This window comes from Nicotiana tomentosiformis, chromosome 1 (genome assembly GCF_000390325.3).
Source record: "Nicotiana tomentosiformis chromosome 1, ASM39032v3, whole genome shotgun sequence".
Taxonomy (NCBI): domain Eukaryota; kingdom Viridiplantae; phylum Streptophyta; class Magnoliopsida; order Solanales; family Solanaceae; genus Nicotiana; species Nicotiana tomentosiformis.
The window spans coordinates 48288670-48414920 of NC_090812.1; the positions used below are offsets into that span (position 1 = coordinate 48288670).

The 126251-nt window shown below is 37.2% G+C and overlaps 11 protein-coding genes across 17 annotated transcripts; 5 read left to right on the plus strand and 6 right to left on the minus strand.

Annotated features, from left to right (window-relative positions):
• Nucleotides 1-24141: 24141 nt before the first annotated feature.
• LOC104110042 (heavy metal-associated isoprenylated plant protein 39-like) lies at nucleotides 24142-26708 on the minus strand. Its single transcript, XM_009619459.4, has 3 exons — nucleotides 26309-26708; nucleotides 25854-25929; nucleotides 24142-24902 (listed from the first exon to the last, which is right to left on the minus strand). Exons 1-3 carry the CDS (start codon nucleotides 26312-26314, stop codon nucleotides 24367-24369), a joined length of 618 nt encoding a protein of 205 aa, XP_009617754.1. The 5' UTR covers nucleotides 26315-26708; the 3' UTR covers nucleotides 24142-24366.
• A 19837-nt stretch (nucleotides 26709-46545) lies between these two features.
• Nucleotides 46546-52511, plus strand: LOC104110043 (C-terminal binding protein AN). Its single transcript, XM_009619460.4, has 7 exons — nucleotides 46546-47303; nucleotides 47556-47724; nucleotides 47824-47954; nucleotides 49883-50665; nucleotides 51047-51094; nucleotides 51789-51902; nucleotides 52193-52511. Exons 1-7 carry the CDS (start codon nucleotides 46728-46730, stop codon nucleotides 52262-52264), a joined length of 1893 nt encoding a protein of 630 aa, XP_009617755.1. The 5' UTR covers nucleotides 46546-46727; the 3' UTR covers nucleotides 52265-52511.
• Nucleotides 52512-53489: 978 nt separating this feature from the next.
• LOC104110044 (protein REVEILLE 3) lies at nucleotides 53490-62467 on the plus strand. The gene is made up of 8 exons (XM_009619461.4): nucleotides 53490-53848; nucleotides 54965-55022; nucleotides 56106-56229; nucleotides 56321-56485; nucleotides 56571-56696; nucleotides 59701-59810; nucleotides 60986-61045; nucleotides 61714-62467. The coding sequence occupies exons 1-8, from the start codon at nucleotides 53595-53597 to the stop codon at nucleotides 61810-61812; spliced, it is 996 nt and encodes a 331-aa protein (XP_009617756.3). The 5' UTR covers nucleotides 53490-53594; the 3' UTR covers nucleotides 61813-62467.
• Nucleotides 62468-63181: 714 nt separating this feature from the next.
• LOC104110045 (agamous-like MADS-box protein AGL61) lies at nucleotides 63182-64440 on the minus strand. Of its 2 annotated transcripts, none has more exons than XM_009619463.4 (2): nucleotides 64150-64440; nucleotides 63182-63923 (listed from the first exon to the last, which is right to left on the minus strand). In XM_009619463.4, exon 2 carries the CDS (start codon nucleotides 63885-63887, stop codon nucleotides 63408-63410), a length of 480 nt encoding a protein of 159 aa, XP_009617758.1. In that variant the 5' UTR covers nucleotides 63888-63923; nucleotides 64150-64440; the 3' UTR covers nucleotides 63182-63407. The 2 variants fall into 2 exon arrangements, with proteins under 2 accessions (XP_009617758.1, XP_009617757.1); XM_009619462.4 differs by having other exon boundaries at nucleotides 64231-64437.
• A 2149-nt stretch (nucleotides 64441-66589) lies between these two features.
• LOC138896815 (protein REVEILLE 6-like) lies at nucleotides 66590-73172 on the plus strand. Its single transcript, XM_070182157.1, has 6 exons — nucleotides 66590-67175; nucleotides 67267-67431; nucleotides 67517-67642; nucleotides 70647-70756; nucleotides 71935-71994; nucleotides 72663-73172. Exons 1-6 carry the CDS (start codon nucleotides 67019-67021, stop codon nucleotides 72759-72761), a joined length of 717 nt encoding a protein of 238 aa, XP_070038258.1. The 5' UTR covers nucleotides 66590-67018; the 3' UTR covers nucleotides 72762-73172.
• A 958-nt stretch (nucleotides 73173-74130) lies between these two features.
• Nucleotides 74131-75390, minus strand: LOC138896817 (agamous-like MADS-box protein AGL61). 2 transcript variants are annotated; one of them, XM_070182161.1, is made up of 2 exons: nucleotides 75099-75390; nucleotides 74131-74872 (listed from the first exon to the last, which is right to left on the minus strand). In XM_070182161.1, the coding sequence occupies exon 2, from the start codon at nucleotides 74834-74836 to the stop codon at nucleotides 74357-74359; it is 480 nt and encodes a 159-aa protein (XP_070038262.1). In that variant the 5' UTR covers nucleotides 74837-74872; nucleotides 75099-75390; the 3' UTR covers nucleotides 74131-74356. The 2 variants fall into 2 exon arrangements, with proteins under 2 accessions (XP_070038262.1, XP_070038261.1); XM_070182160.1 differs by having other exon boundaries at nucleotides 75180-75387.
• A 799-nt stretch (nucleotides 75391-76189) lies between these two features.
• Nucleotides 76190-84975, minus strand: LOC104115488 (uncharacterized). Of its 4 annotated transcripts, none has more exons than XM_070182148.1 (10): nucleotides 84149-84975; nucleotides 83916-84014; nucleotides 83553-83764; nucleotides 81569-81762; nucleotides 81317-81422; nucleotides 80890-81209; nucleotides 79659-80054; nucleotides 79062-79143; nucleotides 77438-78955; nucleotides 76190-76597 (listed from the first exon to the last, which is right to left on the minus strand). In XM_070182148.1, exons 1-10 carry the CDS (start codon nucleotides 84211-84213, stop codon nucleotides 76449-76451), a joined length of 3141 nt encoding a protein of 1046 aa, XP_070038249.1. In that variant the 5' UTR covers nucleotides 84214-84975; the 3' UTR covers nucleotides 76190-76448. The 4 variants fall into 4 exon arrangements, with proteins under 4 accessions (XP_070038249.1, XP_070038244.1, XP_070038239.1 ...); XM_070182143.1 differs by having other exon boundaries at nucleotides 81569-81768; XM_070182138.1 differs by having other exon boundaries at nucleotides 81569-81780.
• A 1868-nt stretch (nucleotides 84976-86843) lies between these two features.
• On the plus strand, nucleotides 86844-92593 carry LOC104115477 (sphingoid long-chain bases kinase 2, mitochondrial). 2 transcript variants are annotated; one of them, XM_009626122.4, is made up of 12 exons: nucleotides 86844-87236; nucleotides 87416-87492; nucleotides 88406-88459; nucleotides 88536-88595; nucleotides 89185-89262; nucleotides 89416-89462; nucleotides 89556-89596; nucleotides 89777-89861; nucleotides 90471-90585; nucleotides 90744-90866; nucleotides 90972-91072; nucleotides 92217-92593. In XM_009626122.4, the coding sequence occupies exons 1-12, from the start codon at nucleotides 87068-87070 to the stop codon at nucleotides 92344-92346; spliced, it is 1080 nt and encodes a 359-aa protein (XP_009624417.1). In that variant the 5' UTR covers nucleotides 86844-87067; the 3' UTR covers nucleotides 92347-92593. The 2 variants fall into 2 exon arrangements, with proteins under 2 accessions (XP_009624417.1, XP_009624425.1); XM_009626130.4 differs by having other exon boundaries at nucleotides 86941-87236; nucleotides 90972-90997.
• Nucleotides 92594-93554: 961 nt separating this feature from the next.
• Nucleotides 93555-96015, plus strand: LOC104115462 (uncharacterized). The gene is made up of 4 exons (XM_009626107.4): nucleotides 93555-93991; nucleotides 94937-95091; nucleotides 95170-95236; nucleotides 95349-96015. Exons 1-4 carry the CDS (start codon nucleotides 93613-93615, stop codon nucleotides 95492-95494), a joined length of 747 nt encoding a protein of 248 aa, XP_009624402.1. The 5' UTR covers nucleotides 93555-93612; the 3' UTR covers nucleotides 95495-96015.
• A 124-nt stretch (nucleotides 96016-96139) lies between these two features.
• On the minus strand, nucleotides 96140-99755 carry LOC104115469 (uncharacterized). Its single transcript, XM_009626113.4, has 3 exons — nucleotides 98630-99755; nucleotides 96584-97120; nucleotides 96140-96483 (listed from the first exon to the last, which is right to left on the minus strand). The coding sequence occupies exons 1-3, from the start codon at nucleotides 99485-99487 to the stop codon at nucleotides 96388-96390; spliced, it is 1491 nt and encodes a 496-aa protein (XP_009624408.1). The 5' UTR covers nucleotides 99488-99755; the 3' UTR covers nucleotides 96140-96387.
• Nucleotides 99756-114242: 14487 nt separating this feature from the next.
• On the minus strand, nucleotides 114243-114770 carry LOC138906423 (uncharacterized). Its single transcript, XM_070195141.1, has one exon. The coding sequence runs from the start codon at nucleotides 114768-114770 to the stop codon at nucleotides 114243-114245; it is 528 nt and encodes a 175-aa protein (XP_070051242.1).
• Nucleotides 114771-126251: the final 11481 nt, after the last annotated feature.

The window sequence follows — 126251 nt, forward strand, 5'->3', positions numbered from 1 at the left end:
TGAAATCCAGAGCAAGACTCGCTCTCCAACCATGAATGCCACATCGCGAACCTTCCGGTCTGCATAACTCTTCTGTCTGGACTAGGCTGTGCGAAGTCTATCCTGAATCACCTTCACTTTTTCTAAAGCATCCTGAACCAAGTCCGTACCCAATAATCTGGCCTCACCGGCTTCGAACCAACCCACTGGGGAACGACACTGCCTACCGTACAGAGTCTCATACGGTGCCATCTGAATGCTGGAGTGATAACTGTTATTGTAAGCAAACTCCGCAAGTGGCAAGAACTGGTCCCAAGCACCCCCAAAATCTATCACACACGCACGGAGCATATCATCTAATATCTGAATAGTGTGCTCGGACTGCCCGTCCGTTTGAGGATGAAATGTTGTGCTCAACTCAACCCTAGAACCCAACTCATGCTATACAGCTCTCCAGAACCGTGATGTAAACTGCGTACCCCGGTCAGAGATAATAGATACCGGTATGCCATGAAGCCTTACGATCTCACAGATGTAGATTCGAGCTAGCTGCTCGGAAGAATAGGTAGTCATCACAGGAATGAAATGAGCCGACTTGGTCAACCTATCCACAATCACCCAAACTGCATCAAACTTCTGCTGAGTCCGTGGGAGACCAACAACGAACTCCATAGTGATCCGCTCTCATTTTCACTCCGGAATCTCTATCTTCTGAAGCAACCCACCCGGTCGTTGATGCTCATACTTCACCTGCTGGCAATTTAGACATCTAGCCACATATTCTACTATGTCTTTTTTCATCCACCTCCACCAATAATGTTGCCTCAGGTCCTGATACATCTTCACTGCACCCGGATGAATGGAGTACCACGAGCTGTGAGTCTCCTGAAGAATCAACTCACACAAACCATCTATATTAGGAACACATAGCCTGCCCTACATCATCAATGCACCATCATCTCCAATAGTGACCTCCTTAGCATCACCGTGCTAGACCGTGTCCTTAAGGACAAGCAAATGGGGGTCATCATACTGACGCTCCCTGATACGATCATAAAGAGAAGACCGAGAGACCACATAAGCCAATACTCGACTCGGCTCAGAAATATCCAATCTCACAAACTGGTTGGCTAAGGCCTGAACATCCAACGCCAATGGCCTCTCAGATGCTGGTAGATATGCTAAATTCCCCAAACTCTCTGCCCGGTGACTCAAAGCATCGGCCACCACATTGGCCTTCCCAGGGTGGTACAAAATAGTGATATCATAATAATTAAGCAGCTCCAACCACCTCCGTTGACGTAAGTTAAGATCTTTCTACTTAAACAGATGTTGTAAACTCCGATGATCGGTGTAAATCTCATAAGGAACACCGTACAAATAATGTCGCCATATCTTCAAGGCATGAACAATAGCTGCTAACTCAAGGTTGTGGACAGGATAGTTCTTTTCGTGCACCTTCAGCTGTCTGGACGCATAGGCAATCACCCTACCGTCCCGCATCAACACCGCACCGAGACCAATCCACGATACATCACAATATACAGTATAAGACCCCGAACCTGTAGGTAATACCAATACTGGGGCTGTAGTCAAAGCTGTCTTAAGCTTCAGAAAGCTCTCCTCACATTCCTCTGTCCACCTGAATGGATCACCCTATTAGGTCAGCCTGGTCATAGGTGCTGTAATAGATGAGAATCCCTCTATAAAGCGTCAGTAATACCCCGCCAAACCAAGAAAACTTCGGATCTCTGTAGCTGAGGACGGCCTGGGCCAACTCTGTACTACTTCAATCTTCTTCGGATCTACCTTGATCCTATTACAAGACACTATGTGGCCCAAGAATGCCACTGAATCAAGCCAAAATTCACACTTAGAAAATTTTGCATACAACATCTTCTCACTCAAAGTCTGAAGCACGGTCCTCAGGTGTTGCTCATGATCTTCCTGAGACCGGGAATATAGCAGGATGTCATCAATAAATACAATGACGAAGGAATCAAAATATGGTCAGAACACACTGTGCATCAAATGCATAAAGGCTGCTGGGGCATTGGTCAGCCCAAATGACATGACGAGAAACTCATAGTGACCATATCTGGTCCTAAAAGCAGTCTTCGGGATATCCGGCTCCCGAATCTTTAACTGATGATAACCTGAACGTAAGTCAATCTTGGAAAACACTCTGGTACCCTGTAACTGATCAAATAAGTCATCAATACGAGGCAATGGGTACCTAATCTTCACTGTGACTTTGTTCAACTGGCGGTAATCAATACACATCCGCATAGAGCCATCCTTCTTCTTCACAAATAAGACAGGGGCACCCCAAGGTGATACACTGAGCCGAATGAAGCCTTTATCAAGCAATTCTTGTAAATGTTCGTTCAACTCCTTCAATTCAGGAGGAGCCATATGATATGGAGAAATAGAGATGGGTTGAGTGCCCGGCAACAAATCAATGCCAAAATCAATATCTCTGTCGGGCGGTATGCCCGGACGATCAGCTGGAAACACATCTCGAAAGTCCCTCACTACTGGAACTGACTCAACTGTAAGGGCATCAATACTGACATCTCTCACATAAGCTAGATACGCGTCACACCCCTTCTCAACCATTTGTTGAGCTTTAAGAAAAGAAATAACTCTGTTGGGAGTATACTCTAAGGTACCTCTCCACTCTAATCGCGGTAAACCTGACATAGCAAGCGTCACAGTTTTAGTGTGACAATCAAGAATAGCATAATGGGGTAACAACCAGTCCATGCCCAAAATAATATCAAAGTCCACCATGCTGAGCAATAATAAATCGGCTCTGGTCTCAAAACCACTAAGAGCAATCAAACACGACCGATACACGCGGTCCACAATAAGAGAATCTCTCGCAAGAGTAGATACATAAATAGGGGAACTCAAAGAATCCCGAGATACACCCAAATACGGGGCAAAATAAGAGGACACATAAGAATATGTAGAGCCTGGGTCAAATAATACCGACGCATCTCTATGACAGACTGGAACAATACCTGTAATGACAGAATCAGAAGCAACTACCTCTGTACGAGCAGGAAGTGCATAATATCTAGCCTGGCCTCCCCCTCTAGGGCTACCTTTACCTCCCCGGCCTCCACCTCGAGCTGGTTGAGCAGGTGGGGTAGCAGCTAGTGCTGTAATCATAGCCTGATGACCCGGTGGAGCAACGTTGTGGCTGAAAAGTCTGTGGAGGTTCACCCCTCCTAATCCTGGGGAAATCCCTCACCATGTGGCGAGTGTCGCCACACTCAAAACAAGCTCTGGGAGGGCGTTGCTGCTGTGACTGGCTCAAGCCAAGTCTGCTGGATTGGCCACTAGGAACACCCCGTGCAGGAGGCACACTAGATACTGGCGGTGCATAATAAGGCTCCTGGGGTCTAGAAGGAGCTGGAACACCGCTGGAGGCTGGAAGAGATGAATGAACGGGGTAGCTCACAAAACCCCTACCATGGCGAGCTATTAGGGAACGAGCTCCCGAATAATAACCAGCCTTTCGAGACCTCTTGGCCTCCCTCTCCTCTCTATCCCGGGCAAACATGCCCTCGAATCTCCTGGAAATACCCACAACCTGCTGATAAGAAATATTCATCTCCAATTCCCTGGCCATACTACTCCGGATGCTGGGATGGAGACCCTCAATAAATCGTCAAATCCTCTCTCAAACTGTGGCAACTAAGGCCGGTGCATGTCGGGTGCATACTCTGACACAGTCATAGCACCCTGGCGCATCTGCTCAAACTCCACGCGCCATGAGTCCTTGAGGCTCTGAGGGACATACTCTCTCAAAAACATGTCCGAGAACTGAGTCCATGTAAGCGAAGCTGCCTCAGCCGGACTACTCAACTCATAAGCATGCCACTATTGATAGGCTGCTACTCTAAGCTGGAATGTGGTAAAAGATACCCCGCTCATCTCCGCTATGCCCATAGTACGGAGAATATGATGACACTCCTCCAGAAAACCCTGAGCATCATCTGTAGCCAATCCGCTGAAAGTAGGTGGGTGGTACTTCTTATACCTCTCAAGTCTGAGCTGCTCCGCCTCAGAAGCTGCTGCCCTAACCTCGGGCTGAGCTGGAGCTATCGGCTGCATTGGTACAATCTCTGGAACTTGGTCGACCTGAACCCGCTGCTCTGGAGTACCGGCAATGGGAGTCTGTGCTCCTCCCCCGGCCTGAGATGTGGCAGGAGCAAGTGGAATCAATCCAGCCTGAGCTAAGGTGTTGAACATGCTCAGAAACTGAGCTAGAGTCTCCTAGAGGGCTGGTGCAGCAACAGGTATCTCAGGTGTCTGCCCTCCATCTTGAGCTACTGAGGGCACCTCTGTAGCAGCTCGTGCGGGTGCTCTGGCTGCACCACATGGACGTCCTCGGCCTCTACCCCGACCCCGACCCCGACCTCTCACGGCTCTAGCAGGGGGCGCGGGTGCCTGTTCATCGAATCTGTTTGTACGTGTCCTCACAATCTGTGAGAGAATAGAATACAGAAATTTAGAATCTCTGAAGTCAACAATTTTCGTACGACAAGGAATCAAAGTAGTAAAATTTTCTTAACAATTCCATAGCATCCCGAAGATAAGTACAGACGTCTCCATACCGATCCGCGAGACTCTAATAAACTGGCTTGTGAGTCACGACACCTACGAACCTAGAGCTCTGATACCAACTTGTCACAATCCAATTTTCCCTCCGTGTGACGTCGTGACGGCACCTAGTCTCTACAACTAGGTAAGCCTAACATTTTGCGAAAATATGAAATAAAAATATAAATTTAACCAACTATTCAAAAATACACAACAAATCCCAAAACCCGGAATATCGTGAATTACAAACTACAGAAGGAAAGATCTAGTGTCTCTATACATCAGAGTCTAACAAGAAAAAATACATAAGATAATGGACATGGGAAAGAGTAGATGGGACTCCGAGGTCTGGGGACATGGCAGATCTACCTTGAAGTCTCCAAAACTGTCCCGGCTCACTGATAGTACGGCTGATAAGGTGCACCTGGATCTGCACACGAAAAATATGTGTAGAGAGTAGCATGAGTACACCACAATCGGTACCCAGTAAGTGCCAAACCTAACCTCGGTCGAGTAGTGACGAGGTCAGGTCAAGGACCTACTGGCAAATATGTACTAAAATAATATAGAGTGTAATACCGCAATAAAATAAAGGCTGAAAATTTAACAACAATAAAATCATAGAAGGTAACAGCTTAGTACACAGAAACATAACATGGGATCTCCCGAGATACCGTCTCATAGTCCCAAACATAAATGTGCAGGGGGATCTCCCAGAATACCGTTCCGTAGTCCCAAAATAAATGTGTAGGGGGATCTCCCGGAATACCATTCTGTAGTCCCAAAATAAATGTGCAGGGGGATCTCCCGGAATACCGTTCTGTACACACACACGAACATATACTATAACAAGCTATATATATAGTTAAAGTATTACAATAAAAAGTGTGTGTGTGTGTGTGTGTATAGAGGTATAGCCGTATATATATAAGAACACGAAGCGCTAGGACCACGGGGTCGGGTTCTTTTAGGGGATAGACTTGTGAAGATCCTAATTAGTATATATAATTTATCATCAAATATATCTATTTGTAAATTTATTCATCGACTTATAACTTACTTAGATGCATCGATGAATATTAAAAACAAAACATTTGACCTATATCGACTAATAGCAAAAACAAAATGTCTCGACCTATATCGATTAATCTATGTCATGCATTATTAGTGATGAATGAATGAAAAATAGAAAAATTAATATTAAACATCTTTGACAAATATATACATACATACATACATACATACATATATATATAAATAATTAATACTAAACATCTTTGACATATATATATATATATATATATGGATCACAAATTAAATAAACGAAAGAAGTTATTAGTATTAAGTAAACGAGTTAAATTAATAGGTCAAACATGGTCAAACCTTAACAAGCTATATATATACACACTAACATATACTATAACAAGCTATATATATAGTTAAAGTATTACAGTGAAGTGTGTTTGTGTGTGTGTATGTATATATATATATATATAGGTATAGCCGTATATATATAAGAACGCGAAGCGCTAGGACCACAGGGTCGGGTTCTTTTAGGGATAGACTTGGGAAGATACTTTTTATCATCAAATATATCTATTTGTAAATTGATTCATCGACTTATAACTTACTTAGATGTATCGATGAATATTAATCGATGATTCATCAAAACGTCTCGACCTATATATCGATTAATCTATGTCATGTATTATTAGTGATGAACGAATGAAAAAAGAAGTTATTAGCATCAATTACAATATAGTGTATGTGTGTGTGAGAGAGAAATTACTCACATACTTAATTATAACATAGAAAATTTACTTAGATAGATGCTATTATAATTTATTAAAAGTAAATAGTTAATTTAATTTTTTATAAAGATTATGCTTATAGTTTATAATTATTGTATAGTTAAATAAAATAAATGCTTATAGTTTATAATATTTTTTTTATAGTTTATAATATTTTAAGAAAAAAAACACAAAAAAAAGAATTTAATTTATTTTAAAAAAAAACAACCAAAGTTGGTCGATTTTTGGTCAAACGGTCAACACTTAATGTACCGACCAAAATTACAGACCAACTTTGGTCGGTAATTGTGATGACCCAAAATGTCATCTTTAAATTTAATAATTAATTTTGTATTCTAAGACCTTGAAAAGTACTATTTATTATTCCTCGACTTGTGTGCGCAGTCCGTAAAATTTTTCGGAGAGTTTTCAGGTGAAAAATGAATTAAAATGTGAATTAGAGCTTTAAAACTCAACTGAGTTGACTTTGGTCAACATTTTGAGTAAACGGACTCGGATCAGTGTTTTGATAGTTTTGGTAGGTCCGTATCGTGATTTGGGACTTAGGCGTATGCCCGAAATCAAATTCCGAGGTCCCTAGCCCGAGATATGGAATTTTGATAAAAAATTAAAAGTTTAAGTTCAAATAGTGATCGGATGTCAAATTATGTGCAAACGACCCCGGAATAGAATTTTGATGATTCCAATAGCTCCGTATGGTGATTTTGGACTTAGGAGCATGATCGGAATTTTATTTGGAAGTCCGTAGTGGAATTAGGCTTGAAATGCCAAAAGTTGAATTTTTGGGAAGTTTGACCGGGGGGTTGACTTTTTGATATCGAGGTCGGAATCCGATTCTGGAAATTAGAATAGGTCTGTTATGTCATTTATGACTTGTGTGCAAAATTTTAAGTCATTCCGAATTGATTTGATGTGTTTCGGCACAAGATATAGAATTTGAAAGTTCAAAGTTCATAGATTTTGATTTGAGGTGCGATTCATCGTTTTGATGTTGTTTGATGTGGTTTGAAGCCTCGACTAAGTTCGTATTGTATTTTGGGACATGTTGGTATAATTGGTTAAGGTCCCGAGGGTCTCGGGTGGATTTTGGAAGGTAAACGGAATGGATTTCGGACAAAGAAGGCTGCTGGAAAGTTCTGTTGCAGAAATTTCGCCAGAAATTTCTGGTGCGTGGAGCCAAATTTGGAAGCTTATATCGCACAATCTATAAGGAATCAGAAAGTTTTAAAAACATAAAAGATGTAGTCCTTTGATTCTAGTTTCCATAAAGTTAAACCATTCATCATTTGGACATTTTTACAGAAGGTTATGATGGATTGAATGAAGGCTGGTAGAGCAGTTTTGCCAGAAATTTCGCCAGAAATTTCTGATGTGTGGAGCCAACTTTGTAAGCTTATATCTCGAAATTCATAAGGAATCGGAATATTTTTAAAACATGAAAGTTGTAGTTGTTTGATTCTAGTTTTCAGAAAGTTACACCATTTATCATTTGGACATTTGTACATAAAGTTATGATTGATTGAAGGAAGGCTAGTAGAGCAGTTTCTGATGGACTTTTAGTGACGAAAAATGGACTTTTAGTGACGGAAAATGGACTTTTAGTGACGGATTGACAGAAACTTAAGGACCAAAAATGGTCATTTCATTCATTTAGTTTTGGATTTTTGGAGCACGGTTCTTGAGCGATTTTTGGGCGATTTTCACGGGAAAACATTGGGGTAAGTGTTCCTTATCCTATATTGATTATATTTTCATGATTCCATACTCGTTTACATCATGAATCCGTGAATTTATGGAAGAAAAATCAAGATTTTTGCAAAATCTTCCAAAAACGAAAATTTAAGATTTGGAGGTCGAGTTGTTATCGGAATTTGGTAAAATTAATATGGGTGGACTCGTAATTGAATAGGTTGTCGGATTTTGTAAGGTTTGCCGGATTCCGAGATGTGGGCCCCACGTGCAAATTTTGAGCTAATTTCGGATTTTATTAAAAATATAATATTTTCTTATTAAATCTATTACTATATTTTTTGTTGACTGTATCGAATTAATTATGACTAGATACGAGTCGATCGGAGTCGGAAAATCGAGGAAAAAGCATAATACTTGGTTAAATTGGAGCAAGTCGATGTAAGTGACTTGTCTAACCTTGTGTGGGGAAAATTTCCCCTAGAACTGATATTAATGTAATTATTGGAATGTGTTGAAAGTCGTGTGCACGAGGTGACGAGTGTGTATACGGGCTAAATTATGAAAGATTATATTTTTAAATTGTGTAGATCACTGTTGCGCATTTATTAAATTATTTTATCTTGCCATATTCTTCATCATTGATCTGAGATATATAGTTCAAATTTGTTTGATCTTTTCTTACTAATTATTTTACCTGTTTAGTTGAAACTTGGTTTCTTTTATTCTGTGCATTATTTGAAGGTTGATTTTTTTAAAATTAAATATTATTAATATGAAGTATTTGACATTTTTAAACTTGATATTGAAGCAACGTATTAAAATTTTTGAAATATTATTTTCCTAAATTATTTATTCCTGAATATTTTTATACTCATTGTGATGGAGCCGTGAGCTCTTTATTGTGGAAGAATATTATTGTTGAATTATTAAGACATGAGCCATGAACTCTTTATTGTGAAAAAATATTATTGTTGAATTATTTTGACATAAGCCGTGAGCTCTTTATTGTGAAAAAATATTGTTGTTGAATTATTTTGGCAAGTTAAATTATTTGAGTACCTGAGGTGCAAATTGTAATATATTGTGATATTGATACGCATGTGGTGGTATAAGGTCACGGTGTTGAAACGCATGCGGTGAGATAAGGGTGGCTTGATACGCGTGACTAGTAGGGGGAACTACTAGAAGTCATGCGGTGTGATAAGGATGGCTAAAACGCGGGATGCTATTTCGGGAGTGCCCTTGTTGATATTGATTTATGGCCGCAGTTGCCTTTGATTATTGTGTGATTTTCTTAAAGTTGATAAGAATTCTATTTTGTTTCCACGAGGTATTTATTTGCCATTATTTGATGTAATTAAATGTGACATACTACTTGATTCATTTTCATTGTCATTTTATCTTATAATATTGTTTAAATATTTTACCATGCCATTTTTCCAGTAGGGCCTAACCTGACCTCGTCACTACTCTACCGAGGTTAGGCTTGGCACTTATTGGGTACCGCTGTGGTGTACTCATATTACGCTTCTGCACATCTTTTTGTGCAGATCCAGGTACATTTTATCAGACCACGCATCAGTAAACTAGCTGTACGAGGAGACTTCGAGGTATATCTGCCAACGCCCGCAGACTCCGGAGTCCCCTTCTATTCTTGTTATGTTGCTTTCTTATTTTCTTTAGACTCTGTTATATAGAGACATCGAGGATAAATTCTTAGAAGCTTGTGACTTATTTCTACTGGGTTTTGGGAGTTGAAATTATTTGAATTGTAGTTTAATTATTTTAGATATTTATTATTATTCCACATTGATAGGCTTACCTAGTCTTAGAGACTAGGTGCCATCACGACATCTTACGGAGGGAATTTGGGGTCGTGACAAGTAATTCTGAAATCAGAATTGAAAAACGGGGGAACCCCCATTTCTCTCTTATCTTCCCCCTCCTTCTCTATTTCCCTTACTCAATACCTTCCCTTCTCCTTCTCTATTTCCCTCACATAAATCCCATTCCCCACCCCGCGTCACCACCGCCCAGCCCCCACCGTCGCCGTCGCCGTCGCCGTCGCCGCTGCCACTGCCGCCCCTCTCCTTCTCCATCTCCTAAAAATTCTAGGTTTGAATTACAACCCATTTATTTATTATTTCTAGGTTTTGTTAATTAGTTATGAATTAGTTTCAATTGATTAGTGTTTCAATTATTTGAACAGTGCATTTTATTGAGGATTAGGGTTTAGGTCTTGTTTTAATTAGTTTTATTAACTAATTAGTCTTGTTAATTAGTCAATTAGTTATGAATTAGTTTTAATTGATGAGTGTTTCAATTTTGAGTTTGTATTGTCTTGAATAGTTTAGTTAGAATTGAATTATTAACTTTGTATTGTCTTGAATAGTTTAGTTAGAATCTAGGGTTTACGATTTGTTCTTGTGAATCGAACTTTTAGGGTATGGGTTGAATTTCTTTAGTTTAGTTAGTTTATGTTTAAACTCGTAGGATATGAATTGAAATTTTAGTTTTTAGGATTTGTTCTTGTGAATTGAACTTTTAGGATATGAATTGAACTTTTAAGATATGAATTGGACCTTTTGGATATGAATTGAACTTTTAGGATATAAATTAGTGTAATTAGAAAAAAATAATTATCTTGAATTAACTAAAAAAGATATAATTAATTTATAATTGTAGAATAAATTAATTTGTTCTTGTGAATCGAACATTTAGGGTATGGGTTGAATTTCTTTAGTTTAGTTAGTTTATGTTTAAACTCGTAGGATATGAATTGAAATTTTAGTTTTTAGGATTTGTTCTTGTGAATTGAACTTTTAGGATATGAATTGAACTTTTAAGATATGAATTGGACCTTTTGGATATGAATTGAACTTTTAGGATATAAATTGGTGTAATTAGGAAAAAATAATTATCTTGAATTAACTAAAAAAGATATAATTAATTTATAATTGTAGAATAAATTAATTTGTTCTTGTGAATCGAACTTTTAGGGTATGGGTTGAATTTCTTTAGTTTAGTTAGTTTATGTTTAAACTCGTAGGATATGAATTGAAATTTTAGTTTTTAGGATTTGTTCTTATGAATTGAACATTTAGGATATAAATTGAACTTTTAGGATATGAATTGGACCTTTTGGATATGAATTAAATTTTTAGGATATAAATTGGTGTAATTAGGAAAAAATAATTATCTTGAATTAACTAAAAAATATAATTAATTTATAATTGTAGAATAAATTAATTTGTTCTTGTGAATCGAACTTTTAGGGTATGGGTTGAATTTCTTTAGTTTAGTTAGTTTATGTTTAAACTCATAGGATATGAATTGAAATTTTAGTTTTTAGGATTTGTTCTTGTGAATTGAACTTTTAGGATATGAATTGAACTTTTAAGATATGAATTGGACCTTTTGGATATGAATTGAACTTTTAGGATATAAATTAGTATAATTAGGAAAAAATAATTATCTTGAATTAACTAAAAAAGATATAATTAATTTATAATTATAGAATAAATTAATTTATTCTTGTTTTATTTGTATAGATGGAACATCGTACTTGGATGTACAATAGGAATTATCCTAATCGGCGGGGATTGCGGGAGGATTTTGTAGAAGGGGTTGATGACTTTATTAGACATGCAATGTCACTTCCACCATACCAAAGTGAAGGAGTAATTAGGTGCTCTTGTGTCAGGTGCGATTGTATGAAGTTTAAAAAACCGAAGGAAGTTAAGCTTCATCTTTATAGGAAGGGGTTTGTAGAGAATTACTTTATGTGGACTAATCATGGAGAGATCGATGGTATCCGTGGGATATTTCATAACATGGTTGTTGGTGAAAGTAGTAGGTCGGTAGAGAATACAATTCTTGATTCTAGAATTCAGGATATGGTTGCGGATGCTTTTGGGATGCACTTTGGGGGTGAGCCCAATGAAAATGTTGAACAAACTCCTAATGATGACGCAAAACGTTTTTATGAATAGTTAGAGTAAGCTAGTCGTCCACTACGTGAAGGAAGTCTGCACTCTGAGCTGTCTGTTGCAGTTAGATTACTAAGTATCAAATCTGATTGGAATATTTCTCAAGCAGCCATGGACTCTTTCATTGACCTAATGAGTGAACTAGTTGACCCTAATATCAACTTACCTGGTGATTTCTATAAGGCAAAGAGATTGGTTTCTAAGTTAGGACTTTCGTCAATGAGAATTGATTGTTGTGAAGATGGTTGCATGTTATATTATAAAGATGATGCAACTTTAAACAGTTGTAAATTTTGCGAAAAGCCTCGTTTCAAGAGGCTTTCCAGCGGGAATATGGTCGTTGTCAAGGCGATGCATTGTTTACCTCTTATACCTAGGTTAAAGAGGTTATATGCTTCGATGAGTCCTGCTCCTCATATGAGATGGCACTTTGAAAATAGAAGACCACCTGGTGTTATGTGCCATCCTTCAGATGGAGAAGCTTGGAAGCACTTTGATAGGACATATCCAGATTTTGCTAGTGAACCAAGGAACATTTGGTTAGGTCTGTGTGCGGATGGCTTCACGCCTTTTTCTATATCTGCGACACCATATTCATGTTGGCCTGTCTTTCTTACACCTTATAATCTATCACCTGAGTTGTGTATGACTAGTCCATATATATTCTTAAATTGTATTATCCCCGGTCCCCATAATCCGAAAAGTTTGATTGATGTATATTTGCAACCTTTGATTGATGAGCAAAAACAATTGTGGTATGATGGTGTTGAAACATATGACATATCAACCAAGCAGAATTTCAATTTGCGTGCTAATTTAATGTGAACTATTAACGATTTTCCTGCGTATGGAATGTTGTCTGGGTGGATGACTGCTGGGAAGCTAGCTTGTCCTTACTATATGGAAAATAGTAAAGCGTTCACTTTGAAACATGGCCGAAAGCAATCATGGTTTGATTGTTACCGTCAATTCTTGCCTGATGATCATGAGTTTAGAAGGATGAAAAATGCATTCAAAAAGAATAAAGTGGAATATGATTCTCCACCTCCGATACTTTCAGGTGAGGAACTTTGGGAGAGGGTCCAGAATTTCAGTAAAGCTACTGAGGCTCCACCTTATAGATTCCCCGGATATGGTGTTAATCATAACTGGACGAAACAGAGTATATTTTGGGAGTTGCCTTATTGGAAGGATAATCTTCTCCGACACAACCTTGATGTCATGCATATTGAGAAGAATTATTTTGACAATTTGTTCAACACAGTGATGGATGTTAAAGGTAAGACAAAATATAACCCGAAGGCTAGAATGGACTTACAAGAATATTGCAGGCGGCCTGAATTATACTTGCAGACAGCAAACAATGGTAAGGTGTTCAAGCCCAAAGCAAGTTACACATTCACTTTGGAGGAAAGATGACAAATTTGTGATTGGGTTACGAAATTGAAGATACCTGAGGGTTATGCGTCGAATCTTGGAAAAAAAGTAGATATTGAGGTAGGGAAGTTGAGCCATTTGAAAAGTCATGACTGTCATGTTTTCATGGAGACCTTAGTGCCTATTGCATTTTGTGGTTTGCCTGAAAGAATCTGGAAACCCATCACAGAGATTAGTTTATTTTTCAAAGACTTGTGTTCTACCACATTAAGGGAAGAAAACCTACTTCTGATGGATCAGAACATTCGTGTAATTTCTAGAAAGATGGAAAAAATATTCCCATGTGGTTTCTTTGATGTGATGGAACACCTTCCAATACACCTTGTACACGAGGTACGACTTGGAGGGCCTGTTCAATGCATGTGGATGTATCCCTTTGAGAGGTAATATTATAAGTTTGATATAATATTCTATTTTATTTGAATGTTCTTGGCTAACATGACATTATGTAGGACAGTTGGCAAATGCAAACAATTTATTAAGCAGAGGAATAGGATTGAAGGATGTATATGCGAAGCCTATCTTGCAAAGGAAACTGCACATTTTTGTTCTTATTATTTTGAGAGTAGCATACCATGTTCTAGGAATAGGCCCAATAGGCACACGGTCGAATGTGTGAATGATCCATTATATCCACCAATGTCCATATTCAATCAACCAGGCCGATGTTCTAAGGATGTTAGAAAGAGAAGTTTGAGTGATATGGTGTACAAGTCAGCTACACTTCATGTGTTGCTAAATTGTCCCGAAGTTGTACCATTTCTCAAGTAAGTATTGATTTATTAGTTATCAAAATGTAAAATTTACTGTGACTACATATTGATGTAACTACTAAAAATATTTGATGTGTCACAATCACTTCGTGGGTCAATTTGGCCATGATGTTGTATATACGAGATTTGATACGTGGTTCAAACAGTTTGTAAGTGTGTGTGTGTGTGTGTGTGTGTGTGTGTGTGTGTGTGTGTGTGTGTATACACACACACATAGTGAATGTATAAAAATTGATTCATAAGTTGTGCTAACTTATGAATTTTTTAACACTATGTAGGTAAATAATCCAAATAATGGTGTAAATCAATTTTTGAAAGATATATCTTGGGGACCTGGGCTTCATGTCACAATAATATCTAAGTACGTAGTGAATGGTTATAAGTTTCATACAGAGGATTGCTCTAAAAATAAAAATAGCAATAACAGTGGGGTGTGGGTTCAAGATGGTGATGGCAACCAAGTTGAAGATATTAATTATTATGGTGTGGTCAAAGAAATATTACAACTAGAATATACATGTTGGCTATATAAGAAATTGATACTCTTTAGATGCAAGTGGTTTGACCCAAATCCAACAAGAGGTACAAGAGTACACAGCCAATACAACATAATTGAGGTTAATCATACGAGGGAGTATGATCGCTATGATCCTTTCATAATTGCACATAACGTTAGGCAAGTGTATTATGCTCCTTATCCATTGCGGCGGAATAAGTCCGATTGGTGAGTTGTAATAAAAACTAAGCATGTAGGTAGGGTGGAAGTCGAGAATGTGTTAGATGTTGCATATCAAAATGATATCTCCAATGTTCACCAAATAGTGGACGATCGGTTAGAAAATGATTTGGAACATCCTGAACGCATATTGGAAGAAGTTGATATAAATGAAATAACAATTATAGAAAATGAGGACGAAGAATCAACTGATGAAGCTCAAACAAGTGAGGACGAAGAATTCTTGGACGAGGAACAATACGTCGATGAGAATTAAAAAGTTGGTTTTTTAAAGTACTCTCGTTTTATAGCTAGTTTCTTATATGTTTCAATCTAAATGTGTATTATATTATGCAGATGGCAGGCAAGGGTCAAGGTAACAATGACCCTACTAGTTCTCGGGGTCGAGAAAAGGGTAGGAAGGGAAAGAGGAGGGTAAAAAATAATAGTCCCTCTTGTCCACCCTTTTCAGAGATGCCTATATATTATCCTCCACCACACGGCTATACTGAGCTGCCACAGCATCACAAGCCGTACACCTTCATTCAGACACCAAGTCTTCCATCACAGGGCCATAGGACTATACGTCCGACATACAGTCCAGCTGCCTCACAGCCATCTGCATCGTAGCCATCTACATCACATCCACATGGATCATATCCCTACATATCACAGCCACATGGATCGCATCCATCCATGTCACAGCCACTCGGGTCACAGCCACTCGGGTCATAGCCATCAGTATCACATCCACTTGGGTCGCATCCAGCTATGTCGCTGTCATAGGGATCGCAACCATCTTCATCATTGACTCCATCTATTGCAGGCCTTCGCCTGCGAGGCAGTAGCTCTGACCCGCCTACACCATCTTCACATGCCTCTGATACACATGCTTCGGATGGTGATGACAAGGTAGTGCATTATGATCGATATGGCAGGATCATCATTGTCCCTGAGGGTGATGGGTAAGTGTTATTCATTATTTTTGCGTCAATTGATTTGTAACATTTTTACTAAGATATTAATGTTTTTTAATTGTTAAATTGCAGGTTCAGGCCGGGTAATAAGACTACGAAGATAATCACCAATGCCATCAGAAAGTTTTATGATGGCCCTTATGCGACTTGGACTGATTGCCCATTCTCGCTGAAGGAGCAAATTTTCGATCAATTTAAGGAATAAATATTCTTTTAAATAGTTAAATAATTTATATTTATGATGTTTCCATCTAATATTTAACTTTTGAAATACATAGTAAGTGTGTATGAGAAGACCGCTATAGCGCGAAAGTGGCTGTAAATTTTCATCATAAAGCTCGCAAGAGATTGACGGATGCTTTCTCGGATGCTAGAAAGAAGAACAAGAGGCTTGGTTGGTAACTTGAGAATTTGTGGAATGATTTGCAAAGGCAGTGGCTTACCGCGGAGTTCTTAGAGAGGAGCAAAAAAAGGAAAGAAAGCTCGCGCATCTGAGAAGGGACGCTCCTTGCACACTGGAGGTGCGATCAGCCTAGGGACAATAAAAAGAAGATTGGTACGTAATTGCTTAAATTATTTTATTTTTCTAAGTATATCTAATCTATTTATTAACTAAATTAATTTGTTTGCAGGAAATAATAGTCCCTCTTGTCCACCCTTTTCAGAGATGCCTATGTATTATCCTCCACCATACGGCTATACTGAGCTGCCACAGCATCACGAGCCGTACACCTTTATTCAGACACCAGGTCTTCCATCACAGGGCCATAGGACTATACGTCCGACATACAGTCCAGCTGCCTCACAGCCATCTGTATCGTAGTCATCTACATCACATCCACATGGATCACATCTCTACATATCACAGCCACATGGATCGCATCCATCCATGTCACAGCCACTCGGGTCACAGCCACTCGGGTCATAGCCATCAGTATCACATCTACTTGGGTCGCATCCAGCTATGTCGCAGTCACAGGGATCGCAACCATCTTTATCATCGACTCCATCTTTTGCAGGCCTTCGCCTGCGAGGCAGTAGCTCTGACCCGTCGACACTGTCTTCACATGCCTCTGATACACATGCTTCGGATAGTGATGACAAGGTAGTACATTATGATCGATATGGCATGATCATCATTGTCCCTGAGGGTGATGGGTAAGTGTTATTCATTATTTTTGCGTCTATTGATTTGTAACATTTTTACTAAGATATTAATATTTTTTTATTGTTAAATTGCAGGTTCAGGCCAAGTAATAAGACTACGAAGATAATCACCAATGCCATCAGAAAGTTTTATGATGGCCCTTATGCGACTTAGACTGATTGCCCATTCTCGCTGAAGGAGCAAATTTTCAATCAATTTAAGGTATAAATGTTCTTTTAAACAGTTAAATAATTTATATTTATGATGTTTCCATCTAATATTTAACTTTTTAAATACATAGTAAGTGTGTATGGGAAGACCGCTATAGCGCGAAAGTGGCTGCAAATTTTTATCATAAAGCTCGCAAGAGATTGGCGGATGCTTTCTCGGATGCTAGAAAGAAGAACAAGAGGCTTGGTTGGTTACTTGAGAATTTGTGAAATGATTTGCAAAGGCAATGGCTTACCGCAGATTTCTTAGAGAGGAGCAAAAAAGGAAAAAAAGCTCGCGCATCCGAGAAGGGAGGCTCCTTGCACACTGGAGGTGCGATCAGCCTAGGGACAATAAAAAGAAGATTGGTACGTAATTGCTTAAATTATTTTATTTTTCTAAGTATATCTATTCTGTTTATTAACTAAATTAATTTATTTGCAGGAAAAGAAGTATGGGCGTCCAATGAGTCATGATGAGCTATTCAAGGAGACGCTTATTATGAAGAAGAAGAAAGAGGGGGATCAAGATAGGTGGGTCGAGGATCGGGCCTCGACTGCATATGTAAGCTATCAATTTTCTTTAAGTATTATAATTTACTTTTATAAAAAATTTGAAATACTGATTTAATTTAAAATAACTTAGGGTCGCTACCAAACTAACGTGGAGGAATTCATCCGTAGTCATCCAGCTAGTGAATCGGGTGAGCCAACCTAACCTTCGGACGAGGATGTTGAAAGAATATGGTTGGAGTCTGTTGGCGGTCCAAAATGGGGAAGGTATACGGGCTTCCTACTAAAAACTTCCATCGCTATAAGTGTGGAATGCGAGGAATAGGGACTTCCTCGCAAGGCGAGCAACTTAATAGGGAGAGCCTCCCCGCTATGCGGGAGACAGTGACAAAGCTCACATCCGAGCTAGAAGTGGCCAAGGAAAGAGAAAGGCTTAGAGATACTCAATTCCTTGGCATGCAAACTCAGATCAGAACTCTCCTATCTAGTGGAGCTTTTCCGTTGCTCCGATCTCGTGAGTCATCTCCAGAGGGTCGACCTCCACGTGATCGTTCCTCCCGTCCTGCTCGTGATCGTTCCTCCCGTCCTCCCCGTGATCGTTCTTCCCATCCTCCACAAGACTGTTCTCTATACCGTCTTGTAAATGAAAGTTCATCAGACGGTGATGATGATGTTGTAGAAAATACCCCTTGACTTTTATATACTTTGAACTAGACAAATAGAACCAGTTTTGAACTAGTTGTAATTAGTTTTAACTTGGTTTTGGATTTTTATGTTCAATTGAACTTTAATTTATTAGTTTTAAAGTATTTATTAAATGTTTTGGTTGTTGTTGTGTTGTTGTTATGTTGTTGTTGTTATTGTTATGTTGTTGTTGTTGTGTTATTGTTGTTGTTATTAGGTGTATTGGTATGCTGGCAGGTGGTGTAGCTGCCAAAACATGCATTTTATGCCAAAATTAAACCTAGAAAAACCGACCATAGTTGGTCGATTTTTAATTAAAAAAACTTATTCCAAAATACCGACCAAAGTTGGTCGGTTAATGAACATTGAATTCCGAGAATTCAACATTACCGACCAATAAAATAAAGACGCGCATGCATTATATATGTGACAAATAGAGTTTCCTAACAATATCTTTCTCGCAAGATTACGAAATTTTCTTTTCGTGTCAATGTCGTAAATTCCTCATCTTAATCTAAAAGAGTCAAGACCTTTCTTTCGGGTAATGGAGTTAGTAGTCATGGAAGATCGAGTTTAAATATTTGAGTGAATCATGATATTGACTGCACATTGTAATTACACTCTATCATGTCTTGTGGTCCGTTAATATCCCTATCGTTATTTTTATTGTTAAAGTCTCACATTGATTTAACGGCAGAATCTTTGGCCCAACTTTAAATGTGTTAGCAGGTTTTATTGGGCCACGTGGCTGACCCACCTAGCTCAGCTGAACCGCCCCATTTATCTTATAAGAAAATGGGGTTTTGCATGGTCCAGATGGAAGGATGCTCTCTAGCAAGCTGAGAAGAGTTTTCTTCATGTATCCATAATTCATTATATTTCTATACAGGGCGGAACTAATTTTTATTTTATACATATATTAGGCGTTCTTTCGCGTGTTTATCTGTTTTATTTTTTGAATATTTTTAGTAAAACTCCTGCTTCCGTCACTGCCTCTATATAAAACTGCTTTTTGGGGATCTTGGTTCTTGAATTGGTATGCAAGATGAGTACACGGACACAAGGATTGAGAATAAGTTGGATTTATGGATCAATCACTAATCAAAGAGCGATGTTTGATGAGTCTATCGGTCTGTTCTTAATAAGGGTAACTCAGTACGGTAAGTTTCTTTGAAAGAGTGACGACTTTCTGTCTTACCATTTTGCTTTGGTGCTTAAATAGTGATATCAACAATATAATGTTAATCTGGTGCATATTCATTAGGGAAGCCGTTAATATTGTTAAAACTTAAAAGAGTTGTATCACTTATCATATCAGCAGAGTGGAGACCTAATTTTATGTGTTTGTTTGGTTTGAACCTGTTACTACTTAATAAGATAAATTTTAAACTTTTAAAATTAAGTCATGTAGCAGTGATGATGCAACTACCCTTCTTGTCACATCAATTGTGTAATGTAGAAAATTATTTATTCATTAAACATGAGGAATAATATTAACTTAATAACTGTCAAGTTTTTAGGTTTGCATATCCATCAAGTGACTCATTAAGCTGCCATTCCATGTCATGAAGAGCCCCTTTTTCTCCTCTTGTTATGACGTTTTGGTTAGACACTATATTTGTTTTTTTTGTTTTTTGTTTTTGTAATCAGTAATAATTTTTTAAAAGTGCATAATCTTTAAAGAGAGATAAATCTTCAAAATGGTGCGTAATTCAACGACAAAGTTATCGAACATATACTGTCAAGTTTCATAAACAAATTAAAGATGAAGGTTTCAAATGGGAAGATTTTAAAAGCATTCACTATAACTATAACGAATATATGTTCTTAATTGAGACTAATTATTAGACGTAAAAATTACTAAATTACGAGAAAAATGTATAATTCTAAAACTTTCTACAATATGAAATATAAGAAAAGGGTTGGAATTAATAACATAGGGTTCAAAATCATATAAGCTAATTAATTCTCAATTGGTGCATTGATTTCGCTTTTAATTCTTTCAGTTTCTACTGTAAATATTTTGTTCCCCTTAAAAAATGTAAGGAAATGTTTCTTTTAGTATATATGTAGGACTCTAGCAAAGGTTGTGATTCAAAAAATTTCTTTCATTCCCTTATTTAAGATTTTTTTTTTATATTTTCAAAAGACAAAAACTAGCTTGATAATCGATAAGTTTAACTAATATCAATTCCACAAAAGAGTGAAAATCATGACGCTAGATTGTCTTGATTATTGACAAAAAAGAAAGGAAAAACATGATGCAAGAGTTGTGGATGATGCACAGCTGTTTTCTTTAATAAAAATACAAAAACTTTTGAGGTGTTAGTTGAGTCCCTTCCGAATACAATGCATCGACATAGGACAACATAGTACGTAATCTTTTAGAATACTATTTATTTCGTCATTTATCCAAAGAAAAGAAAGATGGCCTGTTTATTGCGGTGTCATAGACTCATAGTGGAATAGACATCCACGTAATTTAGAATTTAGAGTTAGTATTTTCATAATGAATGTAATCTTTTCATTGTACATATTTGGAATTTTTACTTTGGTATATGCATATATATTCAAGCCGAAAATAATGAGCTCAAACAAATCTAAAAAAACTAGTCCTAGGTCCACCTCTGATTATAAAAGAAGAAAAGGTATAATTGAGTGTGTGTATATATAGAGAGAGAGTGGTAGTCTGATGCCAACACGTACTTAGCTTAGCGTCCCAAATTCATGTGGCAATTTAGCAATCGAACTATATATCTCTTTGGAGTATTTTGATGAATTGGCTAAGTTGGCAATGACCTGACAAAATTGCTTTTTTTAATCAAAGGAAATAACAAGAACAAAAGAAAGAAGCATGTCCATGTACCTTTGCAGATGGACCAGCCTAGATAGGCAAGTGAAATTGAGATATGCCACAAATTCACTTCATATGTAATTTGATTGGAGAATCCACAATATAAAGAAGCTAAGGATTGCATATTTTTTCCCTAAAGTTTGAAAATCATATGTGCAACTTAGCAAAATTTCAAATAATTGTATTTCGAATTTATTATTTGGTCCGACCAATTTATTCCTTTGCATGTTGCCGTACCACTGCTTCTGCCTTTAACAACATTGATTCACTTCAAAGGTTTTGTTTATTTTTCCTTCTTTTATGCATTTGCTAAAAGCTTCTGTTTTCATTTGGGTGGTCGAAAAACAAAATCCTCTTTATTATGTAAATGTATTATTGTAGGAATCGAGAATTCATGTTAAGATAATTGAGTTTGAGTATAGTAAATGTTAGTATATAAATTTTCTATTTATCTTTAAGTATCTCTCTATATCCAAAATTGTGTATAATGTAACTGCAGCTATTTCACATGATTTTTTCAGAAAAATAAAACAAATCTTACACACTCTTGTAGTCCATTAAACATGCTATTATATGACCCTTTCACAGGAGTACAATAAAAAATTGCACATGAGATCTTTATAAAATTAATTCTTTATATTTAAATTGTAAGTGGGCATAGTAGATTATTTTATATGTACGCGTACCCGAGTCCGTATAACATATATAGATATCCACTCGTTTTTTCCGAGGAAATAAATCGTCTGCACGGTGTATTATTTGATACCATAGGCCATATGCATACGACGTGCTATACAAGGATAGATCATATGTGATATTAGAAATTTCGTAGTCTTTACATCCTTCAATAATCAAAACAAACACATTTCTCTGAGTCCCATTTGGCTTTGTCCAGAAATGCCGCCCAAAACATTCTGCTGACACACAATTACAGCAATCATTGATCATTCTAACACATGGGCAGCCAGAGCAAAGAATTAAAGACTAGAATGACTATTAGTACGTACTTTTGTGCTCGCAATATAGTTTACTTTAATATCTTATTTATTCCCATAATTTTGTGGATATACTATAGAAGTAAAAGTAAGGGTGTTCAAGTAGATTGAGGTGTCGACTTGATTAATTCTAATTCACGCTTAATAGGACTAACAAAGGATAAAGGGTTTCTTATTAAGAGGTTTGAATTCTGAGTATATAGGATCTCAATAGTTTCAACCAATTGTCAGCATGTTGACTATTGTTCAGTTATCTCAAAGAATTTCAATAAATTCGAAACTTCCAACACCCAGGACTACAAAATGAGGCGAAATAAATAAATAGATAAATAAATAGCTATACAAGTGAAAGAATCAATTATTAAAAGCTTAGAAAAGTTAAAAAGCCGATCAATGCATTTACGTGACCACTTCAAAAGATAAAAAAGTAAGTAGTACAAACATTGTACAAGACTGACTTTAACAAAGTAGAGTAAATTGTATAATGGTTAGCGTATCATAATATCATATCCTTTAATTTATTTTATTAAATGTTAGTTATTTTTTGAAAAATGTGAAGAGTATCTTCACGCAACAATAATTAATTCAATGTGACCAGCTTTTGCAAAAAGGCTTTGCGGATAAGATCAGACTCAGAGAAATAGTCTACTTCAAGGCTGCAGGGAGGACTACGCTCTGCAGTGGGCATCACTACTTATCATGTCAAGACGTTATTCCGGTTTGTTTTTGAATGTGATCAAAAAGATTCGACAAAAATCGGGTATACATTCGGAGAGAAGGATTAGTTCGTGTCTGGTTTAATGGCATAGTGCGATAAGTAAAATAGTAAATCATACATCCAGGTAGCGATCTTGTTGCACCATATACTTCAGCTAGGGAAATCCATAATCTGCACCTAAAAAAGAAAGATTTTTAGAAAATAGTGTTTGCGGCTAGGATTAAATTAGGATGTGGAACACTAAAAGTGTCAAGTTACAATGTTACATCACACAAACAATCAGTAATCCTTCTCGCATTTTCGTCTCAATGGCTAACTCTTTGTTCTAAAGTCATATCCTAATGGTGGGGGACCTGCTTAAAGTAAGATTGGAAAATCCAGAATAATGAAAAGTAAGTATACACTTTGAATCTGGAACTCTATTTATTTATGGTTCAAACTTTTAGATGGCTAATTTAGTACTCCACTTTCATAGAAGCCTGCGGTCAAAGATTTTTCTATAGTTCACAGTCTTCAACAAAATTAAATTACACTATAAAAGTTTGGTACTATTTCATCTTAAACAAAACTGCTAATAAGAAAAAAGAGAATCCCCATCATTGACTAATTGACAAAAGTATGGCACAAAGTACACCATAATGAAGTATATTCTTTTTGTAAATCACATGTTTGTAGAATAAAAATCTAAGAAAACAAATCAATGGCTTAGTTTTCATGTGGAATGAACTATGAAGCATGGTTAGCACCAATTTTTGTTTCTCTGAAAAAAGTGAAGAAATGCCAGAGCATGCTCCTTTGAAATTTGGCTCACCATCTTGTACTTTAACAATAATATTAAGTAGGAACATGGGATAAGGGAGATGGAAAATAACATGCATATATAAAGCAAATAGCCAGCAAATTATTCAACCTTTTAGCTACTTCCCTACCCCAAAGTATAAGATCTTTGTACTAATCTATTAGTTTCCTAGTTAGTCCAAGAACATAGGGAACACAATGAGCACATGAGATCAAGCTGAATTTCTCTGTAAGAATAAGCAAAAAGGGGTAGCAAAACTCTTATTCAATTCTCTATACACAATTCTTGAACCTGAAAAGACAAATATGGCATCATTGTGTATTCACAATAGATTTCCTCTTTTCTCAGAATATTAGTCTCGGTTTCATGCTAATAGAATAACCCAAGACCAACTAAAAACAAGAAGAACGGCGAGCTATGTGTATATATATAATATATGATTCCATTCTCTGTAACCAATTTAACAGATAACACATGCATTAGGATTCTCTTCCATGCTGTGGTGAACCTGGTAATATGTTTGCGCGGGAGGAGGATAATATGGCCTGTAGGGCATGGCCTGCATATGAGGAGGAGGATAATATGGTCGATAAGGCGGTACCATTCCAACCACAGCTGGATGATATTGTTGTTGTGGGAATGGAATTGGCATTGGCATTGGCTGTGGTTGTGCTTCTGCCTTCTTCTCTTCTTCCTTTTTGGGCTCGTCTTTCTTATTTTCGTCCTTCTTACCTTCTTCTTCCTTTTTAGGCTCCTCTTTCTTTCCTTCCTCCGTTGGAGCGCCTTCTTTCTTGCCCTCGCCCTCCTTCTTAGCCTCTTCTTTCTTCCCTTCTTCTTTCTTTGGTTCCTCTTTCTTCTCTGGCTCTTTTGCTGGTCCTACTGAGATTATGTGTGCTGGCCAAAACTTCCTCAATTTGCTTACTACACTCACTGGATCAACTGTCCCAATAATGGTTAATTTCTTACCTTTCATATCTATTGAGATCTCATCAATTCCTGCAATATCTCATCATAACATCCACTGGTTAATTTCATTTTGCAGTTTTTACATGTCACACAAAATAGCTCAATCAAACTCCACTGCCCTTCACTAAGGTGCAGTTTGAAAAAGAGAAAAGAAGGGCTTTAGGGACTTTTAACTAATTGAATTTTGTCTATATTGAAAACAAACTTTTGTAACAATTTTGTCACCAGATTTCAACTGTTATTGCACAACCATCATTTTTTCTTCATGTTTTGGTTACTTCTATAGCAAATTATTTTCTCCAAAGAGCATTAGGCCATTATACCAAATTAAAAATTGACTACTACTGAAAACAGTGCAGCAATGAAGTTGATAGAACAACTAAAGGCAAAATCTCTTAGGACGATATTAGGTAATGCTTTCGTAATCATCACTAAACTACATATATTTCTTTCTCTTTTTAAGTCCCATCACTGAAATCAACAATGTGGGCACTAGAATCCCAACCTACAATAAGCACTCGTTCATCACATATTCCCAAAGAAAGAAAATGGAGGCTGAAATGGAAAACAGCTTACAAACATGGTGGACCCACTTGACGTGGCGCCGCATCAGAATCGTCCTATTAAAAAATTGACTTCTCTTTTATTTATTTTATAACTTTTTCAAATTAGTAGAAAGTAGAATCCATTGTGAATGGCCTAGTACCTAATCCAAGTTGCAGAAACTAGCATGTTCAATATTGGATCCTCCTAATTCTTCAATAGTGAGACACCACCAACTCAAATGGTTTCCAAAAACTAAATTCTTTCCTTATTGCTAAAGACACACATGCTTTGATGCTCGTATCAAAAGCATTACTTGGAGTCGTTCAACTTGGTCTATTATGCATATACATATTGGTGAAAATTGGAAGATCAATAGTTTTTCTACTCCATTTATTGGTGAAAAATGTAAAAAATTTACTCCTAATATATCAATACCTGGAAGAGCAGAGACCGTCTTCAAGGCCTTGCGTTTGTCTCTGACATCGTGCACCTCCAAATTCAAGATAAATTTCTGCATAAAAAAATAAAAATAAAAAATAAAATCTTTGCAAAATAAAAGGTGAAAAACAGAACCAACAACCATAGAATAAGGGGGGAAAGAGGGAAGCAAAACTGAGAAATTATGGATCCAAGTAAAGATTAGCAGTGTTAGACTCAACAAAACAGAGTAAACAAATCACTACACAAAAGGATCCACCACCGACAAAAATTAATGAAGAAAAAGAATATTCAGGAATCAAGGAAAACTAAAAACTCCAACATCCAAAAGCAAGTATAGCATTTTTTTGTGAAATATTCCAAAAGTGGAATAGCAAAAAGGCAAAGTCTTGAGAAAAAGAAAGAAGAGAATCAAAAGGGGAATAAATAAAGAAATAAATGATCAAAGATACCTTCATCTTGCAGGCAGGATCAGAACTCAAATCGGAAGAAAAAACTCTAGAGATAGAAGGATAGAAATGGTGAAAGAGTAGTGCTTAGAAAGAGACAGAAACTGAGTATATGCTATAGCTCAAAAGAAATGGTGAGAGAGGATTTGACGGTAGAAACAAACCCATAAAAAGGAAAAGATTTCCGAATCAGAACAAAAAATGCAGAATAAGAGAGAGAAAGTAAAAGGGAGTTATGGGCAATGGTGGTATTATATTTGGAGCTACAGAGAGTAAAAAGAAAAGGTGATACTATAACAGTAGCATAAATTTGTTAAATTTATTCTGAAATGTTTGGATCCAAGTGGACTCTCTGCATGCTTGCTGATATTGCCTCGTGCCTCTTGGCTATGCAATTAGGTTCAGCAGTTCAATTAGAGTACTTAGTATTTTAAGATCCATCGTTTTTCGGTTTTTGGTACAACCAAAATTTGATTTTTAAATATTTGTTAAAGAATATCAAAACATCAATTTCGATGTTTGGTTAATGAGTCAAAATAAATGTTAACTTTGTCAAAAAATTGATAATAATGTTGAGAAATGAAATAATGTTTTGGTATTTTTGAGTATTAAAACTGATTATAAAGTCTAAGTGGTAAAACCGTAAAAGTATATTCATGAAGTAGTTATTATACAAATAGATATTGAAATAGTATTACTTATATGATCGTGATGTTTGCTTGAAGTTAATATTTGTTCCATAATCCAAATATGCATTTTCCCCAGGTAGAATGTGTACCAAAGTCAAAACATCTATGTTAAATTAGATTTTGGTATTAAACATTCTTAGTTTATTTTAGCTAAAATTACATATGGTAAAAAAACTGCATAAAGATACTATGGGTTTGAACTTAAAGGATTAATTTGTTTATTAGCTAAAAATATATACATTGAATAAAACTGCATCAAAGATAATGCGCCAAATATTTTGACGGTTAAAACATATTTAAATATTTTTTTAAAAATCCAAGCAAAAGTAAATTAAATATTTTTTTAAGCTATAACGATATTATTATTTTTTGTGGTCTATTATAGCAGTCTTATTTGAGTGGTCTCTAGATCAAAGTCCAAAACACAACCTCATATCAAAAACAACAGTTTTTTTTTTTTTTTTGAAGTTGTAGCTGCAACAAAGATAATGTTAGTAAAAAAGAACGTCACTGCACCACCAACTGTTGTTGTCGTTCACCCTCTTCGTGTTCACTTGCATACATTTGCATTTCTCTAGCCGAATGCTATCTGATCTTATTCATATATTACCTTTTATTATTTACAAAAAAAATAGGAGCGAATTTACCTTAAGCCAAACGATATCACGCTGCAACGCTTCGTGGGAAAATTTCATTAAATACACATATAAATAATATGCAAAAAAAATACAAATTTCTCTATAAATAATATAGAATGACATTGCTCGGTAAATCTAGATTGCTTAGTCCACTTGGTAAGGCGCTGCATTTCTTGAATTTGCATCAGGGTTCGAGCCCAAACTAACATTTTTTTGTTCTTTTAAGTTTTAGAGTCTCTTGGTATCTTTAAAAATGATTGATATGATCCAAAATATTTATTTTTAATGCAATGTTTTTTAAAATTTATATATTTAATTTTTAAATGTGACACCTCTGATAAAAAGCCTGCATACGCCACCGTTTGCACCAAGGTTTGGGGTTGCTTAAAAAAGAAAAAAAAAAAGAAAAATAAGTTGGCTTTAGATTTGTTTTGAGTTGGTGAGGTGGTCTCACATCCCATGGCTAGTAGATCGAAAATTTGTGTTACGTAGAGAGTAAGCGAAAAATACATAATTCACCCTGATACTAATCTAATTTTGCTGTATCCATTGACAGTGTCATCTGCTATATGGTTAATTTTTTAAATCAGTTGGAAGTGGCGGAACCACATTGAACCAAGGGATATTACACTATATTGAATCAACCGACACCCCTTCGCCGGAAAATTATACTATATTATTCGATAATTTTTTTTATTTTATATTTATTTACTATACGTTGATTCTCTTTGACTTTTCGATATATCTAATTATTTATATTTTGACATCCCTTGATGAAAATTCTGACTCCGCCACTGTCGGTTGGGAGGGGAAAAAATATGTCAAGGGAAAAATGCAGTGGTTTCCAACAATATTAATCCAAGATAAGGTGGTATGCAATAACTACGGCTGTAAAAATAAAGAGACAAAGGGGATCGATCTTTCTCATCCTTAGCTGCTAAATTCCTACTTGTCATTCTGGTCATAAAAGACAAGCGCCTGAACTATAAAGTCTTAACCACAGCTCTTAAGTTGAATTGGAAGAAGAAGGAAAAAAAAGTAAATAAAAGTTGAATTGTATTTGACATGAATATTAGCATTAACAACAAGTTAAAAATTTGTGAATTAAAAAGTTATTTCACTTGAAAACTTCTGAAAAAGTTTTTTAATATTCTATCACTATTTCATAAATTGAAGTTTAGTAGGGAATTTACCACCTGGTATTCAATTTGATCTCGGACCCGTACAAGTACACCTAACGTTCATGTCTTAAATTTGCGACTATTTAGCGAAGCATTTTCCCAAATACAAAATTCCGAACCAGAAAAATGACAAACATTTGTTTATTTTAAACTATATGGTATAAATAAAACTTGAATCGGTATAAGCAAAGTGTACTCTGCTTACACCATCCAATTAAAGAATAGAATTTCAGCCTCACCAATGTTACTCCTTCCTTCACTTTACTGTTTTCACTTTTCAACATTTTTTCCGATAAAATTAAAAACATTGAGCATGATATTAAAAAAACAGCTGAATAACCAATGAGGAGTGATAAATATGATAAAAACCAATCCCATCTGTCATATCTTTCATTCACATAAGATTTTCATGTTCATATATGATTAGAGTTTTGAAGTTAGGGTTTTATTTCCTTATAGGACTTGGGACAGAACCTATAACCGGCCTATATATTCATATATGGGGGCACATATGCTCTACTTGCTATTAGCTTTAAAGTTGAATTGTATGGTAGGAAATGGATGTTGGTCCATGTGTCATGAGAATAAAGAATCAACATCACTTGGTTAATATTACAATCTCCTAATTAATGATGTATTATTCCATCTCACCGATTTACCTGTCACCTCTTTTTATACATCTCCAAATTTTTGCATTACTTTTTATATAATATTTATTTCATTTCGTAAACATTATGCAGTTACTCTTTGAAAAGTCAGAAAATTTTGTTATTACGACTTTTTCCAAATATTAAATTTTTTTATCCAAAATAACTAATATAACCTTTTTTTAATGTATGTTTTAATATGAATTTTTTTATTTAAAATTTTTTAAGAAAATTGATCTCCTGATTACAAGAAAATTAAATGTTTATTATCTCCTCTTTGAATTCTGCAATTCTTAATTTTTCAGTCTGGAGTCAGTTTATTTTATATAACTTTCACGTCGAGAATTTAAATTCATTTAACTATTTAAAATTTAAACTTTTGATGACATTTTGTTTTATAAAACTAACAATTTAAAAAATAATTTAATATATTATTATCGTAAATATTGATTAATAAGTTGAATTAATGTTTAAAATCTGTATCCGGTCAAAAAGATGGAAAAAGGAATACATGCAAACTACTAGCCTGTTTGGCCAAGCTTCTCAAGAGGCCAAAATTATTATTATTATTTTTTCTCAAAAGCACTTTTTTTTCCTAACTTGAGGTTTTTGGGGGAAAAAATTATTTTTGGTAAGAAGCAAAAACAGTTTCTGAGAAGCAAAAATAAGTAGTTTCTTCCCAAAAACAGAAGCAGAAGCAGTGTTGACTTTTTTTATTACCAAAAATACCCTTAACAAAATATAGTATATACCAAAATAATTGTTAAACCTAATACTTAGGATATTAGTGTATAAATATCTTTTATTATTTTTAGGATAGCTTTCTAATATATAGTGACTTTAGGGGTGAATGCTTTTATATTTGTTGAATGATTTTTAATATATTTAACTTATATTAAACGAATTAAGTATTTTTAAATTTTATTTTCATATTTTACTTAAATAAAATAAAAAGATTTAATTATTGCTTATAATAACAAATTTTTAAGATTATTTATTTACTTATAATATTAACTATTAAGCAAATCTATTCATGTCCTTATTCGTAATTTGATACTTAAAAGCACTTTCTGAAAAATTTGGCCAAACATAAATTATTGTTCAAAGGTGTTTTTCAGAGTGATTAGTCAAACACAAACTGCTTCTCTGCAAAATTACTTTTTTCAAAAGTATTTCTTAAAATAATTTGATTTCTCTAGCTTCGCCAAACAGGTTATACGATCTAATGACCTTGAATTGCCAATGTTAGGACTTTTGTCTATTATGTTGAATGAGAGAAGCAAACAAATCCAATATGTCTTCTCCTTGCTGTTTTTGGAATGTTTCCCTTTTCCTTCAATGGGTTTTCTTCCTTTACACCAGCCATTTATTTCTTTTCATTATTTCTGCTTTCTTACTTTGAGTGATGGAGATTAGAAATTTGTGGTTGCCATAAAAGTACAACTACTAAAGCACGACTTAAAAGAAACTCTTGTTGGTATATATAATAGAAGTAGTATTATTTTGGAACCATGATCCCTAATTGTGTTTGCTTTACACTTGTGTGATCAAATTGGGATGCATGGAGTATTATTTGGGCTTTTAACAAATTTGGCCAGTTGGCTGAAAATAATTGCAACTCCTAGTCTAATACATAAAATATATATACATATTTTGTATATATATATATAAAAAATATACATTTACCAACTATTATTTTGGAGGGCGGGTATACAATATATATTTGCCATATTATTTAGCAATTCAATTTCATATGTGCTTTCTGATTCAAAATGACTATTTTCTAGAGACTTTTTCATATATATATATATACGAGATTTTAAACTTATTTATCGGTTTCTCTAAGTTTTCCTATTTACAGAACGTAACTAAAGTTTTTTACAAAATATATAAAAATCTAATCAAAATATACAACTTATCAATAGCTTAAATAAATTTTTTGTACATATTTCAATCAAAAACTACAATTTGTATACAATCATGTTAGTTGTATATATTCTGTATGCTATTTCTACACCCGACATACAAAATATATACAATTTGTTTATATCTTCTTATTCGAGTTTCAATATGAAATTTCAACCAAAACTACCTTGAATCTTCGCCAAATTCTCTCAAAATTGTGATATAAACTCCAAATGATATTCCCAATCATTTGTGATAACACCTAATCCAAACAAGTAACAATTTCACAAAATTCGATTTTCAAATTCAACGTGTCTAAGCGTTTTAATAGTTGTCAATAAGTTTAAGCTCATGTATACATGATTTAATTCGATTTAAAGTTAATTATACCATCAATTAGTTTCAGTTTAGTTCCAAGCGCTACTCTTGTAGACACATAAAAAAAAGCTTTTGATAACCCATTTTGGTGCTTCACGTACGCATTCTATGGCTTTGAACCAGTTGAATAATTTTTCTTCACCATTCTTCAAAGCTCTGAGCATGTTCATCTGCAAAAGCCGAATCGAAGAGGAACTGAGAGAAAAATATCTATTTGGCAAACATCACAAGCAGATACATGGTCTATCACTATCTGTTTCATACCAGACCAATAGAACAATTGCGAAAGCCTTTTGAGAGTGACAAGTTGGCCTCAATGCCCTCTAATTGGTGAGTCATGAAAGGTTGCCAATAGTTGTTGCATGAGTGAACCATGATCCCCTATGTAAATTTTGCCCTTATTTCTCAAAACTCCAGCTATGTAATGATATATATGAGGCCCTTGAGTAGTCATTGTTCCCTTAGGGATTAAGGCAGTTGCATGTGTATCCCCTTCATAGCTATTACTGTCTTCTTGCATCCAAGTAGGAATTGTTACACTAATGGCCATGAACTCAGCTACATTAGGCAAGGTTTCACCTTCTTGACCTTCAAACTGCCTTGAGAGTGCATCAGCAACTCTGTTCTCTGCCTCTTTTTTATACTGAACTTCATAATCAAGCCTCTATGGTGTAGTTAACCCCTTATGTTGAATGGCAGTGGTTACTCTTTGTTCTAAAAGGAATTTGAGGTGTGATGATCAGTTCTTACTATAAAATATTTATAATACAAGTAGTGCCTCAATTTCTCTACTGCATTTAAAAGAGCCATGTATTCTTTCTCATAAATAGATATCCCTCTGTGTCTAGGAGCAAGTACCTTACTCGGGTAAGTAATGGGTTTCTCTTTCTGTAAAACACAATGCCTATGCCATTATTGCTAGCATCAGTCTCAACTATAAAATTTTGAGAATAATCAGGTAAAGCCAAGACTAGTGTGTTAGTCATGGCTTGTTTCAGAGCTTCAAAGGCAGTTGTAGCTTCCTCATTCCACCTGAAGGCTTCCTTCTAAAGTAAATCAGTCAATGGTTTAGCAATGACTACATAATTGAGCACATATTTTCTGTAATAGCCTGTTAACCTCAAAAATCCTCTCAACCCTCTCAGGTAGTAGGGGTAGGCCAGTCTAACATAGTTTTGACCTTCTCAGGATCAGTAGAAACTACCTCATTTGAAGTCACATGCCCCAAGTATTCCATCTTTGATTGCCCAAAGGAACACTTAGACTTATTTGCATACAAGGTCTGAGCTCTCAGGATTTGGAGCAGTGTTTCTAAATATGTTAGGTGTTCAGGTCGGTATTTACTATATATGAGGATGTCATCAAATAATACCAACACAAATTTTCTGAGTATAGGCTGAAAAACTTTGTTCATCAGTGCTTGAAATGTAGCTTGAGCATTGGTTAGCCCAAATGACATAACCTTGAATTCATAATATTCTAAGTGAGTTCTAAATGCAGTTTTGTAAATGTATTCACTCCTCATCCTAATTTGGTGGTAACCAGTCCTTAGGTAAATTTTAGAGAAAATTACTTACCCATACAACTCATCTAGCAAGTCATCAATTATTGGAATTGGGTACTTATCTTTGATGGTTATCTCATTAAGCCCTTTGTAATCCATACAAAATCTCCAAGTCACATCTTTCTTCTTTACTAGTAAAGCTGGTGAAGAAAAATGTGACTGACTATCTCTAATGATCCCATTAAGCATCATTTCCCTCACTTGTTTCTCTAGCTCTTATTTTTTTTTAAAATTATACCAGTAGGGCCTCAAGCCGACAGGTGCAGATCCTGGCTTGAGTGGAATTCTATGATCTATGGCCCTAGTAGGAGGTAGGGATTTAGGCTCAGCAAAAACATCTTGATAGGTGATCAACACCGACTCAATTGAGGAATCAATAGACTCTTCCTCTTTTGTTGTTGCTGCTCATACCAAGAACAAGTGTGCCATGAGAGTTTGCCCTTTATTTATCAATTTTTCCATAGTACTTCCACTAGTTAATCCTTATTGCCCTTGCTGGTTGATGCCTTGTAACATCACCTTATTGATTTTTTTTCCCAATGGTAGAACATTTCTTTTCATGATCAAACTTAGTTTGATTGAACTTCTTCATCCAATCATTGGCAAGGACTATGTCACAACCTCCTAACTATAATATCCTCAAGTTTTCTTCAAAGAATTTTCCACCCAGCTTCCAACTAAACTTAGGACAAACAAAGTTGGTATACATATAATTACCATCAACCACTATTACTCTTAGTGTATTAGCAAACACTGGTGTGTAGCCAGTCTCCTTGACAATAATCTCGTTAATGAAGCTATGTGTACTCCCCGAATCCACCAATATAGTTAGCTCATTTTTTTAACCACTCCTCTCACTAGTATAGTATTGACTCCCATATTAGTACTAGACAAAGCATTAAAGCAAACAGCCTCCAGTATTTCCGGCCTTATGTCTAGTTCAATCTTTACCTCACGTAGTGGTTCTTCCTGTATAGTAGTCACTCCATCCACTTCTCCAGTCAAGAATTGCAGTTGTTTGAATTGACACCTGTGACCAGGACCAAACTTTTCCCCACATCTGAAGCATAGTTAATTGGCCATTCTATACTCACACACCTCTGGAATCAGTCTTAAGGGACTATGTTTGGATAAAGCAGTGATCTTGCCCAAGTCACACCTCAAACTGGGGTTGTGAAGCGGTCGATTGCAATAATAATACCTAACTAGGAGTCGGGATCGAATCCACATGGAGCGTAGATGGGATTAGTGGTATGTAATTGGTCTAAGCACGTAAATTGTCTAAGTTGCACTTCCACAAACTTTGTTTTGATTTTACTTCTAAAATTATACTAAGGATTGCAATTGAAAAATATGAACTAGAGAAGAATGTTTTTGTTGTTGTTTTTCAAATATGTAAACGATCTAGGGCTGTGACTTCCACCTACGTGTTTGCCTAATGGGTTATGCGCTTTAGAGTGAGTTTTGTTGGTCGGGGTGTATTATAGCAATCAACACTCAAATACCCACTCAATACCTATCGGTAAGAGAGTGGTTTTGCCTTATTTGGCTTTCTCAAGTCCAAATGGGTATTGAACTAAAAGTTGACAAATTGCTCAAGTCGGGTTTTAATATCTCTAGGTTCAACCCTTTAATTTGGACTATCAATCTCTTGATTTCATCCCAAACTCTTATTAGCCAAGTTTTTCTAGACTAAGTCTTTCTTTCTCATGTAGAGACTAAGTCAAATATGCTTGAATTAATGTTTGCAAACATTAATTCTACAATTATAGCAAGAACGAGGCTAAATAATACACACCCAACCATAAACAAGCCCTAAATCAAACACCCATTAGGTTCCCACACTAGGGTTGGGTCACAACCCCAACTAGAAATTTAGCTACTCATAGTGGGTAATGAAGAAAATAAAGAAGAAAAGATGATAAAACTCATATTGAATGATTAATACATGAAAATCCAATGTAAAATCAACAATATAAGCTAAATTTTCCTAAAAGAGTAAAGAAAAATGGCTATAGACTTTCTGGTATTCAAAAATTAACCTAATTTATACACAACTAAAATTTTCGGACAAAATTGCCCTTTCGGAGGTTCTGCGGCCGCACAATTCTATATGCGATCCGCACTTTGCTTCAGCTCTTGACAGGAGTTGGATCTACGGCTGCACAGTTCTGCACTGTAGCCGCGCCTCTTGAGTTATGCGGACCACAGAATTCTGGGTGCGGCCGCACATTGCTGAGTGACCCACACTAGGGTTGGGTCACTCAGCAATTCTTGCTGGGCTTGGAGTTGGAACTCTCTGAACCATGACTTCTGCGGCCGCACAATTATTGTGCGGTCCGCACCTTATATTGCAGCTTTGTTAATTCTTCTTCATGTTCTGCGGCTGCACACAGAATTCTGCGGTCCGCACTTTAGCTTTTTGTGCTTGATTTTTATCCTTGTTCAAAAGCACTCCTCTTGAATTTGATTTCATCGTAATGACTCATTTTCCAATACTCCTGCAATTAAGCATATATCATCAGTTTTCAGGAATACCTTTAAATATTTTTGAACTAAAACAAAAGTCAAAAGGTATAAATAAGTAGTCCAAATCTCCACTTATCAACTCCCCCAAACTTAAGCTTTTGCTTGTCCTCAAGCAAATAAGGTAATCCCCAACTCCACAAGAAAAGATCTATTCCAGCTAATCTAAGGTGAAGCAAACACACATCAATAGTGACCAACAATTACCCATAACACTTGTGAATTATCAACAAGGCAATGATTTGAAGTTTTAAGCACTAATAGTTCTAATGTGCCACTTGAGCATCAAGAGTTGACTTACTCATCAGGGAAGTTCGCTCTTTCATGTAGGTCACCGTGGATCCCAAACTCTTCCTCCTTTACTCTTCTTTAGCTTATCTCACTTAAGAATGAAGCACTCAATTCAAGGATTTGTGAAAAGTTAGCTCATCTCTCTCAAAATAATGTCACTAGTACGGCTCTAAGTACCATATGCTTGCCCCTCATGTAAATCACCACTAATGTAACCTCACTCGGTTTGAAATCACGTAGGGCTTTTTCGGGATGTAATGAAGGCTTTTGGACTAAGGTAGGAAATGTTAGAGTAGAACGGGTGCATCTTTCCTTAAGCACTCTATTTTCTCTTTTTGGCTCATGCTTTGCCGACTCTTTGAGTCATTTTCTTTTTCCTTAGGGAAACTAGAGAGACTTGACATCACTCTTTTTTAGTCATGATATTCATTTTTTCCTTCTTTATTTCCTCCATGCTTTGCACTTTTGCTTTTCTTTAAATCCTTTCAACTCTTCAACTTATTCACCTTCTTTTTGCATATTTCTTTCTTTTTCTTTGCCTTTCCTTTTCTTCATTTCTTTTCTCTTTTGCTACCTTGATAGCACTTTCAAATTTCTCGTCTCTCCCCCAAACTTATGTTTTAGCCAATTGTTTCTCAATAGTGTTAAGGAAAGCTCTGGTGCCAAGAGAGGATCACTACAAAATGGGTAAAGGCTTGTAACATGGTTATCAAATAAGAAAGGTTTTAGGCTCAAAAGGGTTGACTAGGGATAACAACATTGGTGGGTCATGGAAAATTTCAAAACAAGTCAAGGAGAGTCTACAATCACTTCTCAAGCCAAGCATAACTTAAAATTTCGCCTAGAAATACATTCGGGGCAAGTTCTAAACCATTCACACGGGTACTTGGACTTGCAACAAAACATATCACCTCTCACACAGCTGGATTGTTCTAGAGGATAGAGTCGAGGGCCCACAACAACTATATTCGAGATTGAAAATCACTAATGGTTCAACTAAACCACTCGATGATTGCTTAAGTCAACACAAGAGTCAAAAGGTCACTAACTGACAACCACCGATATGTTGGCCGACATGATGGCACCCACATTAATTGGGTACCCGGCCATGATAAACGCAACTAAGACTGCCCGGGGGATTAGAAGATTGTTCTCATTTTGACTCGGATATATGCGGTTGCACATAAATGTTTGACACTCGTTTGCCTCAAAGTTGAGGGTGGCCCTCTGAATGGGCATCCCTGCTGTGATCCATGATGGTGGTGGTCTTGGAGCTGCCAAGATCTCTGCTAACCAAGGGCGAGCCGCATCACCCATTGCAAATTTTCCAAGTATTGAACCGGCTCTACCTCCTCGAACCCCAAATAAGTGTTCAGGGTATTCTGATCAAATCGGACCTTCAGGTTCCTCACCTTGGTCACCTTAGTCCCCTTTTTTATGTGTGCCGCATTGGCATAAAACTCCCGGACTAAATGCTCCTTGGCATCCATCACACTCTGAGTGAACCATGTCCACCATTTTCTCTCCCTAAATTGCTTAGCCACATTCGGATTGAATCTATCCAAATCCTTCAACAGGAACTGACGCTCAAGTGTGAATGATCTCTGGAGCCACCACTCTCGGAACCTGGTAAAGGCTGTCAGGCTCACAAATCTATCTTCCCAGGTCTCCTTCTTTTTCGACCTCTCTATGCCAATAACTCTAGTATTACACTCTCGACCGTCATCTGGAATATCATCGTGATCTTCAACTGTGACTGGTGCGGCGGGGGTGTGAGTATAAGAGGGTTCTGAGCCCTGGCTGCCATCTTCCGAACTCTCAGAAGAGCTTGCTGAGGTAGAAGGCTCATTGCGGAGCTGGTATCTCCCAGGGAATTGTTGTGGCTGAAATTGGGCCTCCGATTGTGCCTCCACCGAGTGGCCCTCAGAAGCTTCCCTATACGGGATATAAGAACTTGATTTAGAGGGCTCTGTGGCCCTACCTCTCCTTGTGGTTGGCTTCTTTGCTATCCCTTTTTAGACTGAGAGTGGTTGGGTACCCCTACCTCGGCCTCGGGAGGGTTCACCCCTCTCTTTGGAAGTATCACCACGTCCTCTTAATCTAATCATTTTCTATAATACATAGCAGCATGAGTCAGTTAAAGTTCAAACACAAACTATAAAACAGTTGCAGACAAAATAGTGAGCAAGAGGGGGAAGTGCGGTCCGCATAATTCTGAGGGCGGCTGCAGAATGGCTTGTGCGGACCCCATAATTTTGGAAGCGTGGCCGCACAATTGAAGTGCAGTCCGCACAATTCTGAGTGCAGCAGCATAATTCAAGGCCCAGAAATACCAGTTCTCTGAAGTTTTGATCTGCGGCCGCATACATTTTTCTGCAGCCGCAGTTTAGTTTCTGCGGACCGCACAATCAATGCACAGACTTTGCCCTCGCCTAAGGATCTGCGAACCGCACAATTTCTTGTGCGACCGCACAATTCAAAATTAGATGGCACTGAACTTAGTTTTTTTTCAATTTTTGCACAATTTAGACATGGTATTGGAAAATTAAACATGATGCACAGTTTACCCATCCCCCAATTAACAAGTATGAAGTTATCCACACTATTTTAAGCACACATGATGATTAATTTTGACATTTAGGACTAAAAATAACTAAACTAATGAAGAACAAAAATTAAGAAATTTGAAAGAATCTAAACATAAATTGAACATACCAGTAATGAATGATGCAAGGAAGAATCTAGGGTGATGAAGTGAATGCGAGATGATTGAATCAATTTGAGTGCACTGTGCTTGCTTTGTTGTCAACTAGTCAGAGTGTGTAAAGTTTTGAACAGTGGTAGAGGGTCACTATTTATAGTTGGTCGATTTTAGGGCAAGGATTAGCAGTTGAGTGTGGCCGCACAATTTTGTGTGTGGTCCGCACTCTATACCTGTCACTTGCTTCCCTCTTTGTCGATCTGCGGTCCGCACAATTCTGAGTATGGCCGCAGATTTTTGTGCGGACCGCATAATTCCTTGTGCGGCCACACTTTGGCCATTTCTCTGACATGCAAACTTCACAGAGTTTGCAATTTCTGATCTCCAATTGTGCGGCTGCACAAAGAAATGTGCGGCCGTAGAATCATTTTTTCTGTGGCCTTCAAAATTGTGCGGTCCGCACAATAAACGTGTGGTCCGCATATTTTTTTCACACTTAGCCATTTTTACTGAGCACAGTTCCTGCAAAGCACACTCATTCCTGCAACACACTTCAAAACCAGTTAGCACAAAATAAGACCTATCTAAAAAAGAAGAAAAATAAAAATAAAAAGAAACATGGGTTGCCTCCCAAGAAGCACCTGATTTAACGTCGCGGCACGACGCAGATTACCATCAATCACTTAAAATGAATCAATGCCACGATGTGGCCATCATCAACCTTTCCCAAATAATGTTTCACCCGGTGACCATTGACTCTAAACACTTCATCATTTTTATTCTTCAAGTCTAATGCACCAAAGGGTATTACACTCACAACCTCAAACGGGCCACTCCATTTAAACTTTAACTTTCCCGGAAACATCCGTAACCGAGAATTGAACAATAACACAAGATCACCTTCTTTGAACTCCTTGTTCTGAATGTACTTGTCATGGAGGTACTTTATCTTCTCCTTGTATAAGGAAGAACTTGCATATGCATGGTACCGGAATTCATCAAGCTCATTCAATTGTTCCACCCTTAAGTTGACGGCGACATCCCACTCAAGATTTAACTTATTCAATGCCCACATAGCCTTGTGCTCAAGTTCCACCGGAAGGTGACAAGCTTTCCCAAATACCAACCGGTATGGAGACATCTCCATCGGTGTTTTGTAAGCTGTCCTATAGGCCCATAGAGCATCATCAAGTTTCTTTGACCAATCCGTCCGGTTGGCATTCACTGTCTTTGACAAAATACTCTTGATATCCCCGTTGGAGAATTCCACTTGTCCGCTTGCTTGAGGGTGATAGGGGGTCGTGACTTTGTGAGTGACACCATATTTAGTGAGTAAGGTATAAAAAGCTTTATTGCAAAAGTGCGATTCCCCATAACTTATAATGGCCCTTGGAGTACCAAATCTTGTAAAGATGTTCTTTTTCAAAAATGCCACCACATTTCGAGCTTCGTTGTTGGGTAGAGCAACGACCTCAACCCACTTTGACACATAGTCCACAGCTACCAAAATGTAGGTGTTCCCACAAGAGCTTACGAACGGTCCCATAAAATCAATGCCCCACACATAAAAAATGTCAACTTCCAAGATGGTGGTGAGGGGCATCTCATTTTTCTTTGAAATCCCACCGGCCCCTTGACATTCATCACAAAGCTTGACTAGATCATTTGCATCCTTGTAGAGAATAGGCCAATAGAATCCACAACTCAACACTTGGCCGTCGTTCTTGCTCCCCCATGGTGACCGTCGTAGGGTAAAGAATGACAAGCCCCAAGAATTTTAACTTGTTCCTCCTCCGGCATACATCTTCTAATCATGCCATCGGTACAAATCCGGAAGAGGCACGGTTCATCCCAATAATAGTCTAGGCAATCCCGTTTGAGCTTCTTCCTTTGGTTTGAAGAAAACTCATCCGTTACAATACCACTCACAAGATAATTTGATAAATCAGCGAACCATGACATCTCGGTCATTGAAATGGCTAGAAGTTGCTCGTCAGGGAAGGAGTCATTGATTTCAAGGCCGTCATGTGGCCTCCCCTCCTCTTCCAAGAGAGACAAATGGTCCGCCACTTGGTTTTCACTGCCTTTGCGGTCTTGGATATCTAGATCGAACTCTTACAATAAAAGCACCCATCTCACTAACCGAGCCTTTGAATCTTTCTTGCTCATAAGGTACCGAAGTGCTGCATGATCCGTGTGGACAATCACTTTTGTACCCATCAAGTACGAGCGGAACTTCTCCATAGCAAAAACAATAGCAATGAGCCCTTTTTCGGTCACAATGTAATTGACTTGGGCATCATTCATGGTCTTACTAGCATAGTAGATCGGATGGAAGATTTTGTTGATATGTTGCCCCAAAACTGCTCTGACCGCCACATCACTTGCATAACACATGAGCTCAAAAGGCAAGTTCCAATCCGGTGCGGTGATAATAGAAGTAGTTATCAATTTGGACTTGAGCAATTCAAATACCTTCATGCAATCCTCGTTGAAATGGATTTTGGCATCTTTCTCCAATAGCTTACACAAAGGGTTCACCACTTTGAAAAAATCCTTGATGAAACGGCGGTAGAACCCCGCATGACCCAAGAAACTCCTCACTCCCTTCACGGATGTTGGGGTGAAAGTTTAGAAATCACCTCTATTTTGGCCTTCTCGACCTCAATACCATTCTTTGAAATTTTGTAGCCAAGGACAATGCCTTCCTCGACCATGAAGTGATATTTCTCCCAATTAAGTACCAAGTTCGTCTCTTCACATCTTCACAAGACCTTATCCAAATCTTTCAAGCAATCATCAAAAGAATTCCCGACCACTGAAAAGTCATCCATGAAGACCTCAAGAAAATCCTCCACCATGTCCGTGCCGATAGCCATCATACACCGTTGAAAAGTTGCATGTGCATTGCATAAACCAAATGGCATCCACGAGAATGCGAAAGTATCATATGGACATGTGAAAGTAGTCTTCTATTGATCCTCCGGAGCAATAAAAATTTGAATGTAGCCGGAATACCCATCAAGGAAACAATAGAAAGCACGACCGGCCAACCTATTAAGCATTTGATCAAGGAAGGGAAGTGGGAAATGATCCTTCCTTGTGACTTTGTTGATCTTGCGATAGTCCATACACACTCTCCACCCGATCAACGTTCTTGTAGGAATCAACTTGTTCTTGTCATTGGTGACCACCATCATGCCCCCTTTCTTTGGGACACATTGCACAAGAGAGGTCCACGAACTATCGGAAATGGGGTAAACAACCTCGGCATCCAACCACTTTATAATCTCCTTTTTAACCACCTCTTGCATTGCTTCATTTAGTCTTCTTTGATGTTCAACGGAAGGTTTGGCATCCTTCTCCAAAATAATCTTATGCATGCAAAAGGTGGGGCTTATACCCCAAATATCCGCCAATGTCCATCCAATAGCTTTCTTACTCTTTTATAGCACCGCCAATGTAGAGTCTACCTGCACGTTAGTCAAACAAGAGGAAAGAATAACCGGTAAAGTAGAACAAGGGCCAAGGAATTCATACCTGAGATGTGGAGGCAATGGCTTTAACTCCAAAGTGGAAGTCTCCAACCGAGGAGCTAAAAACGGATTTAGCTATATATTAGGTTTTGTGTGTGACTTGTCTTCTTTTCCTTCCGTGTTACTAATCTTTTTGTGAAACAATTATAGGTGCAACAATGGCTCTCAACAATAATGATCCACTCGGAAACATGCCATTGGGGGATGACGTGGAGGATGACCAAGTTGAAGAGGTTCCTCTTGAACCTCAAGCAAATAGACAAGGTTGCCTGCCTCAAGACAACGTTCCCGTTCCCCCCCACCTCCATTAAGAGCGGCTCCACACCGGGTGTTGCCAAATGAGAGTTGTTGCCAAAAATTGATCTCGCCCAAGTCACACCTCAAATTGGGGTTGTGAAGCGGTCGATTACAATAATAATACCCAACTAGGAGTTGAGATCGAATCCACAGGGAGCGTAGATGGGATTAGTGGTATGTATTTGGTCTAAGCACGTGAATTGTCTAAGTTGCACTTCCACAAACTTTGTTTTGATTTTACTTCTAAAATTATACTAAAGATTGCAATTGAAAAATATGAACTAGAGAAGAATGTTTTTCTTGTTGTTTTTCAAATATGTAAAAGGTCTAGGGCTGTGACTTTCACCTAGGTGTTTGCCTAATAGGTTGTGGGCTTTAGAGCGAGTTTCGTTGGTCGGGGTATATTATAGAAATCAACACTCAAATACCCACTCAATACCTCTCGGTAAGAGAGTGGTTTTGCCCAATTTAGCTTTCTCAAGTTCAAATGGGTATTGAACTAAACAGTTGACAAATTGCTCAAGTCGGGTTTTACTATCTCTAGGATCAACCCTTTAATTGAGACTATCAATATCTTGATTTCATCCCAAACTCTTGTTAGCCAAATTTTCCTAGACTAAGTCTTTCTTTCTCAAGCAGAGACCAAGTCAAATAGGCTTGAACAAATATTTGAAACCATTAATTCTATAATTATAGCAAGAACTAGGCTAAATAATACACACCCAATCATAAACAAGCCCTAAATCAAACACCCATTAGGTTCCCACACTAGGGTTGAGTCACAACCCTAGCTAGAAATTTAGCTACTCATAGTGGGTAATGAAGAAAATAAAGAAGAAAATATGATAAAACTTATACTGAATGATTAATAAATGAAAATCCAATGTAAAATCAACAATATAAACTAAAGTTGCCTAAAAGAGTAAAGAAAAACGGCTACAGACTTTCTCGTATTCAAAACTTATCCTAATTTCGTCAAAAAAGTCTATTTATACACAGCTGAAATTTTCAAACAAAACTTCCCTTTCGGAGGTTCTGCGGCCGTACAATTTTGTGTGCGGTCCGCAGTTTGCTTCAGCTCTTGACATGAGTTGGATCTACGGCCGCATAATTCTGTACTGCGATCGCGTCTTTTAAGTTCTGCGGACTGTACAATTATGGGTGCGGCCGCACAATTATAGTGCGGTCCGGAGTTCTTGCTGGGCTTGGAGTTGGAACTCTTTGAACCATGACTTCTGCGGCCGCACAATTATTGTGCGGTCCGCACCTTACATTGCAGCTCTGTTAATTCTTCTTCATGTTCTGCGGCCGCACACAGAATTCTGCGGTCGCACTTTAACTTTTTGTGCTTGATTTTAGTCCTTGTTCAAAAGCACTCCTCTTGAGTTTGATTTCATCGTAATGACTCATTTTTCAATACTCCTGCAAGTAATCATATTTCATCAGTTTTCAGGAATACTTTTAAATATTTTTGAACTAAAATAAAAGTCAAAAGGAGCAAATAAGTAGTCAAAATCCTCACTTATCAAGTAGCTGCAGTTGGCCTTTGCACCACTACTAGAACCGAAGCCTTAGCAGCAGTGGTCACCCTTGCTACTAGCTGGTTCTTCTTTAAGGCAGATTCAATTGCCTTCTCCTGCATTCTTGACAGCTCAAAGTTTTAGGTTTAAACAGCTTCACTGAATATTTGATTTCATCTTTCAAGCCCCCTACAAAACTAGAAAGAAAATATGCCTCATTTAGTGCATGGTTCCTACTACCATCTGAGCCTTAAGGTCATCAAACTTAACTACATAATCTTCGACGCTGCTTGTTTGTTGCAGTCGGTTAAATTCCTCCACTACATCTTCCATTAACATTTCCCCAAACCTATTGCATACCTCTTCATTTGAGCTCTTCCCAGGTAATCACTCCTCTGCTTAGTATTAGAGAATTGTACCATAACTCAGCATTGCCATTCATATATAAAGTAGCCCCTTCTACTTTAAGATCCTCAACTACCTTATATAAATTGAAGAATCTATCATTTTTTCTAATCCATACCTTAGTGTTAGTACCATCGAAACTTGTTAATTCCCATTTTGGATTAGGAACATGTCCTTGTTGTGGCCTAACTGCTCTATCTTCAGCAGGTAATGGTAGTAATCCAATTTCAACTCCGGGAATTTGCTCGGGTGGCCTACGATCCATGTTATTCAATCTCTCTAATAACTATTCTAAGGTACCTCGAATACCAGCTTGTTGCCCATCCTTCAGCTTAGCCAACATCTCGTTATGGATTGGTGGGTTAATTTCTCATCCATCACTTTTATGCGAGTTCCTTCAACCATTAATACCTCTATTTTGGTGTGAAATCGACAAGGCTCTGATACCAATTGTCAAGATCTGAGCTCAATTCAAGCTCAAATCCATAATTACAGCTAATTAAGACAACACGTAATTTTTGGGATAATTTTCGATTTTATTGACTGAATGAAAATATTACAAACTAAAATGAGAAAATGAAATAAGAAGCAACAGTTAAATGATAATCGCCATTGTTGACACCTCGATTCTGCAAACAGAAGAGAAGAAATAGATTTAGATGAGAGAAGAACTTGGATTGGAGGGAGAAGAATTAGATGAGAGAGGAGAAATCTAATACCACAAGTTCGCTGGATTCTCTCTATGTGTGCGTGTGTGTGTGTGTGTCGTTATTTGATACTGCTGAAGATAATTTGGGCCGTTGATCTACACTGGCTAATCTAATCTCGACCCTTCAACTTTTTCGTGTTTTGCCACGAGGCCCTTCCGCCTTTTTATAATTTAACTCTGCCAAAATCTAAACGAACGACTCCCAAAGACCATGACAAAACGCTAGCTTAATTACTTTGGAATGAAGTAATGTATCTTTTTTAGAAACAAATATCTACTCCTACTCGATTAAATTACTTATATCAAGTCAAACTCCTCAATATGCTCAACTTTTAAAGTTTTTAAAGGAATTTTAGGTATATATAGAAGTAGCATTAGTACCGAGTACTTCAAGTGAGTCTACAAAAAGTTGCAAGAATTTGAATTTGTGATAAATAAAATGGATGCATATCTAGAACTATTTACACATTTTATATTTGTACCAATGAACAAAAACTTCTCTCCGCACCTCCATCTAGTAACCAATTTTTTTTCGTCATCAAAGAGTAATTAATTATTTATTGCATTTATTACTTAGTAAATAAATATATGGGTTTTTGTAAAGAGTAATTAGCTTCCATCACAAACTATTGGAAATTTTGAATTTACAATAGGAATAACTAAAATTAAGGATTTGTAAACTATTTTCTATTAAGATACATTTGAAAAAATTAAAAAATATAACAATAGCATATCCAATATATTCCAACATGGTAGAAAATAGAAAATACTTTTTAAAAGCTATTGTACTAAATCTCATGGTGAGATGCATAAAAAATAAATTAGGAGTGAAACAACTTGTGAACTTGAAATGAACATAGGCATTGATGACAGAATTAAAACGATAGAACTTGCAATTAACACTCATAATTATAGACGAAGAGCAGATTTTTACTTTTAAAAAAACAATATGTAAACACAACAACAAAAAAAAATAATATTCAGAACACATTTTGTTTATCAGATAAAATTTTCCATTTTTTAAAACCGTTTCCAAAAATCTGTACAAACGGCAATATTTTCAAATTTCAACTAAACAAAAAAAGAGAAAGGAAACAAATGAAAAACAAAAAGGATATCCAAAATAAAATCCAGGCAATGATTCCATCACGTTGCCCAAGTATACTCCTGCAGATAAGGGACTTGATTGGGAAATAAGGTAATTAATAAAGGCCTTTTTGAAATAAAAGAGAAAGTCACGGGGCCAGTGTGACACAAAAAAAGTGACAGAGAAGACTAGGGTCTCTCACAACTCTTTAGGCAAAAACTGACACCTCATTGCTTTCTAAATTCGCCGGAGAAAAAGACGGAAATGTTCACCGCCGTTCTCCGGCGTTCCTAATAGTTTCCGACAACAACGTCATCATCCAGATCTCCTCTCATCCGGACAGCAACAATGGCGCACCACAACAAAACGACGTCGTCGTCGGTTACTCAACAAGTTCCTCTAGTCATTACTCTCAATTGCATCGAAGACACAGCGTTAGAACAAGAATGCCTCTCCGGCATCGCAGTCATCGAGCACGTGCCTCTCAGCCGCTTAGCGGAAGCGCGGATCGAGTCAGCTACAGCCGTACTTCTTCACTCACTCGCGTTCCTCCCACGCGCGGCGCAACGTCGGCTCCGTTCGTGGCAGCTCATTCTCTGCCTCGGATCCTCCGACCGAGCCGTCGATTCCGCGTTGGCTTCCGACCTCGGACTCTCTCGACTTGTTCATGTCGACGTTAGCCGCGCTGAAGAGGTGGCGGATACTGTTATGGCGCTTATCCTCGGTTTGCTCCGCCGTACTCATCTCCTCTCTCGCCACACCTTATCGGCTTCCGGCTGGCTTGGCTCCGTTCAGCCGCTGTGTCGTGGAATGCGCCGGTGTCGTGGCCTTGTACTGGGAATTATTGGTAGATCTGCTTCGGCAAGGTCTTTGGCTACTCGGAGTTTAGCATTCAACATGAGCGTGCTCTATTTTGATGTCGAGGTAGCGAAATTGAGAGTATTTCCGTTAAAATTCCAACTTTACTGGCTAAATTTTCGTAGCTTAAGTGAAATATAATTAATTAATCAACATGATCCTGCTCTATTTTGATGAGGTAGGAAAGTTGATTGATTTCGGTTTAATTGAGTAGATTTTTCATGGCTTATCACAGTAGTGTGAAGGATTGTTGAGATAAGTATTAGTGTTTAATATCTATGCATGCTAACAAAGGTTTCATTTCTTAAATGATTACAGGGAAATGGAAAAGTGAGCAGACACTCCATTAGATTTCCATCTGCTGCCAGGAGAATGGATACCCTTCATGACTTACTTGCTGCAAGCGACCTTATATCGTTACACTGTGCTCTAACAAATGAAACAGTTCAAATTATCAATGCAGATTGCTTGCAGCATTTAAAGCCTGGTAATTTTTGCTCTGGATATGTATCTGAAGTAGTTCCCTGTTGCCCCAATCACCCATTTCCACTATCCATGGGGATGACTTGTTGAGCATTTCATGCAGGGGCATTTCTTGTTAATACCGGTAGCAGCCAACTGTTAGATGATTGTGCTGTCAAACAACTTCTAATTGAGGGAGGCCTTGCCGGCTGTGCTTTGGATGGTGCTGAAGGGCCACAATGGATGGAAGCATGGGTATGATGAATAGTCTTAGGGTATGATTGAATGATAGGATTATATTTGGATAAGCAGTTTTTTATTTGTTGAATTTCTCTCATGTGCTTGCTAGTAAATGATGGTGGGACTGAGTTTTCCATCTTTGGAGTTTGAACGATGCTGTTTCGTCAAAATGTCGTTTCTTTTGTGCAAGAAAGAGTGAGAGGCCAGGTAATAATTGGTGTTGTTGTGAGATTCATACACCTATAGGAATGGGTACTCATTTAGGAAATTATGAAGAAGGTGGGTAATTGCTTCACCGTGAAATCTTGCTTGTTTGATAGATATTGCTCTGCAATTGTGAGAGTGAAATTGGGTTGCATATATAAAATGAATTAATTTTGAAGCACCGAGGATGGGTTCTAATCTAAGTGTTATAGCCATAAGTCCAATAAATTTAATTAATTTTGAAGCACCGAGGATGAGTTCTAATGTAAGTGTTATAGCCCTAAGTCCAATACTCCAATGCTTGCTAGTGAATAGTTATTCTCATTCGTAGCTAGTAGACCGGACACCACCTAGTGTATATACAATGAGGCAACCAGAACATGTCTGGTGTGGTCTAGCAGTCATCCTTACCTTGTCAAGGAAGTTGCCTTCCAGAACACTTGTTTTGGTGAGAGATTAATGGTGAGGCCTGAGGGGAAGGGATTCTGGACGCTTTTGAGTTGGTTAGTTGTTCTGAAGTTTCCCTCAACTCCTTTCTCTTGTTATGCTCCATATGTTGGAGTTGGGTGAGAGAGCTGACATTTCATCTTCTCTTCAGGATGACAAGGTTATGACCCAAGTCAGCAACCTGAATGTTGTTGCCTTTTATCTTCTTTTCTTCTTTTGTTATTTCTTTTTCCTTGTAATATTTTCTATTATTGCATTTGAAAGGCCTTTAAAGTAGTTAGGGTTGGGCCTTACTTGTGACTTTTTGGCAGTGTTCTACTTTCTAGAGATATACTTGTTTAAGAGTAAATAGCTTTTTGACTATTATTCACTATCAAATTTGGGGGTCCTTCCTAAACATTGATTTTGATAATTCACTAGACTCTTGTGAAAATCTATTTTATTTTCTATAACGTTTTGCCTTTTACTAATTTAAGCTACTAGAAGAAAGGGGAACGAAAAACTCTGGAAAATTCATGATTGTAATATGTGTAAGCTACCTAACATTTGATAGAGCTACGTTGATAGTATTAGATCTTTTCCCAAGTATTACTAGCCAAAAGTAGCTTCTTCAAAATTTAGAATTTTCACGTTATATTTACTATATGGTATTAAGTGAAGTTGTTTGTAAGAAGCTTTATCGACTATGTGACACCAGGGGCGGATTTAGGGGGACGGAAGGGGGTTCGCCCGAACCCCCTTCGCCGAAAAATTACACTGTATATATAAGGAAAAATCTGTTTTTTACCTCTATATATTAAGTTTTGAACCCCCTTGACACAGCCCAACAGTGTAGCTTAGTGGTCAAGGGGGTTCAAAATCTTTGAAAGGTCATAGGTTCAATTCCCACTAGCTACGATATTTTTTTTTCTTGAACCCCCTTCATGGAGATCCTGCCTCCGCCACTGTGTGACGCTATGAGCTCATTTAACTAAGACTTTGTAGTTTTCTGATATTTGTGTGTACCTGGTTTGGCGTCTGTGGAGCTCTTGGTAGATTTACTTTGTTGAATTCAAGTTTTGGTTACCCTTGGACTTCAAGAAGTGTTCAGTCCTTTTTTCTTTTTTCACCACTTTGTTTTCAGTAGAGGCAGGATTGATGATTATTAGCAGGAGATTTAAAATGTTGGTGGTATCTATTTGTCACATTGGATTCTTGGATTTATATTAATTTGATATCAGGAATATGCGATGTGAAATTTAGTCTTTATTAGATTTTTTTAATTGACGGAAGTCGATGTATCTTTGGATTAGGTAAGGGAGATGCCCAATGTTCTGATACTGCCACGCAGCGCAGATTATAGTGAAGAAGTGTGGATGGAAATAAGGGAGAAAGCTATTTCTATGCTGCAATCATTCTTCTTGGATGGTGTTGCTCCAAAGGATTCTGTATCTGACGATGAAGAAGAAAGCGAGATAGGGTATGAAAACGAACGACACCAAATACAAGATGTTGAAAGCACGTTGCAGGTTTCTGTTAGTCATCAACCCATTGAAGATGTTGCAGAGAACTCTCAGAAAAGATTAGTGAATGACTCGAGGGAATCACCTAGTCAGCTTCAAGGCTCCATAGTATCTCAAAATAGTTCTGGTAGATCTGAAGTAAAGCGAAGCCGATCAGGTAAAAAGGCTAAAAAGCGGCATGGGCGCCATAAATCACAGCACAAAGTAGATGATTCTTTGGCATTTGAAAAGGAGAGTACGTCACACCATGAAGATGGTGCTACGATGAGCGGAACAGATCAAGGTGTGAGTTCCAGTTCACGATTTGCTTCTCCAGAAGATTTAAGAGGTAGGAAGATTGAATCAATACAGGATTCATCAGGGGTGCAGCTCCCGAAAAAAGGCATGGATCTCAGCAGAAAATCTGCGGAACTGCTGAAGGATGGTTATATTATAGCTTTACATGCAAGACATCACCCTGCTTTGCATGTCTCCAGACAAAGAGTTAAAGGGGGTGGTTGGTTCCTCGACACAATGTCAGATGTTACAAAAAGAGACCCAGCAGCACAGTTCCTTGTGGTTTTTAGAAGCAAGGTATGCTGATAAGAAATGTGGTTTTCCATTTACGGCAGCGCTGCCCTCTACTTTCAGATAGTGCCAAACTATCTGCATAGTGCTTTGGGTGCCATTTGGACGACTTCTGGAAAATGTTTTGAAAAAAAAAAAGATATTATGTTTGGATGGTTATAGTTTATTTCTTTAAATGTGAGTGTTCGTGAGTAGAAGAACTTTTCTTTGACAGCACCATTAAGCCATTTTTACCGAAAAAACAATAGTTAAAAGCAAAACTATTTGCAGAAACTTCTTGAAAAAATTTAAACACGTTTTGTTGGAAAGATTTTGTGCGAGATTTCAAAAATATTTCCTTAAATGAATGCCTTGCAAACACATTTAATAACTGAGGCTCTATTTCAGGATACAATTGGGTTGAGATCATTTACTGCTGGTGGGAAGTTATTACAGGTATGTTTATCACTGTACTTGTCATAAAACATCCTTGAGCTATGCTACCTCTGGGTGCAGTATTTTGGGTTTCTATTGTGCTTAACCATTAAGAAACTGCAAAAGCTTATAACGTTAAGTTGTTGCTCTTGCTTCTACACATGCTAGAAACTGGAAGTTTGAGATCATTTACGTGTTATTTCACTTGGATAAATAATTGAGTATAAAAGTGTGGATGAGTAATTCTTTTTCTTAATGATCTGTGTCCGGGCCAAGTGTGGATTAGTAATTGTTATATTTATTTCATCAAAATAATTCCTATTTTTATATGTAGAAATGTGTTTTTTTACCCCTCACCGCAAAGATGCCGTAGCTTTCAAAGTGCTCTTGTTCTATGTCCTTAATTTTGGTAGTATGTTGAATACTTTCTCCATGTTGAAGTTAGATCAATAGTTGGGTATGATAGAATCATAGAAATTCATTTCCTATGGCAAGTTGCCAACACTTGCGGCTAAGAATTTATTCTTTCCAAAAGTTGTGGGAAGTTTTATGCTGGAAAAGTTCTAAATTTGTCAATGTTAGAGGTCGACGTATTCAGGTATTCAATTGGAATTAGATGCACATTTGTTGCTCCGTTCTTTTGTGGATTACCACCTTGCTTGATTTTATTGTATCACATAAAAGCTGTGGTGTCACCCTGACCCTGATATTGCAGATAAATAGGAGGATGGAATTTGTATTTGCGAGTCACAGTTTTGATGTTTGGGAAAGCTGGACATTTGAAGGTACTATGGAAGAATGTCGACTAGTGAACTGTAGGAATCCTCTGGTAAGTTCTTGTTCTGCTTCAGACATTCAGAACTAGGTTCCTGCCCCATCATATGGTAGTCACATATTGTAACTATTTTGGTAATAACAATGTCCCAGAACATCGCTTTTTCATTTTTCTAAAACTCTCTCCAAAACATCTCTACCTGACCCCTTTCCTTTTTGAACTCCGGTTCTAATCAAGTGAAATACTACTTCTGTTGTAAGAATCAGTTATTTAATAAGGCTTATTCTCTATCGTCCACTATAGAAATACCTATATTTTGATGTTGTCATCGCTGCAACCTGCAGGCCGTTTTGGATGTACGCGTTGAAGTACTAGCAGCGGTTGGAGAAGATGGTATCACTAGATGGCTTGACTAGGCAGTGTCTTTGAGCCGTTGCGCATGATTTTTAAAATATGCTATGCTGATATTTTTGGAATATTTACCACAAGTAGTTTTGTAAGGCATTGAGTCAAGAGTTGAAGCAAGAGTTGTATGTTTTTAATGTAGCTTTCATTATTGCCTCCTATCAGGGATCTTTTCCCCCCCCATGAAAATGGCTGATTTATCTTGTTTTTTGTTTAGACTGTTGCGTTCTAATGAAATTTGCATGCTTTGTGAGTAAAGAGTGATGAATATAGTGATACTTTATAACTGCTTATTTAAAATCTTGAATCCCTTTAGCACCAAAAGCTTTGACCAAAGGTCAATGAAACGGAATGAATACTATGTGAGACTAAGGTTTACGTCCTAGCATAAGCAAAAACATATTGCTAGGTGATTTCTTTTCATCTCCTTAAACCTTAAGGAGCAGAGTTATCAGAAGTTGTACTGTTGCGTCCAGGTCCGCCCAGACATTTTGAATCCGCTTTTATCTGACAACATCTACACATATTAGATGGTTTGTTTTTGACAGTGAAACGGGGGATGCTAGAAAATTCAGCAAAGATGTTTTCCGATGGGTTCGTTCTAAATTATCCTTGTTTTGCCTCCTAATAGGGTGGCAATCCTATCCTAAACCAGGTGGAACTTTAACTGATCCAAAAACGTGGAGACAATATACACGTGAGTTCTTAATATAGTATGGGATTGGACACTTGAGCGCCCAACTTTTCTAAACTGATTACCAGAAACAGCAATAGCTGTACTGTTTATAAGCTGAAGTCCTGAGGAGCCAATGGGCGGGGAAAAAGAAAAAGTAAAACAATGGCGTCTTCTTAGAGTTAACAAAAGATGAATTAGCAAACTCTAGGTCTCAGTTCTTGATTTTTTGAAATAAAAAGTATTTAAGATTAAAATAATTCCTTTATTATTATGTTCAACCCAAATTCGGATTGATATGGTTTACTATTTGAATAATAGATGATTAAATCGAGGGAAAAAAAGAAACTGCGTAGTAAATGAAAGTTGGAAAATGAAATCTTTTTAAATTTTAACGGCCTAGGACAATTCTAGAACCTGCCATTTGTCAAGAGATGCGAAACCCATCTCCACCTTCCAGTTTACTACACGTGAACGTCCTCGATCACAAATTTCCCTCCATTACAATAATGTCGGTTACGTCATTTCTTTATCAGACACTCCATATATAAATGACCTTTCTCTCTCATGTTTCTATTTCACGACCAGAAATAAATCAGAAACACACACAAACCTCTAAAGTTGCTGTAGCGTTTCAGAAATTTTGGTTGATAGAGCTACATACACATATGGTGTCTGTATATCCAACACCACCAGCGGGTCAAGATTTCTACTACATGGGGGATCCGATGAAAATGGGTCTTCCGGGTTTGCATTCGATACAATCTGGTTCTAATGGAGCGAGTAGTCATGGGAATTCGAATTCGGGTTTGGTGGTACCCGATGACCATAACAAGAAGACCCGAAAGCCCTATACAATTACCAAGTCTAGAGAGAGCTGGACTGAGCAGGAACATGACAAGTTTCTTGAAGCTCTTCAGCTGTGAGTCTCTCTCTCTCTCTCTCTCTCTCTCTCTCTCTCTTTTGCTAGCAATACTTGTTTGTGTTTGCTGATGTTTCTTCCTTATCGGTTTGTTTTGCGTGTGTGTGTTTAAATATTACTTGATGTTCTTGGGAAAGTTGAGCAGGAATGAGGTAAAAATGGAAGCTTTGCACTTTTTGGGTTATACTATGTTGATGAAATGCGTAATTATTATAACATTGGTTCTAGTGGTGTAGTTTCTTTTTTGTCTTTTCAAATGGAGAAAATGAGTTTCTTCAAAGAGAAGTAAAATTAATAGAATGGAGACAGGCAGGTGAGTTAAATTAGAGCAGAACAATGGAACCGCAGTTGCATATCACGTATGGATGACTTAGGACTCCTAACATTTGCAAATGGAATTAAGTGACCTATTAAAAATTAGGTAGTCTTAATGATATACCAGATGGGCGCCATCTCCTGACCAGCTTCAGTGGATGGAAAGTGGGAATCAGGAAGAAGAACTCATTATCCCATTTTGAATATAGCTCACTGTCCCCAATTGTCATTGACGGTACATGCTTATTATAATGAAAGCTAGATACCAGAGGTAAGGAGCAATATTGCAACTATGATGGTCATAAATTTAGAATTAGGGGGATACGACTCTAACATATGCAACATCATAAATCCAAAGTCTGTCTTGGTGGCACTGATTTTAAGTAGGCTGTCAAAGCTACCTACTATTAAAAAGCAAAAAAATTAGTCTACTGTGGATAGGAACGATCTATTGGTCAAGCTTTAACGGAGGGAGAAGTGGGAGCCGAGAAGAAAAGCTCATCATTCCATATGTGATGTTATGCACTTACTAAAACCAAACCTTAATGTCATATTGTCATAAGCAAGAAGTCTTTCAAGTGATTATTCTGTCGTAGATTATATTAAAATTTGCAGATCTTCCTGTGCTAGGATATGTTTTAACACTCACAACCTCTAGTTGAACAAGATTAATGAGAAAACAAGGCTGGGATAGTTTTCAAGGTCTAGCTTAGGATCATAGGGTAGTTTCTATTCTGAAATCTCAATTTAAGAGTTGCAGTGAATGCATATCCTAATAGTTTGTGCCTATTGTTCTGTCAGCTTCGATCGTGATTGGAAAAAGATTGAAGCATTTGTTGGGTCGAAGACTGTTATCCAGGTAATTTGTTAAGCAGATGGTTTTTATTTGTTTATTTATTCTTTGTTTTTGTGGATTGAAAGAATATCTGACATCTGATGTTTCTGTAGAGAAGAAAGAACCGTATCTAATTATCTGGCTAAAATTTACCTTCAGATTGAGAGAATATTTTGATTCCTAAGAGAAGTTAGATCCTAGTTGTGCAATTTTTGCTTTTCTAAAATCGTAAAAAGGCCAAAAATGCCCCTAATGTATTGAAAATGCCTCAAAAATACCCTCCATTAACCTTTTGGGCTACAAATGCCCCTAATGTTTTCTTTGGGCTCAAACTTACCCCTATCTTCCTGCTGCCATTTGGTGGACAGGTGGTTAGAAAGGAACTTTAGAATTTTTAAGGCAAAAAGGAAAATGTACTTAGCCTTAAACATCGGTCTATTATTCTTCTATCCTTTTGGTGCAACCAGGCTTTTGTAAATGATGTAAATTTTCTGTTAGACATGCTTTGCACTACTTTTAGACTTCTATTGCACTTCCTTAGTGCTTTTTGTTTATCAATAATATCTTACCTTTATCAAAAGAGAAAGTTATTGCGAACATGCAATAACTTTCTTATATATATATATAAGAAAGTAATTGTTCGATAAAAGATATTCTCAATATTGTTATTTCTTTCTTGCCCATCTGCATTTCACATGATACTTGTGTTCGAGTCCGTTCTAGTTAAGAGAATCATCGGAGTCTTTGTTCCTTATTTTTTGTTTATCTTATGCTGGCCCAGGGCAATCTGCTTAAACAGTGTGCTTAGTTAAAAGCTTGCCATTACAATAACTTCTCACACGTTTACAAGAGCCCTTAATAGTATACACATCATTGTAGTTGATGAGGAGCAATCTTCACATAGTTTCCCGAATGTGTTGTCTTTTAGCTAGAGTCTACAAGAATTATTGGAAGAGAAACAGCTGTTGTATGTCAGGACAAGCTAGCATCGGCTTAATGTCTGGGGGCAAACATTGTGCCAGTTGCTTCACATATTTGGGCACACTTCACGAAATATGCTTTACATTTTGATATATGTCAATATATGCTAAAAAGCAAGCTATGCAGATCCGTAGCCATGCACAGAAATACTTTCTGAAGGTCCAGAAGAGTGGGACAAGTGAACATGTACCTCCCCCACGCCCAAAGAGAAAAGCAGCTCATCCTTATCCACAAAAAGCTCCAAAAAAGGGTAGGGACAATATCCGTCATCTGTTTTGTTTGTTACAAGATACTGGGCTGAAACTAATTTTTGCTTGCATTGTTGTATCGGCCTGCAACAGTTGTGTCCCAAGTTGGCAGCATCCAATTTCAACCTCCAGGAGCTTTGCCTGAACCAGGATTTGGTATCGGGCCTGATTCTCTAGCAGTGCCTGGAAATACAATTAATTTCTCTCCCTGGACTTACGACAATGTGCCTGCTATCAGCACAACACACATGAGAAAAGGTATTTGACTGCTGATTAAGGAGATCTATGTAATTTGAACAGACTTGTTCAAGAAAAACTACAGGTTGAATTTTGTTATTCTCAGATGACGCACAATTATCCAGTGGAGGAGTCGTGCAAAATTGCAGCAGCAGCAGTAACGAGAGCATGCCTAGGATTTGTACGACTAAAGAGAGCAATGCCCAAAAGGAGAGCAAGAAGCAAATGAAAGGTGTGTATTCTCTTTGGGTTAAAAGGTGTAATTTTATGAAAGATTCCCCATTCTCAGGATGTGCCGGTGATCTGGCCCAGTGTAAGCTGATGAATTATTCATTTTAAAATAACGTACTACTTAGGTCAGATCTTTTTCCATCATGCTTTTGGTTATAATAATTGGAACAAGTTTCATATATCTCTAAGGAACATGCATAGGCTTGTTAAAGAAAGTGTCAGTTCATGTTAGCGCCCACTAACCCGATGTGATACACTCATAAGAACTGTATGATATACCAAAAGCAATCTCTTCTGCCCTGTTGGGCTTGATAATGACTTCCCCCCCTCTAACCTAAGTAGTATGCGACAGTTAGACCTAAACTGAGTGTTAACCATTGGTGGGCTTTGGATGGATTGTGGAATGCTTGTAGAAATTTCGCAGTCGAAGTAGTTGTCTTTTGGAGTTTGATGCGTGTTTCAGTCATTATTTAGAGCTATATACTGGTGGAAAAAGACTTATCTTTGGGTGGAAGTCAGGCGCTGCATTGGAGAAAAAAACTGTTATTTGGGAAACAGTACAACAACAACAACAAATCCAGTATAATCGCACAAGTGTGGTTTGGGGAGGGTAGTGTGTACGGAGACCTTACCCCTACTTTGTGAAGGTAGAGAGGTTATTCCGAGAGAACCTCGACTCAAAAATAGCATAGTAACAATATAAATGAAAAGAAATACATCAATGGAGAAGCCATATAAAAAAGAAGCAGTCACAATAACATGATAATAAGACAACCAAACCAAAAAGACAACCGGTAGTAATAGAGATCTACGTATAAGAATCTACGAGAGTAATGATGATACTAAAGGTATGAAAAGAGAATTTGCTTAATGTCCTGCTAACCTTCTACACTAATTTTCAACCTCCACACCCTCCTATCAAGGGCGTCCTCGGTAAGCTGCAGATGTGCCATGTCCTGTCTAATCACCTCTCCCCAGTACTTCTTTGGCTTGCCTCTACCTCTCATTAGGCCCCCCATGGACAACCTCTCACACCTCCTCACCGGGGCATCTGGGCACATCCTCTTCGCGTGTCCGAACCATCTCAGCCTCGCTTTCCGCATCTTGTCCAATACGGAGGCCACTCCCACTTTTTCCCAAATATTTTCATTCCTAATCTTATCTCTTCTAGTATGCCCACACATCCATCTCAGCATCCTCATCTTCGCTACTTTCAACTTCTGGACATGGAGGGAACTGAAAATGCAACCTGAAATAATGAGTTAAACAAAAAATAATACTCCAATTTGTGATACCATTGGAACGTTAGTGCAGTCAGTAGTTATTGAAGCAAATATACTGTGTTGGAAATGTCACACGGGGATTGATTATTGTATTCTAAATGTCTCTTAGAAGTTGTCCAAAGATTGATCCTTGAATGTCAAACACAGTCGGCTATTCTCCACACATCCATCTCAGCATCCTCATCTTCGCTACTTTCAACTTCTGGACATGGAGGGAACTGAAAATGCAACCTGAAATAATGAGTTAAACAAAAAATAATACTCCAATTTGTGATAACATTGGAACGTTAGTGCAGTCAGTAGTTATTGAAGCAAATATGCTGTGTTGGAAATGTCACACGAGGATTGATTATTGTATTCTAAATGTCGCTTAGAAGTTGTCCAAAGATTGATCCTTGAATGTCAAACACACAGTCGACTATTCTGCTTGACAAATGCAATTGACAAAAAAAAGATACCAAGACAAGCAAGCTGATGATTTGCTGTTTGTACCAAAAAATTCAAGATATCATCAGTGTGTAAGCTATGCGTTTTGTCATCTGTTAAGCACAGATATTGATCTCCATTTTTTCTGTATTAGCTTCTATATGGGGTCTGTTTCATTATATGCAGTACCAGAGGTATCATAATCATGGTATCTTAATATCTTTCTAGTTCCTTTTCTTTTCTTTCCCTACTCTTTCAAATGCAAGATACCAGCTTTTCATAGTTAACAGAGAGACAAAGGTGACTTCTATATGGAGTCTGTTTAATTATATGCTGTATTAAAGGTATCATAATTGTGCTATCTTTTTATGTTACTTTTCTCATCTCTCCCTGTGTTCAAATTTGAAATGCCACCTTTTCATTGTTAAAAGAAACAAAAAGTTGCTATGCCTCTCTCTTCCTCAACTCAGGGCTCCCCCTACTTGGGAAGTTTTTCATGTCCTACCTCTCTCATGCTCTGCCTTGTGGATAACTCTAGGACTCCACTTGATTTAGTTCTTATGATCTTAGCTTGAATCTACTTGATCACATAGCAAAATTAAAGCTGGTGACATCATGAAACCCTTTGGTCGCAATCCGTACTGATTTTAGTGGTTGTTTAGAGACAGCCCAATGAGAATCTTCAGTGAACTTATTGGAGTAATCAGACATATTATGTTGTATCAACATCCAACAAGAATCTTTTGTAGTGTTGTCATTAACCTTTCTTTTACGTAACGTGGTATTTATGCTAAGGTTCATGGGTTAAAAATCAGGCACAAGCAAGAAAAGAGAGAGGAAAGTGAAAAGTACTGGGAATTCTTGGGGGATCCAGGGAGATACTCCTGGGAAAAGAGGGTTGTTAGGATGAGATTGAGAAAATGTTTGTCTCATATCATGTGGATCTTACCACACATGATCAATGTGCTTGTTTACAGCTGTAGGTACATTTACAAACTCTAAGAGTAGTTGGGCCCATTCAGTCCGTTAGAGCAAAGGGGAGCAAATTTGAGAGTATTTGATGCTTTTCTTTTCCCTGTATGACTTGTAATCAGATGGGGGAAAAGGCTACTTCTGTCTCCCTATAACCTTTATTTTATCTTCATTTAGTTCGTGCCAATAAAAGGATATGTTGCAGTACCAAGACAGAGATTACAGAGATTACTGCTACTTCTTTCTTTGCAGTTATTTTTTTGTGCAGAATACTTTATCAATTCAATATATTTGATTTGTTCTCCTTTCCTTTTTCAATTGCAGTTATGCCAAACTTTGCACAAGTTTACAGGTTCATTGGCAGTGTCTTTGATCCAAGTACGAGGGACCACATACAGAGGCTAAAAAAGATGGACCCCATAGATGTTCAGACGGTATGTGGGAATTAAATTAGCAGACACACATATAATGTTAGATAGCTTCAGTTTGCATCTCACATATGTAAAGTTGTGAACAATGAGAGGGAGCAGAGACATTTATGGTGCATACTGTAACTCTGTACACAAGGTGTATATCCTAGCTTGGATTGAGGTGTAGTTGTTTTTGTTGTGGATGATGCGTAAATCCAATTTGCAGACAGGGGTCTTAGATAATGCTCTTCTGATCCCAAATGGAATGACTTACTTTGTCTACCATGGTGGAAGAACTTGAATGGTTAATTTTATAGGTCACAGTTGAAATGTCTGTCGTTGGGCAAAGCAAAGATGAAATACTTTTCAAAGTTTTGAAGATGGAGAATTTTTTTTATACCAGGAAATGACTGAGTTAGATGTGTGCATTAGATATTACAATTGGCCAACAATGAATCTCTATTATTTCCAATTAGTATTAGATCATCAGCCCCTATACACTCCATATTAGTGGGAGCCTCTGAAACCTATCAATATTCTTTTGTTCAATATTGCACAAAACTGAAGGGAAAAAGGAACTTTCCTGATCTATTGTACACTTTGAAATGCATGTCGTAGAACAATAAAAAGTCAAATTTTTGAAAGGCAACAATACATGCTTTTTAGGATACTGAAATTCAGTGTTTTGTGCTTGTGTATACAACTTAGCACACTCCCTTTCTTGAGTACCTGACCGCCTCTCTTAGTAGAGGTGGGGCTAGTATCAGAGGTGTCAGAATCATCCCCTTTACAGCATCTTTAGGTACATTTGACATTTAGACAGTTACACTGCGATCGACAGACATGATCATCACAAAATTCTTTTTTCCTATCTATTTGTCTTTTTAAGATAGCAGAGTCTTATCCTGTTTTATCCTTTTTTGGAACTCAGACTGCAAATTAGATAACAGGAATTTCTTGGTAGTTCTTCTCTCTCTCTCTCACACACACACACACACACACACACCCCCCTTTCCCCCCCGCAAACTGTAAGTAGGGTCTTGGTTCCTGGAGTGTTAGATTCTTCAGATTATGGTGGACGTTAACTTCTTTTTTATCAGACCTCAGATGCACTACTGCATGCTGCCATGTTGACATGTTAGTCTATGAATTGCTTCATCTGTCACTTGACTGAAACGTACTGTTTTGTTGGTTTACAGGCACTGATGTTGATGAAGAATCTGTCCTTCAATTTATTAAGCCCTGAATTTGAGGATCATGTAAGTTTCAATCAATCAGTTACATCTTTCTTAATCAATAAAGTCTTACGTGATCTAATAAGAAATCTCAAAATGGTGATAGAGCTGGAGGAATTGCACTTTGGTCCTTTTAAGGGAGGGATTATTCTTCTGTTTTATTATGGTTTCTGATAGTACTGGTTAAGTCTTATTTTCTTAGTAGTATCTTCTTGTACCTGTGGTTGCAATACTTTTTAGTATTGAGACACCAAGTCCAACTCTACAAAATAAAAGCCAAGCTGAGCTGAGCGGGCGTTGTTTTTTGAGGTTCTATTAATGGAGGTTTGAGTTTGACATGGCTCGGGCTCAGCGCATATGCAATCTTTTTTTATTTCTCTTTTCGTGAAGAAAGTAACAAGAACAAATGGATATTGAGAGAGAGAATTCAAAACGAACTAAGAAATGGAGTTTCGCTGCTGTGCTGAATTTTAACGACCTTCGTCCATTGGTCTATTTTTGAGGAGCTAGCTTTCCAGTACTCTGAGATGAAGCAACAATGAGATCTGTTTGGTCCCTAGTTCATCCGTTGGCCCAGCTATATCACCATACTGTAATTTTAACTAGGATAAAATGTTGCATAGCATGAAAGCTAGGTGAGTTATTCAATTATCCATTGTTTATCTTAATTCGCTTTCTTATGCTTTGTGCAGAGGAGGTTTCTCTCATCGTATGGCTTGGGCGCTGAAAAAGATAAAATGGACCATCCTATAAAAACTGATTTTAGAGAGAATGCAATCCGAGCTGTCTAGGAATCTGGAGGAAGTTTTAGAAGATGCGTGGTCATTGCATATCTGGTGGAGACAGCGTTAGGAAGAGAGGGCAGCGTGATGCAAACACATGCGGCTTGTGTATCTAGTCTGTTTATATGCTTCAAACTTGCAAGTTGCTCCCAATGTTTCCAGCTCCATTCTGTATATACTTTTAGGGAAGACAATGCGTGAGTAGAGGTACGCTTTGAGGGCTTGGATATGTACTTGTGGAGAGTAGTATATGTTTGTGCTGTATTATAGGTAGATGGCGTAGGGCTTGTGTTGTATATTGTTGAGGGGTGTGACCTCATGGGTTTTGTCCTAAAAATGTGTAATAGGTTAGACACGTATGTAGCAGTGTGTTTGGCATGTTGAGAAGAACGGAAATCGAAACTTTGTGGTTTTGAGTAATGGATCAGTGACCTTATCACCTAAATGATAAAAACTGTGTAAGGTGGAAAGAAAGCAAGGAGCATAAATAGTGTTAAAGGCGGAGAATGCTTCAGTTACAGAGAAAAACAAACTCCAGTGAGTATTGTAAGATATCAATGCATTTTAGTTTTACGACTATTTATTCCCTTTGGCTTGTAAGAATGAGAATATCATATTGTCATAATTGGGAATAAGTAATTTTTTAAGCAGTAAACTTGATAAATCATTGTATTTTAACGAGGAATGGCATGAGCTAGAAGGATTGATCAGAGAGTATCTACTACTATGATGTAGTGTTTATTATAGAACATACTCGTATGTAACGTAATGTTACTGCTCGACGAATGTCAGTCAATAGGCAGATAAAAGGTTGGAGTCTTGAATCTTCAAAGAAAACTTTCAGACGTCAATAAAACAGATTAAGCCGATACATTAATACGAAAAACATTGAGTAAAAGAAAAAAGAAGAAGAGGGTTAATGTTTGTCAGCTTAAAGATTGAGATCTCGTTATACGCGGACTTGCCAATCCGGTAGTCTATCTGAGGCACGAAAAAGGAAAACAATCAGTTTAGGTCATTTGTTTGAAGCTAATGTGACCAAGTGGATGCCTCTACACATAAATCTGGGTCCAAAACTTAAAGTTCAGCCAAAAAATGAAGGAACTAACCAGTATATTTTTTAACAATATATCGGATAAAACTGGAGAATCAGCCGACGAATTTCGTGTTGAAAACATTTTGCTGAATAGTGTTAAAGATCGCATTTTCGTAAGAGGATACATCGAAAACATTTGATCGCTTCACGATTCACCTGAATGCATTAGATCGACTTTTCCTTTATCACTTTCCTCTGTTTCTTTTGTTTTCCTTTTGCATCAGTACACCAGCAATAACAGTAAGAAGTCTAATACTAAGCACAAACCAAATGATACCACAATGACTCAGGAACTTTACTTTGTAATTGCATCTTTCACTATTAAGAACATGTATTAATAGGGGAACTAATCAAAATCTACCTTGACCCCTTTAAAGAGAAAAATTAAAATCAAATCCTAGCTTGCATGCAAATCACATCTATATAATACTGAAGCTAAAGAATCCACTAACTAATGTCTCTAAATTCTTGATCTGTATAGAGCTACGTACGTATATTCAGTTCAACGTTAAACCTGTATATATGGCAATCCAAGATCCTCCTCCTTTGAGCTTGAAATTATCCCATTTATTCTATCAACAACCTTCTTCTTCATCTCCACCATTGCAACCTCAAACTCCTCCAATTCCTCCATACCCATATCTCCAACTGGCAACTCAAACGACGTCGTCTCTTCATCTTCCTGATCCACATTATTCTCAATCACTACATCTTTATCCTTCTTTTCAGTCTCTTTATGAACCGGAATTTCATCGCCTTCAGGAGCTGACGTGGCGACAATATAACGGTTTACGATGTCGTCAACAGAAGGATGGCCGAAGGCAAAGACGTTGCCGGCCAAAGAAAACGTGATAACAGCGGCTTGAGCGTCGCATCTTTTGACCAACTCCTTGGCTTTCTTAAAAAGACCTTGTCGACGTTTCGTGAAAGTGGTATGCCTTTTAGCTTTATCCTCTATTCTCTTTATCTCTACTTTTGTACGCACCATGTTTGCTTGGTAATCGTACTAGTAGTACAACTTAACCTGCAATTTCGAAAGGGGTTTAAATCTAGGGTTTTTCCTGACTTCTTTAACGATGTAAGTAGAAGAAATTCAAACCCTAGTTTTTCTGAATGTAGTACTGCGCTAAGTCAATAGGTAGTTCGAATTCAAACATGATTCTGCTTTATTCTTTTTGAAAATACAGATTAGTAGTTAATGAAAACTAGTACTACAAGCCAACGGATACACAAATTAATGAGTAACTTACCATGTGAGATGATCAGTAATTAAATTATTTTCTTGACGAAAGGAGGATTGGGAAGTAAAATCGAGAGAGAGAGGGGATTACCAATGAGAGAGAATGTCCCTTTCTCTTCAATACTGAGTACTGCGCTTTGCCGCCAAAGTAACAGACAGACGCGCCCTTTTTGTTGATGCGACAGATGGGAATGGGAGACGTAATTCACGAGGCCACAAGACCGGGCTACTGTGTGTATAACTGTATATAGGTTTAAATTTTGATATTCGCAAAAGTAAAAGATTTAAATATAGAAACTATCCAAAAAAATAAATTGCAATTTTTTTGTATTTAAATAATGTTTGAAAAAGTCACAATTAAAAAAAAAAAACTAACTCCTCAAATAGTAACATTGTAATTTCCATTTAGGCAAGGAAGTATATTTATATTAAATTCACATTCAAGTATTACTAGAAGAAAAGCAATAATAATGGTAATTTCCACCTTTGATGAAAGCAAAATGTTATTATGGAGTAACAAATCTTGGTGGGAGCGCTTTATGTCGAAAACGGCCATATTACTGAATATTAATTCACCTCGTTGAATTGTGATTATTCATTATTGCACTAGATATTAGACTCTTGGATAATTAATTGCCTTTGGGGAAACCTTACAGTTATTCGTTAAAGAAAATAATTTAATGAAGAAATATCTTACTAAAGAAGAGGGGTAACCGGGTAAGGACGTAGAGAATGTGGCAATCTGCCAAATTTTTCTTTCTTACTTGATAATACTATGTTTTAGCTAATAAAACTTAAAACGGGGACGTTCGTTGATCAATCATAGGGGAGATAATTCGTCAATTATTCAGTTGAAATAAATATTTTACTTATTCTTAACTAGAACATTTTTTTACTTCAATAGCATTGTTTAGAAATCAAATCAAACTATTAGTAGTACTTTTAAGATGTATTGGGAAAACAAAATGTACAAGAATTGAAATCGTAAACGACTCTTCGATAGAATGAAATTCTTCAAGAACGAAGTCCAACTACTTTGAAACTGGTTAAGCCAATAAAAAAGAAGTCCAAGAAAAGGGAAGAGAGCAGGCAACAACCAAATTAGGAACACAGGGAAGATCAATATGAACTGACAATTTGCACAACCATGTTTGCACAATATAGTAAGAGTTGTCGATACAGAGGCCCTTTCCAGCCACTCCTCAATGGCGTATGTAGATGACACTAACCCCCCCTCCCAAAGTACCCAGAAAGTAGAATCTAACACTTACGTCATTTCCCCTGATATGTTTACCAAATACTTGCACATAGGTGATGGTAAATGAGTACCACATGAAAAATGTTAACCTTACATGGCCAACTATCTATATCGCAATCCCATGTCAAGCTCGTGGCCGTACATCCCCTGTCCACGCCCAGCAGGAAAAGTGTGATTCTGCTTTGAAGCCTTAAGCTCCATCTCAATAATCCTTTGCAGGGCCTCAGGATGATTGTTTCTGCTGTTGATATCTGGCCCCGAGAACGAAAAGAATATGATGTAAACTCAAAAACAGAGTGGAACATCGATAGAGTATTCATCCTCAATCAGAAAAGTAGCACGAATTAAAGGACTAAGTGCAAACCCTCTTTAAGAATGCATGATATGTGCACAATATATTCTAATATGTTCTAGATTTTTAGCGTCCATTGATATTCAGCAGGGTATAAATCATGAGACATAGCATCCAGAAAAGAAGTGGCCATGGGGATAGCATTTTACTTGTTCAAGCCTCAAAAGCAAACAGAGTAATTTGTAGCAATAGGGGAAAAAAAAGGCATAGTAGTAACACCAGTATACCACGAAAACTACTCTGCAGAAAGGAAAGGAAAAAGAATAAGCAGATACCTACTTCCTTTGAGGAGAAATGATTTACTAACCTACAGGTTTTCCAAGGAAAGCTAAGGCTACTGATAGAAAGCATTAATCATAATTTCGACTTGATAACAACTCAAAGCCTAACAGGAAAGAGAGCCTCTGAAAAATGAGTAAGTTGTGGAAATACATTTAACAGTTAGGTGTATGGAGGCAGTAACTAACGGAGTAACTCCTAACAAGCTGCAATTCAGGCTTATGTCTTTGTCAGTAAACCATGTTAGTGCGATGGTGCAGACAGAGGATAGCAGGAAAGAAAGCAATATCAACATTGCGATAATAGAACTAAGAAATAAGCAGAAGCTGTTGCAAAGATCAAGAAACTCTTCTATTATTCTTCTATCCTTTTGGTGCAACCAGGCTTTTGTAAATGATGTAAATTTTCTGTTAGACATGCTTTGCACTACTTTTAGACTTCTATTGCACTTCCTTAGTGCTTTTTGTTTATCAATAATATCTTACCTTTATCAAAAGAGAAAGTTATTGCGAACATGCAATAACTTTCTTATATATATATATAAGAAAGTAATTGTTCGATAAAAGATATTCTCAATATTGTTATTTCTTTCTTGCCCATCTGCATTTCACATGATACTTGTGTTCGAGTCCGTTCTAGTTAAGAGAATCATCGGAGTCTTTGTTCCTTATTTTTTGTTTATCTTATGCTGGCCCAGGGCAATCTGCTTAAACAGTGTGCTTAGTTAAAAGCTTGCCATTACAATAACTTCTCACACGTTTACAAGAGCCCTTAATAGTATACACATCATTGTAGTTGATGAGGAGCAATCTTCACATAGTTTCCCGAATGTGTTGTCTTTTAGCTAGAGTCTACAAGAATTATTGGAAGAGAAACAGCTGTTGTATGTCAGGACAAGCTAGCATCGGCTTAATGTCTGGGGGCAAACATTGTGCCAGTTGCTTCACATATTTGGGCACACTTCACGAAATATGCTTTACATTTTGATATATGTCAATATATGCTAAAAAGCAAGCTATGCAGATCCGTAGCCATGCACAGAAATACTTTCTGAAGGTCCAGAAGAGTGGGACAAGTGAACATGTACCTCCCCCACGCCCAAAGAGAAAAGCAGCTCATCCTTATCCACAAAAAGCTCCAAAAAAGGGTAGGGACAATATCCGTCATCTGTTTTGTTTGTTACAAGATACTGGGCTGAAACTAATTTTTGCTTGCATTGTTGTATCTGCCTGCAACAGTTGTGTCCCAAGTTGGCAGCATCCAATTTCAACCTCCAGGAGCTTTGCCTGAACCAGGATTTGGTATCGGGCCTGATTCTCTAGCAGTGCCTGGAAATACAATTAATTTCTCTCCCTGGACTTACGACAATGTGCCTGCTATCAGCACAACACACATGAGAAAAGGTATTTGACTGCTGATTAAGGAGATCTATGTAATTTGAACAGACTTGTTCAAGAAAAACTACAGGTTGAATTTTGTTATTCTCAGATGACGCACAATTATCCAGTGGAGGAGTCGTGCAAAATTGCAGCAGCAGCAGTAACGAGAGCATGCCTAGGATTTGTACGACTAAAGAGAGCAATGCCCAAAAGGAGAGCAAGAAGCAAATGAAAGGTGTGTATTCTCTTTGGGTTAAAAGGTGTAATTTTATGAAAGATTCCCCATTCTCAGGATGTGCCGGTGATCTGGCCCAGTGTAAGCTGATGAATTATTCATTTTAAAATAACGTACTACTTAGGTCAGATCTTTTTCCATCATGCTTTTGGTTATAATAATTGGAACAAGTTTCATATATCTCTAAGGAACATGCATAGGCTTGTTAAAGAAAGTGTCAGTTCATGTTAGCGCCCACTAACCCGATGTGATACACTCATAAGAACTGTATGATATACCAAAAGCAATCTCTTCTGCCCTGTTGGGCTTGATAATGACTTCCCCCCCTCTAACCTAAGTAGTATGCGACAGTTAGACCTAAACTGAGTGTTAACCATTGGTGGGCTTTGGATGGATTGTGGAATGCTTGTAGAAATTTCGCAGTCGAAGTAGTTGTCTTTTGGAGTTTGATGCGTGTTTCAGTCATTATTTAGAGCTATATACTGGTGGAAAAAGACTTATCTTTGGGTGGAAGTCAGGCGCTGCATTGGAGAAAAAAACTGTTATTTGGGAAACAGTACAACAACAACAACAAATCCAGTATAATCGCACAAGTGTGGTTTGGGGAGGGTAGTGTGTACGGAGACCTTACCCCTACTTTGTGAAGGTAGAGAGGTTATTCCGAGAGAACCTCGACTCAAAAATAGCATAGTAACAATATAAATGAAAAGAAATACATCAATGGAGAAGCCATATAAAAAAGAAGCAGTCACAATAACATGATAATAAGACAACCAAACCAAAAAGACAACCGGTAGTAATAGAGATCTACGTATAAGAATCTACGAGAGTAATGATGATACTAAAGGTATGAAAAGAGAATTTGCTTAATGTCCTGCTAACCTTCTACACTAATTTTCAACCTCCACACCCTCCTATCAAGGGCGTCCTCGGTAAGCTGCAGATGTGCCATGTCCTGTCTAATCACCTCTCCCCAGTACTTCTTTGGCTTGCCTCTACCTCTCATTAGGCCCCCCATGGACAACCTCTCACACCTCCTCACCGGGGCATCTGGGCACATCCTCTTCGCGTGTCCGAACCATCTCAGCCTCGCTTTCCGCATCTTGTCCAATACGGAGGCCACTCCCACTTTTTCCCAAATATTTTCATTCCTAATCTTATCTCTTCTAGTATGCCCACACATCCATCTCAGCATCCTCATCTTCGCTACTTTCAACTTCTGGACATGGAGGGAACTGAAAATGCAACCTGAAATAATGAGTTAAACAAAAAATAATACTCCAATTTGTGATACCATTGGAACGTTAGTGCAGTCAGTAGTTATTGAAGCAAATATACTGTGTTGGAAATGTCACACGGGGATTGATTATTGTATTCTAAATGTCTCTTAGAAGTTGTCCAAAGATTGATCCTTGAATGTCAAACACAGTCGGCTATTCTCCACACATCCATCTCAGCATCCTCATCTTCGCTACTTTCAACTTCTGGACATGGAGGGAACTGAAAATGCAACCTGAAATAATGAGTTAAACAAAAAATAATACTCCAATTTGTGATAACATTGGAACGTTAGTGCAGTCAGTAGTTATTGAAGCAAATATGCTGTGTTGGAAATGTCACACGAGGATTGATTATTGTATTCTAAATGTCGCTTAGAAGTTGTCCAAAGATTGATCCTTGAATGTCAAACACACAGTCGACTATTCTGCTTGACAAATGCAATTGACAAAAAAAAGATACCAAGACAAGCAAGCTGATGATTTGCTGTTTGTACCAAAAAATTCAAGATATCATCAGTGTGTAAGCTATGCGTTTTGTCATCTGTTAAGCACAGATATTGATCTCCATTTTTTCTGTATTAGCTTCTATATGGGGTCTGTTTCATTATATGCAGTACCAGAGGTATCATAATCATGGTATCTTAATATCTTTCTAGTTCCTTTTCTTTTCTTTCCCTACTCTTTCAAATGCAAGATACCAGCTTTTCATAGTTAACAGAGAGACAAAGGTGACTTCTATATGGAGTCTGTTTAATTATATGCTGTATTAAAGGTATCATAATTGTGCTATCTTTTTATGTTACTTTTCTCATCTCTCCCTGTGTTCAAATTTGAAATGCCACCTTTTCATTGTTAAAAGAAACAAAAAGTTGCTATGCCTCTCTCTTCCTCAACTCAGGGCTCCCCCTACTTGGGAAGTTTTTCATGTCCTACCTCTCTCATGCTCTGCCTTGTGGATAACTCTAGGACTCCACTTGATTTAGTTCTTATGATCTTAGCTTGAATCTACTTGATCACATAGCAAAATTAAAGCTGGTGACATCATGAAACCCTTTGGTCGCAATCCGTACTGATTTTAGTGGTTGTTTAGAGACAGCCCAATGAGAATCTTCAGTGAACTTATTGGAGTAATCAGACATATTATGTTGTATCAACATCCAACAAGAATCTTTTGTAGTGTTGTCATTAACCTTTCTTTTACGTAACGTGGTATTTATGCTAAGGTTCATGGGTTAAAAATCAGGCACAAGCAAGAAAAGAGAGAGGAAAGTGAAAAGTACTGGGAATTCTTGGGGGATCCAGGGAGATACTCCTGGGAAAAGAGGGTTGTTAGGATGAGATTGAGAAAATGTTTGTCTCATATCATGTGGATCTTACCACACATGATCAATGTGCTTGTTTACAGCTGTAGGTACATTTACAAACTCTAAGAGTAGTTGGGCCCATTCAGTCCGTTAGAGCAAAGGGGAGCAAATTTGAGAGTATTTGATGCTTTTCTTTTCCCTGTATGACTTGTAATCAGATGGGGGAAAAGGCTACTTCTGTCTCCCTATAACCTTTATTTTATCTTCATTTAGTTCGTGCCAATAAAAGGATATGTTGCAGTACCAAGACAGAGATTACAGAGATTACTGCTACTTCTTTCTTTGCAGTTATTTTTTTGTGCAGAATACTTTATCAATTCAATATATTTGATTTGTTCTCCTTTCCTTTTTCAATTGCAGTTATGCCAAACTTTGCACAAGTTTACAGGTTCATTGGCAGTGTCTTTGATCCAAGTACGAGGGACCACATACAGAGGCTAAAAAAGATGGACCCCATAGATGTTCAGACGGTATGTGGGAATTAAATTAGCAGACACACATATAATGTTAGATAGCTTCAGTTTGCATCTCACATATGTAAAGTTGTGAACAATGAGAGGGAGCAGAGACATTTATGGTGCATACTGTAACTCTGTACACAAGGTGTATATCCTAGCTTGGATTGAGGTGTAGTTGTTTTTGTTGTGGATGATGCGTAAATCCAATTTGCAGACAGGGGTCTTAGATAATGCTCTTCTGATCCCAAATGGAATGACTTACTTTGTCTACCATGGTGGAAGAACTTGAATGGTTAATTTTATAGGTCACAGTTGAAATGTCTGTCGTTGGGCAAAGCAAAGATGAAATACTTTTCAAAGTTTTGAAGATGGAGAATTTTTTTTATACCAGGAAATGACTGAGTTAGATGTGTGCATTAGATATTACAATTGGCCAACAATGAATCTCTATTATTTCCAATTAGTATTAGATCATCAGCCCCTATACACTCCATATTAGTGGGAGCCTCTGAAACCTATCAATATTCTTTTGTTCAATATTGCACAAAACTGAAGGGAAAAAGGAACTTTCCTGATCTATTGTACACTTTGAAATGCATGTCGTAGAACAATAAAAAGTCAAATTTTTGAAAGGCAACAATACATGCTTTTTAGGATACTGAAATTCAGTGTTTTGTGCTTGTGTATACAACTTAGCACACTCCCTTTCTTGAGTACCTGACCGCCTCTCTTAGTAGAGGTGGGGCTAGTATCAGAGGTGTCAGAATCATCCCCTTTACAGCATCTTTAGGTACATTTGACATTTAGACAGTTACACTGCGATCGACAGACATGATCATCACAAAATTCTTTTTTCCTATCTATTTGTCTTTTTAAGATAGCAGAGTCTTATCCTGTTTTATCCTTTTTTGGAACTCAGACTGCAAATTAGATAACAGGAATTTCTTGGTAGTTCTTCTCTCTCTCTCTCACACACACACACACACACACACCCCCCTTTAAACCCCCCCCCGCAAACTGTAAGTAGGGTCTTGGTTCCTGGAGTGTTAGATTCTTCAGATTATGGTGGACGTTAACTTCTTTTTTATCAGACCTCAGATGCACTACTGCATGCTGCCATGTTGACATGTTAGTCTATGAATTGCTTCATCTGTCACTTGACTGAAACGTACTGTTTTGTTGGTTTACAGGCACTGATGTTGATGAAGAATCTGTCCTTCAATTTATTAAGCCCTGAATTTGAGGATCATGTAAGTTTCAATCAATCAGTTACATCTTTCTTAATCAATAAAGTCTTACGTGATCTAATAAGAAATCTCAAAATGGTGATAGAGCTGGAGGAATTGCACTTTGGTCCTTTTAAGGGAGGGATTATTCTTCTGTTTTATTATGGTTTCTGATAGTACTGGTTAAGTCTTATTTTCTTAGTAGTATCTTCTTGTACCTGTGGTTGCAATACTTTTTAGTATTGAGACACCAAGTCCAACTCTACAAAATAAAAGCCAAGCTGAGCTGAGCGGGCGTTGTTTTTTGAGGTTCTATTAATGGAGGTTTGAGTTTGACATGGCTCGGGCTCAGCGCATATGCAATCTTTTTTTATTTCTCTTTTCGTGAAGAAAGTAACAAGAACAAATGGATATTGAGAGAGAGAATTCAAAACGAACTAAGAAATGGAGTTTCGCTGCTGTGCTGAATTTTAACGACCTTCGTCCATTGGTCTATTTTTGAGGAGCTAGCTTTCCAGTACTCTGAGATGAAGCAACAATGAGATCTGTTTGGTCCCTAGTTCATCCGTTGGCCCAGCTATATCACCATACTGTAATTTTAACTAGGATAAAATGTTGCATAGCATGAAAGCTAGGTGAGTTATTCAATTATCCATTGTTTATCTTAATTCGCTTTCTTATGCTTTGTGCAGAGGAGGTTTCTCTCATCGTATGGCTTGGGCGCTGAAAAAGATAAAATGGACCATCCTATAAAAACTGATTTTAGAGAGAATGCAATCCGAGCTGTCTAGGAATCTGGAGGAAGTTTTAGAAGATGCGTGGTCATTGCATATCTGGTGGAGACAGCGTTAGGAAGAGAGGGCAGCGTGATGCAAACACATGCGGCTTGTGTATCTAGTCTGTTTATATGCTTCAAACTTGCAAGTTGCTCCCAATGTTTCCAGCTCCATTCTGTATATACTTTTAGGGAAGACAATGCGTGAGTAGAGGTACGCTTTGAGGGCTTGGATATGTACTTGTGGAGAGTAGTATATGTTTGTGCTGTATTATAGGTAGATGGCGTAGGGCTTGTGTTGTATATTGTTGAGGGGTGTGACCTCATGGGTTTTGTCCTAAAAATGTGTAATAGGTTAGACACGTATGTAGCAGTGTGTTTGGCATGTTGAGAAGAACGGAAATCGAAACTTTGTGGTTTTGAGTAATGGATCAGTGACCTTATCACCTAAATGATAAAAACTGTGTAAGGTGGAAAGAAAGCAAGGAGCATAAATAGTGTTAAAGGCGGAGAATGCTTCAGTTACAGAGAAAAACAAACTCCAGTGAGTATTGTAAGATATCAATGCATTTTAGTTTTACGACTATTTATTCCCTTTGGCTTGTAAGAATGAGAATATCATATTGTCATAATTGGGAATAAGTAATTTTTTAAGCAGTAAACTTGATAAATCATTGTATTTTAACGAGGAATGGCATGAGCTAGAAGGATTGATCAGAGAGTATCTACTACTATGATGTAGTGTTTATTATAGAACATACTCGTATGTAACGTAATGTTACTGCTCGACGAATGTCAGTCAATAGGCAGATAAAAGGTTGGAGTCTTGAATCTTCAAAGAAAACTTTCAGACGTCAATAAAACAGATTAAGCCGATACATTAATACGAAAAACATTGAGTAAAAGAAAAAAGAAGAAGAGGGTTAATGTTTGTCAGCTTAAAGATTGAGATCTCGTTATACGCGGACTTGCCAATCCGGTAGTCTATCTGAGGCACGAAAAAGGAAAACAATCAGTTTAGGTCATTTGTTTGAAGCTAATGTGACCAAGTGGATGCCTCTACACATAAATCTGGGTCCAAAACTTAAAGTTCAGCCAAAAAATGAAGGAACTAACCAGTATATTTTTTAACAATATATCGGATAAAACTGGAGAATCAGCCGACGAATTTCGTGTTGAAAACATTTTGCTGAATAGTGTTAAAGATCGCATTTTCGTAAGAGGATACATCGAAAACATTTGATCGCTTCACGATTCACCTGAATGCATTAGATCGACTTTTCCTTTATCACTTTCCTCTGTTTCTTTTGTTTTCCTTTTGCATCAGTACACCAGCAATAACAGTAAGAAGTCTAATACTAAGCACAAACCAAATGATACCACAATGACTCAGGAACTTTACTTTGTAATTGCATCTTTCACTATTAAGAACATGTATTAATAGGGGAACTAATCAAAATCTACCTTGACCCCTTTAAAGAGAAAAATTAAAATCAAATCCTAGCTTGCATGCAAATCACATCTATATAATACTGAAGCTAAAGAATCCACTAACTAATGTCTCTAAATTCTTGATCTGTATAGAGCTACGTACGTATATTCAGTTCAACGTTAAACCTGTATATATGGCAATCCAAGATCCTCCTCCTTTGAGCTTGAAATTATCCCATTTATTCTATCAACAACCTTCTTCTTCATCTCCACCATTGCAACCTCAAACTCCTCCAATTCCTCCATACCCATATCTCCAACTGGCAACTCAAACGACGTCGTCTCTTCATCTTCCTGATCCACATTATTCTCAATCACTACATCTTTATCCTTCTTTTCAGTCTCTTTATGAACCGGAATTTCATCGCCTTCAGGAGCTGACGTGGCGACAATATAACGGTTTACGATGTCGTCAACAGAAGGATGGCCGAAGGCAAAGACGTTGCCGGCCAAAGAAAACGTGATAACAGCGGCTTGAGCGTCGCATCTTTTGACCAACTCCTTGGCTTTCTTAAAAAGACCTTGTCGACGTTTCGTGAAAGTGGTATGCCTTTTAGCTTTATCCTCTATTCTCTTTATCTCTACTTTTGTACGCACCATGTTTGCTTGGTAATCGTACTAGTAGTACAACTTAACCTGCAATTTCGAAAGGGGTTTAAATCTAGGGTTTTTCCTGACTTCTTTAACGATGTAAGTAGAAGAAATTCAAACCCTAGTTTTTCTGAATGTAGTACTGCGCTAAGTCAATAGGTAGTTCGAATTCAAACATGATTCTGCTTTATTCTTTTTGAAAATACAGATTAGTAGTTAATGAAAACTAGTACTACAAGCCAACGGATACACAAATTAATGAGTAACTTACCATGTGAGATGATCAGTAATTAAATTATTTTCTTGACGAAAGGAGGATTGGGAAGTAAAATCGAGAGAGAGAGGGGATTACCAATGAGAGAGAATGTCCCTTTCTCTTCAATACTGAGTACTGCGCTTTGCCGCCAAAGTAACAGACAGACGCGCCCTTTTTGTTGATGCGACAGATGGGAATGGGAGACGTAATTCACGAGGCCACAAGACCGGGCTACTGTGTGTATAACTGTATATAGGTTTAAATTTTGATATTCGCAAAAGTAAAAGATTTAAATATAGAAACTATCCAAAAAAATAAATTGCAATTTTTTTGTATTTAAATAATGTTTGAAAAAGTCACAATTAAAAAAAAAAAACTAACTCCTCAAATAGTAACATTGTAATTTCCATTTAGGCAAGGAAGTATATTTATATTAAATTCACATTCAAGTATTACTAGAAGAAAAGCAATAATAATGGTAATTTCCACCTTTGATGAAAGCAAAATGTTATTATGGAGTAACAAATCTTGGTGGGAGCGCTTTATGTCGAAAACGGCCATATTACTGAATATTAATTCACCTCGTTGAATTGTGATTATTCATTATTGCACTAGATATTAGACTCTTGGATAATTAATTGCCTTTGGGGAAACCTTACAGTTATTCGTTAAAGAAAATAATTTAATGAAGAAATATCTTACTAAAGAAGAGGGGTAACCGGGTAAGGACGTAGAGAATGTGGCAATCTGCCAAATTTTTCTTTCTTACTTGATAATACTATGTTTTAGCTAATAAAACTTAAAACGGGGACGTTCGTTGATCAATCATAGGGGAGATAATTCGTCAATTATTCAGTTGAAATAAATATTTTACTTATTCTTAACTAGAACATTTTTTTACTTCAATAGCATTGTTTAGAAATCAAATCAAACTATTAGTAGTACTTTTAAGATGTATTGGGAAAACAAAATGTACAAGAATTGAAATCGTAAACGACTCTTCGATAGAATGAAATTCTTCAAGAACGAAGTCCAACTACTTTGAAACTGGTTAAGCCAATAAAAAAGAAGTCCAAGAAAAGGGAAGAGAGCAGGCAACAACCAAATTAGGAACACAGGGAAGATCAATATGAACTGACAATTTGCACAACCATGTTTGCACAATATAGTAAGAGTTGTCGATACAGAGGCCCTTTCCAGCCACTCCTCAATGGCGTATGTAGATGACACTAACCCCCCCTCCCAAAGTACCCAGAAAGTAGAATCTAACACTTACGTCATTTCCCCTGATATGTTTACCAAATACTTGCACATAGGTGATGGTAAATGAGTACCACATGAAAAATGTTAACCTTACATGGCCAACTATCTATATCGCAATCCCATGTCAAGCTCGTGGCCGTACATCCCCTGTCCACGCCCAGCAGGAAAAGTGTGATTCTGCTTTGAAGCCTTAAGCTCCATCTCAATAATCCTTTGCAGGGCCTCAGGATGATTGTTTCTGCTGTTGATATCTGGCCCCGAGAACGAAAAGAATATGATGTAAACTCAAAAACAGAGTGGAACATCGATAGAGTATTCATCCTCAATCAGAAAAGTAGCACGAATTAAAGGACTAAGTGCAAACCCTCTTTAAGAATGCATGATATGTGCACAATATATTCTAATATGTTCTAGATTTTTAGCGTCCATTGATATTCAGCAGGGTATAAATCATGAGACATAGCATCCAGAAAAGAAGTGGCCATGGGGATAGCATTTTACTTGTTCAAGCCTCAAAAGCAAACAGAGTAATTTGTAGCAATAGGGGAAAAAAAAGGCATAGTAGTAACACCAGTATACCACGAAAACTACTCTGCAGAAAGGAAAGGAAAAAGAATAAGCAGATACCTACTTCCTTTGAGGAGAAATGATTTACTAACCTACAGGTTTTCCAAGGAAAGCTAAGGCTACTGATAGAAAGCATTAATCATAATTTCGACTTGATAACAACTCAAAGCCTAACAGGAAAGAGAGCCTCTGAAAAATGAGTAAGTTGTGGAAATACATTTAACAGTTAGGTGTATGGAGGCAGTAACTAACGGAGTAACTCCTAACAAGCTGCAATTCAGGCTTATGTCTTTGTCAGTAAACCATGTTAGTGCGATGGTGCAGACAGAGGATAGCAGGAAAGAAAGCAATATCAACATTGCGATAATAGAACTAAGAAATAAGCAGAAGCTGTTGCAAAGATCAAGAAACTCTTTGCTTTAACTTGAGCAAGATTAGAGAAGAGCAACATAATATTGAGGTGTAAGCCAAAGAAGAACAAGACACACACATGGAGCAGTAGAGACGGCACATCAAGGCTTTACCTGGAACTTGCATCCCAAGTCCATTAATGTTGACTTGGTGAGACGTAAAAGGGAACCCTTGCATCGGGTTAGCTTCATGCACAAAGCCAGCAGCCTGATTACTGGAATGTGAAGGAACTGGACCACTGTTTAGACGGTCATGTAGCAGATGAGGGGGGTGAGTTCCAGACATTTGCATCTGCTGCAACATAGGATGATGAGCAGGAAGATCAAATCCTGTCACCCTAGCATTCGGATGGTGAAATGGAGGTCTCATCATACTTCCGGCAAACTGATGACCGGGAAGAGCATCGTGCTGAATCATGCCCTCTGGACCAGAGAAAATCTGAGAGTTCAAATGTGCAGGACGAGAATCCAATTGATGAAGTAATGGTTTCCCTTGACTCATTTGCAAAGGATGAAACTGAGAAGATGATGGTTGAGCACGAAGATGGTGAAAAAGCATCTGAGACTCAATCTGGTCATGAGAAACTCTTGGAAAGGGTAGTGCCCCTGGACCCACCAAAGACCTTTGATCACTGCCAACTGAATTAACAGTCACCAGGTCACCTTTACTCATATTTCCTGCTGGCATTGGGACCTGGGATACCAAAGGATCACCAACACTAAATAAGCTCTCTCCTTCAGGTAGACGAAATTCACCAGCCCGATAATCACCATTTCTGGACACCGCTTCAGTTTGGCGCTTTAAGGAGTTGACTTCAAACGAAGAATCATTGAATCCCAACCAGTTTTCTGCCTTATCCAGCTTTGAGTGATCTCTGCACTTTGAAGGTAAGACATTATTCTCCTTCGTTGCTCCTCTCAGTCCAATATCATCAATTATCGAAGAAGAAAGGGTATCGTCAGAACTAGGCAATGACGACTTTTGAGATTCCTGAGAATCATTTAGCCCAGAACCAACTGAAATCCTCTGAACTGAAACTGGAGCTTGTGCAGATTGTAATTCCGTCATAAAAGCAGTTCCAAAAAGTGATTCAAGAGTAAGTGTATTCCCTGAAGCATGACTATTGTTATCTTCCTTCTTAGATCTGTCTTGCACGGTAGTCTCACCATGTGCCTCCAATGATTCAATGCCAGCATTGGACCTCTGTGTCACATTTCCAAGATTTGGCCCCTTCTGTAATAATGAAAGGAGGTGCTGAGATGCCTGGCTATCCACATTTACAGGTTTTTCAGTCTTTGTGCGATTAGTACTCCAGCCTTGTGGCTGTGAACTAGACTTTTTTTCGCTGAACTCTGACAACATTGTATGCTCAAGGTCTTCACAAGTAAGGATCATCGGTGCTGCCTCCCTTTTACTGGACTTATACACAAGCTCAGGCCCGGCAAGCAGTGAAGAAGGTAAATTCGAGACAAACTTACTTGTAGGCTCAAGACTTTGATAGGAGAATTCTGATGGTAATTGTTCCGAAGTATTACCCTCAAAGGGTTGCTTTCTGTTTTTATCACCACCAACAATTAATGCAAGCAAATCACTAGGCCTACTTGATGAAGAATCATCTTCCAGCTTCCTTTCTGTAACGACATAAATGAGATGAGACCATCTACATAAGATTTCAAGAGATTTTGATAGGAATCAGTAGGAAAACCAGGGGGAAAAACAAAAAAGAAATGGACATACCTTCTTCGAAAAACCAATGAGCAAATTTTGATGACTGAACAGCTTTGGGGTCTAATTTGTCATTAGGCTTACTATCTTCATTCTGGACAACATGGTCGAGCCAAAAAATAACTAGTTAGAACGGATGCCAGAAAGTGAGAAGTTTTGACGTCTAAATAAGTCCGAATAAAAGAGGAAAACAAATAGACAAGCTGATCTCTAGCATTTCTGCAGATCACATTAAAAATAAAAGAAAACATCCATCCTATTGATTGTATATGTTCCTGCACCAATCCAGTCATAATAGGGCGTCTTTAAAATTGTTTTCCTATGTTAAGGATACTGTCATAATCTTTGGTGTGGATGAAATGACATGTTACCACCCAGGATTCATGAAAACAATTGCAAGTCCAGTAATGAATAACTCATGAATCTATGTACAACATTATGATCATCCCAAATAATAACCCATTTCAACCTACGTGGTTTGGAAAACATGAAGAAATTTGAGGTGAACTGCAAAAGGACGAGGGTCATGGGGCTTCACAGGATTGCATTAGGAATAACAAACCGAGATTCAAATAGCACACCGAGTCATAAAGCATGAACAAAATTTACCATAACTGGAGCATCAGAGTCGGTGAGATTTGCAATGGCACTTCCAAAAATCTTATCCAGGATAGATGTTGAATGGTTGATATTGGACTCCGCAACAAATTTGCCCCCTGAATTCTGGGCACTGAGTTCCAAAATTGCAGGCTCGTTTAAATCTAGACTTGAAGTCCGGCGTGAATGATCTTCCATGCTATATTTCCTGTCAGAATCATCTGAGTTCACTGATAAGTTCACAATTTGGTCATTCTTCTTCAGAATTGAAGCATGCAAACTCTTGCGTTCAAGTTGATCACTCGAACTAATTTCTCGGGAACTTTGTCTTTCTAAGCTCTGATAGATACCATTTTGGGCGTCGGACTTGGCTTCCAATAGAATTTCTTCAGTTTCATGCTTTCCTATCTGTTGAAGTGATATGAAGAGCAGGCAGTTAAAGAAAATATCATTTAGATTCATGAAGATCTACTTTATGTGTGTGTGCACATAATATATATATATATATATACTTATGTGTGTGTGTGTGTGTGTGTGTAGAGAGAGAGAGAGAGAGAGAGAGAGAGAGAGAGAGAGAGAGAGAGAGAGAGAGAGAGAGAGATGGGACTAAACTAAGCTATTAAACATTATTAAGGATTAGGATGCCTAACAGCAGTCTATCACCTACTGCTGAAGACAGGCCCAAAAGGTAGAAGAAAATTGCAACTCACAGAGATCTGTATATATTTCAGTCTCTAGTTCGTCTTGAAAAGATGAACAATGAACGAAAAAGTACATTAAACCTATCTCTCCCTGAATAGAGGAAGACAAGAGAAGCATAGACAATATCACTTACTTTGAGGGCTCCAGAATCTAGAGCTAGTTTAGATGGACGGCCCCTTAGTGCCATTCAAACAAAATTCAAGGGATTTCTTCATTATAAAAAAAGGGCTTTGGGGATGGGGTCTTATATAATGTAAATTAAATAAGAAAATAGCAAAGATGGAAAAAGAATCATCAATTCCCAGTTTCCCACAGCTGCCCCCTTGGATCCTTTTCCTAAAGCCCATCATTAGGATAGGGAGGGAGGAAAATATCACTAAAAGTCAGGCCAATAAAATGCACAATGCTGAGTGGATTCACCAGGCTAATTAATGCACAATGCAGAGTGGATTACTCCCTCTCCAATAATGATGCACCTGAGTTGAGGCTCATGCGCAACTATATTCTACAGAAGACAAACTATGGAAGTACAAGTAAATACCTCTGTCAAACATGAATGGTTCAAAGTTGCTGAGCCAGAATTCTTATCTGAAACAGTGGTTTTGAAGCCTGGGGGCACAAGTGGTCTAGATGGGAGATTCTGTGAAGAGGAAGATGATTTTCCAGATTCATTGTTTGCAAAAGGCTGGCTGGTCGTTATATCAACTTCAGCATTCTTGTCCAGAAGCCTCCTATCCTTTTTATTATCTTCCAGCAGTACTGAAATGTCCGAGTCATACTCAGCTGTATGCTTCTCTGCATTTGATTTCTGCTTCTCTTGAAGAGTCTTCTGCTGTTCCTTCCTCATCAACTCAAAAGAAGCTGAGAGAAAGTCAATCAAAACTCAATCGTCCACAAACTCATCAAAGTTGCATACATATATATAGCACCGTAAGAGCCATGCATGATATTACTGAAAGAGGTAATACCTCTTCTCCTCCTTTCCTCTTCCACTCTGTCCTCACTTGCACTCTCAATTGAACCAAAGGTCTCATCATTGCATGCATCAGTGTTTCTACGAGAATGAGGCATTGCCTGAAGGTATTGCAAAAATAAAATTGATATAAGTTAAATTCCTTTCAAAGATCTTTAAACCATAATCTGAAATGATGGGACAAATCATGCAGCAGATCAAGCAAGTGCGCATCATGTTGGACAGCAATGATAAAGTGAAAATTCACCTTATAAGGGCGAGGAGGATGGTATGGCTCATTGCTCCTATTAAGCTGATAGTTATCACTTGCTCGGACCTTAGCTGCAGATATTCCAGATGCATACGCAGATGGCTTGGGAAATGAACCACTTCCAAGAAGCCCATCATGCTCAGAACTCTGCCAAGTGCGGCGTGCTTGATTCCCATAGCGTCTACCAGGATCTGTCGCTAAATAAATTTCTTAAGGGAAAATTACCATTTAGTACCCACATGCACATGCGCATAAAATGAACAAATTGCCCAAGACCATACTGTATAAGGAGACAATAGTTCATTCCTTCAACTACTGTGGACCATTCTAACACTACATGCGCAATGCTGGACATTTGGAGCGTGGATAGGGGCCCTACATTGGGTAAACTAAGCAAAAGGATAGGTTTGGCTCTGATTCCAAGTTAAGAAAATGGACATTTGACCTAACTCAACGCAAAAAACTAGCTCATTAGGTGAGAATTGCCAAATAAAATATAAGGAGACAACAGTTCATTCCTCAACCAATATGGGACATTCCAGCACTTGTTAACCTTAGCATTTGTCTTGGAAAAGTCGATTCCAGCATTATTTTTCATGATATTACTCTTAAGTCTTACACGGTCTCATTTCCCTTTCTACTTTGCATACACCAGTTTAATTGTTCATAACGGTCAATAGATCTTGATCTTCACAACTAAATCTGTTTCTCAAATAACAAATATAAAAGAAAAATCTTGATAGTATATATAACATAATCCTCTTTTGTTTTAAAAGAAATCGTACATATAATATAATCCTCATATGATCAGCACTTTTTCTGCGTTGTACTACTTGTGCGGTTAGTATGCTTGCATTATGTTTAGATCGCATCAATACTCCTGGATTGTTACCCGAGCGATAACTCATTTGACGGTGGTACCCTGAATCACCAAGCTTGGCAGATGAGACACGTACAACATGATGTTCCTAACAAAATGACCTCTCTAGTTATTCAGACTCACACTTTAGTCCTAAATCACAATTTTCCTATAGCAAATCCATGTAACATGAGCATGTGATATTTGCTATTTAGTAAAGAAAACCTCTAGGAAAACCTTAGATTATTAAATACCCCTTAACATTCCATATGATTCTTAGCCCGAGCTTTCTACATTAGTTGGTTGCGAAGATTAATCCCAGTTATTCACATTAATGGCCTTTGTTATTTCAATATTACTCAGGGACAGCCACTTACATCAGCTTCACATTATGAGATCACAAATAGGAAGGACCCATCAATCGGGGGCAAAGGCCTCATTAGTAGTTACAGCAACTCCACCTCGAATTTTTCAAATCAAAAGGCCTGAACTTTTGGTCATCTTCTTCCAACTAAACACAAAATTTGACCTTTTCCAAATGTTTGGCTCCAATTAACCAATTAGTATATCTTCCAGCCATTGAATACCTATTTTATAGCCAAAGGTGTTGAATACATGTCCTCCTCAACACTTCTGGCTAATCGATTCTGCAGTTCGATCTTTGTTCGTGCAGGTAATGAAAGCATATATGATTTGTTAAATTTCAACTTGCTTCAGGATACACCAAAGAAGAGACAGAGTAGTCTTCTGGAAGCAGCAGTTTTTTCTCAAGGTATTCTCCAACATAATTGTATCTCATGAATAAGCTACATTTTATGTTATGGTTAGGCACAAAGCGTACTTGACCCCAGGTAAGTGTTATGCTGGCCGGCCTAGGATCAAGCAAAGGACCAATTCTGCACTGGAAAAATCAACTCTACTACAAAGTAGACAAGGGATATGTGAATCCCTAGTCTGTGGTCTCAGGGCGGTAAATTTTAAAATCATGGATTGAAATGCTATACAACCACCACAGTAATCTTACAACCCATTAATAACCATAGAATGCAAATATGTATTCGGAATCGAAACAATCAAGTATAACATAGAGAACAGCTATATATGAAAGAATATCAGTTGTACCTGAATCTTTATCTGATTGTGAATCACTATCTCGATCACTACGCCCAGAGGAACGGCTTTCCCATCTTCCATAAATGCCTCTTGAATTGCCATCAGAATCCCCACGAGTAGGTGGAGATGAACTATAATCATTACGTCTGAAACCTTGAGAGGGCAAGCTTCCAGGTATTCTTTGGCGGTCTTGTATTCCACGTGAGGTGTCCTCAAGCTCACTATTTAAATTGTAAAATGCACATTACTAATCCTTTCCATGCCAACCAAAACAAAACTACCTAATAGAGCAATACCAATAAAATATGGGAGAGTAAAACAATAATTGCTCCTAGATTTCAAGCAAATGGCATGTTATGCAAACACTCTTACCTCAGGATCGACTGATCAAATCCAGTTGGTATCTTCTTGCAAATCTCCAGTTGACTGAGTGACAAAAGAAACTCTCTTGTATATGATACTTTCGAATGCCTGAGTCATTGCAAAGAACATTCACATTTCAAAAAGTTAATAAACAAAAATGATAACAGACCAACGCCTCCAAGAAAATAGAATAAGCTGCAACTGGCCCTGTTATTAATTGAACAAGAATGTTATATCATTACTTCCGGACTTCACCAATTTCAGAAACGTGATTGGTGGCGCTTCGATCCTCATTCTCCAAGCTCATTCTGCAATACAACGTAAAACAACTTGTGCACCAGCTATGCTTCACCCCCAAAAAAACTTGATACAAGAAATCAATCAACAATAATAACCGAGATTCAAGTCCATCTTCTACAAAACTTCTTTCAAATCAACCCCCAGAAGAAAAGCGATTCCAATAATCCAAAATTGCAATAAAGGACCAGTATTTATAACATGATCAAACCAATACCAAAATCGTAAAACATCAACCCAATGTCAGCACCTATCAAAATTCCAGAAACTTTCATTCAAATTAAGCCGGAAACGAATTATTCACAGCTACCCAACAGTAATTCAAGCTTCGATCCAGTAAAATATGCGACAAAATCAGCTCAGCTATTTTCAATTCAACTTCCACCTCCTGATATAAACAATGCAAAAACCTAATATTGCCTACAACCTCTCTCTTTTCCTTTCTCCCAGGATTATATACAAGCAGGTAATGCTCAATACGATTCGCACAATCTAGGGTTTTCCTTCGTAAACTGATGTTAAAATTGATCTTTTTTTTTTTGCAAAGCTAGGGTTGATAATTCTACCTGGATCAAGAGAGAGGGGTTTGGGGTGCAAATTCAAAATCGTTCAATTGATTGCGATAGATACATAAATCTATACGTATATGTTTGCATAGGTAGACATGTGTATATATATGTGTGTATATAGTCGTATATATGGAGAAGAGGAGGAGGAGATGAGAGAGACAAGGCTGGGGGTTCTCTGTTCTTCTAGCAAAAACGTGACCAAGGAGATGACTTTGCCTACTTAAAAAATAAATTTATTTGCTCTACCGTAACAAATGTTATCTAGAAAATTTATTTTAAAATTTTGATAGTTTTAAAAAATACGCTTGTGATAACTATACAAGAGTAAGTTAATATTACTAGTTACTAGTAGAAAATAAAAGAAACGAAACTTTCAAGAAAGACAATTTTATCATTAGGCAGAAATTATTTTCAACAAATTAGAAAAATATTTTTTAAGGTACATTTTTAACTATAGCAACATTAATTTGGAAAGCTTAATACACAAGTTGACATTTTAACTTGAACAAGTTTATAAAACTAGCTCTCTTACTTAGACTTGTGCCAACTAAACACATTTTTTTCGTATTTAAAAATAAAAATACCGTGATAAACATATTTCACAGTTGATTGTACATATTGATTATTGACTTATTTAATCACAGTTTGTGCAAATGAAGAGCACAAACATGGTAAAAAAAGGTTCATTTTCATTTTTTTTTTGTTCTCATATTTATTCGTATTTCCTAGTAAATAATAAAAATACTGTGATAAATTCGCATGAAAAAGCATTTGAATAGAAGCCACTGTTCCAAGATGTATACCTCTAATTCTAGCAAAACAGAACAATTTATAAGTTTTGGCGAATTTAAAGTGCCTCTGAAGAGATACACGGTAATAATTAATACGATAAATTAATTATTTAGTAATTAATAATGTGTATGTTACAATCCCTAGATTGCTAATCCTGCATAAGGCACTTGGTTTAATGACAAGAAATCCAAAAGAGATCCCATCTAATAACCTTTTAATCATTAATTCTACGGCAAAGGGCCAAATACACCTCTCTTCTTTCGAAAATGGTTTAAAAATACCCCTCGTTATACTATTAGGTTATCTATACCCCTGCAGTCATACTTTGAGTTCAAATATACTCCCTTATTTAAACGGAGGGACACGTGTCATCGTCCTGTTGGTCAATTCTAAACATCTCCTAATTAATTAAAAAGACTCATTACCCATACCCGAATAATAATATTTTTTTTGTAAAAACTAGAAAAAACAAAAAGAAATTTTACTAAAAACTGAAAAAAACGAAAATATTTTTTTCCCCAGTATTTACAAAAAAAATGCTTTAAAAAACTGAAAAGTATTTTCTAAAATAATTTTTTTGTAAAAACTGGAAAAAAAACTGAAAATTAATTTTCTAAAGCAATTTTATTTGTAAAAACTGCAAAAAACTGATTTTTTTTTTTACTAAAAACTGGAAAAAAATACTTTTTTTTCTAGTTTTTACAAAAAAACTGCTTTAAAAAAAAAGCTGAAAAATATTTTCTAAAACAATATTTTTGTAAAAGCTAAAAAAAAAAACTAAAAAGTAATTTTCTAAAGCAATGTTTTTGTAAAAACTGAAAAAACAAATATTTTTTTTTTCAGTTTTTACTTAAAAATATTTCAGATTTTTTCAGTTTTTAATTGCTTTAGAAAATTAATTTTAAGTTTCTTTTTTTCAGTAAAAAAATATTTTCGTTTTTTCAGTTTTTAGTAATTTTTTAAAAAAATTCGGGTATGGGTAATGAGTCATTTTAATTAATTAGAAGATATTTAAAATTTGCCAATACGACGATGACATGTGTCCCTCCGTTTAAATGAGATTTATATTCGAATCCAAAGTATAAGCTTAGAGGTAATAGATAATCGAATAGTATAACGAGAGTTATTTTAGACCATTTTCGAAACTATAGCCACTATATTTGGCCTTTTGCCATTAATTCTAACATTTTGGCGTTAAGTGACTTTTCGTTGTATGAAAGGGAAAACAAAAGAGACGAGCAAACGGATTTAAACAACAAAAGGACACAACAAAGGATTGGAATTCAAAAACAGAAGCCTATTAGTCCAAAAATTACTCAGTAATTACACAACTAAGCAAACCCCATTTCATTTTTTCAACTCTCAACACTCCCATTGATCATCATTTGAAAAGCTTTTAATCACTCTCTGTATCCTCATCAAAAACCTCCCAACCCCACATAGAAAGGTGTGCCCTTTTACCATAATTATTAGAGTATATATAAAAATTTATTGCTACAAAGAATGATTATATATCAAGGTATAGTAGCAGTTGCAATGGCGAGAAATCCTTCTTTAATCAGAGCAGAACAGCCTATGGCTTCAGATCTCTCTTCAACCGACTGCACGGCTCTCCGCGGCGGCGCTTCCCTTCGCCGCCGCCGTGACCTCGTCTTCGTCGTTAATCCCCGAGGTTTTGTTTCTTTCATAAATTTTGTCTTTGTTGTTTTTTCGAATTAAGGTGTTGAATAACGTGTTTTTTTATTTTTATATTGGAATGCAATGAACTGAATTAATATAAAGGAATTAAATAGCAGCATTTGGGGATTGAGGTTTATATGATTGATTACTGTTTTGATTTTATTGGAGCAGGAGCTAATGGAACAACGGTTCAGCAATGGAAGAAGCTACTTCCTTTCCTTAGGTCTCGCTTTGGTGATGACTGTAATGTGAGTTTTTCCAACTTATGTTTTTTCCTTGCTTTTTTTTTTTTTCCGATGTTTAAGTTTCTAACTTTGGTAGAAAGTAGAACGTGTAATGTTTATTTTCTTGTTTTTATGAAAGTATTGTGTTTTCATATGAATTTGATGTTTTGTTTCAATATGTTAAGGCAATTTCTTTCAGAAGGTACAACTTTGTAATTGCTCACAAAAGCATATCTTTTCTTTATTTTCTACCCCTTTTTGAAAGTGAACCCCCCCCCCCCCCCCCCACACACACACACACACACACACCAGTTTCTGCAATCTATGGCTGTTTTTGGCGGATACCATTGTTATGACACTGAAAGATGCCTTCCGTTAGTAGACTTGTGAGAATGTTCATATAAAGTCAAGAACTATAACATACGGTAGTGGTCAATGCTCAGAACCACTTTCAAAATTCTCAAATACCAGGGTTGTTAGACTTCTCATGAACTAGATTGTATATGTTGAGTTAAATTTTGATTCCAGTACTTCTGGAAATTCAGGGTTTTGGTCAATGTAAGTTTTTACAACACGTCAAGGCTTTAAAAATGAATGAGGTGATGAAGCACATATTGGTAACATCTCTCTTTTTCATGCACGAGTATCCAAGAGATCCTCACAATCTTATTTTATGTTCTCCCAGTAAATACTAGAGAACCTAACATTTTTAAGCCTGCTCTTATTCTCAATTCTAAATTAAATATGGTGGGAGTATCATATAAGTTGATTTTCATAAGAATTTTCAACTGGTAGGATATACCCGTCCTACATGTAACTGATCGACGTGCTGTAACTTAAATGGAAATAAATGTCAAATGCAATGGCGCTGCTCCGATAGACTATAGTTCTTTATTAATGATTGTTTAGGTGAAAAAGTTCTCTCTATTTTGACCAGATATGCGAATCTTTAACTTCAGGTCCTTCTCATGCCATTGATATAACAAGAGAGGTAAACACCTAAACATCTGTGCTTTAAGCTAGTATCAGGTAGAATGCAGAAACTTTCATCTCAATTGTGCTGTCAGGCTATCCGTGAAGGAGCTGATGCTGTAATTGCAGTGGGCGGTGATGGGACTCTTCATGAGGTGCATCCTGCTTCTTTCTTGAAATCTAAAATCTCCTCTTTCTGCTTTCACACATCTGCTCACGTACATATAGTTAGCACAAAAGAAGGAAACTGAAAGGAGTGGTGTGGCTTGTGTTTGGCTATCACTTAAATTCTATATTTGTTTTTCCGCATTTGCCTCTGAACCTCTCTTGGGTTAAGATTTTCAGTTGTCTTTTCTTCTAAGGTTCATCCAACCTTAAGACACTTAGATAGTATTCTGGCACAGATAAGAAGAAAATTAATAACTCCCATTGCTTCTAGTAGCCCAGAACTGCTATCCAGTTAAAAACTGTCAAGTAACAAATAAACAGCAGGTGGAATAGTGTTCATGTAAGTTTCTCTCACCTGCCATTATGGGTAGCTGGTGGTAGTATATCATCATTTTGGCTTAGTCATAAAATTCCCTTATCACTTTTTCCTTGAAATTGTCTTATTGCTCGCTTTTCTTTGCTGCAACTTCTATGACAGCCAGCAGATATTATAGCTCAAACAGGGTTTCATGTTTTTTTTTCCTGTTGGCACATGATGTCTGTGCTCATTATTAACTTTTTGCTCAATTGTTTCAGGTTGTTAATGGCTTCTTCTGCAGTGGAAAACCTGTTTGTAATCATGATATGAACTCCAGCCATTCAACTGCTCTTGGCGTAAGTCACCATTGGCTGATTGGCGTTGTTTACATCAAATTGAAAAGCTTGTCTTGAGATTTTGTGAAGTTCATTTTGTGTGTTAGTTGCATCATAAACTGCTTGGTATCAATTATCATGTGAAGATACCTAAATGGTCTCCTTTCTTAACAGATAATCCCTTTAGGTACTGGATCTGACTTTGCCAGGACGCTTGGCTGGTAACTGGAACTTCTGCTGTTTTTGTAGCTTAATTTTTTGTCATTTCCTTGCATAGCGTATTGGTATTTATAGATAGTCTTGGTTCTCATCAGGAAAAATGATCCTCATGACGCCATAGAACGCATTGCTAAAGGTACTTGGCAGAAAGACTCCATCTCTTGCTGTAGAAACTTCTGATCTGAAATATTATTTTGTCTTCTAATAAAAAGGAGAGAAAAAGAGATGTCCTACTCTATAGTAACAGCTTCAGTATTTCTATCCTTCGCCTTCTCCTTCCTTTTGCTGAAGAAAGTCTGATTTAGGTCTTTTGTAGGGCTGAAATCCAAAATTGATGTTGGATGCATAACTGGAGAAATTGGAGAATCCCATTACTTCATCAATGTTGCCGATATTCATCTGTAAGGACAGTTTCTAAAGATTCCTAAGTCTAAGGTTATGTTTGACACTTGGTGAGGGGAGGGGAGGGGAATCTGCAATCCTGGATCCATTCCCACTCTGCTATTAATTGGATTGGTAATTCCTGTATTACTGCTGATTTCATTGCTCCGGAACCCCCGTAAAATTGTGATTCTTGTTAAGGTGTGAGTGAGGTTAATTCTTAGGAAGATTAGACAGGCTAGCCGTGTCCTTACATTCACCATAATCTACTCTATTCTATTTCCCTTTTATTTACCCCTTCAAGGCATTGAGTCTTCACCAAAATTTGGCATTGAATAAAACGATTAGACAGGCTAGGCTTGTCCTCTACATTCTCTGGATTTACTCCATTCTGTTCTCCTTGTATTTGCCCCTTCAAGGAATTGAGTCTTCACCAAAGTTAGGCATTGCATGGAAAAGGGGATCTGATTCTAGCATATAGCAAATTGTGGGAAAGGAACTAAAATTCCTGGCTTTGTCGCCTTCATTCCATTCTTAGTGAGTAGTCGTATTCTTGTGTGCCAATGCAGTTCTAGCTTCTGATCAGCAAATACATCTGATTGAACCTTGTAACTTCTAATGTTTTGCAGAAGTGCAAAAGCAGGTTATTATGCCTCAAGGTACAAGAAATTTGGAAACTTATGTTATGTTATTGGTGCTTTGCAAGCTTTCTTTCGGCACCACAACCAAGATTTAAGGATCAAGGTCAGTTTGGTTTACCTGCTGGAGTTGGGTATTTCTTAATTATTTGTAGCGAGGGTGGTGGTTCATTTTGCAATGCTCTGCATAGTCAATATATATTAGTCAGTCTTTCTGCTTTGCTTGTCCTTGCTTATCAGTAGAAAAACAACATGATGATCTAGGTTGATGAGGGGGACTGGGAAGTATGTTCCCAAGTAACTGCTCTTTGTATTGGGAATGCAAAATATTTTGGTGGCGGAATGAAGATTACACCAAATGCCAACCCCTCAAGCGGGGATTATGAGGTGGAATGATTTCTCTTTGCCTGTCCTTGGTCATTATTTTCAACATCTCTGTTTTCCAAGAACTGTTTAGATGTGACTTACTATGACTAATTACTTAATGTGCAGGTGGTCATCCTGCAGGACTTCAAGTGGTATGATTTCATTTTCAAAATGCATAAGCTGTACAATGGGACACACTTATCAGTGAAAAATGTATCTTCAAGAAGGTATAGCGCCACTGCTTCAGAAAGAAAAAATCATTTCTCATTTCTTCAAATTTATATTGTGATCCTGGTTGCCCCATTGCTTACAGCAGTGCAACAGTGCATGTTGCATCACTACAGAGTTTATACATACAGGGGCGTATCTAGGGGGGTTCCATGGGGCACGTGAACCCATGCTCCCCGCCCTAAATCATGTATAGTAATGTTATATTTTTTCAAAAAATATTTAAATGTATGTGTGTGCACTCATGCTCAAAGTATTATATGATGTTATGGTTATTGAGTGTACCTCTCTAGGTGAGGTTGTGAGTTCAAATCTTATGTCAATCTTGTTGTTTTTTCCTTTTTGTGTCTGGTATTATTTTTTGGGTATTAATTAAGTACTTTTTCTTTTTATTTCTTTTTTTGTTTGGTTAATTCTTTCAAAATTTACACATTGAAATTCTTATTCTTCTTTTGTCGCTGTAAAATCTTATATGATTAAACAAAATGTGCATATTAAAACTAGTAGCAGTGTATGATGTAGCATATAGTCAATAGGTTCAAATGATCTCAATATTTTCAACATGGAAAATAGATATAGATGTAAGAAAATTACTATTTAAAAAAACAAAAATTTGAACTTATAATTCCAAAAGTGCAATGGGTACTAAGAACTAAATGTTGAACCCGTAAAATTTATATTCTGGATCCACCTCTTCTTAATAGTGCACCCATCCTGCCGAAATCCTGGATCCGCCTCTGTATACATAGCTACTGGTTTTTGTTTCAGCTTTTGAGAAAGTATGTCTTTATGATTCTGTGTTTTAACACCTAGTCTTGGGGGTTTCCCAGGTCATATACTACAATATCCATAAGAACCTCCAATAGTCACTTTAAGGGGTCTTTGTGTATTCATATTTGAATCACGACTCTCATCTGTGACTGGGATGCTTTTCCTTCTCTTCGTCTGCGTTTCCTTATTAAGCACTTTAATGCAAAAGGTTCTTTGTCAAAGTATGAAAGTTGAGGAGTAAAATTTCTCCAGCAATTTTTTATTTGTGCATGATTCATTTAACATACGAGACACTAGAAATGAACTGTTTATAATCTACTTAGCTTGGTTTTTGTTTATGAGATTCTTCAACAGTTTTATTTGTCTTTGCAGGGCACGTTCAATTGAAGTCGAAGAGATTGGAAGCAATGGCTCGATATATGTTCAGTCTGATGGAGAATTCTTAGGATTCCTTCCTAGGAAGTTTTCTATACTACCTGGTGTTATTGAACTAATTTGCTAATCTTAGTATTACTCTTTTTAGATAAAAGCTTAATGAAAGGACATGATTTTGGAAATAATTTATTAAGCAGTTTCTGTACTCCAATTTGGAGGCAAGGTGGTAGATTTCATGTGTCTAAGCCCATAGTTGCAGAAGATTGAACCCACTGTAAATGCTAGATATTTGAACTGGTCATGTTAACATTTCATTGTCTGCATTTCACAGGTTCACAGTTAATTGCTGCAGTAATTTGTTGAAGTTCAAATTAGTTTATCTTTTTGAAATGTCTTAAACAATTTTGGGCAAAAAATTGTGCGTCGACAACATGAAGCAACATCCTGTGGACTCTTCTAACATGCACCTAGGGGTGGTTTGGTTACCTGAATTGTCACAAATTGTTTTGATATTAAATTTCGCACCAGTGGTGATGTATTTGGCTGGCTATGGGTTTTCGTATTACTAATATCCAAATTTGTCACACGAATTTCTGTACTATTTTATTAAAGGAGCATGTACATGATAAAAATGTCATTTATATTATCACTTTTTTAGTTAGATATTTTCTCTCGTATATTTCAAGAAAAGTTTGTGGTGTTGATTTAGAAGTTACTATAAAGTGTTTGAAATAAAATTATCATATTTAGTGCAATATTTCTTTATTTATATCATACTATAGCATGTCTCATTTTAAATTGCTTAAAATAGTTTTTATTATGAGATAACTGAAAATTGATATTATATAGTAGTATTTATTTTGATTATTAATTATAGTATGCTACTCATTTCAATAACAGAAGAAAACAAAAATAATATTTAAATTGGTAAGGTAATGAAAGTAGCTAAGTTTATCATTGGAACAAATACTCATCTAACTTAATACTTAAACACATGATTTAGATGCTAATACGATTGAACTAATATGTGATAACAAATGAGAATATTATAATGACTAATTATCATTTATCGAATTACGATTCATGTATAATTTGAGTAAGAATCTAATGCTCGGTGAGTGCCTTAATCAGTACATTTGTATCTTCAAACAGAGAATTTGAAATGTTAGTCTTGCAATATAGCCAAGTTTATATTTGTTCTGAGTATTACTAATTCTTTTTGGAATAAGATTGCATTGTAAAAATAACAAATGGAGTATTCCATTAATGGAAAAAGAGAAAAACAAAATTTCCGTGGTCAGTATTTAGTGAGGACAGATATTTTATAAGGCAAACCACGGGTCAAATAGTTCAATTTCAGCTTCCAACTGCCTAGCTTCTTTGTGTCTTTGCTATGGCAACTTTTACTTCTTTTGCTTCTATTAGAATTCCAAATCTTCAGTCCAGCGACCGACGTTCTATTTTCAAGCCAAATGGTAGTCAGAAAATACATAAGCTGTTGCGATGCAATGCTGAAAACTCAACAAGTAACTCATCCGACAGTACTAGCACTAGTAGCCAAGCTTCTGAGTCCGACAATTTGCTGCTAAAGATGGCTTGGTATGGTTCTGAGTTTCTTGGCATTGCTGCATCTTTTTTCCGTTCTCCGACGGATGCTGAAGCTGATTCTGAGGGGAATTTGGAACTTGAAATTGATGAGTCTGGACTTGTTGATCGTGCCCTTGTGGCTGATACTATTAAAGATGACTTCCAACGATCCTACTTCGTTACAGGTATTTTTGTTGAAGACAATTAACTAACATTTTCAATCAATCGATAAGTCAGAATTAATTCGAAATTAGTTGGGATTGGCTATATTAATCTTTTTTATATATATCTACAAAATTCTCATTTCTTGTTGTGTCATACTATTTGGATCAAGTTGGTTTGTCGAGTATTACTAAGGAATTATAGCTTTTTGGAGATTTCGGCAAGAAAATCTTGAAATAAGTTCCGCACTCTATCCTCTGATAAGAATAAATTAGTTGTATAATTTATTAAGTTAATGATAGGATCGGGAACCCGGGTAGTGCGGAATATAGCCAAACAACGATATAATGGCAATAACAAAGACAATGGAAGTTGATAACAACGACAATTAAAGTAGATAAAGAAGATACAAATTTAACGTGGTTCGGTCAAAGTGACCTACGTCCACAAGCGGAGAGGAGCAATTTACTATAACAATAAGAGTACAAAAGAGAGTACAAAATTAGAGTAAATACTCTAATTAATCCCAAATACCCTAAGAGAATAACCTCACAAGATCACTCCAAAGAAAGGGTTCACACAAGTGCTTCCCAACACTAACTCTCATACAAAACACTCTTAATAAAGGAAGAAAGGAAGAAACAAGAAATGAAGACTCAAGTCTTGTTGGTGTGTTTCCAAATGAGTAGAGAGTCCTCATTATATAGGAAGAGAAGAAACAAATACTTGGCCTAACAATTGGCCACATCCTCTCAAAATACAAGGCCATTTATTTGGCCAACAAGGCCTTAAATAAAAGGCTCCAAATGTGCCAACAAGGCTAACAAATAAAAAGCCTAAAAATAAGGCCACCTTTTACGGTTACAATAATTAAGTTGTATCAGAACTTGACAATTTGCTGTTTATGAGATCAACGATTAAGTATTGACACTTGCAAATCCAATTAGCTTAAAAGTCTTTTGCTTCAGGAAACCTGACCCTTAATGCATATGAAGAGAATTGTGAATTTGCGGATCCAGCAGGTTCCTTCAAAGGGCTTACTCGGTTTAAAAGGAATTGCACTAATTTTGGTTACCTTGTTGAGAGATCAAATATGAAACTCGTGAAGTGGGAGGACTTTGAGGTAAGATCACAATTGATTCTGTAGCAATTTTTCTTGCTTAGTTTTGATGTTTACCAAATGCGCTGTCTGTAAATACAGGAGAAGGCGATTGGTCACTGGCGTTTCAGTTGCATACTGTCATTTCCATGGAAGCCCATTCTTTCAGGTTTGTGAAATCACTGCTTTTACATATAGAAAGCGTTTCTTATTTTTATGGGACATTCTACTGACTCTGATGCTTGTCGTTGCCCTTAACTCAACGTTACATTCTATTGCAGCAACTGGTTATACAGAATACTATTTCAATGAGAAATCTGGAAAGGTATGCAGGCATATAGAGCATTGGAATGTCCCAAAGATGGCTCTTCTGAAGCAAATCATAAGGCCTAGTAAGGGAATATGGCAGAAAAAAGCCAGTGGTTGAAGTAGTAATAGCTAATGATCCCTGTGAATTACAAGCCTCAAACTGGCTCAAAAACACCACATGAACAAGAATATAAACAGCATCAATACACCAGATCGATACTTTTAAGAGGAGGAAGGGCTGTTATGTGAATGGCGTCGAAAAAGAATGAAGGATGAGAAGAAAAAACACCTGAACATGGGCTCTAGCGCATTAAGCTCAACACAAGTGTTGCAGAAGTAGGGGATAAATTTTTCTTGCAGCATTTCACGACCAATTTAAGCTTTGGCCTTTACATGAGAAGTCTCCCTTTGAGTGTTAAGTCTTGCAGTTGGTCATATATGTCATCACATATGTTGAATGAACTAGGCTTTAGGTAAATAAATATTAAATACAGAGTGTGTGCAAGTATCTGAAACAAATTTGTAGAGTTTTTTATCAAGTGTATTTATATTGTTGTTTAGGCCGGTTCAACAGATTCACACATAGAATTATGCTGCTTTCATGAGCAAAATACAGAGAATTTGACGCATTCTTCCTTATATTCTAGATGTTGTTATTCTTCTTAGAATAGAAGAGTTACTACTATTATATTGTTCAAGTGATAGTACATTGATATTCTTCATTTCACAAAATTTCCTCACTATAAGTTTATACTATGAAATATAAGATTTTGAATTCTTTCTTGTATATTCCTCTTTCAAAGTATATGAAGATTAGGAGCTCACAGCCTCACATGAAGCAGTGTCTTAGCTTTTCCTATACATGGCAATATATGTAATCTGGAGCTCCTTTCGATTTCAGACCTAAAACAGAAAAAGGAAAAGAAAAGAAAAACTCAAGTGGGGTGGGGGGGTACTACAAATAATGACATGAATAGTACTACAAATCCTCTTTAGTTTCTATCACTACAATTAGATGGTTTCACCTTCTCTGCATTCACCCACATCTACTAAAAGAGTGTCATTCTTGCTTGTTGGCAACACTCTGCAACAATTTCTTCTAGGAGACTGCTTGAAAACATTAAAAAAAAAAAAAAACATATTCATCAGCACATACCATAGTGACAAATACCTATTCAACAAAGATCACAAAACTAAAATTAATTACCTTATCCCATAAATTTGGATCAGGCTTCTTGTACACTTCCACGTGGCGTATGTCGGATGGATCAGCGCTAAGCCACTTGCACTTCTGTCCACGGACCCCATCATACACATATACGCTTGTTGTGTGATTGGTTGTCACGTATGCATTAGAGAACAAATAGAAAACTGGTCTTTGGCAAGCATTTTTATGATATGTTCTTGTGTTGAATGTGAAGGAATTCTCATCACCAGTTGCATACCAATCATTAAATGTTGTAATGGGCTTTTCCATTTCACGGGCCGATGAGATGCCCCTATTTATCTGGACCGAATAGCCCCACGAGACAGAAATGGTCCATCCCCTGGGCCTATCATAACATATGGACTGTTGCATGAGCCCAGCTGAGTCTAGTTTTATGGGCTTGTTGAGCCGTCTCAGGGCCTCAACTCGGCTTAATTTGGGGAACATGGGCTGGATTTTATCAAGATGATGAAGAGAAACTAGTGGTGCAATTGGATGGGCTGAGAGGAGGCCCATCACACTGCCATGTAGATCAAACTGTTCCAGGTAAATATTGTCTTATCGTTAAATCATCAAATAATAAGCATATATGCATAGAAAACAGATAAGAAAAATTAGTATCGGTGCAAAACAATCGGAATTGTTACTCCACATATAAATATAGTTTAAAATTCTAAAAAACATATAATTATACTAAACTTGCTACAATTATAATTAGTTTTACAAATAAATAGAGCATAAATAACACATTAATTTCTAAGCAAAGATAATTATAAATCAAATATATCTTGATACCTAGATGACTAGATTTTAAAAAACAAATATAAGATTTGAAAATTTATTTCCCCAAGGTGTGTGGATCGGTTTAACTATATACACAAGTCATATCGCTATTAATTAGTATTGTGATGCTCACCTTTTTGGTCCTATTGGTTTTATTTTTCTTGAGTGACTAATACCTTTGTTTTTCTATTTGTTATTTTTGATCTTATATTGGCTTAGTTCTACTTAAGTATTTTGATTTATATAAGTAGGTTGATGAGAAAGCTATATTGATATGATTTTAATTTACTCAGATGGAAAATTGTTTAGTTGAACTACCATTTTCCTAATATAGTACTAGTACTAGTATTTGTGTTGCTATTATTGAAACCACGGAAATAATTTCAGAAATGGGAAGGGACATATCCTAAGAAAGTAGATAATTGTAGGCAACCAACCCACTTTATCTGGGAAAGTGGTTTAGTATTTGAGGATTGGATGCCACAAAGCCACTAGCCAAAACCTACCAATTCTAATTCCCTATAACAACACATATTTTGCCCGGAAATATTGCAATTTGAATTAGATTAGAACCATTTTTTCGGATTAGATTAGAAGGTAAAGAGTGCTACAGAAAAGTAGTACATGATTAAATTTAAGACCATGATCCCATATATGGTTCTAGTCGATAAGACTTTATGCCACTTCTTTAGTAAACATCAAACCTATCTTACCCAAACCATACCACTAAATAGACTATGATTAAATTTTTACTTCCTCGTTCCTACCTGCATAAAAACAAAGGATATCTGATATACTATATCTGCTAGAACTAGCCAATGGGTGCAATAAAGATGTTGGGCTCACTTTTTTTCCTTAAATAAAATTACTATAACAATATTCGAGACTAATATTTAAAACCACATATTTGGTGATTTATATATGTCTTCTTAAACAATTTTGGTGCTACATGAACTCAAAAGTGGGTCAATTAATTTCGGAGAAAGAAGTTGGAAAATCGCCTTGCAATAAACTACAAAATCTCTCCCACTTTCCTTATCCGATCCCCTTCTTTAATTATTTGTTATTTTAGGGAATAAATATATTGTCCTTTAATTACGGACCTCGTAGTTGGTATGATTCCATTGACTCAATTAAACGAAAGGTCATGGTATTAACTACTAAGTTACCTAAGAAGAAGGACCGTAAATTGAATTCATGAGTTTAACTATCACGTAGAATACTAATAACAACCCGTCTCAATTCCAAACAAGAAGAACAAACCTGGTGAAATCCAACTTCTTTGGTGAGAGGAACTCCAAGTTCAGCCAAACAAGCTTGAATCCTATCATCTGATCCATACAAATGAGGATACTTCCCAATGCACTTATCTTGTATTTTCTCAAGAGCCTTAGCCAATGGATAACTTAAAGCAAAACCTCCACCTCCATATGCCATATTATATGAAAACTCATGATTCTGCCAATGTGTTTCCGATACACTCCCTATGTAATAATACTGATTATGATCATATTTCCTCAATACCCTAACCAAATTTTCAGGCACAAAAAATGTATCATCATCTCCCATCACAAACCATCTCACGTTTTTCAAATCCATCCTTACTGTTTCTGATATGATTCGCGATATACGAATTCCTGATCGATCGCCCTTTTTGTTAGTGTACTTAAATCTTGATGTGTCACTTGAAATCTTGATTTCTGGAAGAGAAGTAACGTTAGAATTACTCGAGCTGCTTTGATTCTTCGACATAGGTTTGTCTAACCATACAAATCCACGCATTTTATTTGGCTTCCACCATAATTTTACGTACTCTTTTCTATAATTCCATGTAGTACGTGACGATCCAATGCCAAAAACAATATGGTGAAGCTGAGTTTTTTCTGGGGTTTGGATAGTGTTTGCCTGGTTTTCTTCGTTAAATCTAATAAAAATACCTAAAGGTTTTTGGGTGGACTTGAATGAAGGGTTTAAGAAAATTAAAGAGTAAAAAACGCATAAAAGACAAAAGAAGAAGATGAAGGTGATCATGATTCTGGGAAGTACTCTTCTAAAAGTGTTTAGCACATTATTTGTTTCAGCAATAATAAAGGAGACCACATCTTGTGGTCTGTTTTTCATTGTTTGGCCTTTCTGGGATGTCAGAAAATCAAATTAACCAAAAAAAAAAAAAAAAATGTTCCTAGGAAAGAACAAAGTGACACTTCCTCTGCAAAACCTGAAATTTTCCCCAAATAATAAGGAAGGAGATGGAAGGGGAGAGGTTTAATTTGATGGAAATTGGGGATAATAAGGCTAGCTATTTGAAGTTTCAGTTTGATACAGACTCTAAAGTCTTAACACCTTTTTGAACACTTATAGGAGTAGAAGCTTGATACAAGTAAACAACCTTTCTTTTCTGGTTTAATTAATGATTGATTCGAGCATTCATTAAAAATAAAGTTTTTATTTTAAAGATAATTCTCTTGCAAAATAAGGTAAACTAATTGTGGTAGATATCCGTGTTTATTTGATTGGAAGTTCGAAAACAAACTATATATGCTAACTAATACTATATCATTGTATATTTGATATAATGCTACAAAGCAGCTGGCTTTTATAGTTCATGGACGGTTTACCATAAAAACAAGATTAGTTGATATAGAAGGAAAAAGAATATACTGGTATTATTAAACCTTATCCCTAAAAAGACTTGTTTAATATAAAAAATATCAACAAATTAATTAACATTAGTAAGTAGTAGCAAAGAGGATTTACCTGTTAATTTATTGGAGTTACTTCTTTGGGTAGTGAATTTGGTTTGTTAATTTGGAAATTCTTTCAAGTTTATTGTATAATAATATTTTTTTCCCCCGTGAATGGTAAGTGCGAGCTTAAGACGTTAAAATGAGTGATTAATGGAATCTTGAAAGCATTTTCGGAATAAAATATACACTTGCCCAAAAACATCATAGCTCGTTACTTAATTGGTCAAAAGATGGAATCTTGCTGTAAAATAAAGTAATTTCAACTACGTATTAGCTTTCTGGAATCTTCTTTTTACAAATATTTTGCTCATTGAATTATCTACCAAATGACTAAAACTCTAATAATTGTTTATCTATCTAGCCGAGGATCTTTCGGAAACAGCCTCTCTACTTCTTCGGGGTAGGGGTAAGGTCTGCGTACACACTATCCTTCCCAGACCCCATTAGTAAGATTTTACTGGATCGTTGTTGTTATTGTTGTTGTAGCTAAATAGTAATCATAAATGGAAAGTCATACTTTGGGCTTTTAGTTACGTGTTAGTGAAATTTTCTGTGCTAATCCTTTTTTGTATTAATGGCCCTCTTTATTGATATTTCAGATCACACTCTAAATTTTTATTTTTTTTTAGCAAACTCAATATCTTATGATAAAACATTAAACTAATCTAATATTATTACAAATATTGGACCACAATCTAATGTTTTGTAAGTAATTATTAGATCCAAGTCTAATATTATCTAAAAATGTAATATTCAAAGATTACATTTACACAACTTTTTAAAATAAGGACAAAATCTAAATAGTAATCTAAAAAAGGCACATTTACATAAATCTACCTCTATGCTATTAGTTAGTCAATTGGCTCTGGGTCATTGAGCCCAATAGGTGAACAGAAGCATAGAGTTTCTCAAATTTCAAAGGGCTTTTGTATCTATACCCGGTTTTGGTGTCACAATTGAATCTATATCCACTTTGCAAATTTTTTTGCAAGTCTACCCACTTTACGATCAATTTCAGACTTATGGGTCTAAAGTTTAAAAAAAATTAGTCCGAAGTAAAAAGAATTGCACTTCAGATGCACTTAAGGCCAAATAGGTCTGAAGTGCAACCAATGGTTACATGCACTTAAGACCAATAAGGCTGAAGTGAAAAATTACACTTCAGATACACTTAAGGCCGAAAGGTCTGAAGTGTAACAAACGTTTTCCTACACTTAAGGCCAATAAGTTTGAAGTGAAAAATTACACTTCAGATGCACTTAAGGCCAAATAGGTCTGAAATGCAACCAATGGTTAAGGCCAATAAGTCTGAAATGAAAAATTACACTTTAGATGCACTTAAGGCCAAAAGGTCTGAAGTGCAACAAACGTTTTCCTACAACTTAAGGCCAACAAGTCTGAAATAAAAAATTGCACTTTAACTTAAGGCCAAAAGGTCTGAAGTGTAACCAAAGTTTTCGTGTACTTAGGGGTCGCTTGGTTTGCGGACAAAATTATCCTGGGATTATAATCCGAGGATTAATAATCATGGGATTATTTAGTACTATATGGTTCGTTTGGTACATTGGATTAAAAGTGGGATATGCAATGTATAGTACAAAATATGTGTTTTGTTTAAAGTTGGTTTAATTTTTATTTTCAATTTTAACCTTTGATGTTCAACTGGCTTAGAAAAACTGCCATAGCAACAAGAAAATATTGTTAGTAATTTCACCATTCCGTTCTCAGCATTATCGGCAGAGCCGACATAATCAATATTGTTCATCTGCTTTTATGCTACTCTATTAGTTGGTAAATGAGACAATTAGCATGCATCTATGCTAATTTACAGAGAGTATCATAAAGGAGATTTTTCACTAGATTCTTTGAAAATAAAGAACATTGTCCTAATTAAGGAGGCAAAGCTCCAACCTTAAACTAAAAATAATATGTACAAGAAATTTACAGAAGCAACAATATCTGCGAAATCCAAGTAAGGAACGTAATAGCCAACAAAATAGCAGTTGCCATTAGAATCCCAACCGATGGTGTGTTGAACGTTTTGATCTTTTTCGCGAAAAAGCTAATTAGGCAAAAATCGTAATTCAGCCATGCCAAAAATTTGAAAAGTTGCGCTACTCAACTGAGCTTCAAATAGTCCAAATGACGGATAAAACAACACCAATTTGGTCATTTCATAATTTTTTCCCATTATAAGTTATCATGGTATAAGTTATTCCACCTAAGAGATGGGATAATTTAATCCCAAATTGTGGTAATATATTATACTGGATTTAATTAATACCTCAAATCAAACATGGGATAAATTTTATCCCAAATTCTATACCACCTTATCCCATGAACCAAACGACCCCTTAAGGCCAAATAGGCCTGAAGTGCAAATTGCTCAGAAATATAAATTTGTTCTTCGAATTTTAACAATTCAATATATGATTTAATATCTAAATCTACTCCAAATGAGCTCAAATTTGAAACATAACATCCAAATATGTCCAAGAACAAACTTCAATCATCAATTTGTCAAAACAACAATAAATCTAGCAAACCCATTTTGCAATTAAAGAAAAAAAAAATCCTAAGAAATAGTAAAAAATAAAGCGCCACAACAGCTCACCATTGTAAAATATCATAAACTACCTTAAAATATGTTTACAAATACCATATAAAATCACTGTTACCCGAAGAAGAAGAAGAAGGAAGAGGAGGAGGAGGAGAAGAAGAAGAAGGAGAAAAAGGCGTGAAGTTGTTTAAACAATGGGTACAAGTTAAAAAAATTAAAAAGTGAGTACATGTTAAATGGGGGCGACCAAATAGGGCGCCACGTGTAATTTTTACAATTTCAAAAAAAAAAAACTACCTAATTATTATGTTCGAGTAATAGAAGGTAACCTTTCTCTTATACTAGTTTTAGTATACGTGTGTTGCACGTATGTATAGTGTCTATCAATTAAAAATATATACATTGGCGTTAAAATAAAATACAATATTTAGTTAAATGATAAAAATAATTTTTCTCATAGTAATTGTATTAAATATCTTCTGAATATGCATAGATGATGAATTTGTTAAATTAATTGTATATTATTTTGTAATTATACATATCTTATAATATGATTAACAAATATGTTAAATTGTATCTCACCTAACATATCATTATGAGTACATTTTGACTTCTACTATTTCATCCTTATTTCTTTAAGTTGGCATTGAACCAATTTAATTCTTAATACGATAATTAAATTCTATTTTATATTCTTATTTCTTTTATCGCCGATAGTCTTTTTCTAAAAAATATTTTATGTACTTTAAGATTTGTGTAAACTTAAAAAATAATTTTACCTATATGATGAATTTGGAAAGGAATAAAATTAGATTATTTTTCTAGTTAGTTAATTCAAATTCGGGGAAAAGAGGTTAATTCAAATACTTAATTAATTTTTTTAATCACTAATAGAATTAATTTATGTTTCGAGAATTTAAATTATTAATATTAGCTCATTGCATAAAATAAATATTTAATTATAACTATATGTTTATCCACAATTTTGTTTTTGTCAAATGATAAATAATCGAACTTTTGCGCTTTATGTTTCTCGTGGCGTTAGTGTCACACCTCATTTTTCTCGAGGGGATAGGGGATAGGGAGTTTTTCCAATTTAAGTGACATTATTCAAAATGGGATTATTTATTTATTCAGAGTCGCCACTTGGAATAATTTATGGTGTCCCAAGTCACCGATTTATTTTAGAATCCCAAATCGAGGAAATTTGACTCTTATTTTTGGTCCGCGAACACAGAAGATCGGGTAAAAAATTCTGTTAACCTGGAAGAAGGTGTGAGGCACTCTCGAGTTCCGTGATTTTAGCACGGTCGCTTAACAATTAATACTTGGCGTAATTATCTGATTTATTACATGTTTTAAACCCATTGTGCATTTTTGTCTTTTACCGCTTTTTAATATTTATGGAATTTATTTGAACAATTCGTGATGTCACACACTTGTCGTTTTGGTACACATTGCGAACCGCGCCACGTGAAATGCACCCGCGATTTACAACATGTTTATTTTTATTATTATTTGAAGTTATGGTCAAGTTGCGTGAAACACGCACTTGAATTGGGGTTTACGTATCATGACTATGCCACAAGAACCGTACCCATAGTCACGATGATTTATTATTAATCGCGCCTAAATCAAGCTACGGTATTCGAATATTATTCAATTACTAATTTTGACATTATTGTAAGGTCATGAGGTATGTATATTGTTATGAAGGAAATGAAGTAAATTAATTATGGATAAAGTTGGCTAGCTTGTGAATGTTTATTTGTTTTTGGTCATGTGCAACAATTAACCCATAAATACGCTAGGGAAGTCCAATTAAACTCTTACACCAATCATGGCCCAACCTAATCTCCTATAATTTTACTGCTAACCAATATTTGAAACTAGACTAAATTTATGGCAGGAATAGATAGATACAGGCAGGACCAATTTAGTCACTAAAATAGGAGATCAAAATGAAACTAAAGCATGCTAAAATGGAAAGACATCACTTCATTGAATAAACAAGAAAAGTAACAAATTAATACATATTCATCAAAAAAAAATAACCATATGAACTACTAAAAAGGACAATAAATTAATCTTAACAAATACTCAACATGAGAACAAATTAATCTTAGCACACTCAGATGCGAGCTCGATCTTATCATACTCAAAGTTAAATTAAAACAGAGTGACCCAAAACATTAATGAGAAAAACAAACAAAATAGAAAGAGAAGTGAACCTTTGTATTGATGATTGTGGATTTAAATTACAGCCACTCAATGATCGGATAGCTCTCAACTGGACCCTTCGGACCACAGAAAACTCGAGCGGTAAATCTCAACTTGCAACCTCAATCGACCTTGCAAAACTGACGATTTAGTGGCTATTTTTGGAGCTTTTTTTGGGGGGGGGGGGGGGGGATTAATGATGGCTCAAAAGTGGTCAAGACCTAGTAGTTTTGGGATGGTGAAGTTGCTGGATTTTTCGAAAGAAAACCGAAGAAAGAATGACACGAGTAGAAATTTCCTTATCCCAGAAGAAGAAAATAATTTTTTCTCAATTTCTTCCTCCCTCTTTTTTGCTTTCTCTCCTCTTTTTTCATCAAATTTCTCTTCTATTTATAGAAAAAAAAAATCGAAATTTTCAGATTTTTTTATTTTTTATTTTTATTTTTAATTAAAAAAAATTCCACTTCCCATTTTTCTTTTTTTTAAAAAACATAATTCCCCACTTTCCTTTACTTTTATTTTTAAATTTCTCACTTTATTTACTTTTAATATATTTAAAATCTCACTTTTTTACTTTTTTTTTTATTTCCCAATTATTTTACTTTTCTTTTTTTATTTTTCACTTACTTTTACTTTTTTTTTAAAACAAAAATTCAGATACCCTTACTTTTATTTTTTAATTCCAAATTTATTTTACTTTTTATTTTTTAAATTTTCACATACTTTTACTTTTATTTTTATAATTTTTCACTTTCTTTTACTTTTTTTATTAAATAATTTCTACCTACTTTTACTTTTACTTTTACTTTTTACTTTTATATTTCTACTTTCCTATTTTTTAATTCCCATCCGAAATTTGTTTTAAAAAAAAAATAATAATTAAGTTTTATTTATTTTTGGTTTTTAATTTATTTTATTTAAAAATAAAGATAAAAATAATACTAATAGTAATAATTGACCTTTTAAATTATTAATAATTTCTCTCTCTCTCTCTCTCTCTCTCTCTCTCTCTCATATATATATATATATATATATATATATATATATATATATAAGTGTAACAAAGCTAAAAAATATATATTAAATTCTGAAAATATTTACATAGTAGAAGGTGATAAAAATTCAAATATAGTCAAAAATTAGGTGCTCACAGCTGCCCCTCTTTGCTTGGAAACATGAAGAGTTTTCAGGCAAAGACTAGGTGAGCCACATGACTATTTTTTTACCAAACCAGTATTCAAAAGGAAAAGAAATAAAAGATAGGGTGCAACCGAGTCCTGGTTTTGGACAGCCTACATATCCCGAGTTATAGGAGAATCAGGTCGCGTGTAGTTCAAGGAGAATAGTGGAATGATGAGTTGAGGAGTCGAGTGAGGTTCCGTCGAGGCTCCGGTCCGCGGTCCTGCTATTATATCAAAATAAAAAAGAAACTAAACAAGCCTATCAATTATGAGTTACAAGATTCCTATCTATGAGTCTTCAGAAACTTGATCTTGAGACTTGACTGGTTCTTCATGCATACTCTGATCTAAACCTTGATGCTCGCTAGCTGTAGGTTCTAGTTCATTGTTCTATAGCTTCTTCTAATCAAAACGGGACTCCAATGCTCGTGGCTTCAGTCATGTCTTAGCATTCCATATCTTTTCAATTGCTTTTGCATTTTGGATTCACTTATTTTTTTCTTTTCTTTTATTCTGAATTGAGACTTCTTCTTTTGGTCATCTCGAACCCTGTGCCTCGAGGTAAAACCTACTCAGACACCAAAACAAACAATCGAACGAAATTTTTCTGCCCCAGTTTGCACTAGGAAAATTTTGTGAGTTATTGTAACAAAATTCTAAACTACTTCTTTATTGAAAGCAATAAAAGGTCGGGAGTAGTTTACCTTGAAAATGTCATATTTTTTTATTTTTTATTTTTGGATTGTATTCTTTTATTGTCAAAAGGATGTCTCAACTAAGGATTAGTGTACCTTATGTTGGGAAAATGTGGCCAGGGAATGGGATACCCTATATTGGTAAAGATATCGGGGAATGGTGTACCCTGCATTTAAGATCAAATCAACTAGGGAGTGGAGACCCTATGTTGGAAAAGCGACTAGGTAGTGGAAACTCTATGTCGAAAATAAAATTAACTAGGGAGTGGAGACCCTATGTTGGAAAAGATGACTAGGGAGTGGGGACCTTATGTATTCAATAACATCAACTAGGGAGTGGAAACCCTATGTTGCAAAAGCGACTAGGGAGTGGAGACCCTATGTCTAAAAATATCAACTAGGGAGTGGAGACCCTATGTTGAAAAAGAAACTAGGGAGTGGAGACCCTATGTCTAAAAATTATCAACTAGGGAGTGGGGACCCTATGTTGGAAAATCATCAACTAGGGAGTGGAGACCCTATGTTTGAAAAGAGACTAGGGAGTGGAGACCCTATGTCTAAAATATCATCAACTAGGGAGTGGATACCCTATGTTGGAAAATCATCAACTAGGGAGTGGAGATCCTATGTCTAAAAACATCAACTAGGGAGTGGAGACCCTATGTTGGAAAAGAGACTAGGGAGTGGAGACCCTATGTATAAAATATCAATCAACTAGGGAGTGGATACCATATGTTGGAAAAGCGACTAGGGAGTGGAGACCTTATGTCTAAAATAAAATCAACTAGGGAGTAGAGATCCTATGTTGGAAAAGGCGACTAGGGAGTGGAGACCTTATGTCTAAAAATAAAATCAACTAGGGAGTGGAGACCCTATGTTGGAAAAGAGACTAGGGAGTGGAGACCCTATGTCTAAAAATCATCAACTAGGGAGTGGAGACCCTATGTTGGAAAAATATCAACTAGGGAGTGGAGACCCTATATTGGAAAAAAGACTAGGGAGTGGAGACCCTATGTCTAAAATATCAATCAACAAGGGAGTGGATACCCTATGCTGGAAAAGCGACTAGAGAGTGGAGACCTTATGTCTGAAATAAAATCAACTAGGGAGTGGAGACCCTATGTTGGAAAAGGCAACTAGGGAGTGGAGACCCTATGTCTAAAAATAAAATCAACTATGGAGTAGGGACCCTATGTTGGAAAAGCGACTAGAGAGTGGAGACCCTATGTCTAAAAATCATCAACTAGGGAGTGGATACCCTATATTGGAAAAGCGACTAGGGAGTGGAGACCCTATGTCCAAAATAACTTCTACTAGGGAGTTGAGACCCTATGTTGGAAAAGCGACTAGGGAATGGAGACCCTATGTCTAAAAATATCAACTAGGGAGTGGAGACCCTATGTTGGAAAAGAGACTAGGGAGTGGAGACCCTAAGTCTAAAAATTATCAACTAGGGAGTGGAGACCCTATGTTGGAAAAGAGACTAGGGAGTGGAGACCCTAAGTCTAAAAATTATCAACTAAGGAGTGGAGACCCTATGTTGAAAAATCATCAACTAGGGAGTGGAGACCCTATGTTGGAAAAGAGACTAGGGATTTAAGACCCTATATCTAAAATCATAAACTAGGGAGTGGAGACCCTATGTTGGAAAATCATCAACTAGGGAGTGGAGACCCTATGTTGGAAAAAAGACTAGGGAGTGGAGACCCTATGTCTAAAATAAAATCAACTAGGGAGTGGAGACCCTATGTTGGAAAACGACTAGGGAGTGGAGACCCTATGTCTAAAATAAAATCAACTAGGGAGTGGAGACCCTATGTTGAAAAAGCGACTAGGGAGTGGAGACCCTATGTCTAAAAATCATCAACTAGGGAGTGGAGACCCTATGTTGGAAAACAAAGCTAGGGATTGGAGACCCTATACTACCATGATTTTTTTTCTTTTTAATTTCATATAATTTTTTAAGATAATGAGTAAAATGCGGGAAAGAGTTTGGAGAACACTTCCCTTTTGTAGTAGTTGCTGCAAAACTGTTTCTAGCCTTTGCGTAATTTCGTTTTGGTTGCACCTGCTTCTTGCAAGGTTGCTTTTGGATTGCACCTGTTTCCCTTTTTTTTTTTTCAAACAAAGAAATAATTTGTCAGTTTGAAATGGTGGTTGGTTTTGTGGCCTTGATTATTTCAGTCACTTGGTCTCGGTCCTTTCAGTTGCAACTGGTTTTTTCCTAAATATCGATTGCATTTCTAACCTCGGAGAACCTCTGGCTTTTCTGGACTTTGCCATGATGGTTAGTCACGTGGGACTTAACCTTTTCAACTTTTATTTTGCTATTGTAGGCATTTGACTTTGAATTTCCTCTTTCAACAGTTTTTGATTTCGAAACATCGGCCAACATGGCCAGTTGGAGTCAACTTGATGCCCTTGCCGAGATTGGGTGCCTTTTCTTTTGCATATTGGCTTGTATCAAGTGAGAACCCTGTAAATCAGTCCTGCCTTCCCTTCTTTGTCTTAGTTTCAAAATAAAGTTAAATCGAAAAGGATTTAAAGAAAAGCAAACAATAGAATGGACAAATGAATTTAGACAAGAGGTATCCCTTTCGGGGAAAAGAAAGAAGGACTTATCTGGAGTGTATACAGACTTCAATGAACATGACATGCCTCTTGGACTAGATGTCTGATCTGTGTAAACCGTCCAACTCTCAGAAATTCATCACAACTCTTGCTTTGAGACTGAGAAACTTTGCCCAGGACTGTGTCGATGCCAGTGACTGTGAGGATCCTCTTTTCGATCAGTGGCGCCCTTTGTAGGTTTTCACCAGCTGGCCTCTCTCATTTCTCTTCTCACCATCGCCTTATAGTGCTCTTTGTGAGTTTTCACTAACAAGACTCTCTCATTTTCGAATTTCTCTACTTACCATCGCCTTATGGTGCCCGTGAGGTTTTGACCAATAAGACTCTTTCATTTTATTTCTCTTATTTTGTTGTATCAGATCCAAGTAAATGTATACTCCCATTTTGAATTTCTTTGCCAATTGATCGGAAGGACTTGAAAAGGATTTAGGTAAAAAGGATTTGGATTGAATTACAACTTTGGAACCTTTCAGACAAAACCATCGCCAAACTATTATAACATCTGCCCCAGTTTCACTTTTGAGTGAATTTGGGTATTTGTTTTGGTGTGACTGAACCCCAGAGAGAGGATGCCTACGTATCCTTTCGGAATCAAGTCAAACGTAGTTCAAGGAACTTTTTTTTTATCTTTTTCTTTTTTGTTTTTTTTTTTCGTAGTAACTTCCAGGTTCCAAAGAGGGTGATCAAAGAAACAAAAAAGGGTCAAACATAATACCTCTTGACCGCATCTGTATTGACAGTTGTTTCGGGGTCATTTCCTTCAATGTCTCCCAAGTACAACGCTCCTTTCGGCAATAGTTTTCTTATAATGTACGGACTTTTCCAGTTTGGAGCAAATTTTCCTTTTGCTTTCTCATGATGCGGGAGAATACGTCTCAGAACGAGTTGCCCCACTTCGAATTTCCTAGGTCACACTTTTTTGTTGTAGGCACGGGCCATTCTTTGTTGGTACAACTGCCCGTGGCAAACTGCGGCCATTCGTTTTTCATCAATCATAGTTAATTTTTCCAATCGGGCCTTTATCCATTCATCATCCTCAATCTCGGCTTCAACAATGATTCGAAGAGAGGGAATTTCAACTTCTGCAGGTATTACGGCTTCAATGCCATAAACCAATAAGTAAAGCGTAGCCCCAACTGATGTGCGCACGGTTGTGCGATATCCCAATAATGCAAAAGGCAGCTTTTCATGCCACTGTCTAGAACTTTGAATCATTTTCTTGAGGATCTTCTTGATATTCTTGTTTGCAGCTTCAACAATGCCATTAGCTTTGGGCCGATAAGGGGTAGAATTACAATGCGTAATCTTAAATTGTTCGCATACCTCCCTCATCAAGTGGTTGTTCAAATTTGCAGCATTGTCTGTAATGATAGTTTTAGGAATACCAAAATGACAAATAATGTTGGAATGCATGAAGTCCACCACCGCTTTCTTGGTGACGGCTTTGAAAGTGACTGCTTCAACCCACTTTGCGAAATAATCAATGGCAACCAAGATGAATTTGTGCCCATTTGAAGCTTTCAGCTCGATTGGCCCAATGACATCCATGCCCCAAGCAACGAATGGCCAAGGTGCTGACATAGGATGTAACTCTGAAGGCGGTGCATGAATTCGGTCACCGTGTATCTGACACTGATGACACTTCCGGACAAAACTGAAGCAATTCTTTTCCATGGTCATCTAGTAATAACCTACCCGAAGGATTTTCTTTGCAAGGACATATCCGTTCATGTGAGGTCCACATACTCCCGAATGCACTTTGTTCATGATCTTTTCAGAGATTCAGATCTGGAGTTCTTTTGTACAAGATTTCTCCGCTCAAGAAGAAACCGCTGGCAAGCCTTCTAATGGTTCTCTTTTGGTCTCCACTAGCCTGTTCGGGATATTTCTTTATTTTCATAAACCTTTTGATATCATGATACTATGGCTTAACATCTGGTTTTATTTCAATTGTATTACAATAACCATGCCTCTCTCGAATTTGGATTTCCAGCGGGTCAATATGGACATTGCCCGGATACGGCAGCATTGAGGCCAAAGTAGCTAATGCATCAGCTAACTCGTTGTGGAATCGAGGAATATACCTGAACTCGACGGACTTGAATCGTTTACTAAGATCTTCAACATGTTGCCTATATGGGATAAGCTTGATATCTCGAGTTTCCCATTCACCTTGGGCTTGCCGAATGATCAAATCTGAATCTCCCACGATTAACAATTCTTCCACATCCAGATCAATTGCCATATTCATGCCCATAATGCAGGCTTCATACTCAGCGGTGTTGTTGGTATAGAAGAACTGAAGTCGGGCTGTGGCCGGGTAGTGCTGACCAGTGGGTGAAACCAAAATTGCCCCAATCCCGACATCTTTTGCATTTACAGCTCCATCAAAGAACATTTTCCAAGCATTGGTGTCTTCTGGAATTACTTCAACTGAATTTACTTCCTCGTCTGGAAAGTAAGTACTTAGGGGTTGGTATCCATCATCAACCGGGTTCTCAGCTAGATGATCCACCAAGGCTTGAGCTTTCATCGTTGTACGGGTGACATAGACAATGTCGAACTCAGTGAGCAGGATTTGCCATTTTGCTAACCTTCCCGTGGGCATTGGTTTCTGGAATATGTACTTTAGAGGATCCATTCTAGTTATGAGATATGTGGTGTAGGCCAAAAGATAATGTCTAAGCTTCTGGGCGACCCAAGTTAGGGCGCAACAAGTTCTTTCCAACAAAGTATACTTGGCTTCATAAATGGTAAACTTCTTGCTCAAGTAGTATATGGCCTTCTCTCTCTTCCTGGTCATATCATGTTGCCCCAGGACATAGCCAAAGGAATTTTCCAAGACTGTCAGATACAAGAACAAAGGTCTTCCTGGCTCGGGTGGAACCAACACTGGCGGATTTGACAAATATTCTTTGATCTTATCAAAAACCTCTTGACATTCATCTGTCCATTTGATCACTGCATCTTTCTTCAACAACTTAAATATGGGCTCACACGTGGTAGTAAGCTGAGCAATGAACCTGCTGATGTAATTCAATCTCCCTAGCAGACTCATGACCTCTTTCTTGGTTCTCGGAGGCGGAAAATCCCGAATAGACATTATCTTTATCGGATCTAACTCAATACCCCTCCGGCTGACTATAAACCCCAGAAGTTTCCCAGATGGAACTCCGAATGCACATTTGGCTAGATTCAATTTCAAATCATACCTGCGCAGACGCTCAAAGAACTTTCTCAGATCTTGCACATGGCCTTCTTGTGTTCTGGATTTAATGATCACATCATCCACATACACCTCAATTTCCCGGTGCATCATGTCATGGAAGATGGCAGTCATGGATCTCATGTAAGTTGCCCCGGCATTTTTCAAACCGAATGGCATGACTTTGTAACAATAAGTGCCCCACGGCGTGGTGAAAGCCGTCTTTCTGCATCGTCCTCATCCATCAAAACCTGGTGATACCCAGCATAACAATGCACGAAAGACTGTATCTTATGTTTGGCACAGTTGTCAACAAGAATATGAATGTTTGGCAGTGGAAAGTTGTCCTTGGGACTTGCTTTGTTCAAATCCCGATAATCAATACACACTCGGGTTTTCCCATCTTTCTTCGGCACTGGGACCATATTAGCCAACCACGTGGTGTATCAGACCACCCGAATCACACCAGCTTTTAATGGTTTGGTGACTTCTTCTTTGATCTTATCACTGATTTCCGTTTTAAAATTTCTTTGCTTTTGTTGTACGGGTGGGTAACCGGGATAAGTTGGCAATTTATGTACTACCAAATCAACGCTCAAACCTGGCATATCATCATAGGACCATGCAAACACATCCTTGAATTCTAACAAAAGTTGGATCAATGCATCCCTAGTTCTTTCATCGGCGTGAATGCTTATCATGGTTTCTCGGACCTCTTCTGGACTGCCCAAATTAACTGGCTCGGTTTCATTTAAGTTTGGCTTAGGCTTATTCTCAAATTGTTCCAATTCTCAATTTATTTCCCTAAAAGCCTCATCTTCATCATATTCTGGATCTTGATTCATTATTTCACAGTTAGACAGTGTTTTAAGATCTGGGCATGAAGTCCGCAAGCATGTCATGTTATTTAAGTCCGCATTATTAGAACTGAAAAGGAAAAGATAAGAAAAGTAGCAAAATTAGAATTAAAAAAAAAGGAAACATCCATTGATGATGAAATATTGATTACATTTCATTGAATTGAAGATAAGAGGGTTTACATCGAAATCAAAAGACAATAAAATAAAAACATTCGAGTTACACCCTGAAATAACTCGTAATGTAGAAAAGATGGCAAGACTGGACTACCGGGATTCCCGCCTGACAGGGAATGGGGTAGCTTTCCAATTCTAAAGTTTGGCATTTGGCCCCATGTATAACACCTCAGCAGTGCTCGTTCCTTCCCCCAGCTGGACCATGTATGACTCATACAGCATTCGTTTCATGGCTTCACAAATATCCTCAATCTCTTCAACCGTGAAGGCCTCTTCTTCTTCTTATTCTACATATTTGGGATCAATAAATGACTTGGTGAGATACGAAACGGGCTGATCCAGGACCCACCCATTTTTCTTGCGCTCATCAGCCCATTTTCTATCGGCCTCTGTAGCTCAGAAACCTATGCCAAAGAACTTCTCATTGGCGGTTGACGTAACAGGCTCTATGATGCCTTGTAGATATACCCCGAGCCCCTTTCCGGGCTTGTACCCATGTTTAATCATTTCAGTGGCGACCTTGACCATGGCATTAGATAAGCAAGGTTGAGGGAATGGGGCCCCTTATTCGCATTGATCAGCGATCATAATTTCGAAGGCTTGTTAGACAATGTGCTCACTTCCTTCTCTAGCTTCGAGACATGGGACTGAAGGGTCCCTGTAAATGGACTGTTCATCCTCCCCGTGGACAACAATTTCTTGGTTTTCATGTTCAAATTTAACCATTTGATGAAGAGTGGAGGGCACAGCTCCTGCAGTGTGAATCCGTGGTCTTCCTAGGAGAAAATTATATGAAGTATCCATGTCCAGAACCTGGAAAGTTACTTCAAAATCCACATGGCCAATGGTCAAAATCAAATCAATTTCCCCTATTGTGTCTCGTTTGACACCATCAAAAGCGCGCACACATACATTGTTTGATCGGATTCTTTTTGTTCCAATTTTCATCCTCTGGAGCGTTGAGAGAGGGCAAATGTCGACCCTAGACCCACCATCTAGCATGACTCTCTTCATATAATAACCTTTGCATTTGACAGTCAAGTGAAGGGCTTTGTTGTGGGTGGCTCCCTCTTGGGGCAAATCATCACGGCTGAAGGAAATCCTATTAACTTCAAAGAATTGTTCAGCCATTCTTTTCAGTTGTTTAACTGAAGTTTCAACCGGGACATCTACCTCGTTCAATGTTTTCAGGAGTACCTTCTGATGTTCATTTGAGCTAATAAAAAGAGATAAAAATGAAACCTGGGAAGGAGTCTTCCTGAGCTAGTCAATTATTGCATATTCCAAAGTTTTCATTTTTCGGAAAAACTCTTCTGCTTCCTCAGAACTTACAGGCTTCTTAGGCGAAAACCGTTTATCCTTGCTCAGTTTTAACATCTTTTGCTCTTCTGGGTTGTGGTACTTCCTAGGTTGGTTCATTTCGTTCACCTCTCCCATAATTTCTTTCCCCTTGTAAGTAACCACTGTTTTGCTATAATTCCAGGGGACTGCAGTGGGGTCTCTCATAGCGCTCTGTGGTGCGCGGCTAATAACCACGGGCTCATTCAGCCTTGGTGAAATTACCGGTCCCTGCACCACATAAGTTCCTTTTGGCACATACAACTTTGGCATATTTAGCGTGACTTTCCTCTGCTCAAATCTTTTGGGGGTGTTCAACATGAGTTGTTCTTTCCTTGGGGCCCTAGGAACATAGAGAATTGCGTCCTTAGCAGGTGCTGCCCCAATATTTGTTTCTGCAATTTGAGGAGTTAGAGTGATTTTCTTCTCATTTCTGGCTTGTTTCACCGCCGCTTTAGGTCTTGCCTCTGAATCGACAATGGCGATGATAGCTTTCAAAGCTGGATAAAACTCTTTATCATCACAAATCATTCCAATGACCGTCCCGTTGTTGTGAGTCGGTAATGGATTGTTAGTCACATTAGGGACTTCCTCGTCCCTCAGCACCACTCGTTTTTGTTCTATCAAATTCTCAACGGTTCTCTTGAGAGTCCAATAATCCTCCGTATCATGACCCTTTGCCCCTGAATGATAGGCACACCTAGTACCGGGACGGTATGATGGAGATTCCAGATTTTGCCGATTTGGAGGCACAAGTTGCAATAGACCCATCTTGACTAATTTTGGAAACAAGCTAGAGTAGGACTCACCAATATGGGTGAATTAGTTTCTCCTAGGATGCTCACGAGGGCGTGTATTATGTTGGTAATTATTTTGTGGGGGACGGGGGTTATATGGAGCTTGGTAAGGATGGTTATTTCTGGGAGGTGGAGCTCAGTTTTCGTTGTAGTGTTGTTGTGGCCGTGTATAAGGTTGGGCATTCATCACCGCATAGGGAGGCGGTTCCATGGCATATGCTGCATCTTGATGGGGGTATTAGTGTTGTGGGGTTCTGGAAGGCATGTAAGAATGATCGCGGGATCGATGGGGGCCTCTCAAACCTGAAGTCATCATAGCTCCTTCTTCCCTCTTCTTTCGATTTGCTAAACCTCTCGAGCCGTTATGGATGGCTTGGGAGGTGGCTCTCAAAGCAGATTGACTTATGATTTGGCCAGTATTCAAGCCATTTTCTACTATTTCTCCAATTTTTATGGCCTCTGCAAAAGGTTTGCCCATTGCAGACATCATGTTCTGAAAGTAATCGGCCTCTTGGGCCTGCAAGAAAACATTGACCATTTCTGCCTCATCCATAGGCGGTTTCACTCTGGATGCTTGCTCACGCCACTTGATAGCATATTCACGGAAGCTTTCTGCGGTTTTCTTCTTGAAATTGGTCAGAGGATTCCTATCTGGAGCTATATCAATATTGTATTGAAATTGCCTGACGAAATCTCGGGCCAAGTCATCCCATATATGCCAATGGGAGATGTCCTGATCTATGTACCATTCTGACGCAATTCCCGTCAAGCTCTCCCCGAAATAGGCCATCAAAAGTTCTTCTTTTCCGCCTGCCCCTCTCAGCTGATTGCAATATCTTTTCAAATGAGCGATCGGGTCTCCGTGCCCGTCGTACTTTTCGAATTTTGGCATTTTAAAACCAACGGGCAAATGAACATGAGGAAACATACACAGATCGGAGTAGGAGACACTCTTTTGGCCACTCAGGCCTTGCATGTTCTTCCGACCTTTTTCGAGGCTTTTCATTTTCCGAACCATCTCTTCTTGCTCGGGTTTTCTCATAGCTCTTTCCTGTTCCATAGGAGACTCAAACTGTGGGTGCTGAGGGTAAGAGTTTGGGGGTAACATGAGCGTTGTCTAGCTGAAATTGCGGGACTTGAAAAGTGAAAGCTGAAGGCTCGAAGCATGGCCTGGGAACTGTTGGTTGTGCCGTAGTAGAGACTGGTGGTGCGGTGAATAATGTAGAAGGTACCCCTGAAAACGGTGCCTGGGGGCAAACCTCAGAAGGCATACCGGTGAAATTGGGCGATATAGTAGGGTACCCAAACGGGATGAATGGGTTTGTTACTGGGATGGGAACATTAGAGATTCCACTAGTCCTGGGAAGCAGTTCAGGAAATCCGGGGATTACACTGGGCGGTTCTTTGCCATTAGACCAAGCGTCCCGCATTTCTAACATGCGAATGCGTAACCTCCTATTTTCCTCAGTGGCTGCAGACTCTGACTGTGGAATAGCTGATACAGGACTATCCTCAGGCTCAATAATTGGTAGATGACTTTCAGAGGCCATAGGAACACTGCCTTTAGATCTCGTGAAGTAAGGATGGGAAGCCAGATTACCACAAAACCAACCACCTAAACAGGACCTTTGATATTTGCACACATAACAATCTGGTTAGTTTGAGATATTTAAGAGATAAGGAATCGCATATTGGGGATGCAATGCACTTAAACAATTAAATGTTTCTAAATGTCTTTGCAACGGCTGTATGTTTTATCCTGACTTTACTATCTCTTTTCTCAAATTTCGAATCCTTATTTCTTTTTCCTTTCCTTATTGCTGTTTTTGCACTTTTATTTTTCACTCTTTTTTCTTTCTTGTTCACTCAATTTTCCTTCTTTTTCTCTCTTTTTCTTTATTTTTCACTCATATTGTCTATAGCTACGATTGAATCCGATGGGGATTGCCTACGTATCATGACGCCGCATGAATCAGATCATTACGTAGTTCAGGAAATAAATACAGAATAAAAGAAAAGAAAATTTTGGTTTTGGTTTTTTTTAATATTTCATTAAATAAAATCTTTTTGGGTTTTTCTATTACAAAGATTTTGGAAATACTGATGATTAAACATACGTACTCAAAACAAAAAAAACAGACTCGAAAAGGTAAAATACAGACTCAAAGCCAAAAATAATAAATTAAAAAAATCAGGAATACATAAGAGCCTCTAATACTACTCCGGGGCCCCGTGGTACATCAGTTGGTCTCGACGTGGGCCTGCGTGCAATCTCTTCTTGAAGGTACTCTAAATCATCCATCACATGACGGACAAAAGTCATCATAGAAGTAAAGAACATGGACCTGGTCATATCTTCGCATTCATGGCATTTCATTGCAACGTAATCAGCAATTTCTTTAATCCTCATTCTAATGACGCCCTTTTTTTGGAGCAAGCATCCAATTTGCTGAGACCGTGCCTCCAAACTTGTGTGGCCATATGGTTTTGGTCTTGAAATTGTTGTATAACTTCTTCCAATCGGGAAATCAATGTATAGCAATGCTCTCTTTCAGCTTTGAAATCCTTTGTCTGTTGGACCATTTCATTTTCGAGATTAGTCAGCTTTTCCCTTAAGATCGTGACCCCTCTATCATACTTTTGCTTTAAATGCTGAACACACCTTGCCCGTTCTTCTGCATTATTCGCTAATTTTGCCCGAGCTTTTGCCAATTCATCCTCGACCTTTGTCAAATCAAACCCATAATCATGAACTTTCCGCCTCAGATTTCTTATGAGTCTTTCATTTTTTCGCTTTTTACCGGGTTTTCAGCAACTATTTTCATTTTCTGAATCTGAGCTCGGAGGGCTTCATTTTCTCGGGCCAACCTTTTCTTTTCTCCTTCATCCTCGGCAGCCTGCAAACTACTGTTAAATTTGAGGTTTTTGATTTGATCCTCTAGCTTGCTTATGATGGTCCAGTATTCCTTTTCTTTAGCTAACCAAACCCACTATTCTCGCGCTCCATCGGTGAATTGTTGGACATGGGGTCTTTTAGCGGGCTGTTCTGTCTCTTGATTGACTCGAACTCTCTTACCATACCAGGTTATGTAGTTAGATTCTACTTCATCCGAGGAACAATCCCGTACTTGAGTCTGTGGCTCCACAAACCTATATTAGTGCCAAATCTGGCGAACCTTTTCTTCTGGGAATGCGGCTTTTGGGCATAGTTCAATAACCTGTGGACTCAAATCTTCATCATAAGGGACTGTTTGGTATCTTCCCAATTGGCGTAGGACTCGATGCGGAGCATATGGCTGAATACTCCGAAGTCCCATCAATAAAAGAAAGCACACTCCAGCAGACATGTAAATAACCTCGTTGACCGTGAGCCAACTGAAAGTCCACTCAATTCGGTTTGCGGTCAAAAAACCCAAATACGCGAACCAAGCCTCAGTACCCTCCGGTAACTCATGACCGTTTATCCGGTTTCCGTATTCTTCAATGCAATCGAGTCTGGTCAGACCGTAGTTCATGTACCTCGGGCGATGGCAAAGATGTTCCACCATCCACATTTGCAAAAGCAAGTTGTAACCCTCAAAGAACTTTGTCCCAGCTCTACAGGCAGTTAGAGCTCGATAGATTTCTGCAAGAATCATCGGTATAAGAGTGTCGTTGGCCTTTTTGACCATAAAGTCAGCCATTCTTGCAAGTCCTAGCTCTATATGTCTGTCACTCCTTGGGCATATCAGAGTGCCTAAAAAGGCAACTACGAAGGCTAAACCTCTGTGTGCTTCCCATTTATTTTTATTTCCCTGATGACTCAAACCATTGTCCGGAGCCTCAAATCCTCGGGGATCCCCATACCGGTTGTATAAGAAGTGGAATGTGCAAAATCCTTTGGCCAAATTTCCATCTTTAACCTGCCGGCTAATGCTCAGAAGGTCCAAAAACTTACTCAGAAGGTCCAAAAACTTATAAGGAGTTACAGGTCTTGGTGCTACTGGATATTGGTGCCTGAGATTCCCGTCAAGACCAACATAACCTGCCATCTCTTCTAACAAATGGGTCAACTCAAAATCAGAGAAGTGGAAAACATTGTGCGTCGGGTCCCAAAACGGTATCAAAGCTTCAATTATATCTACCCTTGGTTTAATTTTCAGAAGCCCGGTGAGCCTACCTAAAGCCTTTGTCACATAAAGCTTGCTGACCTCCCCCAAGTCATTCCACCACATGTGGAGTCCCAGTGGAATCTCATCTACGACCCGAAAAAGTACATTCTCAACGGTGCTCATTCTGCACACAAATTGAGGACAAAAATCAAAACTAACACATTTTTCAAAAACACAAAGTGGTTAATTTTAAAAATCCAAATCAGTAAATTTCGTAACATTTTTTTTTTGTTGCAAATACGGCCCTTTCAACACTTGAGGAAAGTTTTTAGGGTTGTTTCTGCCAACTGAGGTTGGTTATAGGAGAAAAGACTGACTTGGGTTTACATTGTGGCTATTCTTGTGAAAATAACTTTTCGGCGCTCCAGGAGAATGTTTTAAGGCTATTTTGACAAGAACGACCCTGGGTGATGATCATGTTTCAAAAGGTTCTTATTTTGGTTAGTTTTGAAAAAATGTGGTCGGACCTGATAGGGGTTGCCTACGTATCTCACATCCGGTGAGAATCAGACCCACGTAGTTCGGTAGGTTTTGGAGCAATAGGAAAATACGACTTATTTTGAAAATGAATTTTTTTTTCCAGAGTTTCAGTATTTTTCAAATACCTGGATTTTCAAAACCGGGTATTTTTTTTTTACCTCACTCTTTGTTTTTTCTTGGTTCCCTTTCCCTATTCTAGAAGCCGGTCAACATGCAAGCCGAAATAAACATATGCACAAATAGCACGTAAAATGCATCAAGATGGTCCAATATATTGGGTACACCTGTCCTAGACGGACCCAACCCCTATGTTGAGTCCCCAAAGTCAAATGCACGTGATGCAAATAAACGTTCCTACTAGGGATCCGACATAAGGCTATGTTATTCTAGGTTTAGATCATAGGTGTGTTGTTCTAGACCTGGCTTACCCGAGCAGACAACTCGAGCCGGGGGGAGGGGGGCAGCGTACCGGAAATACAGAAGCTTCACCGGCTTTGCAACTTGTCCGAACCTCGTTCTAAAATTAGGGTATGACTCTAACAGAAAAGAAGTCACGCGAAGCGCACGCTTCCCAAAAGATTTAGAAGACTCAGAGAGAAGAGGGTTTCGTAACAGTTTATATACAGTTCAAGCAATATCAAAGCGGTAAAAAGCGACATTTAGCACATTAGGCTCAAACACATAAAAATCAGATAATAAATAAAATCCAAGTATAACAGCTATTCTAAGCTCGAATTATGAACCCTGAACCAGAGATTCTTGGTTCTTATTCCCCAGCAGAGTCGCCAGAGCTGTCACACCTCCTTTTTCCCGAGGGGATAAGGGATAGGGAGTTTTTCCAATTTAAGTGACATTATTCGAAATGGAATTATTTATTTATTCAGAGTCGCCACTTGGAATAATTTATGGTGTCCTAAGTCACCGATTTATTTTAGAATCCCAAATCGAGGAAATTTGACTCTTATTTTTGGTCCGCGAACACAGAAGACCGGGTAAGGAATTCTGTTAACCTGGGAGAAGGTGTGAGGCACTCCCGAGTTCCGTGATTTTTTTAGCACGGTCGCTTAACAATTAATACTTGACGTAATTATCTGATTTATTACATGTTTTAAACCCATTGTGCATTTTTGTCTTTTACAGCTTTTTAATATTTATGGAATTTATTTGAATAATTCGTGATGTCGCACACTTGTCGTTTTGGTACACATTGCGAATCGCGCCACGTGAAACGCACCCGCGATTTACAACATATTTATTTTTATTATTATTTGAAGTTATGGTCAAGTTGCGTGAAACGTGCACTTGAATTGGGGTTTACGTATCATGACTATGCCACACACCCATAGTCACGATGATTTATTATTAATCGCGCCTAAATCAAGCTACGGTGTTCGAATATTATTCAATTACTAATTTTGACATTATTATAAAGTCATGAGGTATGTATATTGTTATGAAGGAAATGAAGTAAATTAATTATGGAAAAAGTTGGCTAGCTTGTGAATGTTTATCTGTTTTTGGTCATGTGTAACAATTAGCCCATAAATACGCTAGGGAAGTCCAATTAAAGTCTTACACCAATCATGGCCCAACCTAATCTCTTATAATTTTACTGTTAACCAATATTTAAAACTAGACTAAATTTATGGCAGGAATAGATAGATACAGGCAGGACCAATTTAGTCACTAAGATAGGAGATCAAAATGAAACTAAAGCATGCTAAAATGGAAAGCCATCACTTCATTGAATAAACAAGAAAAGTAACGAATTAATACATATTCATCAAAAATATTAACCATATGAACTACTAAAAAGGATAATAAATTAATCTTAACAAATACTCAACATGAGAACAAATTAATCTTAGCACACTCAAATGCGAACTCGATCTTATCATACTCAAAGTTAAATTAAAACAGAGTGACCCAAAATATTAATGAGAAGAACGAACAAAATAGAAAGAGAAGTGAACCTTTGTATTGATGATTGTGGATTTAAATTACAGCCACTTAATGATCGGATAGCTCTCAACTGGACCCTTCGGACCACAGAAAACTCGAGCGGTAAATCTCAACTTGCAACCTCAATCGACCTTGCAAAACTGACGATTTAGTGACTATTTTTGGAGCTTTTTTTTTGGGGGGGGGGGGGGGGGGGGGATTAATGATGGCTCAAAAGTGGTCAAGGGCTAGTAGTTTTAGGATGGTGAAGCTGCTGGATTTTTCGAAAGAAAGCCGAAGAAAGAATGACACAAGTAGAAATTTCCTTATCCCAGAAGAAGAAAATAATTTTTTCTCAATTCCTTCCTCCCTCTTTTTTCCTTTCTCTCCTCTTTTTTTAATCACATTTCTCTTCTATTTATAGGGAAAAAAAATCGGAATTTTCAGATTTTTATTTTTTATTTTTTATTTATTTATTTTTATTTTTAATTAAAAAAAATTCCACTTCCCATTTTTCTTTTTTTAAAAAAAAAATAATTCCCCACTTTACTTTACTTTTATTTTTTAATTTCTCACTTTTTTTACTTTTAATATATTTAAAATTCCACTTTTTTACTTTTCTTTGTTTATTTCCCACTTATTTTACTTTTTTTTTTTTTATTTTCCACTTACTTTTACTTTTTTTAAAAACAAAAATTCAGATACCCTTACTTTTATTTTTTAATTCCAAATTTATTTTACTTTTGTTTTTTTAAATTTCCACATTATTTTACTTTTATTTTTTTAATTTTTCACTTTCTTTTACTTTTTTTATTAAATATTTTCTACCTACTTTTACTTTTACTTTTTAATTTTATATTTCTACTTTCCTATTTTTGAATTCCCATACGAAATTTGTTTTAAAAAAATAATAATTAATTTTTATTTATTTTTGATTTTTAATTCATTTTATTTAAAAATAAAGATAAAAATAATACTAATAGTAATAATTGACCTTTTAAATTATTAATAATTTCTCTCTCTCTCTATCTCTCTCTCTCTCTCTCTCTATATATATATATAGTAATAATTGACATTTTAAATTTTTAAGTGTAACAAAGCTAAAAAATATATATTAAATTCTGAAAATATTTACATAGTAGAAGGTGATAAAAATTCAAATATAGTCAAAAATTAGGTGCTCACAGCTGCCCCTCTTTGCTTGGAAACATGAAGAGTTTTCAGGCAAAGACTAGGTGAGCCACATGACTATTTTTTTACCAAACCAGTATTCAAAAGGAAAAGAAATAAAAGATAGGGTGCAACCGAGTCCTGGTTTTGGACAGCCTACATATCCCGAGTTATAGGAGAATCAGGTCGCGTGTAGTTCAAGGAGAATAGTGGAATGATGAGTTGAGGAGTCGAGTGAGGTTCCGTCGAGGCTCCGGTCCGCGGTCCTGCTATTATATCAAAATAAAAAAGAAAGTAAACAAGCCTATCAATTATGAGTTACAAGATTCCTATCTATGAGTCTTCAGAAACTTGATCTTGAGTCTTGACTGGTTCTTGATCTAAACCTTGATGCTCGCTAGCTGTAGGTTCTAGTTCATTGTTCTATAGCTTCTTCTAATCAAAACGGGACTCCAATGCTCGTGGCTTCAGTCATGTCTTAGCATTCCATATCTTTTCAATTGCTTTTGCATTTTGGATTCACTTATTTTTTTCTTTTCTTTTATTCTGAATTGAGACTTCTTCTTTTGGTCATCTCGAACCCTGTGCCTCGAGGTAAAACCTACTCAGACACCAAAACAAACAATCGAACGAAATTTTTCTGCCCCAGTTGGCACTAGGAAAATTTTGTGAGTTATTGTAACAAAATTCTAAACTACTTCTTTATTGAAAGCAATAAAAGGTCGGGAGTGGTGTACCCTAAAAATGTCATTTATTTTTTATTTTTTATTTTTGGATTGTATTCTTTTATTGTCAAAAGGATGTCTCAACTAAGGATTGGTGTACCTTATGTTGGGAAAATGTGGCCAGGGAATGGGATACCCTATATTGGCAAAGATATCGGGGAATGGCGTACCCTGCATTTAAGATCAAATCAACTAGGGAGTGGAGACCCTATGTTGGAAAAAGCGACTAGGTAGTGAAAACCCTATGTCGAAAATAAAATTAACTAGGGAGTGGAGACCCTATGTTGGAAAAGACGACTAAGGAGTGGGGACCTTATGTATACAATAGCATCAACTAGGGAGTGGAAACCCTATGTTACAAAAGCGACTAGGGAGTGGAGACCCTATGTCTAAAAATATCAACTAGGGAGTGGAGACCCTATGTTGAAAAAGAAACTAGGGAGTGGAGACCCTATGTCTAAAAATTATCAACTAGGGAGTGGGGATCCTATGTTGGAAAATCATCAACTAGGGAGTGGAGACTCTATGTTTGAAAAGAGACTAGGGAGTGGAGATCCTATGTCTAAAATATCATCAACGAGGGAGTGGATACCCTATGTTGGAAAATCATCAACTAGGGAGTGAAGACCCTATGTCTAAAAACATCAACTAGGGAGTGGATACCCTATGTCGGAAAATCATCAACTAGGGAGTGGAGACCCTATGTCTAAAATATCAATCAACTAGGGAGTGGATACCCTATGTTGGAAAAGGCGACTAGGGAGTGGAGACCCTATGTCTAAAAATAAAATCAACTAGGGAGTGGAGACCCTATGTTGGAAAAGAGACTAAGGAGTGGAGACCATATGTCTAAAAATTATCAACTAGGGAGTGGAGCCCCTATGTTGGAAAAACATCAACTAGGGAGTGGAGACCCTATGTTGGAAAAGAGACTAGGGAGTGGAGACCCTATGTTGGAAAAGACACTAGGGAGTGGAGACCCTATGTCTGAAATATCAATCAATAAGGGAGTGGATACCCTATGCTGGAAAAGCGACTAGAGAGTGGAGACCCTATGTCTGAAATAAAATCAACTAGGGAGTGGAGACCCTATGTTGGAAAAGGCAACTAGGGAGTGGAGACCCTATGTCTAAAAATAAAACCAACTAGGGAGTGAGGACCCTATGTTGGAAAAGCGACTAGAGAGTGGAGACCCTATGTCTAAAAATCATCAACTAGGGAGTGGATACCCTATGTTGGAAAAGCGACTAGGGAGTGGAGACCCTATGTCCAAAATAACTTCAACTAGGGAGTTGAGACCCTATGTTGGAAAAGCGACTAGGGAATGGAGACCCTATGTCTAAAAATATCAACTAGGGAGTGGAGACCCTATGTTGGAAAAGAGACTAAGGAATGGAGACCCTAAGTCTAAAAATTATCAACTAGGGAGTGGAGACCCTATGTTGGAAAAGAGACTAGGGAGTGGAGACCCTAAGTCTAAAAATTATCAACTAGGGAGTGGAGACCCTATGTTGGAAAATCATCAACTAGGGAGTGGAGCCCCTATGTTGGAAAAGAGACTAGGGAGTAGAGACCCTATATCTAAAAACATAAACTAGGCAGTGGAGATCCTATGTTGGAAAATCATCAACTAGGGAGTGGAGACCCTATGTCTAAAAATATCAACTAAGGAGTGGAGACCCTATGTTGGAAAAAATACTAGGGAGTGGAGACCCTATGTATAAAATAAAATCAACTAGGGAGTGGAGACCCTATGTTGGAAAACGACTAGGGAGTGGAGACCCTATGTCTAAAATAAAATCAACAGGGGAGTGGAGACCCTATGTTGAAAAGGCGACAAGAGAGTGGAGAGGGGGGTTAATGATGGCTCAAAAATGGTCAAGGGCTAGTGGTTTTGGGGTGGTGAAGCTGCTGGATTTTTCGAAAGAAAGCCGAAGAAAGAATGACACGAGTAGAAATTTCCTTATCCCAGAAGAAGAAAATATTTTTTTCTCAATTTCTTCCTCCCTC

Excerpts from the sequence above, each read along its gene's own strand:
- LOC104110042 (XM_009619459.4), bottom strand. Across the intron at positions 24,903-25,853 it reads GACGGTCTCTGCTCTTCCAG|GAATTGATGAGATCTCAATA; the intron begins GTATTGATATAT and ends GAGATATTGCAG.
- LOC104110043 (XM_009619460.4), top strand. The coding sequence starts at position 46,728 with ATGGCGCACCACAACAAAACGACGTCGTCGTCGGTTACTCAACAAGTT. Across the intron at positions 51,095-51,788 it reads CTGGTGGGAAGTTATTACAG|ATAAATAGGAGGATGGAATT; the intron begins GTATGTTTATCA and ends CTGATATTGCAG. Across the intron at positions 51,903-52,192 it reads TGAACTGTAGGAATCCTCTG|GCCGTTTTGGATGTACGCGT; the intron begins GTAAGTTCTTGT and ends TGCAACCTGCAG.
- LOC104110044 (XM_009619461.4), top strand. The coding sequence starts at position 53,595 with ATGGTGTCTGTATATCCAACACCACCAGCGGGTCAAGATTTCTACTAC. Across the intron at positions 56,230-56,320 it reads ACAAAAAGCTCCAAAAAAGG|TTGTGTCCCAAGTTGGCAGC; the intron begins GTAGGGACAATA and ends GGCCTGCAACAG. Across the intron at positions 56,486-56,570 it reads CACAACACACATGAGAAAAG|ATGACGCACAATTATCCAGT; the intron begins GTATTTGACTGC and ends TGTTATTCTCAG.
- LOC104110045 (XM_009619463.4), bottom strand. The coding sequence starts at position 63,887 with ATGGTGCGTACAAAAGTAGAGATAAAGAGAATAGAGGATAAAGCTAAA.
- LOC138896815 (XM_070182157.1), top strand. The coding sequence starts at position 67,019 with ATGTCAATATATGCTAAAAAGCAAGCTATGCAGATCCGTAGCCATGCA. Across the intron at positions 67,643-70,646 it reads GAGCAAGAAGCAAATGAAAG|TTATGCCAAACTTTGCACAA; the intron begins GTGTGTATTCTC and ends TTTCAATTGCAG. Across the intron at positions 71,995-72,662 it reads GCCCTGAATTTGAGGATCAT|AGGAGGTTTCTCTCATCGTA; the intron begins GTAAGTTTCAAT and ends TGCTTTGTGCAG.
- LOC138896817 (XM_070182161.1), bottom strand. The coding sequence starts at position 74,836 with ATGGTGCGTACAAAAGTAGAGATAAAGAGAATAGAGGATAAAGCTAAA.
- LOC104115488 (XM_070182138.1), bottom strand. The coding sequence starts at position 84,213 with ATGAGCTTGGAGAATGAGGATCGAAGCGCCACCAATCACGTTTCTGAA. Across the intron at positions 81,210-81,316 it reads AGAGGAAAGGAGGAGAAGAG|CTTCTTTTGAGTTGATGAGG; the intron begins GTATTACCTCTT and ends ACTTTCTCTCAG. Across the intron at positions 80,055-80,889 it reads ACCATTCATGTTTGACAGAG|ATAGGAAAGCATGAAACTGA; the intron begins GTATTTACTTGT and ends TCACTTCAACAG.
- LOC104115477 (XM_009626122.4), top strand. The coding sequence starts at position 87,068 with ATGATTATATATCAAGGTATAGTAGCAGTTGCAATGGCGAGAAATCCT. Across the intron at positions 89,463-89,555 it reads TTTGCCAGGACGCTTGGCTG|GAAAAATGATCCTCATGACG; the intron begins GTAACTGGAACT and ends GGTTCTCATCAG. Across the intron at positions 90,867-90,971 it reads CCTCAAGCGGGGATTATGAG|GTGGTCATCCTGCAGGACTT; the intron begins GTGGAATGATTT and ends CTTAATGTGCAG.
- LOC104115462 (XM_009626107.4), top strand. The coding sequence starts at position 93,613 with ATGGCAACTTTTACTTCTTTTGCTTCTATTAGAATTCCAAATCTTCAG. Across the intron at positions 95,092-95,169 it reads TGAAGTGGGAGGACTTTGAG|GAGAAGGCGATTGGTCACTG; the intron begins GTAAGATCACAA and ends CTGTAAATACAG. Across the intron at positions 95,237-95,348 it reads ATGGAAGCCCATTCTTTCAG|CAACTGGTTATACAGAATAC; the intron begins GTTTGTGAAATC and ends ATTCTATTGCAG.
- LOC104115469 (XM_009626113.4), bottom strand. The coding sequence starts at position 99,487 with ATGAAAAACAGACCACAAGATGTGGTCTCCTTTATTATTGCTGAAACA. Across the intron at positions 97,121-98,629 it reads AAGAAGTTGGATTTCACCAG|TTTGATCTACATGGCAGTGT; the intron begins GTTTGTTCTTCT and ends TACCTGGAACAG. Across the intron at positions 96,484-96,583 it reads ATCCAAATTTATGGGATAAG|TCTCCTAGAAGAAATTGTTG; the intron begins GTAATTAATTTT and ends GTTTTCAAGCAG.
- LOC138906423 (XM_070195141.1), bottom strand. The coding sequence starts at position 114,770 with ATGGCTGAACAATTCTTTGAAGTTAATAGGATTTCCTTCAGCCGTGAT.